General features: G+C 37.0%; 5 protein-coding genes across 6 annotated transcripts in view; 2 read left to right on the top strand and 3 right to left on the bottom strand.

Moving 5' to 3' along the window:
- The window catches only part of prim2 (DNA primase subunit 2), a 66,129-nt gene extending 22,485 nt beyond the window's left edge, over nt 1–43,644 (bottom strand). The window contains exons 1-10 of one of the 2 annotated variants that reach the window (XM_081350694.1): nt 43,528–43,644; nt 42,963–43,111; nt 42,769–42,881; nt 42,246–42,340; nt 41,405–41,525; nt 40,180–40,275; nt 39,733–39,870; nt 12,701–12,768; nt 10,808–10,880; nt 9,836–10,021 (exon numbers count right to left, since the gene is read on the bottom strand). In XM_081350694.1, coding sequence (XP_081206820.1) covers nt 9,836–10,021; nt 10,808–10,880; nt 12,701–12,768; nt 39,733–39,870; nt 40,180–40,275; nt 41,405–41,525; nt 42,246–42,340; nt 42,769–42,881; nt 42,963–43,104 — 1,032 coding nt within the window. In that variant the 5' untranslated portion in view covers nt 43,105–43,111; nt 43,528–43,644. Of the gene's footprint in view, nt 1–9,835; nt 10,022–10,807; nt 10,881–12,700; nt 12,769–39,732; nt 39,871–40,179; nt 40,276–41,404; nt 41,526–42,245; nt 42,341–42,768; nt 42,882–42,962; nt 43,112–43,394; nt 43,503–43,527 lie in introns of those variants that run through there. The other variant, XM_081350693.1, reaches the window with a different exon arrangement.
- Nucleotides 43,645–50,855: 7,211 nt separating this feature from the next.
- il22ra2 (interleukin 22 receptor, alpha 2) lies at nt 50,856–52,530 on the top strand (the record flags this gene model as incomplete). The annotated part of the gene is made up of 5 exons (XM_081350936.1): nt 50,856–50,941; nt 51,103–51,231; nt 51,359–51,537; nt 51,710–51,876; nt 52,381–52,530. The coding sequence occupies 5 exons, from the start codon at nt 50,856–50,858 to the stop codon at nt 52,528–52,530; spliced, it is 711 nt and encodes a 236-aa protein (XP_081207062.1).
- A 1,389-nt stretch (nt 52,531–53,919) lies between these two features.
- map3k21 (mitogen-activated protein kinase kinase kinase 21) lies at nt 53,920–76,318 on the bottom strand. Its single transcript, XM_081351938.1, has 10 exons — nt 74,672–76,318; nt 67,088–67,268; nt 65,339–65,487; nt 64,519–64,694; nt 63,064–63,304; nt 62,742–62,864; nt 61,408–61,558; nt 61,132–61,226; nt 57,812–58,504; nt 53,920–56,525 (listed from the first exon to the last, which is right to left on the bottom strand). Exons 1-10 carry the CDS (start codon nt 75,432–75,434, stop codon nt 56,152–56,154), a joined length of 2,946 nt encoding a protein of 981 aa, XP_081208064.1. The 5' UTR covers nt 75,435–76,318; the 3' UTR covers nt 53,920–56,151.
- Nucleotides 76,319–78,014: 1,696 nt separating this feature from the next.
- pcnx2 (pecanex 2) lies at nt 78,015–96,646 on the top strand (the record flags this gene model as incomplete). The annotated part of the gene is made up of 34 exons (XM_081351643.1): nt 78,015–78,167; nt 78,640–78,839; nt 79,045–79,159; nt 79,336–79,372; nt 79,969–81,036; nt 81,107–81,251; nt 82,141–82,283; nt 82,389–82,467; nt 82,562–82,697; nt 83,382–83,524; nt 83,607–83,760; nt 83,847–83,879; nt 83,961–84,132; nt 84,223–84,333; nt 84,433–84,524; nt 84,706–84,815; nt 84,918–85,020; nt 85,712–85,804; nt 85,959–86,109; nt 86,191–86,332; nt 87,524–87,701; nt 87,923–88,031; nt 88,610–88,739; nt 89,166–89,224; nt 89,465–89,680; nt 89,750–90,003; nt 92,211–92,444; nt 92,668–92,771; nt 93,476–93,620; nt 93,720–93,950; nt 94,031–94,305; nt 94,384–94,544; nt 94,817–95,238; nt 96,366–96,646. 34 exons carry the CDS (start codon nt 78,015–78,017, stop codon nt 96,501–96,503), a joined length of 6,036 nt encoding a protein of 2,011 aa, XP_081207769.1. The 3' UTR covers nt 96,504–96,646.
- A 6,400-nt stretch (nt 96,647–103,046) lies between these two features.
- rgs17 (regulator of G protein signaling 17) lies at nt 103,047–120,451 on the bottom strand. The gene is made up of 6 exons (XM_081351054.1): nt 120,189–120,451; nt 118,186–118,414; nt 110,513–110,643; nt 107,242–107,316; nt 106,698–106,929; nt 103,047–105,655 (listed from the first exon to the last, which is right to left on the bottom strand). Exons 2-6 carry the CDS (start codon nt 118,186–118,188, stop codon nt 105,470–105,472), a joined length of 627 nt encoding a protein of 208 aa, XP_081207180.1. The 5' UTR covers nt 118,189–118,414; nt 120,189–120,451; the 3' UTR covers nt 103,047–105,469.
- Nucleotides 120,452–121,129: the final 678 nt, after the last annotated feature.

Below are 121,129 nucleotides of genomic sequence, written 5' to 3'. Positions count from 1 at the left end.
TAAATTTACAAATGATTGCACCCACTCTTACGTGAAAAATAAGGTGGATAGAAAAAAAACTGTCGCATTGACATGCAGATGTTTTTGTCGGTCAGTATCGTTGCATTAACAGCTGTTTATTCGAATTAAAATATTTATCGCACTGAACATTTGTCTTGGTGTGAATTTTTTTGAGAATGGTTACCAGGGCTGTACTTTGTGATCTATGGGGTATTCTGGGTGTTTTTAGTGTATTTCTGTGTGGTTTCTAAGGTATTCTGGGTGGTTGCTAGGTGGCTGCTCAGTGGCCCAAGTTCCTAAGATTATTCTGGTCTCTAGATACATATGTTAGGGTCCAGTTTTTAATGTGATTTCATAGTGGGTGGGGTTGACAAAATGTCCTGCCATGGCTGGTTAGGACAGAAACTCAGATTTACATGCAAAAATCTTTAATCTCGTAGCTTTACTGCATTGAACCTGGTTATGATACATTTAAGGGTGTTGTTTTTATTTTAATGCTCCCCTGTTAAGGATGATTAAAGAACTGTCCCTCATTATATTTATTTATTTATTTAAGTACCCTAATTGAAATATTCATTCCCTCACTAATTAGCTAGTTTCAAGTAGGTTTGTTTGTATTTTATTCAACAAACTTCAAAAAGAAAGGACAAAAGTGAGAAACTTAAGATTTAAAACTGGCTTTTGTTTTTCTCCAGAGATCTTCCGTCTTCTGATTATAGACTTTAATCAATAACAAAAAGCTTTTGCTTTCTGAAGAATCCAGCCATGAGTTGCTTTAAGGATGCGTAACATTTAAAATAATTACATAGCAGGTCATTTCGATTCTCTCTAAAGTACGTCTAGTCATTTTTAGTCTTTACACAGCGCTGAATCATTTAACATTCACATGGGGTGAATAATCTGCTTTAAAAGAGCATTAGCATGCAAAATATTCCACAAAAAGACAAAGGTAATTACAATACGTTTGAGCATTTTGCCAGTAACCTTTAATGCGCATGAATCACTGTTTGGCTTATTCACCCATGCTGAGGGGGCTTAAAGGATGGATGCTGGGAGCGGGGCATCTCGCACCTCCCTATTTCTATTTAATTGAACCATGATGCCTTTTTATTATTATTATCCACCAGTGGCCTCAGCACCAGAAAGTCCAGCTTGTGGATTTGCACCACATGGGAACAATATCAAACCCGCAGATTGGCTCTTGTGGGTCATTTCTATCCTGCAAACATTTGATTGTATTGTTTTTGAGTTAAACCGGTTTATTGTAATCGTAAAACACAAAAAAACACTGTGGCTGGAAGTATCATTTAGTCTCAGTCTCAGATTGTGGTTTGCATCGAGGTGTTTTGTCAAGGAGCAACCCTCAACATTGCGAGTAAATCACTAAATTGGCAAACGGCAATCTCATTGGCTGGCGATCATCCCCGTTTTGATTTCAGCGAATCAGTTCCAGCGAACGCTGACAACGTGATATTCATGAACCCAGCAGCTCATCAATCCTTAGTGCATTGTATGTATATTGTTATTATTAGTAGTAAAATCAGTAGTAGTACTATTATCTTTATTTCCCTATAGCGGCTAATGAACCGGAAGTCTTGCACATTCACAGAAAATAGCTTGCTTCCGCATTTAAAAATTAAGGTGGATAGGGAGGAGTGTATGACTATGACTATTTTTCCAGCTGACAGTGAATAGCAGAGAAAGAATCCAGAATCCAGCTCTCTTTTCTATGTACTCTTGAATTTGGTGTTGATTAATAAACACCACAGCAAATACAAAAATCTGCACAGCTGTTTGAAAACATGTAAATACAGTTTAACTTAACCATGACAAGTAGCTGTCAGAAACAAAGCTGTGCAGTGCTTTGTGTTTCAGGGTATTTCTGCTCTTCTATAAGCGATGCCTAATGTTAGAGAGTGAATTGCATTCAGATTTTCAACCAAATTTTCATACTGAACATCTGTGTTGGTGTGAATAGACCTTAAATATGACAAATATAGTTTATATAATTATAAGCCAGTAAAGCCACATGTATGTGTCCAGACTCTTGGCTGAACAGTAGAATATCTTGTGCTCAAGATGTGTCCCTCGGCATTGGAGAATGGATGTGTGTGAGCAAGTCTAATGAGCGTCACCCTGGTGCACCTCACATTGTGCTCACTCAATCAAAATGAATGTTAACAGCAACCATTTAGTGAGAGAGGAGCATGGAAGGCCATATCTGCCTGCCCTTAGCTGGCCTTGGCCCTCTGCATGAATGAGACACCAAACAAAGTCCATGCCACTGATATGTAGCAGGTGCTATAAGGCTTCCTCGCTCCAAGCAGCAATCAGATAGATCAGCCACGGTGTAAACAGTAATTTATTCATCCAAAAATCAATGACTCGTGAAAATATTTTGTGTGTAAACCATTTTGGTGCTGCATGCAGAATGCTGTCAGGTGAATACGCAGTTGCTTGTACTATAATTATAATCATAATTATTTATCATGATTACTATTGCTTTACTGTCAACTGAAGTGCAACATACTGCACATTATTAACCCTGGACCAAAGGAGATAAAAAAAAAAAAATCATCAGGCAAAAAAAAAAAAAAAAAAGGATTTTATCAAACCACCAGAGTTCTTTTTTACTCATCAGGGGGTGCATAAAAGCTGAACTGGACATACAGCTACCGTTAACAAGAAGTGTATCTAAATGGCAGCATCCCTTCACGCATGCTAAAGCAGAAAGGACCAGAAAGCTGTGAAAGGCAAAACAACATTGAACAAACTGCTTCATAAAGAAAAGCATAGATTAGTCTATCTGCGACCACCCACTACCAAAACAAAACAAGTGGTCCAGACTGAGATGTTGCCACGGTTGTTTATTTGCTAGTGAAAGTGGAATGCTAATGGGAGCTTTGTGCAGTCTGATATCCTTGACACCTCGCATACATCACTCATAGAGCTGTGACCTGCATCCCACAGACTCCGGCATCCGCTGGTTTGTAAGGAAGGCTGCGTTCCTTGTGAGTGGGTGGACTGAGTTCCACCTGAGAGGGCAGACTGAGGGGGACGCAGCCGCCCTGGAAATGGGGCACACTTTTGCGAGTGGCGGTGCGTGACCACCAGAGAATGTGTTTGTCTAGATCTTTTTTTTCTTTCTTTTTTTTTTTAATTCACCTCCTGATTTCTTCCAGAGGAATGGTTGGCGGCTAAGAGAAAGAATATTTGTAAATGGACACCCTCTGACTGCTTTTGAGTCTGTGAAAGTGGCTTAGCAGTATTAAAAGTAAAAGCACCTCTTTGAACTCGAGCATGTTTGGTGCTGGGAGTGTAGCATGGCAAAATGTCCTGTGCTTCATCTTTAGGCAGAGGCAGCACACTGTGAAAGGTTCTTTCTTACACAAGGACTGTTTCCAAAAAGATTAACAATTTGCACCATTACAGTAATAAAAAAATGTGTCTAAATAAATAAAAATAAAGCACTACAAATCAATTTAAAATTATCAATTTATTCCTGTGATGGCAAAGCTGAATTTTCAGCATCATTACTCCAGTCTTCAGTGTCACATGATCCTTCAGAAATCATTCTAATATGCGGATTTGGTGCTCAAGACACATTTTTATTATCAATGTTGAAAATGGTTGTGCTTCTTAATATTTTAGTGGAAAATGTGTTTTTTTTTTTTCAGGATTCTTGGAAGGTTCAAAATAACATTTATTAGTAACATTTAACAATTCATTTGAAAATATAAAATGAAAGAAATGCAAATGTCTAATGCATCCTTGCTGAAATAAAAGTTCTAAAAAAAATAAATAAAAATAAAAATCTACTGATCCCAAACTTTTGAACTAATGTAAATGGATGCTGGATCCTATCACAGCAACTCGGGCCACAGGCAGGGAAACATCCTGGACGGATAGCCAGTCCATCGCAGGGTTAAACTACTTTGGCATTCCCATCCAAATTTACTCATCCATTTCTATGCTCACTATATCTGTACTTGAATTTTGCTTAAGGGAACATGTTAAGAGCAAGGACAAAAACAAAGAACAAGGAACAGAGGATATGAATATTAGATTTCCCTGCTTGACTGAGCACAGAAATTTCAGATGGTCTTGTGCCACAGCACTTTTAATATAACAAAATTGGCCTGGATTTTGATTTTCTGAAGGCCAGCCATTGCTAACCATTCTTGTCCTGTGAGTCCTATTTTAAGCTACTGCTGTGGAGACAAGTGTGGAAGCGAAGCAGCAAGAACTGGGATAGCGCTTGAATACACAGCTACAGGGCATTATATCAAAAGAAAATGTAATTGCTTTGCATGGGGGCACTGGTCTTTACATGAAGGGTGGCATGTGTCCACTAACTTCATCTACATACTGGAATGGGATCAAAAAAAGGGTGTGTAAAGGTCAGTAAAAATGAATAAAAAAAAATCTAATGAATTTAGACGGAGCATATGAAATACAGTGGGTATATACAGTGGGTATATACAGCAGTCGGGTTCTAGAAGCAAAAATCCCATTCATATTCTCCATAGGGGAATTTATTTTTAACAATACCAAAGATAAACCTGCCATTAGCTCTGATGTTGTTATTCAATATCATTTGCTTTTGTTGAAGCCATCAGTCAACATTATTTCTACTTTTTATTAAAATAATTGTTTAACAGCGGAATTCCTTGTGTATACGCTATAATTAAGGGCCAAGCACTGAAAGTGCTCTGGAAGTCTATTGGCAGCCCATAGAATCGTTTGTTATGAAAGTTCGAAAGTTATGAAGTTTGGCACACTGATAGTGGACAGTCTGAAATGTCACCATAGCAAATTTAGAGTCTCTAACTCAATCCCTCAAGTGCCACCAACTGTCCAAAGTAACACTCATGTTTATGCTAATAACTTTTGAACTGTAAGGGCTAGAAACAAAATTCCTTAGCTCACGATGATTCGTGCATTTTCTGTCATGAAAATCTTTCCGCCATTTTCCCCTAGGCCGTTGCTCCGATTTTTACGAAAATTGAATCAGATCTTCCTCAGATCATTCGTCAGATTCGTCAAACCGTGCTCAAATACCGCGCAAACTAATTTTACATCGTGCTTTCAAAAACAGACGTAAGGCTGTATCTCCGCAACACTTTATCGTATTCAGACCAAACTTCGTACATGTCATCACAATGCTCACCTAGTGGTACATTACATTTTTAAAATGCTTATAACTCTGGTTGTGGTTGACTTATTTTCACAAGTCTCATCTCCTTAGGTTTCTGAATCCTTGCCAAGTCCAACGATACCAAACATGCTAGGTTTCGCTATATGGTTTGTGTAGTGTTGTGATTTAGCGCTTACAAAACATTTGCCAATAGCAAAGTTGAGGCATGATGCCAAAATGACTATTCAGGCTTTATCTCTGCAATGCTTTATCTCAGGCTTTATCTCTGCAATGACACATACACCAAACTTGTCAAAAAGTTTGATTTCTAACATTATTCTCTCAACGTACATTTGCATCGATAGTCTAGTGTTATAATTGATTTGCGTTTGGTGCACTGTGGAGTGGGTAAAACGGTTTTTAATGGCTGGCTAACATCTACCCTTGACTCGCGCTAGCCTAGCATCGGCTAACTATCCAAATATAAGGACTGGATAATTTTTTTTTTAAAATGTCTCCACTGATGAATAACAACCAGGCTGACTTAAAAATGAGGCCCGATGTCAAAAATCCCGAACCACCCCTTTAAAATTTCTTTAATTGCTCCTTGCTGCAGTTGGTCTGACACTCCCAGCCATGTTGGCATGTCTTACTGTCGTCTTGCGCTTGGCCCCGATAATTGCTGCTTTCAACTATAATTTGTGTATTGTTTCTACATCTAAAAATTTACATTTTAAACGAATAATTACATATTTCTCCATCATTTTTTATTTGATCAAGTCATTTGCAGTTCATTTTGCATCATGGGATTGTAGTTATTCATTTCATTAAAGATGTTAAGTACACAGTCCAGAAGCAAAGAATATTTGAAAATCAGACATGTTGTGATCCGCCTTGTAGCTGGCTGGTTTGGTTCATGGCTTATAAAGCTTTAACCAGTGCCGTTTCCTCCAAGGAGGCAAGGGAGGCAGTGCCTTCTCAAAACATTTTATAAGAATATAATCCATAGTACAAAATATAACAAATATTATGAAATATGCCCCTGAAAAATGTATAAATCCTTCGTTTTTAACAGTGCCACAAAAATAAATCCTTCGTTTGTCCAACAGTGCCACAAAGCAGTTAAAGTTACAGCGGGAGGCAGGGTGTCTATTGCCTTCCCTGAGTTTTAACAGACCCCATCCATAGGTTTGATAGAATGGGGCTGAATTCACAATCAAATTCTCATAGCTGAGAAATAATGGGGAAAAGTCAAGTGAGAGGAGGCAATGCCTCCACTGGACTAGGATTAGGCTATTGCCATTTTCACACAAGAAATACCACCCCTTGATTTCATGCGCGTTCCTCATCTACAAATCAACCTAATTGAACAAATAATGGTATTAATGGAAAGACTAACTAAAATTTACTTAAATATCTTACCAACTTAAATATCACCAGTTGTCGTCACATCACATTCACATTTGAAATGACTTGAAAACATGTCAACCAAGTGAGGATTTTGGCACCTCTCATTTCAGAACATTTCATTTCCCCTGTACACCACTGGCTTTAACAAAGAATTGTTTAAAATCTCTATGGGAAAATTATTTCCAGAACCAAGGCTGCTGAAAAAGTGGATGGGAACTGTTGCACTCAATTACATCTTGCCAATAGAGTTAACATTTGAAGAAACTTATTTCAGTTATTTTCTTAAGTTTTCCTTTGGTATGAACACTCGAAAAGATTCAACATTTTCAATAAACGTCAAAATTCAACATGACTGGTTGAAAAAAAAAAATTACTATTTAAGAATTTCGCTCTAAAATACGAAAGTCCAGCTATATGTGGTTTTATTGTTTGTGGTTATTTGTGGACTTTTCGTTGCAGAGGTGTTTGGTAATACATTTCCCATTTTGTCTGTCCTTCTTGATCTTCTTTCACTGCTTTTCAAAGTAAACTTCAACATCTCTTATTTCCTCCATTCTACCTTTCTATTGAAAATTACCTAAATTTTCTCTCGTTTTGCTACACGATGTCACAGAATATTGCCCACCATTCATCTGTGACCAATTGAATGCAGAAATGGACAGATCCATTGTGTGGCTTTATCGTTTTAGATTACTTCAGAAGCTGATATTCACCTCAATTGCAAAAGAATCAAAAACGATCATGTTGTTCCAAGTACTGTATTGTTCAACAGACAAGCTGGGCTAAACTTCACCCACTGTGTATCTACCAATGAATAATGCATTTATCAGAACACGGCAAAAACCGTTTCAGGGTATTTGTTAGCACTCATTGTAGTGGTAAAATTTAATCATGTTGCCTTAGTCCAAACATTTACTGAATATTAAGTGCTAATATTAAAGTATAGATGATGTATAGCATAATCTGTAAAACTGAACTACATTCAGAACAAAAATCAAAGGAAGGAAAAATGAAGGAAAACCTTTAGGCACAAATTCTCAATGGTAAGCATTTCATCAGCTCGATAACAGGAACAGTAAGATATTCCTTGTTCTCAGATGAGAATAAATAAGAAACCAGATGAACCATAATATTAAAATGTTCACAAACAATCAAAGCAAATTTACAGACCTTTTAAGACCTGCACAAATAAACTGAACACCTTTTGTCCATACAGAACAAGGACCAATGAAGACCAAGTTGGTCCAAAGCAGTTTTTTGTAATTTTCCCTAAATATCGCCCTTAGGTTTCCCATAAACTTAAGAGTGTTGCAGAAAATAACCCTTAAGTGTTACTTGGTTTCTTTAGGTTAGGAAAAACTACATAAACCCTTCTATTTTTATAGGTTTAAAAATAAACCTATGTCTATTTTTCACTCAAGTAATCTCTTATGAAGCCCCTTAACTGTCATTTTCCTAAGAATACCATAAGGCTTAAAAAACTTCACCTTAAGTGTTACGTGGAGTGAACAGGTTTAATCCAAGTCTTCTAACAAGACACATTTGGCCGCTTTATATGACAGATATGCCAGGGACCGGAATCGGATGTTTTTCTGCATGAACGCCCCAGACTGGTGACCGGACGGAGTCTCCCTGTTTTGTTGCCAGAGGCAGAGGTGTAAAGTCCAGGTTCAGAAAGCAAAAGTCCTCCTCAGTATTTTGTTCCAATCACCTGGATTTGCTAATTAGCACAGTTTTTCAGCCAGGAGATAGAACTAATTAGTGAAATCAGCTGGCTGAGTTCATGGGTGGAATAAACATGTGGCAGGACTTTTACTTTCTGACCCCTGGACTTTACACCTCTGGCCAGAGGTGCAGGGCTGCAGGCAATAACGTCAGCAGCGCATTCTCGCTCTTTTCTCTCTGACTGCGAAATAACACACACTTTTCTCATTTGCTCTGGTTAAATAGTTCTTGTATTGCGCACAATTTTACTAATTCTCACAGGTTTCGCGCTCACACAAAAAGCATGCGCACCACTGATCTATATAAGCGGTGCATACCCACATTAGACTGCCTCTTAAACAAATCGCAAGTGCCAAAATGAGTGGATTACTACGCTTAAACGGTCAAATACACACAAAATTATGTCAAAATGACCGTCTTGGTGAGTATTCAGTTAAACACAGTCAGTTCTGGAACGTAGATAGTTCAGAAAGGTAACGCATGTTGTGTAAGAGTATTTTGAATCCGTGCATATTATAAACTCTTAAAGTGAAGATAAAGTAAAGATAAATACAATAGAACAAAGACACAAATAACATAAACAGTGCTTTATTTTTTTTCAGGTACGTTTAACAGTATTCAGGTACAGAAATTGAATAATGTATATTAACACAGCAGTCTTCACTGTATACATTAAATATAATTAATCTTTGTTAAAGTTACAAAAAGAATTTTCTCTTTGTATTTTGTTGTATGATTAACATTAATGACAGACAGCAGCAGGAATATTAGGCTACTGTCACTTTAAGACAAAATGCACAGATCCAATATAATGACACACATCTGTTTTCTTTCTCAATTGTTTACATTCACGTAAGCCATAAGCGAATGTTTATGAGGATACTCACCAAGACAGGCATTTTGACATACTTGTGCATGTATGTGTCCGTTCAAGCACAATAGATATGGAAGAGAACGGAATTCTGTGTTCTGACTGTGCTGCTCTATGCATGCCCACAGAAAACAGCACTCAAGTTCCAAATTGAGTTTTGGAACTTGAGTTCCGGTACTGAGTGAGCTCTCATGAGACTAATGCTTGCATCAAAACCTTGCCCGAAAGGGCAGCCATTCTCAGGTAAGGACATGAAATTCATTTGTTTCTCCTTGATTGAGCATCAGTTGGGAATAAGCATTCATTTTCAGAGCACAGGGAGGAGGGAAACATCGGTTTAAGATTGGGAGTGTAATTTTCTTGTTTAATGTACCATGCGCAAAAAATACGATCTGGCATGTTCCTCTAGAATTGTAATTAAAGACACGACGGAAGGGTGGCAAATTATCTCCAGCATCAGAATAGGGGAGCTGAATAACTTGGCCTTCTAATATCTTCTCTCGTTCATTTGAGTGACCCTCTTAAGAGTTATTGAGGGATGAAGAAGAGAATGATATCAGCAGAATCAAAAGTGCAATACCGAAGAATTGCAACAAACAAAAAAATATTCAACTAAAGTAACTGTCAGGGGACGAAAGCCTGTGGAAAACCAGGACAATGTGAAGAAGTACGAGCTGAAGTTGAAGAGTTACCTTGTCTGCATCGACTTTCCCTTTGACAAACTCTGACCTCCAGAACTGCAAGGCCTGTTCTAGAGTAAGACCAATGCCCTTGAGGAAGAGGCCGTACTGCATGCGCCCACCATGCCGCAGGTGGTGGTTTTCTCTCAGTGCCTTGTGGAGATGCCTCATACACAGAGGAAAGGACTTGCCCGAGAGCTGGTGGAAGTGAAGAAAAGAAGAGTGGTAATTGCAAATGGCTCGTTTTATAAATTAGCCAATTTTAATGTGCAGACAGCAATCAATCACCTAAAATACAACAAACACAGAGATCACAGGTCCACTGTGAACACAAAACGACCATGACACAATCACAGTCAATCAAAAGAAATCGTAAATGTACTATTATGTGTCACAAATGATTAGGACAAAAACTCACATTTACATGGAATAGCTTTATCGAACCTGGTTAGGATGTGGTAAAATACTGATATGAGTATTCAAAACAGAGGCACTGATTAAAAACGCCTTTGATTTAATGCAAAGGCTTTGATTACAAAAGATTTCAATGCATCCGATAATGTTCACGTAAAAGCAAAAAATGAAGGACAAAATTTGCATGTGCTGATGAGCCACTTAATTGGAACAGCAACTGGCCCTGAGATGACATCAACAATACAGAAACACACACACACACAGAGCAGATCTTTCCACAGACAGCTCTCTTCCTTAGAAACATCTGTGCACATGCACTCCAACCACTAAAGTAGGACATGCTCAATGTCCTAGTAACTTGAGAATTCCGAAAAAGGAAAACTTTAACTTGAGCACAAGTCTCAAGTGCCAAATATAAAGCAAACAGTGGTACAGGCTACTGAGACCAAATACATTTTATGCATCACAATTTTGCTAAATATTGCTTTGCTTACATATACATGCATATATACAGATAGATAAATACATTTAGAGAAATAATGCAACTTTGTCAATAACTTAAGTACTTACTGAATCAATCTGCTCCAGAGAAATTTTCCCAATGTTCTTCTGAATGCTATAGTCCTGACCCACATAGGCATGGCTACAACAAAGAACAAGGAAACAAATGATGAGAGCCAATCACAGTGGAAATCACAAGGTCAGATTAGAAAACTACACGCACATTATTCAAATGGATTCCTGTTTTCTGGTGAAGGAGCATAAAACACTGCACTGCACTGCAAAAGACATACTGTACCTTGAAACAATACAGATTCTGCAAGATGCAGACCTGACGCCTGCTGAACAATGATATAAAATTGATGAATCTAATGCCGGGGACACATGTAACGACTTGCTGAAACATTCTAAGACTGAACAGAACACACTTACAGACTTTTTTCAATGACTTGAACAGATTTTAAACCGATTGAACGCAACTGTATCTGACTCGATGTGTTTGGGCATGATCAGTCGTAAGTATCAAATTACATTCATAATCGGCCTTACAGTGGTTAAGAGAGTCCCTGGCTTAAGTTGGAGGCAACTTTGTTAAAGGAACATATGAATCAAATTTCATATAATTTGATGCATTTTTTTTAGACGCCCTCATCTCACTTTCATAATACAGGAGAAAAATTACTAGACATTTGTATTCCCAACACATTTAAGATCCTCTATTTAAAACCAAATGTAGTGTTGACAAAATTGCAACAATATTTCACAGTATTACTGTTTTACTGTATTTGGACGACATAAAGGCAGCTTTGGTAAGCGAGAGACTTAAAAAAAAAAATCTTACCACCAATCTTAACACCACTTATGAACAGTAGTATTTATCTTAATACTGGGGACAAAAATAGTTATAAGTTAGTTAAAAGTTTGTTTCTGATGTACAGCAGATCTAAAAGAAAATAGCATCATAGACCAGCTTAAATAAGTTCAGTGATGGTTCATTTTTGTTGTAAAAAGTTATTTAGTTCATATATATATATATATACACAGTGATGAATATACACTGGAGAAAACAGTGATGTCATCCAGCTCAGTTCAGTTCTCATATAATGGTGTCAATGCAGGCAGATCAATAATATTGTTGAATATTAAGTGTCCCCATCTAAGCAAGCCAAAAGCGAAAGGGGACAGTGGCAAGGAACCAAAAACTGGTCCTACCAAACAATGCCTCATCCACTGAGGCTGTGTGTGATGGTACGAATAATTAAGCATTTCCAGGTCCTGCTCTTTGCACATTCCTTCACTGTTCAGCTCCATGCCAGCCCTTCACACCCTCTTATCTGGCCTGCCCAGTGCTGACAAAAAGTAAAAGAGTCAACTAGCCAATCCTCCGCAGCCACAACTGTCGCCTCTAAAGACACATCCAATTAAATGCTCTCATTCAGAGTCCATCAAAAAGCAAATGAATTGACTGCTGGGAATGCTGCCATTGTTTCCTTTCATGCGAGCAAGTGGAGGGACACGTTTGCCCGTGCAGGCGACGTGGCCAATGACGGAGAGGCCCAGTATTTATCTACATTGGTATCCCCGCTTGGCTGCAGCCAAAATGCAAGCCCAGGTTCACTTGAGGAAAACACTTGGTGCATCATAATGGGGCTGTACCAAGACCATTAATGAAATAGACTGAATAGAAACGAGCAAGAGATAAAGAAAATCAGTTGGAGTCACTTTGGGTGCCGGCTGGCCTTGAGTGGGCCGTTTGATCTGTCCTCAGTAGGCCAAGGAAATTGAAAAACAACTGTGTGAATGTTTTCAATGAAATTATTTTTCAAAGAAACAAAAAAGGAAAGCCCCATGTGGATGTGTGCAAAGTTACTGCCTTAAATTGTAGCAGCTGTATTAATCACAATGCCATAAAGAATATAGTTTTATGTAAGAAGTGATTCATTTTCTAATGACGTCAATTACCTGAGGTGGCTCAAAAGAGGCTGGAGTCGTTCATCAGATTGTACCGCTGGCAAGGACCGTGCAGTCATCTACAAGAAAAAATATATAATTAAAAATAAATTAAGGGTCAGAGTTTAAAGTAATTTTACAGCAATGCAGTAAAGTAAATAAAAAAAAGTCAATAACTGGAGCATGAACTATGAATTTATCCAAACAGCATAACACATAATATTCCTAGGGTAATTAAAAGTACCCAATGGCCAGAAAGACTTTTAGATGCCCAAAAGATACAAAATAATAATAATTACTTCCAAACCAAATGAACACAAAAGAAAAAAGTGAAAAAGTCTTAAGTTGTTGAAATTGTGTCAAAACAAATCTCAGGTTTTTTTTTTTTTTTCAGTAAATAATGTTTTTAAAACTGTCTACCACAAGATCATAAATCAACTTCGCCGCTAAAGTGGCAGGATATCGGTTAACTGAAGCAAAACGGAGACAATGATGAAGAGACGTGGAGGTCTGAGGATGATCAAGCTATCGAGACTGCAGTGAAACTGCAGCGTAGGCAGCAAATGTTCCAGTCCAATGACCACAGACACACAACCTTTAAAACTAAATCATCCACCATCCAACTCCACAACACTGTTTCATTAAAACAAATGTATCAAATGACGACATTCATGGATTTAGGCTAGAGGAATAAAAAGGATGAAAGTTCAGCAGTGTAGAAAAAAAAGAAGACGGAAAAAAAAGCTCAAAAAAAGAGTGCCAAGACTTGTGCCAGGGTTTTCAGAACGGTCATGTGGGTAATCCTTCTCAAGTAGGCCAATAAAAGTAGCTTGACCATTTTTAATTATGGTTTTTTTTTTTTTTTTTTTTTTTTTTTGAGTGTTACTGGTAATGCAAAACCACAATTTTTCCATTTACTTGGTTTAACACGACTGAGTTGCCCTTGAGCAAGGCGCCTAACTCCCAATTGCTCCGAGTGTGTGTCCACGGTTTGCAGTGTGTGTGTTCACTACTCGATACTAACTTACTTGCTCTAACTTGGATGGGTTAAATGCAGAGGACAAACTCCGAGTATGGGCTGTCATCCTTGGCCTTCACGTCACTTCACTTTTCATTCTCTCAGTGTAATGCCTAATTGCCTAATAGAGTAGTGTTTATAAGCCATGCTTTGTTCCCAGAGGTTACCAGGGAAACAGCTCTACTTCTGCAGTTCCATAAGTGCCACCTACTGTCAGAGAGTGGATTTACATTTTCATTCAACTTGTCTGCCATTTTTGTTCAGACCAATGTGAAAATCAGACCAAATATTTTTAGTAAATTCTAAACAGTATATGAAATTCTACAAATCTCAACATTTCGGATAAAATGGTAGCCTATGTACAATTGTTTATGGAGCAGATAAAATGCCTATCATTTTAAGTGATTCTATTTATTTAAAAAAATTAAAAATTAAATGTGAGGTTTATCATTTTAAAAACTTTTTTTTGTCAAAGCTTTAAGAGCATGTAGTACCCTAACATGTTGCTGCAAGTCTACCATCCAATAAATTTGTTTGTTTAAAATTCGTCCATTGTTGTTAATGTTATTTTAATGTTTATGCAAACAAAAAATCCATAGTGCTGCTAATTGTATTTATTGTTGTTTGTTGATTTGCGACATAAAACTTGGTGAAATGATTTCAGTGAGTGTATCAGTACTTTTTGAACATTTCCAGCACATTTTAACAATACCATGATATTGATATCCGTGATCATTTTAGTCAATATAATGGTGATATGAAATGTTCATAACGTTTTATCTCTAGTGGGGACACTGCAAATGTTGGCAGGACCAGTAAAAAAAAAATCCTTATCAGTAATGGGTGACTTAATATTATTCCAAAAGCCAGAATTTGACAAATATCAGCCAGGAAAGTACTCCGTTATTTATTTATTTATTTTTTGCCTTTTCTGGGCAATTCTGACACTTCTGAAAATCAAATCGACTGAACATACAAACTCTATAAAACAATCATTTTGTGCTTTTGTATTATCAAGTAAAATCCAAACCACATATCATTGGAGATAAAAGCTCAGTGCAAACTCTTTGTCAGATGGGAAGCAGCTTTCAATTTCATGCTCATTTAATGAGACACTCCCAGTAATGTCTCATCTCTGTCCTCCATGGCCATGAGAAGCCATTACAGAAACACACATCGGCCACGACAGCTCACTAACGGCAGAGAGAACGAGGCACAGTCATTACGCCACAACAGCCATGTTGGTGATCCAGATAATTGGCAGGAAATAGAAGTCAGAAGCAGGAAAGTGGCGTAGAGGGCCGCCGTGCTGAGGGTCAGTGTACAGCGCTGCAGAGAGCCAATAGAGAGATGAGAAACATGGTGGCGGTGGCCCTGAGCCAGATCCCTTCTGTCCATTCCTGAGCATGACAATCACTTTCAGTTGAGCTTGTCAGGTATATAAGACGCTGATAGAACGCTAGATTGGAGCCTGATGTGATTTTCACAAGGTCATACCCATCACTTTACTACTGCAATGAAAAGCAATGCCATGCGCAAAGAGAGCCAAGCATATTAAAACTTTTACTTACTGCTAATATACATGCAGTGTGCAACCAATACTGTATCCTAAAGTTCATATAAACTATACATCTTCTCTTTAAATCGTATTCCTGAACATATGGCACTGTGGAATACACTGCAGTAGTTTATCGTAATTACTATCAAGATCGTGAAACAAAAATTGTAATACCAACCACAGCAAAATCAAATATGGTACTGAACTCATTCCTGTATATAAAGTCAAATATTTATTTAAATATTAACAAATGCAAGTAACACTGGCGTGTATCCTTTAAGAAGTTCCCCATTAAATGCTATAGCATTCATTTGTTACAGTAATTATTAAGGTAGACAATCAGCAATAAAGAACAAAAACATAAGAAAAATTAATTAACAGGTCTGTTAGCAAGTCTTAAAAGCAGGCTGTTCAGTTGTATTCACAATGTAAGGTTTGAACAGATATGATATTTTGAACTGTTTTTGTCCACCCAGTTTACTTTCACATAAGACTGTTTACATTAATATTTCACCAAAGGTACATTTGACCATTCACACACACAGCTGCATTAGAGAAAGAAAGACCACATACACATGAGTGTTTGAAAGATTGAAAGCCACCTGTAAGTCAATGATATGCATGACCAATAGTAGGGCTGCTTGATTACGGCACGATTACTTTGATTAAATCTGAGATCATGACTATTTAACACAATTACCCATCCACTTTATTAAACTCGGTCACTTAACTTTTTTTTTTTTTTACATTCTTTTTGACAGTGGACTGGAAGAAATTCTGATAATTTACTAAATACTTTTCCACACAGAATATGTACACAAAATGTGTAAATGAATAAATATGAAATTTAGCTTTATTTTATTATGGGAAAAAACTATAATAGATATGCAAGACAATTCCATATACACAATTACATGAATAATGAGGACATAATGAACGGAGATGACTAACATGTGGTTTATGAATATTCTCGGGACTAAAAGGAAACAGACTAAACATCTTTCTGTCTGGATTAAACACGCCATTTGTTATGGTGTTGCTATACTGGATAAAGATATTATTCTATGACAAAAGAAAAAAAAAGTGCAGACATTCCTCCACAGAGAGATAATTGTAGCATCTCCATCTTCTTCGAATGGAATTCTTAATAACCATTACAAGGAAATCAGGACATCATCTCAAAGAAAAAAATTCATGTCAGTCCTAAAATGAGAACCTAAATTGTTAATTTTCTGTTACTTGAGTCTAGCAATTCAGAAACACAATGTGTACAAATTAAACACTGTGGAAAGTATGGTGAGACTTCCTTTTTAACAGATTACCATGTTGGTTGCTTGAGACACATTACTAGGGAACAGATGTCGCAAAATATGCTTGCTGAGACAAATAAGGGACAACTGGAAAGACAACTCCCCCATCAGGTCAAACCAAGCAATACAAGGACATCCTTACAACAAACTCCAGCTGAGAAAATACAGTACAGTGTGTCATTTCATACAGGAACAGCATATCTGTAACTTTCCATTTATGTTTGGATACAACATCACCATCTGACAGGCTGCTGAAAAAACGTATCAAACATGCCAACTTGAAGCTTTAAGCTTGATATGCAATTTTAATTTTAATTTACTTGAGATGGTGTCACTTCAGTATAGAAGCTGGTTTCCACTATGGAATAAAAAAAAATTAAAAAGGTAATTGCGACTTTTTCACAGAATTGTGTGATATAAACTAGCAATCACGAGTTATAAAGTTGCATTATATAAAGTCACAATTGAATTCTGACTTTTTTTTCTCAGAATTGCACTTTTCTGAGTCTGGCACACAATTGCAGATTATAAAGTCAGAATGGTGAGATATAAACTTGCAATTCTGAGAAAAGAAGTACGGAAGCCCTAAGAGGCCATGGATTATATTTTCTTGTTTTCTCGTGATCTCGAGATAACAAAAGTGGTTTTCTTGTTATCACGACTTAAAATAAAAACAAAACCTAACTAACCGCAACTTTATCAAATGAACATCAATATTAGTTTAACAACGAACTAGCATTAGAATGAACTAATATGATTAAATATCAGCAAAAACTAATTATATCGAAATCGGTAAAGCATCTCAAATAAGTATTGTTAAATCAAAATTGGTATCACAACCGCAAAATGAATTGACTTTCACGAATAAAAATATAGAGTTATTTAAACAAGCCTCCTCTCTGAACATGTTGTACTGACACATGAGCTGGCAAAGGAAAATGTGAAATTGTCCAGACAGGAAAAGCTAATGAACGGACTGGTCCAGATGGTGATTCAACTGTGATGAAACATACAAGACATAATTGAGAGGCATGCTATGCAGGGACTTTATCTCCTGGATCGCACTTGTGCACACTGTTAGAGGCTACGCAAAGTGGCGAGAAGACGATACGGTTAATTGGCATCATTGAGTTCCTACGAAGGCTTGTTGGGCTCTCTGAGGAGTGGCTAGTAACTGGATTTTGCTTGTTAGCAAAAGCGCCAACAGCTTCTCTATGTGTAAGGAGTCTGGAGATCTATAGTGGAGGGAAGGTACAGTCACTGCACAGCATCATGAGCTCATGAGGCCAATTTAACAAGATTAGCAGCGTGTACATCGCATACTGATATACTGAGCAAGTTTTGTCGATGTAAAGATTACTGATGGGATTGTCCCAGGCTTAAACATACTGAATAAGTGGACAAATGAAAGAGGGGAGAGATGTGTATTGCAACAAAACCTACAGCAACAGGTTTTATTTTACCATGCAAAAAAATGCTTAGAAAAAAAAAGCTCACAAGAAAAAGCATACTCTGATCAACAAAATCAGTTATTAATATATTGTTGGCGCAAACCAGGTAACATTGGCAGAATAATAGTATCCTCAGTATCAGTAGCGATTATTTTTTTCTTAAATATATGGATCAATATGGACAAATGTGGTGTTAGAGGAGAAAAACGAAATGAGGAACATACCAAAGAAGGAACATATGCAAACAAGAAGAGTCGTAGCACTAGAAGCGAAGGTAGGAGAGTAAGAATCGGTGTCTGTCAATGAGCGAGATGGGCAGTCTGTGTGCTCTGTAGTAAAGTACTTGGCCTATGCAAAACATACAATGTCAAAAAAGCATGTCAATTCGATGCGTTTGTTTAATACACTTCCATTTTAAATCGATAAAAATAACAGCATCGGCGCACGTGCGGCTGGAATGCGGCCAACTCGTCCGCGCTAGCGGATTCTGTGCGAGGGATTGCGACGTGACAGAATGCTTGATATCATCAGAGATAGTAATTACAATGCGCTCAATGTTGTTTTTAAAAAGAGTTGAGTAACATTTGCTTAAGGCATCGTTTTTGTCCTATAACATTCTGTTATTGTTTGGTGAGTATTATGATGATAAAGAGTCATACAGCGTTAAATAGCTAATTAAAGTACGGTTTGTGTATGTTCATTGCGAATTAACTGATTACTGAATTCTTTAGTTTATATTTGGTGGAATACATTGTTCTCATTTTCTGTGACCTAATGTATATCAGGTGAGTTTATTGAACAAGACAGTTTCATATTCACTTTGATATGAAGTCACACTTCCACCGTCATTTAAACACACTGTGAAACAAAAACGAATTTCTTGTTGTGTTTGTTGATTTTGCAGAGTGTGACAAAAATAAAATACTGTATGTGCCACTAGAAAACACTGCCTCTTCTGTCTAATAATAAAATTATTATTATCTGCTAATATCATAACATTAAATCTGATTAGTTTGCATTGGTGACGTCATATGTAAATGATATGGGGAGACTTGCACTTGGACCAGTGGGAAAAAAAGGTTGAGAACCACTGCATTAGAGGAACTCTGTCTGTCTTACGTGTTGTTTTTGTTTTTCAACAAACCATATTACTGTAGATGCACCTTCAGATTTGAGTTTTTTTTTTTTACAGAGAATCTTTACATCCCTAATATATATACACAACTTGCATTTGATTTTGTTCTCATATTAAACTCTGGGTTTAAAGGGGAGAAATTGGACGACTGCCATTTCATACAATTTTATAAGCAGCTTACAAAAATACATTACTGAGAGTAGAAACTCAGAGCAAACCTTATGAAAGAATCACATGGTTCATCACATGAGAGAATGGCTTAATTTTCATGTCCTAAACGTCTTTATGTGGCACAGCTGAAAGAGTCAAAGACCTTGGAGAAGACAAACCTCTTAAAACCCATAAACCTGCAACAATAACATTTATGTGAACGGGCAGGCTACTCTGTGCAAGCTGCTTAAATCCTGAACAACCACGCTATGAGCTTTAAATGTTTGGAATCGATGATAAAATATTGAGCAGACCTTTCCGCATGTTCCTGAAGATGGATCAGTGTAAAGCCATAAATCAAAAAGCCCACTGTTGCTTTCATAAATCTCCAGATAGGCCAAATTGAGTGTTGGATTAGCATAGTCTGGAGCGAGGCTGCAAAAGTCCTCTCCCCTTTGTTGGTGGAGACATCCGCATCTTGATAAGCAATCAGCAATACCCAAGCTGACAAGATTAACTAGAACCACTGAGGGGAACCTGATCAGCAAAGATACAGAGATGAAGGATGCATGTCTAACACGAGGCAGCTTATATAATATAATATAATATAATATAATATAATATAATATAATATAATATAATATAATATAATATAATATAATATAATATAATATAATATAATATAATATAATATAATATAATATATCTTAAAAAAATTAAGCATTGTTACTTAAATGTAACTTATATTGAAATATAATGCTGTAGCTGTCTAGTACTTTAAAATGCATTTGAGAAAATGCAGAATTTGTTTTAGTCCCTGCACTCTTTAGGTACAGTCTCATTTACCATTATCTAGCAAAATTTTCATGGGTGAATTCCAGTAATTGAAAAAAATGTAATGTCCGCAACACTGCTTTAAACTCCCATGTTTAATATAAAGGCAACGTTTCGAGCCTGCTGGGTCTTCTTGATGCAAAAAAAAGAAAAAGAAAAAGGAATTCCAGTAATTTCAATAGGAATCTACTACAACCAATCAGGAATTTTCACGTGAAGTTGAAAAAATTCCCACCGCAGATTATTCAATGGGTTCAATTGCCGCATGGATTGAAAGCGCCTTCTGTGTGAGCTGAGCTTCATATATATTGACAACAGACAATGAACCTTTCAACTAGTGTGATCGCACCTTAATTCTGTGACTTTTCAATTCAATTATAATAATGATAAATAATGGTTGAATCTTTCTATCTTTCCGTTCTGAAACAGTGATCAATTTTATTACATTTTTAAAATAAAATATAATGCAACCGGTACAACAATACTAAATGTAATATGATTTGTTTATGATTTGATTTTGTTGACATTTTTGCTTTCTAACATTCAATCCCAAAACATTTGCGGTTGAAAAACCTTGTAACTCCATTTGAGCTTGATTTTGGAATAATGTTATTAATATAACGATAGACGCAAGTGTCTGACCATACATAAAGCCACAATACTAACTTTGACAACAAGGTGTTTCATCTTTTTAATCAAGGTGTTGTTTTTCCCCCTGAACAGTAGCGGATCTACACTAACCTGCAGTTTTTGCTGGTTTCAAAATGAGCTGAATAGGACCTGTCATGGGATCATATCCTCGGATAAACTCCTGCGATCCACAGCTAATGCGAACACATTGCCTTGCGACTTGCATAGCATGACTTGCCAGCTGAACGTGGGCATTTCACTCATTTTGGATGAGTCAACGACACATTTGCATAGGCCGTAATATCTGAATTCATGACTGGTTGACTGCCAAATTAAAATCTTAAACAGAGCGATAAAATAATATTATTAACCGGTTAAGGGTGATTTCATATAAGCGTTTCTGTTCAGAACGTTAAAACTTGATTTCGTTTCCATTTTCATGTTCCTGTTAAAATTTCGCTCCTTTCCAGTTTTTGTTCCTTGAACCGATTCAGAGCCCTGATTGAAATCCAGCTTAATACCTGTCGAGTTCTAACAGCATTTAGATGAGAATTTAGCTTTAAGGACTGACAGGTGAGCTGAGGATTTTGTCCTCTGCTTCCCCATTCTGCTAAAAAAAAAAAGGCCTAAAAAGAAATAAAACCCCACGAACACTGGAAACCCACAATGCCTCCAAAGATCGACCATTAAAGGCTTTTTTTTTATAATTACTTTACATGAGATCATTAAATGAGTTGGTTTAAATGAGCAAGGAAACTTTTAACCCAAAAGGCAAGCTCCAAAATTACAAGCTGTATATCTTATTAAACTCGCAGGGTTCTTGAGACAGATGCATATATAATTCAGCGGTAACCTTGGTGACCAGCATCACACTTGCTGTGTAAGCACAATAATCTCAGGCACTTTCAATAGAATACATGTGCTGACTTCTAGAGCCTTTCACAAGCTGATTGATTGAAAACACCGGCTTCTCTTGTTAGCGTTACAGCAAAATGTCATTCGATGCAAATTCACCGGAGCTCAGGGACAGTGGCAGAGTTGCAGAGTTGGCGTTAAAACTTGGCAGACCGCACAGCCGGCTGACTGCTGTGAATTGATGCATGGTGCTGGATCATTTACTTTCCTTTGGTCCACATAGATCACTGACTGACTTCCCAAAAAGGATCCAGAATATTTCAACACAAAAGATACTTTGTTGACACTTCAAGGTTTTTAAAACTTTCACATTTTGTTGGAGACCAGCACTGCTATCTGAGCACTCAGATCAAGGGGTCATTTCTCTTATATAAAAATTTGAACCGGCCCGACTGGTCCAGTAGAAAAAGACCTTAGCATTGAGCCCTGATATATAAAAAGCACAGCTAAATTTGACATTTATTACATGGTTTATATGAAGATTGTTTTAAAGTCACTCAAATTTAAAAGTTATATTTTTTAAAGCCTATTAAATTCTAAAAATGAAAGCTTTCAATGTTGAATATCTATAATTAATGGATAGAATTTAGAAAAAAAAATCAATTTAATAGAGACATCAGTATCAGTACTGATATCAGTGATACTGGGCTTCATTCAGTGCTTAGTAAAAATATGCCATTAAACAAGTATTTCAAATATACTGTCTGTTGTTTCTACATTGTTTTGTGGATAGAATGTGAAAGCATTACAATATAAAAATATCAAAACCTTTAAATGTTAGGTGCAATTAATCACAGAAAAGTGTGTGATTGATTAGTTAATTTTTTAACTAATAACTTTTTGCACTAATAAAGACATTTATACGTAACAAGAAGAGTAATGTCGACAGTTAAATAGAGATCGATGACAAAAGCCTGAAATCTGAGGCAAATCGGTGCTTGCTCACTTGAGTTATGATTGCTATGTGTGAATTTTCAAAAACATGAGTTCACAGATCATAGTTGACGATTACAGCATTTCACCAGATTTGTAATGAGACGTGTTTGTAAACTTGTATTCCGCCACAATTAAAGCTTGTGTTTCCATCAAAATTTTATGGGCTGTGTCTGCATTTTGTACACACTGGCATGTACTCTAGAGTTTGTACTGAGGTGAGTTAGTGCGTTTATCTAACATCATCATCATCTTCTGTCCTTAAGCATATTCAGTGTGATATGAAAAGCAAACAGTGATCCAATTCCAGCCTCCTTACACTTTGCAGTTCAGTGGCCTTGACTCAATGTGTGACCAGAGGTATTTGAGGTACTTGAGGAATGAACAGACTGAGCAAACTCAAAGGTTATGTCTCACTGGAGGTCAATTTTACATTTCCCATGATGCCATGATCTGACATGTTCACTTATGGAAAAACAGACAGGCTGAAGTGAAGGAAGTTAGAGCAGTGGTTCTTAATCTTTTTGACTCCAATAAAACAAAACTAAATAAGAACAAAACAAACTATAAAACCACATTAGATATAGCTGCAATAAAACATTATTCAACCCCCTTGATCTGTAAGACATTTTGCTGTCAAGAACAACATTTTATGAGAACAACAAAGGCATCAGTAAACTATTATAGAAAGAATATTAATACACATTTGAATAATTCTGATAATGTTAAGTTGATGAAAAATTAAAATAAATGTCCAAAATTATTTCCCCCCCCCCCCCAAATTCCACCAAATATGAGATGTAAATCTGAAGACTGTACAGGCCACTCAAGAACATTCTACGACTGGTCCCTGAACAAAGCTTCAGTAGATTTGGATTTATACTTTGGGATGGCTGTCCTGCAGGAAAGTCCATTGATCACCAAGCGTCAGTCTCTACACAAATGGCATCACCATCTTTGCCAAAATGGCTTAATACTTCAAAGAATTCATTATGTCTTTCATACAGACAAGATTCCCACTTTCTGCAATAGCAAAGCACCCCCATTACAGACTGGACCGCCTCCATGTTTGACCATAGAGATGGTGTTCTTCTGCACATAAGCTTTGCCTTTTTGCACCAGACATACTGCTGATCCATAATGGGGCTGAAAAATTGCAGTTTGGTCCCATCAATCCATAAAACATTCTTCCAGAACCCCACAGGTCTATCCAAACAGATTTTAGCATATTCAAGTCGGCCTTTTGTGTTCTTCTTGGTCAAGAGTGGCAGTTGGCAAGATGTCCCAACATGAAGACCATGCTTAAAGGGATAGTTCAGGATTTTAGACATGAATCTCTATAGCTTCCCCATAAGCAGTGTGGTGCATTGACCATGACTTACCCCCGACAGCGTCCTGTGAGCCGAGCTCCGGTCCAGTTTTGGTCAAGATGAAATTAGTCCGGCAAGATTGCTGGGGTCACGGCAATAAAGCTTTTTTCTTCTCAAATCAATATGTGTTCAAAAGAGTGATATATTTGCGTCACTAAAACGTTGTCTATGGAGAGGTCAGACCTCGTAATGGCTTGGCACTATTTTCTCCCCTGTCATATCACTGCGCGCTGCCGCTACCTACAGCCAGCTGCGAGCTGCGCAGGCGCACACCACTTTTTCAGTTGTTCGGCAGTGTTTACAGCAGTGTTTACGTGCTCAGAACAGCTACACGAACGAGCTAACATAGCTACAGCTTCAACTTGTTCAACTTCTCTGTCCATCCCCTCTCTTTCTGTCCTTTCTAACTCCATCTGGCGTAACTCGTCATCTCTGTATTCAGGTTCGTAAAGATATCCTTTTGGCTGTGTGTCGAAGTCAATGTTGTCATCGTCGCTGCTGTAGTCAGACATGTTATCGTTCTCTTTACGAGCTGTAAACAAAGTGACACGTGCGCGGCTCCCAGCTGGCTGTAGGTAACGACAGCGCGCAGTGATATGACGGGGAAGAAAATAGTGCCAAGCCATTACGAGGTCTGACCTCTCCATAGACAGCGGTTTTGTGCTGCAAATATATCACTCTTTTGAACACATATTGATTTGAGAAGAAAAAAGCTTTATTGCCGTGACCCCAGCAAACTTGCCGGACTAATTTCATCTTGACCAAAACTGGACCGGAGCTCGGCTCACAGGACGCTGTCGGGGGTAAGTCATGGTCAATGCACCACACTGCTTATGGGGAAGCTATAGAGATTCATGTCTAAAATCCTGAACTATCCCTTTAACTAGTGTTCTTCTTATACTCTGCATTGAAATGTTTTTTCCTCCTTTCATCAGGTCATCTTGCGAGCCTTTGGCAGTGTGTGTGTGTGTGTGTGTGTGTGTGTGTGTGTGTGTGTGTGTGTGTGTGTGTGTGTGTGCGTGTGTGCGTGTGTGCGTGTGAGTGTGTGTATATATATATACACACACATACATACATAATATATATATATAATTTGTGTATTATTATAAGTACTCTCATAAGTTAGTAATAGTATTGTCTCATACACACACACACACACACACACACACACACACACACACACACACACACACACACACACACACACACACACACACACACACACACACACACACACACACACACACACACACACACACACACACACACACACACACACACACACACACACACACACACACACACAAAAAAGTAAAAAAGCATCCTTGCTATGTACCCTTTACTGCTGAAACATTTACATCATATTTAGCACTGTTTTTGCTCTTTGGAAATTAAAACCAGTCGTTTGCAAATTCAGAGTTCGTAAAACGATATTGCAATATCACACAAGCAGCACTTTTTGGTAAACAGGAATTTCATCTACAATGAAATTCCTATGACTTATTCTGAAGTGGCAGAAAGATAATACAAAAGATATATACAATTCTAAACGCAATCTTCTTGGCTGAATCCATCAATATGAGTGGAAAAAAAACTACATTACATGACTATACTTTCATCAACTAAAGGCAAAATCCTTCCATTGAAGTGTAAATAATGTCAAGCATGTAGATCCAGCATCAAACCAGAAATAAAGATGCTAATAAAACAGCAAAAAATACAATTACCCATTCATACTTGAGCAATAATCTGATGCTGTAACAGACGAATGAGACTTTGTGCAATAAGATAGTTTGAGAGCCCATCTAAATACTGTCACAGCATACTGAGAGATGAAGCCTTTAATATTTAAACATCAATGCTTCCCCCTCAAATAATTACAACCCTAAAATATTTATATTCCAGTGCCTTTCAGAAGCCCTGGCTTTTTGTGAGAGGAAAATTGGAAAATTGAAGCAGCAACCGCATTTCACAAGTGGGTGGTGTTGAGAGGCGCACAGAGTGTGTGAAACGTTCTTCTTGGAAACATTTCACTTCCACAAAAAGAGAAAGACCTAACTCTTTTGCTGCCACTTCATCATTCTTTAACCATCCATCATGCGTCACATTAACATCATCTCAAGGATTAAATTAAATAAAGAAACTATCTGTAAAATGCATGCAATAAAAAACTTAAATGTTAGTCCAGTCCATAAAAAAAATGAATAATTCACACATGACCATTATCATCTAATGATGGGTCCCTTTCATAATTCAATGCACATTATACTGTATAATGGCACAAACATAAAATAGGTGGATCATTTTAAAACATTCCTTCATTTCCAATGGATTGGAACATTAAGTACATCACACAAATAAAAGCCTGTTAATTGTCTAAGTGTGCTTCTCATAACATCTGTGATATGAGACTGACGCCTGTGCACCAGAGATATTTATAAAATAATTATTGATTTTGCACTGTGGATCTGTTTGTACAAAACCTGCCTGAAGGCTCCATTCTTCCCTAAAGATGGGAAACTACTTAAAGTGCTCCCTGTTCTGCATTTAAGCGAGATGGGAGACACGGAAGACTACAAGTGGAGCTTTGATAAATGCATGGAGCGCTCACATCATTACATACAAGACAAGACTTGCTGACAAGAAACCCAAATCAATCTTGTTATCTGGATCCCACGAGGAGGTCATCTCTCTCCTCCAGCATTCATCAGGACATTTGGCACAGCACAGAGTGGGAGAGATCTCCAGCCTGGCATTACACAATCATAAATCAACTGCAGAGCCCCACTGGACTGCGAACTTGTGGGTAGAACGTGAAAGAATTAAAAATATAGAACTTGATGTGTTTTCAATTACACATTTCCTCCTCAACGCCTCATGATGTTTGGTGGAAAAAGCCAGTCTAAATGTATTCAAGTGCTGCCTTTCCAGTTTGATGCCATTATACAATGCAAAACCTTCTTCTTAGTTTCTCATCAATGTTATTTGGCTGGTGTTCCAGATGGGCAGTGCACAATTTGTACACTTTTTACCTGCAATACGAATAATTGCTGTACGAACTAGCAGAAAACGGCAAAAGACTTTGAGGTTTTTGGAAGATGTCTGTTGGCAAAAGCTGAATTTTCAGCATCATTACTTCAGTCTTCAGAGTCACATGATCCTTCAGAAATCATTCTAATATGCTGATTTGCTGCTCAAGAAATATATTTTTAGAAAATATACTGAAGTACAATTATTTTAAAGTGTGTTAAAAGCTGTATTGTGAAAATAGGTAAAAGCATGATGCTAATATATTTTTAATATATTTAAAGATAGTAAAAAAATTTTTTAGTATATTTGCAATGTACTATTGAAAAAGGGAATATATTTAAAGGGGTCATATAATGCCATTTTTGTACAAGCAAATATGATTCTTTAGGGTCTAAATTAAAAGTTTGTAATATACTTTAATTAAAAATTCTCATTAGTATTGAAAGAAAACACCAATTTTACCTGGTCAAAAACAGCTCTGTTTTCAGCACGCCGTTTAAGTGCATGGGTCTTTAAATGATAATGAGCTTTGCTCACCCCGCCCCTCTGTTCTGTGCGTACACTGTTTGTAACACTAACACAATAACCATAACGCGTTGTTCATTATAAACGTGGGATTATGAATTATATTGAGAACGTCGTATATAGAAAACATGAAAACATGTAATGTACCCTGAGTGTAAAAATAGCCACATTCATCGTGAAGCGTGCAGCAAGCGATTTGCAAAGATTAATATAAAGATTAATAAAACGTATCACTCACTTCATTGGGAGGTGCAGCAGGAACATGAATAGTTGGTACTGATCCTTTTTTCAGGAGCAGCTTAGCAAAACCAGCTTTATATTGACCTCGTTTGTAAAGCAGTCTGGTGTGTGAAATGATTCGCGCAAACATGAAAGCATTGCTGTTGATCGTGGGGAATATTCCCTTCGAAAACAAACTCAGCCACTGCGTCTTCAGCGGTTCAGATTTAGGAACATCAGTATGACTGCTGTGTTCCTTATTACACCCAAGAACAGAACACCACAATCGCTTAGACGTCATTCTGCTCATAGACAGTGCTCCAGCGTATCAACAATGACCGCGCCGGTCCGCGCGGACTATGATTGACAGCTCGCTCACGAGCGAGGGCGGGTCTGTGTTGAAACGCTGCTGTCAATCAACAATCGTGGGAGGGGCGTCGATTTTGTGACGTCACAAAATCAAACGGCTTGATTTGAGATGAAAGGGAAAACATATAAGAAGATTAAAAAAAAAAACACTGGATGGATTTTTATCATTTTATGATGGTTGTGTACAGGCACTGCCAACACACATTTCAGTACAATCAACTTGTAAAAGTGCATGTACCATTATATGACCCCTTTAAAGTACAGGGTGGGCCATTTATATGGATACACCGTAATAACATGGGAATGGTTGGTGATATTAAAGTCCTGTTTGTGGCACATTAGTATATGTGAGGGGGCAAACTCCTCAAGATGGGTGGTGACCATGACATATACTAATGTGCCACAAACAGGACTTTACAGTTTTTCTCGATTGTTTACACACATTTTCTGAAAGCATGCCTCATATTCTCAGAACTCTACACACAAATCCAAAAACACACACACAATGGGCAAAACCCCTCAATTCTCCTGCAAAATGAAACTTTACATTCAAAACAATGTTATTTCTTCTCAAAATGGTATTTTGTTTTCAAATGACACACACAAACCATCATATGAATAGACATTTATAAGAACCAGTTGAACACTGATGTGCTCAGTGTAAAACACTATGATGAATGGAAAACACTTCTCCATTCATCATAATGATTTAGGCCTTTTTTTGTTCAGTGTTACACTTTCTACAGACAGTACATACATACATGTGTTGTAAAATATCTGAGAATATTGTTTTTATACTCAGAACACACAAATACACGGTAACAAATATATTTTATTTTTCCCACAAAAACAATATACACAGTGTACATCCCAACCAACACAAAGCAGGACATACAGTGGTCTACATACAAAACAACAGAAGAATTTACTGTATACAGTTACAGTAATAAAAAAAAAAATCCAATGTTGGCATCCATTGCTCCATTGTAGAGCTGACCTGTTGCCCTTTTATGCTAAAGCTCTGATTGCTAATTGTAAAACTGTGTGACGGGTGTTTGCCCATGTGATGAGTCAGTGTGCATATTTGAATGGCAGTGTGTTCCTTGTGAAAACAAGAGATTTTCTGCATGAAAATTGTGCCAAAAGCAGAGAATTGTGTGTAGTTTAGCAGAATTGGTTCAGGGGGTTGGTGAATGAGTTACATGTTGTGGTCATTGTGTCTCAAGTACCAGAAAATGTGTGTAAACAATCGAGAAAAACTGTAATATCACCAACCATTCCCATGTTATTACGGTGTATCCATATAAATGGCCCACCCTGTACAATAAAGTATACTTTTTTCATTCAGGATTGTTTATTCTTAGCTGTATAAAAACTTAGCTCTCACAAAAATGTTATTTACTTTTAAAAACAGATCCTTCAAAATGTTTTTCGTTAATCAAAAAAAAAAAAAAAGAACAATGTATAAAACTAGCACCTAAACTTTTATTTTACAACTATTATCTGTTCTGTACATGGTAGATAGCCCTACGCAGATTCACTTTTTCTCTCGAGGTAATTTAGAATTTAGAAAAACTTTATTGTCTATCACTGGTGATAGAAATTTTTCTTAGGTTAAAAAGCTCTTATTCAATACAAATCAACAACACATACAATTCAACAGCAAAAGTAAACATACAATTCATTAAAACAGACATCTAAACATTTTGTATGGAAACAACAATTGTGCACAATTCTGCAACCCACACACACACATTCACTTGACCTTGTTTAAAATAGTAACTGCTTTGGGCACAAACGAATTCCTATAAGCCTGATGGAAGTAGATGAAAATAATCATAAAGAGGGTGTGTGGAGTCTGTAATAATAGAAGCTGCTTTCCTCTTTAAAGGTTTGAGAGGTGAAGCTGCGAGACCCCAGTAATCTTAGATGCCTGCTTAATAATTCTTGATAATTTTTTCCTATTTTCAGCTGAAAGCAAGCTATACCAAGAAACAATGTTAAATGTTATGACTGATTCCACAAGTGACTGATACACTGTTGTCAAAATGTCCTGTCTAACATTAAATCCTTTCAACTGTCTCAGAAGAAATAAATGCTGATGAGCCTTCTTGCAGACACAGTTCACATGTTGTGCAAAGGACAGTCGGCTGTCAATAACAGTACCTAAATATGTAAAGGATTCAACCTGTTCCACTTCCTGTTCCCCAACCTAAGTGGTTCAGAAAGAGAAAAAGAGCACAACACAACTCTTTGGTTTTTCTTGTATTCAACTTTAGGGAACTGTCATGGAACCAGCCAACCATGGTTTCAACAAATTGTTTGTACATAATCAGGGACTGTTTATCTGTCATACAAGCCACGTCATGTAAGAAAGAGTATGCGCACTCTCTGTGACATGAGATAAAGACAATGTTTAAAGCATAGCATAAACTGATGCGCTGCTTTAAATACAAATTCAATCTTTGTGATTAGTTCATTTAATTATCAGTCATGCAATGTACCATGCATTTTCCATGTGTACTGTATGTGAAGTATAGAGACAAAGTGGAAGAGAAGTCATGTGGTTCATCTAACGGTGTGCTTAATATATATGCGCAATAATAATAATAATAATAATAATAATAATAATATGTATAACCGCTAGGAAGAGCTGTGCACTCCGTGCCTGATAAGATTATTACTATATTATTAGTTACACACCTGACCTTCTGTAGAACTTGGTGGCATCATTGTGTTCACTCTCGTATCTGAAGCCCTGACAGGGCTTTGACCACAGTACTTAACGTTATAAGTAACATACAAACACGCTCTGCACTCCATGTATAGTCCAGCAATGTCTTTTGTGTGTACATGGATACACATAGATTTACACAATTGATGCTGATTTACACTTAAGTTGGATCCTTTCAAAATCATTAAAATGCATTTATCCATCCATTAACAGTCTTGTTATAATTTACTGCTTAATGCACTAGCAGGCAGCATTATCACATGGCTGCATATATAATTTAAGTTAATTTACAAGCCAGCTGATTAATTTCCATGAGGGAATTATTTCATTGCATTTCATTTCAAATACTTGCCTTAATACAGTGAAATATTGGTCTATTCAGAGCGAAACAGATACTCACTGGTGTGAACCGTAAAAAAAAAAACACACACACAAACACACACACACAAAAAAGGTAAATCAGAGCCAATCCCCAAAGCTTTATTGACTCTAGTTGTTATCAGAGTCTCTTCCGCATTGATCAGATAATGAAGCGAGGAATGCATCAGCCCTTCGTCTGGACACACAACAGCCATGCTTGCTCATTAATCACCCGAGAGGACAAGGGGAAAAACAAACCTTCAAACTGTTCGAGATGGCCTTTCTGTTACGGAAGGACTCAGCATGATTGAAAGTTCGACACTGCCATGTTTTCAGCATGTGTCCATCCATCCATCCGCACCTCCACAGCCCTAGCCAGACACGCCAGCTACAGCCAAATGACTAAAATTAGCCTCTAGATTGACAGCTTCAATTGAATTGTTGGTAGGCAGAGTAAAAGTGCCTGTGTTTTTCTACTCTACCTTGGTGACACTCAATTAGGTCAAGCTTTGGTTTTAGGTCAAGCCTCTACATAAAGGCTTTAGTTTTGTGATGCCTAGCGACAAGGTATTATATTGCAACTTGGTGATAAAAGAAACACTTCACAAACTTAAACAGAAGAACCTAGAGTCACTCGGTGTGGAAAAACTGCTAAAAAGTGAGTATCTTAGGAGGCCATTTACATTCGTATCACTTGTGTCAAAGGTATTGAAGGAATAACATTATTGTGTTACAGTAAATACAATTAATAATAGTAATATAAGTAATTCAATTAGTAAATACAATAGTTGCACTGCAATTTTAACCAACAGAAATTAACAATGACATTTTTGGTTGATAGTCGAAAGAGAAAGCAGGCTGAAAATCTGTCTGACAAACTGTGTGATAAATGATCTGTTTTAATTTAATCTAATGTAAATGCAAATCATGTTAGGTGATATATTAACAGAAAAGGTCACATTTATGGCTAATACAACAAACACACCTCTGTATGCGGCGTGTTAAGGCTCTCAGAAGAAAAGTCTATGAAAGAATATTGTAGTCACAATGCGAGAGTATTGTACTAAGTCAGGGTTTTTCCTGGGTCAAAAATGGTCTTTGGTGGTGGTGGACAAACACTGTCATCCACACACACAGTATAAGTACTCTACCCATGTGAACTGCGAGCCCATTACTGTCATTTCACCATTGTTTTGAGGCTCTCTCTCTCTTTTTTTTTTTTTTTAAGTATCGGTTCAGGCACCGGTACCGTTTTAAAAGTATCGATTTGGCACAGGTATCAAAAGAAAAAGAAAAACGATACCCAATAGCATACAGTATCCATTTCTATGGTTATCACTGCCAATCGGGTTCAACTGCGCATTTAAATACGTTTGCCAATCCAGAAACTTTGCAATGTGAAGTCAGAACTCGGAAGCATGAAAAATATATATTTTATACAGAATCGCTGCCATTATGATCATTGAAGCTGTCAAATTCAACGCGAGGTTGAATCTCTTACATAGTTTAAACTTTGTTGGTTATAATGAAAGGGATCGCGAGCATGCAGAACTCGCGCTGAACAAAAACAAAAAGCAGTGTTGAGCAGATTCTGACTAATTAAACATCTGATTGGCTACTGCATTCACACGTTCAACAAAATGTCTGTGATTGGCTACAAAGCTCAACACCGCAAAGACACGTTGCAAATAGAAACCATTGACACTTTTCACAGATTGCTCACACAAATATTCAAGGGAGCATTTTAAAGCAGCTGGTTATTAGCGGGTCCCTGTACTTCAGAGTGGCAGGTCTCGTCACATTAAGTGATTAAATAAATCTTTGGCTGAACAAAGATTAATTTTGGTGGCCGCCAAAATATTTTGAAGGCAGGAAAAATATTAATATATTGCAAAACTAGTATTACAGTTTAACATAACAATTACAATATAACAACGTTTTATATTGTAATATACTTGTGGCAAAAGAATAGCATTTATTTGAAACAGACTTTCTGTAAAAATGTTTTTACAGTCACTTTCAATCAATGTAATGCATTCTTGCTGAATCAAAGTATTATTATTTTTTTTTTTTTCTTACTGACCCCAAACTTTTGAACAGTAGTGTATATCAGCAAACAGCAACCCGCATGAGAGCCTGAGAGACTGAATGAGGGGAAAAAAGTTAATCCTTTTCTGTCATCCCTAGATGACAGAACTGAATTCATCCAGCAGTCTTCGGTTTGTGTATAGTTTCTCTTTGTTTTATGAAGACAAAAAAAGATGTTTTATAACTTATTTGATTTCTTTCCAAATTATTTAAACAGAGTTAATTAAAAATGCATTAACCGTGCCAAATTAATTAAAGTAATAACTCTCGGATGAATCCACAATATTAACTTTGAAATAACTAAAACACTTGTGTCAGTTTCCCTCTCGCAAACACTTCTAACTATGAAAGATTTTTGCATGCCCCAAATTGCCAGTATCTATTTTTAAGATGTGAAAATTCTCACTGTTTCAGTGAAAGACAGCCTGTTGTTTCAGTCTAAAACTAATGAATTGTAAAAAGTTTAGTTTCAAAAACCTGCAAAACAAGGTAAACACACAAGATCAGACCGCAGAGAAAACTTATGATATTTTTAGATTCATAATTAAAACTAGCTCTGTTTAATGAGAAAAGGAACACTGACATGCCCATTTCAGCTAACTTGGCTAGTGATTAAATCTAGAAAACATCCATAGAACTTAACTAACTAATTACCAAATATTTTAACATTTTCTGGAGTACAAGCACCAAATTTTAAACTTTTTAAAGAAGCAAAACTCAACAATATGGACGGCCAATGGCTATTGTAAGAGATCTTCAGGCACGTTGATGGAACTTTGACTAATGTGACTACATCGTAGTCTATATATAATATAGGAATATAGGATAGAATATAGGCTATGCGTGTTTTATGTCATACAAGTTTAAACATTTGGTTTCCTGTGATAAAGTAAGCATTGTTGTTGAAAACCATGGCGATTTAAATATCACCAAGATAATGTTAACTGGCTAATGTAAGTGAGGTTTTGTTGAAAGAAGAGGGTCAGCTAGAGGGTTAAAAGTTACAAGTTAAAAGTGCTGCACAGTATGAAATCATTTGCCAGAAAAAGTGTGGTTCGTTACTTTCATTCATTTACATTTGTTTAATTGCACCTATTCACTAATTGTTGGTAAAATGTTGGTAAAAATCTGAACTACTGGCCTGACCAGCAAAAAAAAAAAAAAAAAAAAAAAAAAGCCTTGAAAAACACACAAAAAAGAAATCATATGAAAAGCGAGAAAGTCAAAAAGCTTTAAACCAAACCTCATTACCAATATGACAGAAAAAGAATTAGTGAGATGGGGAAGTCTTTAACATGCTTTATAAGGCTCAGGCTAATAATAATTTATGTCAATGGACAGTCTCATTATATTAGAGGTCTTATTTTCAAAGTGTTGAAAATTTGCCAAGCGAGCCGCTTCATCCATGATGGCTTTTGAACAACGAGAGGGAATTACATTGACTTTGATGGAAATAGCGCTTTAAATGTCGGACCATAAGCCGAAGCTCAGCTTTGATTAAAAACGGATTCCCATGCCAGACGTTCTGTTTGTTCGTCATGGACACAATTAACTCTACATGACTACCTTTGTATTTCACCACGTTTTGCAGGCTGGTGATCGCTTTTTTGAAAATCGAACATGACCCATGGCTTTTGCCGTAATTGGCAAGTTGCCGCTTAACCGCCAGGGGAACCTTTGAAACTTTCAGACAAAACCAAGTTTCAGCAGTTTTTTTAATAAGTCAATGAAACATGAGGAACAAACACTAAAATTGCAATGTCTACCATCGAGACACAGAACAAATTCATTTACAGAGCTATTTATAGGCCTTTTAGATGTATTAGATACAGAATAGAGAGAAAGGATAATGATCAGGAGAAAGAGAAACTGCACCCACTGCAAAAAAAAAAAAAAAAAAAACTACTACAAGCTGGACATTTAAGATATAGAGGGTATGCATTGACGTCACTTTCCCACCGGAACGCGCCCCTTCAGCCGAACTGAGTGGCAAAAGGGCCTGCTGCATGACTGGATTTAATAAGGAAAACTGTGAAAATTTGAGTAAAACAAACTCGAGTAAAATTATCAGTTTAAACTAAAGGTTTGACTCAATATAGTGTTCCTTACAACTTACCAAAGATCCAGTGATCCATGGATATTGACATGCAGCCAGAAATCGTGTTTCCTGACATTTGTGTGTGCCTGATTTCAACGCCAGGGAAATCCATATTGCAAATTTGCCCCGTGAATGCTTCATATAAATACAATATAGGTAGGTCTAAATCCAGGTGATTACCTATATCAGTGTTATATACTGTATATATCATCCAGCCCTAAAACTTATCCTTATTAAAAACATCCAATTATGCAGAATATAAGATGGTAAATATTTAATTGATGAGTTGTCAATGCAATATATAACAATACAATATATAGGGTATGATTTTACCCCAAAACTGCTGCCAGTTATTTGCAGTGATACATTTGCTTCTCTTTTCTGTAGCTTTCGGCAGTCTGTAAAAATATACCTCCGATTTTTAGTCAAATCTATATGTACAGTCAATCTCAAAGCTTTTTCCCCTTTTAGATGCATTTTGTGTTTTTCGCAGCATTTACGTTGAAAATTAATGCTGCCACTCAGTCTCTTTTGCCACTCAGTGGGCATAACCGCAGTCACTCCAGCCGACGGTGACATTACATGCATAGTACCCTCTTAAAATGTAACTACATACATTTATGGCTTGTACTAGTTTTCAACAATTTTACTGATGTTTTCCAAGATTATCATAAGTTGTTTTGTTTTTCTATTTTGACAGAACCTCATCTACTGTATGTTAGCCTGCTAAATAACATTATCTTGCCAATATGTGCAAAACAACATAAAACACATCATAAAAAGTATAAAAATGGTTTAGAGTCAAAGTTAGAAAAACCTGATCAAGTCCAGTCATCTTTTACCTCACATAAAGTAAAGAAGAAAAAAAAGAGGAAATTAATGCATTTTCTCACTTTTGCAAATATTCACCTGTAACAATTGCTGGTCAATGGCAGCTCTACTTAAATGGTCCTTCAGAGCTACACTAGGTGATGCCCGGTAAAGGACTTTCAACCAGGCAATTGATTTCAGAGAGTCTCTCTGGAAATGATTTCGAGTGTCATAAAAGACTCGTTCCAGGCCCGATTTATGGAGTCAGCAAGAATATGAAGATTGACACATTTCATTTTCTTCCAGCGTGGCCATCCCAAACGCCATCAAAAAGGAAATGTGCAGGCAGCATATGTTTTCATTAGCCAGGATGGATTAATGCGCAAGCTTATAGAGCTTCAGTGTACTGGCAAGAGAGAGATTGTTTACTTGCTGTGTCTGTTCACTGCTTCGGTCGGACAAGAGCTTACCGAATAATAATTCAAATGATTTTTCTCGGAGAACATTCTGCCGAAATAAAACCCATCCCACCAGCTGTCCAGACTCACTCTGATGGCCAGCATTGACGAGATGGCATGTAGATGACAAAAAAAATACAAATCTGCCAAGCTGAAAGATAATTTACCATGCTGAGAAAAGCCTCTTAATTTTGCATCATCCATCTATGACAATCATAATATCCAACATTCAGGTGTGACACAAAACTCAGAAACAGTACAGCACAGTTGCTATAAAACAATTTTCAACTAACACAGTGTGTTCAATCCCAGAAGTGCAAGAACAATTTATGCAAACTACATGCCAGAACTAAATGCACAAAGCCTGTCTCTTCTCCACTTACCAGTGATCAACCGAACACAACCGCTCCCCGGTTTCAATTAAAATGCCCAATTAAACCCAAGCTGGGCAGACTAATGTTGTTAAGTAATTCAAGTTCACAAAGCTGCCCGATTTATTATTGTTCCCAATATCCTGTGCACATTTTAATTTCTCCAGTTATAGCAGCAATTAAATATGCTGCTGCATTGTTTACCATCACAGAGACTCTCATTCGAATCTCAGATATTAATGGAGTGAAGATGACAAACAGGCGGATATTACCTTAACAGCCATCACACTGTTCTGCACAACGGATGAAATATTTAAGCTGCGCTTCATATTTAGAGTGTTATTTTATACATAACCTCAATGAGATAATGGGTGAACTCATGCTCATCAAAACCTTTATGGAAAAACAGAGTGCAGTAGAGCTTTAAACTGCTTTACCTTCCCAAAGTAAACAAACTGAAATATTTTTCTCTCTCTTATGCTCAACAAGGCTTAGATTTATTTGATCAAAAATACAGTAAAGTAGTAATATTGTGAAATATTATTACAACTTAAAATAACTGTTTTCTATTTTAAAATCCTGTGACAGCAAAGCTGAATTTTCAGCAGCCGTAACTCCAGATTTAGGTGTCACGTTCCTTCAGAAACCACTCAAATTCATAGTTTTCAGTCACGTGATTGGCCCGCGCAGAGACCTAGAGGGCAAAGCATCCAGAGAACTGCAGCACATCTCAAAAGAACAACAAAAGTGTGTGAACGATATGCACATTTTTGTACTTGTGATCCATATACAACACCTGGTGCAGTATTAAAATCACAAACACAGCAGGACATTCTAAAACATTCGACGTGAAAAACACTTAAAGTGCCTTATACTGAATTTGGTCTTTTGATATCGCTGTCACATTTGGTTAATTTAATGCATTCTTGCTGAATAAAATATCTTACTGACTCCATACATACAAATGTAGCATATTCAGTGCAGTGCCTAACTCTTTTCCTTTTCAAAAGATTAAGCCTGTATGATCTTGTGTATTTTTTAATGTTTGTGCTTGTGCTGCTGAACAAAAGACAACAAGTAAGCAGCAACCCTCACGTTCCACATCAAGCACGAAAAGACCTCAATGTGCGGTCTACTGGGAATCTCCTGACACACATTACATTTACATGTGTTATAAATATGATGCAAGGGGAGAAACTCAATGGCAGGAATATAAACACAAGCCTTGTTTTTCAAAGGATAATAGCATATCGCAGGGAAGCACATTTTGCTGCCATTTGGCAGGGTTAAGGAAAAAAATGAAATCGAGTCGCCTCCACGGTGGGTACAGCAATCTTGGCAGGAGCTAACAGAAAAGCTGCTTTTGATTTCCTGACCAATAACCCTCCCCGTGACCTCCTCCGTCTCCTAGCTGCCTTTTAATCTCCGTCTGAGGGTGGAAATGACCCATGACTTCTCAGTGTGTGCCATCAAGCACTTTACGCTAAGCCTCTCCAAAATATCATCTCTGACACCCACTCTTCTACACCTTAAAAAAAAAAAAAAAAAGCAATCTCATGACTGCTATAACCTCTCCATCGCGTTACCTTTCTTGTCATCCAAGAACACCTTAATGCAGCTCCCCCATCAACTCTAACTGTGAGCTACAAGCTTTATTTCTGTAGCTTACAATAACTCCCCATGAACCCTTCAAAAATAGGAAACCTTTGAATTTTAGTAAAGGAACACTAAATGTGGGGTTGTATACATCAGTGAATTCTGAGTGAATCTCAAACTGTTCCCAATCTGGTATAAAGTAGCATCCCTCACGATAATGCCTTCCTTTGGGTCATTTTGACCCAAAACTCATTTTATTTTATCTTTTAAAAAATCAGAGTGGTCCAAGACCTTAGGACATTTGTCGCACTTGAACCATGAATACAAAATAAATGAATAATAATAATTTAAAAAAATGCTCAATTAAAACTAAAACTGCTAAAACTTTCCCAAAAAAGATTTTATAATATCTACATGTGTATTTGAATGCATACTGAAGAGAAAACCTCAAGAACTGACTTTAGGACCCAGCAGAACAGCTCATTTGCTCTTCATATAGAGCTAGAGGGCCATTAGTGGCAAGAGTTATGAAAAATGTTCTATTATTTTTTTCCACAAGAGGTCGGCAGAGACACCCAAATTGACCCAATGTGAGATATTTTGAGTTGATTTGAGCTGGTTACTGCATGTATTGCAAGTTATTTTGAATTTAAGTTGAAGGTGAAGAATGTTCTTAAATTATATTATTTATTGATAAATCTCAAAATTAAAAAAGGTACATAAATTAACAAGTAGAAAAAATATTATAAAAATGGAATGATGTAAGCTTTCTGGACTAAAAAAAGAAAAGAAAAAAGTATCATTTTAGGCCTTCGGGCTATTTTGACCCGCAAGAGAAATATTTGTTACAGGATGCGTGGAGTGGATGAAGGGTTAAAGTAACATGTAAAGGCCCTGTTTACAACACCCATCTCGGTCAGCTTAGACAAACTGTCACGTACAAATGAATCTCTAGTGATCACTGATTGTTGTGGAAAAGGTCTCAATTTTGTGACTATATACATTATTTATTTCCTCAGTGTGTCATTGCACCATTTGAGAAGCATCGATAACATTGGACTCAAAATAACCAAGTTACTTACCGCAAGGGCTTTGGACAGTCTTGTGCGGAAGTCATTCAGAACAATCGTGACAATTTCGTTGTGGGGAATATAGGCATTGCCAGCCAGCAAGTAGACTTTCCTTGAGCGCACTAAATCCAGGGCATCCTGAAATGGGACCTTTGACACAGAAAAATAATAAGTTAAATACTTTGTTAATAACAGATATTTTAAATCTATTGCACATGCATAATATTGAAGTGTTACAGCTTATGCTTACTTCAAAAGATTCACAGGCAGGTCAATGAATAAGGTTAATAGAATTTTAGTTTAAACACTTATAACCCATAGAACATGCATTATAAACTTTAATGATTTGAAGTGGGTCTTTCAGCATGTCGTCTTTCACAAAGTTTCAGAGACTTGGCATGAAATGGCTTTTCATAACTCTGTACCACTTTTATAATTAGAAAGTTATAATTATCTTACTTTGTAGAAATCATGTTCTTCCACTGTGATTCCACTTAATCCATAACTGGAGTTGATGAGTTTGTCTTTTAAGATTTTCTTTTCCTCTAAACTAACCTGTTAAGTGAAAGGGAAAAAAATAATAAAAATAGCACAGCTGACAGACATTTAGTTTCAAGAAACTAAGAGAGATAAAGCAAGGACAACATTCAACAAAGAAAAAAGCATTTATCACCACAATTCAGAAAGCAACTTGAAAGAAAAACAGATAATTGAATTATGTAAAAAGTTTATGACAAAACATATAATTTAGCATTTATTCAGTGACATAATAGCATTAGCATTTATTTACAGCTAGAAAATAAGCATTTAGGCACCGCTCTGAAATCATATTAGGATTGTTAAGAGAGTGGAACAGAAAGATGAGCAATGTTTTAAGTGTAGAACAACTGCCCCCTACAGGACTGTGTGTGAAAACACGTTTAACTTCCACTGGGCCCTGTACATGTCTAAAACATTAATGATCATGATGGGATCTTTCAAATTAGAAAGTTAAATCAAGGTTTTAGCAGGGGCATGTACTAAACAATTCCCATGTTTCAGTTACAAGACAGATGGAAGTGATCTGTCAGTAGAGTATGTTGAGAATCACAAGAGTTCTGAATCTGATTAGGACAGAAAACACCACAGAGAAATAACTATATATTGTGTCTGTAAAAATACACAATTTGAACAATGGTTTAAAAAAAAAAAAAAAGATTAAAAATAGATAAAGTTACTTATTGCAATTACTTTTCAGGTTTATAGTTTTGTAATCTAAATTAAAAGGTTAGTTCACCCAAATATGAATCACTTACTCATCAATTACTCACCCTCATGTCATTCCAAACCCATTTCGTTCATTTTCAAAACACAAATGAAGATATTTTAATGAAATCTGAAAAATTTCTGTCCCTCCATTGACAGTCCACACAACTACCACTTTGTCATTTCAAAAAGTTCATAGAGAGATCATAAAAACTAATCCATATGAATTGAGCGGTTTAGTTCAAATTGTCTGAAGAGACACGATCACTTTATATGATAAACAGATTTAGGCTTTTAATTGCAATTGACTTTGTTTTTGTTTTTTGGGTGAACTAACCCTTTAAATGAACAGATTTTTTTATTTTCTAATAACATCCAAGTCAAGGAAAAGGCATTGGTGAGGTTTCAACAGTGAGATTAATATGTAAAATCGCCTCACCGTCTCATACTTCAAATTATTTTTATGCAAAAAGTCAGTCTTGTGCTTTGAAGAAAGGTCATTGAACCGGTAACGGAAAAGATCCATTTCCTGTTGGATGAACCATCGCCTGAGGTCCTCCCTAGAATGAAATAAAAGTCTAAGGCTTAATTTATACCTTAATTAACACTGCTAATGTTAATGAAAAAATTTGCCTATACATGATCTTCAATATATACATTTTAAATGAATAGGGCTTGGGAGCAAACCCCAGGATAGTTGAAGCTATTATGTTTGGCTTTAACTAAAGGCAAACTCACACTACACAACTTTTGGACTGATTTTGCTGCCGCACACAGATTTCTATGGCCTGCGACAAAACCCTTGGATCGCGTGTGGGAAATGTGTGGGTGTTTCTATATCATGCAATGAAAATGATGCCCTTTACCTGACCCCATCCCTAAACAACTGTAACCGTGACGTGAGGAAATCAGGTAACGAGGTTGAAAATGGCCCTCTGTTTTGGCTTTGCGCACCGATCTGGTAACTCCCATTAATGTCCTGCAGAGACCTATACTTGGCCAAATCGGTGCCTCTTGCGGTCGGCTTCGCTTGTTAAATATGAGATCTGCTATGACACGAAGATGACAGATGACTAGAAACCTTGTTGTGTAGTGTGAGCACCACATCGTAGTCTTACAGCCCTGTAGTGTGAGCTTGCCTTAAGATGATTAATGTTTCATATACACATATTCATAGCATTAATTTTAGCACACTAACAAAGACAGATTAGAGTCAAACAAATCGGCCATTTTAATTTTTGTTTGTCTGTATCAGTACCTCCTAAATTAAGAATACTTACGTCTGGCAATAAGCCAAGCGTAGAATGAAATGGGAGATATGGTCTTTTCTTCGTTTCTCATATTCAGATGTTCCTCCTTGAAACTTTTGGTCACCCTGGGTTATTAGGAGATTGTTGAGGGGGAACAAAAGATATAAAATACATGGAGTGCACTCATTTAAATTAATGAGTCATTAAAGTCATCATAAAATTAATAATTTTTCTATGACCAATGACCAAAGCATAATGAAATGAAAATATATTCCCTCTTTTTAATTTGAGGAGATGTAACATTGTATTGGGTGTGGGATAGTTTCATTATAGACTCTAACATCAAAGAAGTAATGCCTGTAAAGAAGAAAACTATTTTTAACAAAATGATTAACGATTAATTCGGCTGGCACACACAAGCGCTGAATGTCCGGTGTAGTGTTGCAAAATAAAATGTATGCAAAAAACATTAAAAATAGCATCACAAAATCTCAGCATCACTGTACCCCCGTAGGTAAATAAATACAAGTGTATATGAAGAATGTGTCCTCACCAATTCCGTCCTGAGTGGGAAGTTCAGACTTGATAATTCAGTTTCCAGTTTCTTCATGTATAGTTCTGTATTTTTCACATGGCTCACACCAAGATTTTCCACAGTCTTGAGCACTTAATTAATCATATAAATATATTAGTAAAATATTCAAATCATTCTCATTTAGAAACACCTGTCACATGCAGATGACTCACGTTTCAACCTCTCCACTGCTAAGGTTTCAAACTCAGCGAGAGAGATGTTGTCCAGCGGAGGCTGTCCATAGAACTGAAGACAGTGATCATACAGATCATTCTGAGAGCTGCCGATCTTCTTTCTTCTGCCTGAAAACTGCATTGCAAATCTAGACACAGAGTGTTAACAATAAGTTCACAAATTCATGTGACATCTTTTAAAAACATTATGATCTGATCAATATGAAAATATTAATAGACCTAACGTTATAGCAATTTAATGAGAAAAGAGGTTGATGATTAATATACACACACAGAAACAGACCCACATTACAGTTCAGCTCGCATGCCATAAACTGCAACAATAATTTACTTAAATAATGAATTATAACTTGATTCATGCTAAGTTACGTTAACTAGATAACATAGTTCATAGTTAGCAGCAGGCAATACAATCTGTTGTCTGTCAGCAGTCTAAGTCCTCGAGCGTATTTAACGTTAAAATACGTGCATGCCAATATTTTCATGTGTCTTTACGAAAAACACATATTTACTACACGTAACTGACAACGAATAACAAACTCACACTTTAAAACAATCGCTGCTTGTCTCTTCCTGAGCGTGAATCCCGCCAAAGAGCTGACGTTCCAAACAAAGCGCGCCTATATGACGTCACTCTCAAAATTCACCAATCATGTTCTGCGAAGGGCTGTTTCCGGGGGCTGTTTTGTCCTGTGCTTTCTGTTGGTGATGGGAAGTCTGAATCAATTCCGCGAATCGGTTCTTTCGAACAGCTCGATTCAAAGAATATTTTACATTATTAAAAGATACATTTGTTTCCGCCTCAAGCTACTACTGGATCAACCATCCTTTTACATCGTGACGTATTACTTTTCCACGTGGTCACTGACGTTCCAATAAAGCCATATTTATGGCTAATAAATATAATAAAGTCGTAAACACATTAGGGACGTTTTATTTGCAACATTCCTGTCAGTAACTTTCGCACCACCAGTTACATTTTCGGTTCAACCCAAATTCTCAGTTTTTTGTTTTGTTTTTTGTAACAAACTCAATTGATTCATTAAAAAGATTCTACTCAACTACTTTCGTGAACCCGTTAAGTGAGACGTGCATGATTGACATCTAGTCTAAATTCGCAGTTTATATGTGACTGTAATTTAAATGTTATCGTCTTGTTGTGAGCAAAAACTACACTTTGACCAACAATTAAGTGTTGCCTGTTTTATGCACAAACTTATTTATCTTTTACTTAAAATGGTACGTTTTAAAATACCTTTTTAATTCTCTTGGCTACTATTGTCACTAGAAATACCTTGCCACTAGACTATGAAAAGGGTTTATTTGAAATGCATTTTTTTTCTGAATAGAAAACCATTTGAATTATTTTAATTAGTTATTATAGAGCACACAATTGTCCATTTTACTTTTTTTCCTCACTTTTTTTGTGGTCACAAAGTTCTTTCTAGCTCTTTTCATCTTCATGTCTCTCTAACATGTTTTTGCTCAACTTTTCATGATGCATAGTGTATCTGCTATCATTATAATCAAATAAGAAAGTTTGGGCATATTCCATATGCACTCCATAATTGCACCGAACAAGACTCCATAATTGCACTGAGCAAAAATATAAGCATACCCCATACAGAAAAAAAAGATATATTGAAATATATTTTAAAGTGTCAAAAATATATGAGGCATATATTCCAAATACATTGAAATATATTTGCATTGTTGTTTACTTATATTTATAATTTTGAAATATATTCTGAAATATAACAAAAATATATGATGTTAGGTGTGACATATATTTACATTTATAGCATGTAATGTAAAATATATGACAAAATATATGGTCATAAAATGTTTAGCTTGCTAAAGAAGGGTCGAAAATGTATTTTGATCATAATTCATCTTTTCCCCTATCCACAACAGTAGGCTACCATATTTCACAACTGTATTATGACACACAGCTATAATAAATACTGTACTTACATTTAAATGACTGCAATGTAAAATGACAGATAGTTGCTTTAGGACTATTAGGCCATATTAGGTGGCACGTACCTAACACTAAGTGCAATTATTAGATTTATTGTTGTCTTTTATTGACATCTTTCCTGAAGTATATTTCATTTGAAATATATTTAGAAATTTAAAAAGTTAACATTTTCACAAACAAACAACACATTTTCAATTTATTTTTTACATTTTTATTTATTTCATCCTTTAGCTTCAAATGAAACAATTTGCAAAAGGTAAAACATATATGAACATATATGTTGTTAGTAAATATATTGACATATAAATATATTCACATATTTAACAAAAATATATTTATTGGGCCAATTTCAAATATTTGCATATATTCCAAAAATATATTCTGAAAATATATTTCAAATATATTTCTTTTGTGTATTTCTTTTGTTTATTTTTTTGTTGCTTCAGGTTCCACACACACACACAAATACACTAGTAACAGATTGTTCATTCTGATCAAAGAGATACTTACTGTACTTCCTTATCCCTCCCACACATGCCATTCTGTAAACATGTGACGACCAAACCAGCTGACTGTATCATTCTTATCAATGGTTCTTGTGAGAGAACTCATTGTGCTTTCACCTCTCAGGCAGAACGGCTCAATGCTTTCTTCCAGCAGGCCCTGCTCTAAATCGCATTGTTTGATCCCTCAGCAGTTTTATGTCCAGAAATTATTTGTTTAGACGTCCTTTTAATATTACTGAAGATCCAAAAACAAATGGATCTGTATGTTCATAATTTGTACTTAAAATACCAGCATCTGCCCAAGTTGCTTGATAGCATGCAGAAACACTTACTCAGTGGGATGTTGCTTTTGGCCTAGACTGCCCTCCATTGGCTATAGAGTAGTAGTGTTCATTTTCTTTAAGTTTTTCAGTCTCCTCTTGGAAAATAAATATTATTACAAATGTAGCATTATGTTAATGCATAGGAACTAAAAGAGATACTGGCATTGTGTGGAATATTGACAACAATGACTACATGGATATTCAGCAGGGTGTTCAGAGCTTTCACGGAGAAACTTAAGTATTTGACACATACACTAACGTTCAAAAGTTGGAGTTTGTAAGATAAAAAAAAAAAAGTCTGCTATGCTCACCAAGGCTGCATTTATTTGAGCAATAATACAATAAAAACATAAATATTGTGAAATTTAAAATAACTGCTTTCTATTTAAACATATTATAAACTGTAATTTATTCCTGTGACGGCAAAGCTGAATTTTCAGCATCATTACTCTTCATTACAGTCTAGTCTAATCATTACAGTCTTCAGTGTCACATGATCATTCAGAAATCATTCTGATATGCTGATTTGCTGCTCAATAAACATTTCTGATTATGATCAGTGTTTAAAGGATTTATTTTCAGGATCCTTTGATAGATTGAAGGTGTAAAAGAACAGTATTTAATTAGATTTTTTTATTATTATAAATTTGATGCATTCTTGTTGAATAAAAGTCTTAATTTCTTTAAAAAAACTTTTTAATGATAGTGTAAGTTTAATGTAAAAGTAAAGCAGATCCAAATGAGACTAAACAGCAGGGGTGTAAATACTTGAGTGATACTTCATTAATATGCTTAAGCATTATTTTAAAGAATTAAGTTATTTACTCAAGTTCTATTGAAACCGAAGACTGTTCTAATACTCAATTACATTTCCATTTCACGATGATTTGTTGAAGGTCATCATGACTAAAATCTTTCCTCTTTTACTAAGCTAACAATCTGATCAAATTACACTGCGAGCTGAACGTCTACAACCAATGACACCAGTTTAATTCTAAACTGCATCTGGACACACCTGGTCATTCATCATTCCTCCTTGTACATTTAATTAATCACAGCACAATCTGACTGAAACCTGTATGTTTTAATTGCAGACTTTGTTGAAGATAGACAGACTTAACTCACTATAAACATGGTCGACAATCAGTACTCAGCTCAAATCTTAACTAAAACCATTTGCTCAGTTTAATATCTGGTGTGTCCTCGAGCCCTAAAGTCATGCAGGATTTTTTGAGAGACACTTTTGACACTATATATTCATTCTTTTAGCTATATGATTTGTCAATATGTTTTTACACCTCTGTGTGTCAGTCAGTAGAACAAGGAAGTTCAAGCACACAAAAAAATCTAAATGTCAAGCACAGCGAAGGCCTTTTATTATCTGCACATTCATTATTCATGAGAAAAAAACACATGCATTTTATTAAAGAAGGGAGGATATGCAAAGATGCAAAGGATGTTAATGCAAATATAGCGCAGTATTACAATAAATGACAAATTTATTTGAAAATCACTTGGTTGATAAATGCATGCAGATAAAGAGATGTGCTTACGTTGTGTATGTTCACTCTATTGTTTGTTTATTTGCTCATATGGTAAATGTAAATCATAAAAGTAAAAGTGTGAATGAATAAAATGGTAACCAGATTGCTTCAGTATGATCCATGCACGATATTTCCATCAATCACATAATTATCCGTTGGCTCACTGAACTTTGTGAACTTGCATTTTTGGATTATGGTTTAGGGAAGTAACAGAACACATGACACGAGTGAGGCACATTTCTGCAGCAATTTCACACAATGCAGTGACTCATTTTTTGCCAGTTCTTTTGAGATTTCTTTAACTAAAGGTGAGGGGACATAGCCTTTGTTGTGATGTCAAGGGAAGCCTATAAGTGCTCACCGTGAGTACACTAGAGAGGGGGGTAAATCAGATGGGGAGAACAACAGCGTGGGGCAGGGTTATCTTAACAGAATGATAATGAAACCATGGCAACTGGGTCAAATGTAGTTTGATAGACCAACAAAAAGAGTCTTGACCCTTCCCATCTGGAAGCCTTTAGATTCCCAGTGAATGAGCACATGGTGGGCATATATACATATATACATCTGAAGGCAAATGTTCCCTCAGTCTCGATTAAAGTATAGCATAGCAAGGTGTATTTATTTGAGCATATTTGTGTTCTGATGGTCAGTTAGTGCTTTAATCTAAATTATATAAACTTTCAACATTTCTTCACCTTTGAAACAAAAGAAATGTTTAGTTGTATTGAAATACTCTTGTATTTCAAATGCAGATAATATTAATAAAATGAAATGCCACTCAAGTGTAATCAAACTTTCATGACAATGTTCCCTAATACACTTCAATACATGTTTTTAAAAAAGGTGTGCTTTGTTATCAATTCTTGTTAACTGTCAATTAACTTGGCACGCTTTTCTTGCGATTTTAGGTTCCAAATTATTTTTTAAAATATATATTTTCTAAAAAATAAAAATGTTTAGTTCAGTGTATTTGAACTAAACTTCTATAACCTTTTTACACTTTCATTTTTTGAAGTGAGTTCACTTCTGCAATAATCTGCTGAGTGTCTTCTTTAAAAAGAGACCAACCTGAGGTCTGTATTTCATGAATTACAATTTAAGTTCAGATCTGCTCAAAAAGGATGGTGACATGTAACAGGTTAAATCAATATGTTTTAATAATCTTTATTTGTGCCTTAAAGAAGTATTTGATTTGTGACTAACATATTAAAGCTTACTAGGAACTTGTTTATATATATATATATATATATATATATATATATATATATATATATATATATATATATATATATATACAGGTGAAACGCGAGTTAGTTATACAGTTTTTCTCGATTGTTTACACACATTTTCTGGTACTTGAGACACAATGACCACAACATGTAACTCATTCACCAACCCCCTGAACCAATTCTGCTAAACTACAAGCACAATTCCTGCTTTACACTCAAATTGCAGTTCTAAAACACACTTTTTTCAAAACACTACACAATTCTCTGCTTTTGGCACAATTTTCATGCAGAAAATCTCTTGTTTTCACAAGGAACACACTGCCATTCAAATATGCACACTGACTCATCACATGGGCAAACACCCGTCACACAGTTTTACAATTAGCAATCAGAGCTTTAGCATAAAAGGGCAACAGGTCAGCTCTACAATGGAGCAATGGATGCCAACATTGGATTTTCAATTCTTCTGTTGTTTTGTATGTAGACCACTGTATGTGCAGCTTTGTGTTGGTTGGGATGTACACTGTGTACACTGTTTTTGTGGAAAAAATACAGTTTTTCTCGATTGTTTACACACATTTTCTGAAAGCATGCCTCATATTCTCAGAACTCTACACACAAATCCAAAAACACACACACAATGGGCAAAACCCCTCAATTCTCCTGCAAAATGAAACTTTACATTCAAAACAATGTTATTTCTTCTCAAAATGGTATTTTGTTTTCAAATGACACACACAAACCATCATATGAATAGACATTTATAAGAACCAGTTGAACACTGATGTGCTCAGTGTAAAACACTATGATGAATGGAAAACACTTCTTCTCCATTCATCATAATGACTTAGGCCTTAGGCCACAAAAACAATATACACAGTGTACATCCCAACCAACACAAAGTAGGACATACAGTGGTCTACATACAAAACAACAGAAGAATTTACTGTATACAGTTACAGTAATAAAAAAAAAAATCCAATGTTAGCATCCATTGCTCCATTGTAGAGCTGACCTGTTGCCCTTTTATGCTAAAGCTCTGATTGCTAATTGTAAAACTGTGTGACGGGTGTTTGCCCATGTGAAGAGTCAGTGTGCATATTTGAATGGCAGTGTGTTCCTTGTGAAAACAAGAGATTTTCTGCATGAAAATTGTGCCAAAAGTGTGTTGTAGAACTGCAGTTTGAGTGTAAAGCAGGAATTGTGCTTGTAGTTTAGCAGAATTGGCTCAGGGGGTTGGTGAATGAGTTACATGTTGTGGTCATTGTGTCTCAAGTACCAGAAAATGTGTGTAAACAATCGAGAAAAACTGTAACTATAACATATATGTTTAATTGAAATGAACATATATGGAATTACATACAGTACCAATTTGTATTATTTTCCACTGTCAAACTGAAATACCCTCCATTGCAAAATGGCAACAGGTAAAATGTGGTATTTAGCTGGTAATACGTGACACTGCTCGTCATATCAGACATGCAAATGTCCTTTTAACAATAAAAGTGAAGTGAAAAAAACAAAGGCTAGGGAACAAAGTGAAAGGTCAGGGTCTTAGATAGGTCTTACAAGCAGGTAGATACATTTCAAACTATACACGAAAGAGGAAATGTGGTTACACCGTTTCCAAAATTCATGTAGGTATCAACTGATCTTGCCTTGGTATCTGATCTTATTAAATTTATAGTACATGTATTTCCCTTTCCTGTTAAGAGCTGCACTGTCAGCGTGAGCAGGTGTGAAAGCAGCAGTGCTGTGATGAAGAACAGACGAGCGTCTCAAGCACAAGATAAAACCACTCTTTTTGTTTCCAGTCAACTCATGTTTTCCTTACAGAGGAACTATTTAAAATGAAATGACACTTTTTTTTTTTCAATACAACAGTTTTATGAATGTATTTTGGATCGTCATAAAGCATATTTGATCAATGAACAACTCTCATCATGATATCTAATACTGAACATAAGCTCGTATATTTAAGTTCAGTAATTTCACTTAAATGGCAATTAATAGGTCATTTTTATTGCCATTTAAGTGAAATTACTGAACTTAAATATATGAGCTTGATAAAAATGATCATTCTAGAAGAAAATTTCAGATGGCACTTAGAGGCTTTTGCATCTGAACTCTTCATTTAGACATCATTGATTCAAGAAAAACATATAATAACAGGATGACACACATTGACATATATGGTAAAGGGTTGCCCATGGAAATTTTAGTGACGTGTGTTGGCCGAAAAGAGGAAACGGGGAGGTTTAAAGGTCTCAGAGATGAACAGCCAAAATGCCTTTCACCATGTTTGCCCTGACTGGACCTCAATGGCTGGACCTTGTTTTAGCGATGTCCCTTCTCTGTTGGGCAGACTGTAAGTTCAATAGCTTGTCTCTTGCACTGAAATTGAGCGTTTTGAATATTATCTGCAAACTTTTTATACAAACGATTCTTTAGCTTCAAATTAAAGTCATTGGCAGCCTGCATGAAAACAATGAACCATCCATGTGACGTTTCACTTGTACTGTCTTTAAGGTAGCCCTTCTCAGCAGGATGATTTGGCTCCCCTCGAAGTACAATTCCATTCTTTGGACTTCAGAAATGTCTTGCACTGGAAACATCCAAACAAATCTGCCAAAAGCCTGAAATATTTTGTTCAGTATAAAATGTAAGCGTGCACAACTTTCTTGTCAAAAATTTGAACTTATGTTTGTAACTTTAATAAATGGTATGGTGAATCCTCACATTTTGGTAGCAATGGAATTTTTCATATTGGTGACCTCTCTTGATTTTAGATACGGAGACAAGGAGTGGACTAATTCTGATCATTGTCAAGGAATCCACAAGCTGGAGTGTGATCTGAGCCAGGCGACATCAGATCCCAGAGAATGGTACTACGCCAGGGTCCGTTCCCTCTCCCCTGAGGGCTTCTCATCATGGGTCCTTAGCCACAGGTTTTACCCTCAGTGGGAAAGTGAGTATACTACATTGTTTTAATTCTAATTCTAGTTTATACATTGTCTATATCTGAAATGATCCTGATTTTGATGATGGTTGAAATTGGTATATTGGTATTTTGTTATGGCAATGGTATAAAAAAAATTTTCTGTGGAAGTCCTCTCCTAATAACTTTCTCTAAATTACAGCCAATTTCAGCCCACCCCAGATAAAGCTGACTGTGACAGGACAGACCATTACAGTTCAGATCCGACCTCCGAGGACACCACTTCGAGGACAGAAGGGCAGAATACGAGTGACAAAACTACAGAAACTGACTTTCAGAATATACTTAATGCACAATGGCATAGAAGAGGTAAGAAATTATAGATTTAAACATAGTCAAGAGTGGTGTTGTTCAGATTATATACACAACTTCAGTTCAACAACAAAAAAATTATAATATTGAATAACATTTTAAACAGTATTGGCAGTTACTTTGTCTGGTTTGCTGTATGACTTGCTTTCTTCTGTGGATTTTTTTTGTGATCACCAAATGTTTTGGTTCTTCAAAATATATTTTGTGTTCAACAGAAGAAACAACTATTTAATATTCTGAGAGAGCAAATGATAGGAATGAGTTAATTTAGCTTTTTTTTTTTCTACGATTTTGTTACATTGTAGCAAAAAAAAAAAAAAAAAAAATCTGCATATAAGATTAACATGTGCAGAGCAAATTGTGCTTCATTTAGCCTATTTCCAACCTGGAAATTTTCTAGCCGACAGCCCAGTTATTATAGTATTATAATTATTATGAATGACTTCAAACTCCTCAAATTCAGCATGCTAAACCTTCACAAAAATCTTCTTTCCCAAATAGGAAGTTCATGAAACAGACAGTTGCTCCAAGGAGCTTGTGATTGAGTCGCTACGTCCGAAAACCACCTACTGCCTTCAGGCTCTGTCCGTTACTCCTCGCTCAGGCCGCAAAAGCTCACGGAGTTCCAGTACCTGCGTCAACACTCATTGAGGGTTTAGTGTCTCCCACAGGTAAGCCTTACGTAACATATGATATGGTTTCTTTAGTAAGGGGAACACCTGGGATAAATTATGGTGCCCATGACAAGTTTCCGCCTCTGTGCTTTCTCCAAGTTGCCTTCTGGGCATTGATGGTTGTTAGACAAAAAGACGACAAAGTGAGCACAGACACGCTATTTGTTATTCGAGACAGAGAGTGCACCCTTGAGACCCTCAGATCAAGTTCCAACCACCTTAGGATAAATTAAAGTGATTGTCTACTTTCCTAAGAGTTTCAATCCTGACAATTTTGAGTGTTCTCTTCTGGCATAAGACGCACTAGTATTTTTGATACTATTTTTATTCATATTATTTCCAGGTTCGATTATAATAACATTTCTGTTTTATCTGCCTGCAGGGTGAGGCTGCTTCTGGACCTTTGTTCAACAAGAAAATTACACACATGCACACTACATAGTGGAATGTCTGCAAAATGTTCACCAAGGTCATGTTTACTATAAGACAGACTATAAGCCTGGCTTAGCCTTTTGGTTACATTAAAGCTGAAGTGTGTAATTTCTGTTCCACTTGCACAAACAAAGGCAATGTCAAAAATAATGATTGTTTGCATAGGGGTTTCCTGAACACTCATCTTTTATTGGCCGGACAAACGGATAGTCCCGCCCCCATCTCAGTGTGGAAGGTGTTTGCTCTTTTTTCCCCTATCGCTCTCTCAGGGAAATCAACAAATGGCTTACTTGAAGTATTTTATTTTTAAGTTAGGGTAGAAGGCAGTATTTTAAAGGGTTAGTTCACCCCAAAATAAAAATTCTGTCATTAATTGCTTGCCCTCATGTTGTTTCAAACCCGTTAGACTTTCGTTCATCCTTGGAACACAAGTGAAGATCTTTTTATTGAAATCTGAGAGTCCCTCCATTGACGGCCTACGCAACTACCACTTTCAAGCCCCAGAAAGGTAGTAAAGACATCATTAAAGTGGCAAATTATGTTTTTTTTTTATGCAAAGCACTCAAGTTGCTTCATAAAATTGAGGTCAAACCACTGGAGTCACATGAATTACTTTAATGATGTCTTTAATATCTTTCTGGGGCTTGAAAGTGGTAGTTGCGTAGGCTGTCAACGGAAAGCTCTCAGATTCCATTAAAAATATCTTCATTTGTGTTACGGGTTTGTTCGTTTGTTCATATGGGTTTGGAAGGACATGAGGGGTGAGTAACTAATGAAAGAAATTTCATTTTTGGGTGAACTAACCCTTTAACATAAAAACATACACACTTCAGCTTTAAGGCTAATGACTGTTGAACAATATACAACAAATGAATGTTTACAGCACATGACAGAAAATAAAAAGTAAAGCAATGATGAAAGAGAAACAATGCCTAATGTTGTATAAAGGTTTTATTGGTCACTTGTGTAAAGTAAAATAGTAGAATTTGATATAAATGAGATGATTCTGGGCTCAGCCCTTTTATTGAGCCCTCCTGGAGCAAATAACCAGTCCGCATTTAGAACTGAACAGCTTTTAACATTAAATTGGTCACATGGGTAAAACATTAGGTAAAAACAGAGCTCAATACAACATACACTGTGCAGACACTAAAAGGCAAAGCCAGTACAACTATTTGCAGTGCATGTGAACCATGTAACAATCTCTCAAAACATTTTACAATCCAAGACTTCAACTTTGGTGAAAAATGAATATTCTGTTGCTTAATTCCAAACTTCCACTCTTCCAAAAGGTTATCGGTCTTTTACACATCTGTGTCCTTCGTGTTGGGAATCAGTCCAAATGAAACTGCTTTAAAAGTTTGATCTCTGCAGTTCTCCGATAACAGGAGAAATTATTGCGCTTAGACAATAACACCAAATGAATTCCTCAAAAACGGCATCATATTATTGTTACTTCATCATAAAAGTAATGTTCATTGCAAGACATAAAAAAGAGGCACCACAATGTCTCTTGAGTCCTTTGTTCTGATAAATCTTAATGTGCAGTTGTATATCTAAACTAGTAGTAATCATTACGTCTTTATATATATAATACCAGCATAAATGTAATGAACAATCATCATTACATGACTCGGAAATTCCAGTGCTACACAACAATATTTTGTTCTTCCTTTAAAACATCTCCACATAATGGGTATTTTTAAACAGGAGTCATTGTGAAACCCTGTGATCGTTTATGGACAAACAGCACATTTACTCTGAATATAATTACCGTAAATACAGTAAATAATTCTAGTTCACACTACAAGGAAAAGCTTTTCAATACTGTATGCAACACATCTTTACCAACAATCTAAGGGTTTTAGTACTCTTCCATGTGACAGGCTATAACCACAAAATGATGTTTCAATTTGTTCAATAGTGCATGTTCCAAGTCACAGTCTCCACAACTTGAAGATACAAAACAGTATTTTTAAATGTCACACAGAGAGAGCAGAAAAGCAAGATACTGAACTACTTAAGTCCACAATAGACAATGAACAAGTTAATAATTCAGTCTTCTAAACAGGGTAATGATTGAGAAAACAGTTTGAAAGACTAGCAGCTAGAAGAGCATTGGGGTTTTGCGGCAGCAGTTTAAATCACTAAGATACAGTATAATGCTTAAGTATATTTTAATAATAACTCTAAACATTCTGTGAACCTACTGCAGCTTAAACTCAAAATCAGGCTACTCAGATGGTAACAGTTTCAAGTAGCATCCTGGTGCTTCAATTAATTTATTAGTGGATTTATTAGTGGATTTAACAAATTAAATTAAGGTTTTTAAGGAAAGGAATGATCTGTAAATAAAAAGCAATAATGATTGACACCATCAATATAGTTCATTCATCACTATTTGGCAGTATAATGCGATGTTTATATATAAATATATATTTATACTGTATATTTTTGCTCCCCATTGGGTTTAATCAACAATACCTCCATAATTAGTTATGCAATCTAAAAGATATAGACATGTATTCACTTCTAAAAGACATAATTAGTTCAAATGAATTTGAATTAAAGCTAAAAAAGGAGAGAGAGTCCATTAGGTGGGTATCCAATGTAGCTTTAAGGGGGAAAAAAATAAAAGAAGAATGTTGGAAAAAACTAGCAGAAATAAATTGATTATTGCAATGCTGACCACAGCACGGTTCAGGAATCAATTTGTTAGCTTGGTCAATCGCATCCGCGATGGAACTTCATCTGTACAACTATTAATATCATACTATATAAACACTGTGGGCCCTGTTTATGCCTTTCATATGACATCACATGATACAGAATCAAACAATACAAAAACGTCTGAACATAATAAAAAAAAAAAGAAATCAGTAGTTTCTAACAGAATCTGAGATTTTGTTCATGTGTACTGATCAAATCACTGCAATTCTACTGCAAGTTCAGTGGAATGTTGATCATTCACTTCATATACGTCACTTCATATTAAATTACATATCAAAGTAAACAGCATATAAATAAAGGTACTACAGAATATCTCCAGCAGCAATGGCTCAAATATTGGTCAAAGGCCATGATTGTTAATCTTGGAAAAACAAAACTAAATGTCATGTGGAACAGATTCAAGACGAAAGTAAATGTGTTCCAGATGCAGCTTATTTCAGGATAAAAACTCTTTCTCCAGTTCAAAGACAGATAGCCGACCTGGTGTGCTCTGTATTCGACAGAGGGGAACCGTGCAGTCTCGTTTTTGACCCTCTGTGTCCATGTCCAGTAAAGAGCAGCCCGTTTTGACCTCTGAGGGGAGGACCACGTCCAAGTTTTGGGCACTCTTCTCCCCAGAGTAGTGCCCGAGTGAATAGCTCTTGTTGCGACTCTTTAGAAGACCCCAAGAGTGAGATTTGCTTCTTAGAGAAAGCGGTCTGGGTCTAGATACTGGTTCCTTCTCTTGAGCAGGCTCTCTGTCAGACTTCTTTTTTGCGGTAGTGGTAGCGGAATCAGTTGGACTGGCCTGGCAGTTACTGCTGCCGTTAACTAAAGCAAAGAGAGTAACATGGTTAATAAACAATATTTGAAAACAAAATTTCACCGATATGGGTTGATGCAGTAATGAGCAAATCTGTATCGGCCGGTATTCAGTTTAATTTTAAATACTCATTTTCATCTGTTTTTATATTTAGATAAAATACAACAAGTAGTACAAGTGGTTTAAATGGTACAAGTGAAATACCTCAAATTTTTATGATGTACAGCATGGAAAATTTATATTGTAGATAACAGTGTTATTAAATTAGCAGTGTTTTATAAGATGACAGCAATGGTAAAAATAGATGCTTGTCTGCTAATATTAGATATTTTAAAGTGTATCGGTATCTGCCAACATCCAGTAATTTTACATACTTGTTTCCATCTATTTTTATTTAGACAAAACACTTCTTAAATATATAATCGTTATAAAACCATTTTAAAAGCTACAAGTGAATTTAGACCTAAAAAAAATAAAATAAAATAAAATAAAATTATATATATATATATATATATATATATATATATATATATATATATATATATATATATATATATATATATATATATATATATATATATATATATATATATATATATTTTTTTTTTATGTTATCTGAAATGTACATTTTTCATGCTGTACATATTGTACAGATATATATATAAAATGTACAGCATGAAAAATGTATATTTCAGATAACATTTAAAAATTAAGGGGTTATTAAAAGGTATGTGTTTATTATATTTTCAGCTTTCTTTAGTGTGTAATGTTGCAGTTTGAACATAAAAAAAGGTCTGGAAAGTTCCAAAACACAAAGTCCACTCCAAAGGGAGTTATTATCTATATCAGTAAGCAAGCATCTCCCTGAAACGCCTCGATTGTAGTCTTCAGTTTTCTGTCAGGATTATTTCTAATTTAAATAATTCTTGCCCAAGGCATACACACACAAAAAAGGCGAGGCCTGGTTGAGTTGAGTTAGTAGTGTGTTGAAACTTGCAGTTATGGTAGGTGACGTGAAATTTCCAAATTTTTCGTGAGAAGTTCTCCTGAGCGTACAAATACTAAATTAATAATCTAAAATATCCATTTTACATTCTGTAAATATGGTTATGCGGTCTAAATTAACTTGTAGCATTTAAAACAATCAATTTTATATTGATAATATATTTTATAAGTTTCATTTTTTAATTATTTAGACAAAATAGAAAAGATATTTAAAATTGGCCATTTATCGGTTATCAGAGATAATTCCAATATCGTGATCAACCCTTAAGAATATCAGCACATGACTCACTGGTCTGACACACAGCAGGACTGGACTTCTTTCTCCTAAGCCGAGAGCTGGATCCAGAAGCGAGATCTTGCACAGGGGTTGAGGGGAGAACTTCACTAGTGCCTGTATTCTGATGTGTCCGGGAATTGCTTGTTGGAGTCTCGTTCATTAGGTTGTGCACAGACCCTTCACAATCAGACTGCAGGAGGCACTTAGTGGAGTTGCACTCAGAAATCGATGACATGGCGAGCAGGTTTACGGGCCCAGCGGTAACCTCGTCCTTGCGTGAACGGCCACCAGGGGGGCTGGTGCTGCGGCGGAAGCGAGTAGCACGCTGAAACAGGCCCTCTCGTTTCTTCTTCTCCTCACGTGGCTCCGGTTCCTCATTGGTAGCACCCTTACAGACCTCTCGCAGGTCAAAGCCGAATGCGACAGATGCCAGGATGGAGGCACAGCCATAGAGAACAGAGTCTGTGCGCCGGCATGTGGTGCTGCGCTTTAGGCTGTTGGTGGGTGTGTGCTGAGGTGTGGTGCTGGTGGAACTTGTGGATGTTGTTGGATCGTCCTGGCTTTCACCTCCACCAGCCGGCCCCTGGCTCTCCCCCTGTTCATCTTTCCACAGAGGTAGATCGATATACACCTGGTTGGGGAACTTGAGTTGCTTTGGTTTGTTGTCAGATCCATCAGCAGAGCATACTTCATCTTTACTGGTTCCTGGGGGGGGAAAAAAGACAAGTACTATATAACTACAAATGTTAGGTTAGAGACTATGTTATGTGATTCATGATCTGTTAAGTAGCTTCAAAATTCCTAAATACAATCTATTCCATGATTTTCAATTATTTGACTTTGCCAAAGCACACTTTGTTCCCTTTCCTCACCAGAAAACTTTGATTGAAGATATTACGTAACCTCCGAAATCACATATAGACCTTATGCACCAGAGAAACAAGCGCACAGCCATCTTAAAAAATGTTGTCTTTGAACTTATGTTTTTGCGGTAGCTCTGTATATTTCTATGGCATCACTGTCAAAGTAATTAGCTGGTGAAGTGGATTTAGGTAACGAAAGGTATCATAAGGATTGTAATGTTTGAAGTGGATGTCATAACAAATGTCAGTAGACCAGGCAGATTTTAAAATGAGCTGTTCATTCATAAATCCATAAGATCTTACCATCATGCTGTGGAAATACAAACCGGAAGACGGAACACAACGAGTACAGCGCTGAAAGGGGGCGGGGCTACATAAGATCTATAGTGTCAATATGTGACTTGATATGCTCTTCACAATTCTCCCCTCTTTCTGGTCTCAATTTAAAGCTGTTCACAGAATTAATTTCACCAATGCAAAATTAAAGAAAACTTTCTTTAACAGAAGATGACAGTTGCAATACATGCTCACTATCCCCAGCAGATCAAATTCATACATTTTTACACATGCCCTAAATTGTATTCATTTTAGTCATCTTTTTTGATACATTGTCCTTTCTATATTAGGAAAATATTAAACAGACAATTAGGGATTCATATATATATATATATATATATATATATATATATATATATATATATATATATATATATATATATATATATATATATATATATATATTTTATTTTTTATTTTTTTTTTTTTCCCTCTCTCTCTCCCCCTTTGTTTTTGTAGGATACTTTGGGATGGGTAGGGATAATGGGGCTGTTCTGGTTATTTGCATAGTTTGATTAATCTAACTTTATGGATGTTACAAATAAATTAGGTTGTGATGATGTTTGCTTCAATGCATTTAGGGGTGTGGTCCTGGTCAAGACAATCTCCTGAACTCCAAACTGAATGTCAGAATGGGAAAGAAAGGTGATTTAAGCAATTTTGAGCGTAGCATGGTTGTTGGTGCCAGACGGGCCAGTCTGAGTATTTCACAATCTGCTCAGTTACTGGGATTTTCACGCACAACCATTTCTAGGGTTTACAAAGAATGGTATGAAAAGGGAAAAACATCCAGTATGCGGCAGTCCTGTGGGCAAAAATGCCTTGTTGATGCTAGAGGTCAGAGGAGAATGGGCCGACTGATTCAAGCTGATAGAAGAGCAACTTTGACTGAAATAACCACTCGTTACAACCGAGGTATGCAGCAAAGCATTTGTGAAGCCACAACACGCACAACCTTGAGGCGGATGGGCTACAACAGCAGAAGACCCCACCGGGTACCACTCATCTCCACTACAAATAGGAAAAAGAGGCTACAATTTGCACAAGCTCACCAAAATTGGACAGTTGAAGACTGGAAAAATGTTGCCTGGTCTGATGAGTCTCAATTTCTGTTGAGACATTCAGATGGTAGAGTCAGAATTTGGCGTAAACAGAATGAGAAACCTTGTTACCACTGTGCAGGCTGGTGGTGGTGGTGTAATGGTGTGGGGGATGTTTTCTTGGCACACTTTAGGCCCCTTAGTGCCAACTGGGCATCGTTTAAATGCCACGGCCTACCTGAGCATTGTTTCTGACCATGTCCATCCCTTTATGACCACCATGTACCCATCCTCTGATGGCTACTTCCAGCAGGATAATGCACAATGTCACAAAGCTCGAATCATTTCAAATTGGTTTCTTGAACATGATAATGAGTTCACTGTACTAAAATGGCCCCCACAGTCACTAGATCTCAACCCAATAGAGCATCTTTGGGATGTGGTGGAACGGGAGCTTCGTGCCCTGGATGTGCATCCCACAAATCTCCATCAACTGCAAGATGCTATCCTATCAATATGGGCCAACATTTCTAAAGAATGCTTTCAGCACCTTGTTGAATCAATGCCACGTAGAATTAAGGCAGTTCTGAAGGCGAAAGGGGGTCAAACACAGTATTACTATGGTGTTCCTAATAATCCTTTAGGTGAGTGTATAATGTCAATTAAGAATCTGCCTAAAAAAATGTCGGTTATAACTTTCTACAAAGTAGCATGACTGTTTTCAACATTGATAATTATAAGAAATGTTTCTTGAGCACCAAATAAGTATATTAGAATGATTTCTGAAGGATGGCTAGTAATGGAAGTAATGGCTGCTGAAGATTCACATAATTTATTCACAAGAATAATTTACATTTCAAAACACTTAATACATAATGTATTTTTTGATAACCTCAATAAAAGATGCTAAAAGAATGCAGTGAACAAGCAATAAAACTTTCGATTCTGAACTGTACAGACAGTGATTAATGTCATGTCAAGAAGGTGGTTTCAGGGAACTTGTTCTTTGTTACCTGATTTAAAGATCCAACAAAGAGCGATGAAAACTGAGTACATGGAAAAAGTAAATGGAAGATGAGCTTTCTTTACATACCCTGCTCTGCAAATAATGCAGCCAATGGAACAGATTTCTGGGATTTCATAAGACTAGTGGACCAGGGACTGCTTCCATCTGAGAGAGGTCGAACTCTGAAGACAAAATGACAGTGGCACTCACAATTAATAACTCATGAGAACACACTAAAGTATGCGTACTAAAGCAACTACATGCATTTGTTGAATAATTAAAATGTAACAAATGGTGCTTAAAGATAATATTTTTATCTAGGCTTTAAGAAAAGGAACACACAAAAATAAACACTGTTCCAACCTTTCAGCACAATTTCCTCTTTCCTTCGTCTGCACAGAGCTCGGCCCCCATGTGCGGCCCTTCTTCTTGAACCCTTTCTTAACATCTTCAAACTCCTCAGGTTTGTAATTGGTGCTTCGACCCCATGTTCTGTTGCTCTCGTCCAGGGTCACTAGAGATGAAGATACATAGAATTTGAAACAGAATTGCTAATACCAATGGAAATGTTCTTCAACTGACAGTCCCAATATCTGCCACACCACAGACTGAGATTCAATCTATTAGTCCTTCACAGCAGAACAGAAACAGCGTTTTTAGACAATTAAGGCAACCTCCACCACTCAGTAAAACAAGTGTTAGATCATTACAATCATTCTCGAAAACAGTTAATGGAGCTTCAGGAAGAACCTCAGCTTTAAATCTTTTTGGATTTTATACACTGAAAAGTGTTACTGTTGATGCAATCATCAGATCAGGTTTGGCAGCACCAGCTCAAGGTCTACAATAATGTCCTTGATTCCCAAAGCAAAATCATTACAATACAAACAATTAAAACTTCATCAAGCAATGCGTTAAGACAACCTTTTGTAACCTAAAGGCATCAAAACAAAAAGAGATGTTGTGAAGTAAGAGCCATAGTGATCAGCAATCACACCAACACACAGTTAGATGGGGCGGCTTTGTCTCACAGGACCACAGTGTCCTTGCCTTTCTTCCTAAACCCGCTAGGTGGTTTACACTCGCTTGAGATATCCACATCCTGGTGATACACAAACATACTGCTCCTTTGGCTAGTCTCACCTGGGTGGCTCACTGATGGGAAAAAAATAAGTTATAAATGTGTGACAAAAACAGGATTCAGCAACCACTGGCAATGACCTGGATGCCACTTTTTTGTCACCATTTTTTTGTCACACTGAGCTACTCACAAATGTATTGATTAGTGTGACTGCCCTTGTTACATAATGTTTTTACTGTATTGAAACGGGCAAAACAATCAAACAGGAAAGATATGCACTAGTCCTGATATTAGCTAATAACAATGGAATGGAAAAACAATGGGTCTGTTATTTCAGATCCTTGTTTAAGTACTTTAAAGATAATTTCTTATAATTGAAAGATAAATGGTGGAAATTCCCTTTAAAATAAATATGATAATATTTAACCTTCTAAACCTACTTGGAAACAAAAATATGTCTCATATATATATATATATATATATATATATATATATATATATATATTTTTTTTTTTTTTTTTTTTTACCAAAAATCTCAAAAATATTGGAAAGGTGTGGTAAATTGTAAAATAATGTGGCAGATGTAGTACGGATGTGTAAGAGAGCGGGCACTTACACTGAATGGCTCGAAGGCGAGGGATCAGTGTAGGGCTGCTGGGAGGGCTGGAGTTAGTGCTATTGAGGCTTCTCCTCTTGTCCATAGTTGGAGAGGCCTGAACTGTGATTTTATGCTGAAAATCTGATGAACAAATAAGGTTACCCATAAGTAATATTTAGTAAAAACACTTAAAACATTACTACATTTAACAATAACATTTTGCACATCAACCTTCTTTACAACTCTAAAATTCTGCTAACAGTAATAAGACACAATTTACTGAGATTAAATGTGACACAACAAATTCATATGTAAACTAATAAGATAGTACGGCTCTAACCTGAGGGTAAACTGATGCGGTTGCCATCTTTGAGCTTGAGACGGCTGCGTTTGAACTTTCCCTTCCGTTTCTTAACATTGGGCTTGTCCTTGTTGAGTTGGAATATGAGGATGTTGAGTTCACGCTCAAGCACATTAATTTCCCGCTCGGCCAGCTGCTGTTCTCTCCTCTTCAACAGCTCTTCATGAGACTTCTGTTGAAGGGCTGCTCGCGTCAGTTCCTCCTCACGAGAACGAAGCTCCTGTTGGTGTCAAGAACATTTGTGATCAAGCACAATTTGTAAGGAATCTATCATTGGAAGAGTTTATCTAAAAACTACATGATGGTGAGTGAATGATGACAGAATAACATTTTTGGATGAACTATTCCTTCAAACTATGACCAAATATAAATATTTTTATATACTGAATTACTGCCTAAGGAAGCTAAATCGGATAGTTCTCATGCTTATGAAACAACTCTTTGTCTATGAGCAAAAAATACATCACTGGTATGAATGGCAGTTTCACTTCCTTTGGCCTTAGAGAACAGAGCTCGGATTCCTCTCTACCTTGAACTGCTCAATTCAGATCAGCCCTTATTTTCTTGTTTTTACCCTTGAGCACCATAAACACAACAATAATACTAGACCTGTGAGTGAGTTATCCACAAAACAGCAGCACCATTTATAAGCTAGTAAATAAAAAAATACACTTACACTTCAATCTTAATACTGTGAATATGGTAATGGAAATCCTGCCTTTTGGTTAAAAGAATAAATCATCTTTGTGATAGAGTTAGTTTACTCATTCTCTTTATCTCTTGAACAGAATAATCCACATGTATAAAACTTGCAGACAGAATTGTTAAGCATTAATCAAAACCGTTTTCCGCCCACATGGAGTAAAGCCGTTTGGCCTAATCTCTTATGAATAAGTTCTGTAAGAAGCTTTGGGGCACTCTGCCAAGAAACACACTTGGGGCAGATGATTTAGACAAATAATTAATGAATTAACAATTTGTTTATTTACAATCGAGTAAAAGTTCACTTGGTGCATCTCTTAACAAGGAAGATATTTGTGTGACAGGACTGTTCCTAAAGGAGTGGAAAAATTCACTGATCAAGAATGACTTGCATGTGAAACAAAATGTCAGGATTTCTACATGAAGTTTTAGCTGACTTGCAGGAAAAGGCAGTCTTGATCAACCAATGGCAAACCCTTTCTAACATAACAAGCTGCTAAGATCGGAAGCAGCTTATCATATTAACTTCATTGAACAGTTAAGGCCATTTCATTGCTAACAGCTAGCTTTGTTAAGAGGATCAGTACAACCAAATACAGCTAACCTAATAAAATCTGAACCATATTTGATACGAAAACAATATAGGCCCACTGTCTCATAACAAAACAAATCAAAACTATAGGTAAAACAAGCTCAGAAATGAAAAAGAGTCTAAATCTTTTATCAACAGACCTTTTCTTTAGTGCGTAGCTCATCAAACATTTCCTGGATCTCCACTCTCCAGTCCTCCTGCATTGAATGGAAGGAGTCCTGCGGCATGGTGGCCATCACAGCCTCTTCTATGGCAGTCAGCTGCTCCAAAATGGAAGCAAAGGACGGACGGATATGGGGATCCTGCTCCCAGCATTCTATGAACAAAAAATATGTTGGAACTCTTGTAGGTTATCATTACAATGGCCATGTGTTTTAATTCATTGCCGATTGCAGTGGGACTGGTTTATACTTAAACCCCATTCATATAGCCTACCATTCATTTCAATGAGTTTGCATAAAGTTAAACATTTCTCACAATGGTCACTGGAAATTGCAAAGTTAATTCGGGAGTGAGATCTGTGTCAACAGAGCTCACATTCCTCGAGTGCAGTCAAGACAGGACAGATAATTCACTCTTCTATATGATTGGTCTGTAAACACATGTATTATAATAAAATACTGCGTGGAAATACATTCATACATTGATCGTTTTTATTGATTATCCAACTTATTTTAACATAGCGGACGTGGCCATTTGTAACTTGAATGTGTTACCATAGTTTTACCATCAATACACATAATCTGTGATTGCCTTTTTTAAAGATATATCCAGATGTGACAGCACTAGGAATGCCCATGAGCAACTTGAGGTATGGAGACAAGCCACATGCAGTGACAAAGTTGCTGATGGTGTGAATGGGGCATCAGTGCCAAAATGTCAAAAATCTCATGGAGTGTTGATAACATATAATGATGGGATAAACAATGAGTAATATCAGTAAACCACTAGCAGACCTACCCTCCATGAGCTTAGCAAAAGGCTCGGGGCAGGTAGAAGGAATGGGAAGGGTTAATTTGTTGACAGCAACTCCATAGGCAACTGCCAAGCCGTCAATGCCACGGTAAGGAACCTCTCCAGTCAGTAATTCCCAAAGGAGGACTCCATAACTAGACAGAGAACAGAACACAGGGAAGTGTCAGTGTGGTATGGGTTGGTACTAATCACACCAATTGGCTGAAAGAATAGTGCTTATGTATAATATTAACCAGGCAGACAACTTTGGGGCCCTCTGTACTTTTTCCCTAATCAAAGGATGTAAACTGATTGCACTTTTAAATTATTAAATTACGTGTTTATACATAAAGCATCTCAGATGCAAATTCTTAATGGATCCCAAAGCAAACATTGTATGATCGCTAAATAACATTACTTCTCCTCTTAACCTCAAAGAAAGGCAAAGAAAGGAAAAGACAATGTTCTAGCAATGTTAGGAAAGAAAGAAGGTAGAAGTGAAACCAATCATGTGTCTGAGCAAAGTGGCACGATAAATAAAATATAAAAAAAAGATGGGACTTCACATTTAGCTTTCACAAACAAGGTAAAAGGGCAGATGGAACACCACCAAATCTGCTGTACTGATTAAAACTGACCCAAAGATTTTGTGAACCTAAAAACTAAATCAAACACTAGGCATTACATTTAAGCTCTGTTCTAAAACTTAGGCCCTGTTTACATCTGGTATTAAGGTGCGTTTTGGTCAACCAGATCACAAGTGGATGATGCTAAATACAGGTATAAACGGGGTCTAAAACGTTTTGAGCTTGTCTACTTTCGACCACATCCAGTGATAGTTGAAAATGTGTTCGACTGGATTGCTTTCGTAGTGTAAACGCTCATGTGTTTGAATGTGTTCGAACAGTCACAAAAGACCACCTACTCTCTGCCTACTGACTTAATGCGTAAATATTATGGGAAGAGCGCTAGCCAGAGGGGATTTAACTTTGCCGCTGAAGACCCAGGTTTGGTTTGAAGACGAAAAATGTACCAAGCTCAATGTTCTCTCACCATTCACGATTTCTAACACGCACTCACAGCTTTCAGTGTTGCGGCTATCAGAGCAGAATCGAAAGCTGATGCTCACTGTATGTTTTTCTGTCATCTCCGTCTGTGTTCATATGTAAATTGCACAAGCTTATTTTGTCCATTAGATCAAAAGATTAATAAAAAAACAAAAAAAAAAAAAACATAAATCACCCCCCCCCCCCCTCTAAGAAATCAGTAGTTGAAAGTGGACAAAAGAAACAAATTAAAACATCAGTTGTAAACGGGTATGTGTCTCCCTCATCTACTTGTGATCTGATCGACCAAAATGGATCTTAATACCAGGTGTAAACGGCCCTAGTGAGCTACCTTGCAGTGCAGTCTATCACCTACATATATAGCAGCATCCAAACTGAAACTGATTCTCTTAAGTGACTGATTTGGAACACTTCCAATAGCATTTGGAGTTTGCAAGCTACAGACAGAATATTCTAATGCATTACACATATATTCAGTCTGCAATTATATTAAACTATGTTGTATCCATGAACAACACGTTACACTGACTTAGAATTTGGCCAAAATGATGCGTCATAGAAGTATAATTATGCCTTTTGGAAAAGCTTAAAATGATGCCCAAGCAATTGTGTCTAACCTCAAGTAACCAATTCAGTTTAATAACAGGCTTTGACCCAAACATTCAATTAACTTAAAATAACAGCTTACCTCCAGACATCACTCCCTTTAGAAAACAGAGAGGACTTGATGACCTCAGGAGCCATCCAGGAATAAGTGCCAGCAGCACTCATTTTGGTCGTTTTGTGCCACTCACGAGCAAGGCCAAAGTCAGTGATCTTCAGGATTTTTCGACCAATGTCATCATTCTCAATTTTTTCAAGTAATAAAACTAAAAAAAGAACAGAGACAGGAGAAATGTTTTAGATATTTGTACTTAATTACTTTTGAGTAACTTGTGGTTAAAAGTCTGCAGTATTTTCAAGATTAATTAGACAAATTGAGCTATTTTAAAGTATGATGGGAATGTTTTCAACACGTGAGCCTTAGCATTTGAGCATTTATGTCAATGAATAACAATACAGGAATGCTAAGAGGGTAATCATATTTCCACGCTTTTATCATGAAGTGGAATCTTCAAGGACACAGGTCTACATGAAGAACTCAGAGCGACATACAAGTCGCTCTAGTTTACAATACAGCCTCGTACCGAATGACAAATAACATGAGAATGTAGGCCAGCTGTCTTTGAAGTCCGGAACATCCTGAGGTCAGGAGTAGTATTTCTCACCGGTTCTGTCCTAGACAATATTCCAACTTGAGACCTTTATCAACATCAGTATGTAATAAATAGGGAGGCCCTCAGTTGATAACTACATGTCTGATTAATCTGACCTTGACTCCCTTGCCATTATCATGATCTGAGGGGGTAACTAAGTAGTGTTATTTGTGGACACATTTCATTAAACACTTAACTTTCCCAGGCTTCATCCAGCATACATTGGAGAGTACTGGCCTTGAATACACTCCCAGTTTATGCAGTTGTTACAATTTAAGACATTTAGTATAACTGTAACATTTTCATTCGTTCAGTACAAGAATAGTGCACTAAAAATCATCATTTTTATTTATTAAAGCAACAAGCCAGAGAAAGGAAAAACTATCAGGATTTAGATCCTTTACTCTTGTCTTAAAGGTTTAGTTCACCCAAAAATGAAAATTACCCCATGATTTACTAACCCTCAATCTATCCTAGGTGTATGACATTCAGACGAATACAATCGGAGTTATATTAAAAAAATGTCCTGGCTCTTCCAAGCTTTATAATGGCAGTGAATGGCCGTTTCTGTTTTGAAGTCCATCAAAGTGCTGATTTGCGTAGTAGCCTATGCGTACGATTGTCTGCCAGAGTTTTAAATATGATATTATATTTTATGATATAAAATCTTACACGAACATCACTTCAGAAGGACTTTATTAAAGCAGAACTTGGTAACTTTTTTAACTTAATAAAACTGTCTAGAAATCATTTGGATGGTTAAACAACTGTCACAGTGTCTGGTTTGTGTATTCCTGGTCTCCACTAGAGGTCCTCTAGTGGAGACCAGGAATACACAAACCAGACACTGTGACATAATGCAGTTCAATATGTGGATGACACCGTGGGGAAGAGGACCTCTAGTGGAGACCAGGAATACACAAACCAGACACTGTGACAACAACCTGTTCTGGTGATATTGGTGACTTTCCCCGCTCCCCCCAGCGTTCCCAGGCGGAAAACCAACCTTGCAACTTGGGGACTACCGTCCCGGCAAGATAGAAATTGGAAGTCTCGTGAGAAGCGAGAACGAGAATGAGAACGAGCGCGAAACACGAATTGCTTTACGGCAATTCGACATAAACAAACACGCATGTATGATGTATTACCAGATTACCCACCTCGGTAGACATAGCTCCACGCGATACAGTTGGCTTGCTCCGATCAAAACAAACGCACATGAGCAGCGGTAGAGAAGGGGAGTAGGCCGCCGCAAGTGAGTTTTTTACGACTGTGTTGTGAAATATACGCCCCCCCACAGCTGTAGGGGGAGCTCGTGGGGAAAACATGCGACAACAAAAGGGAAAATCAGCGAAGAAGTGACTAGAGTTCGCTAGAGTTGCAGAGTTCTCCTTTAACCCCCCAGAGCCGTGTGGATTACTTTTATCATGGATGGATGCACTTTGATGGACTTCAAAACAGAAACAGCCATTCACTGCCATTATAAAGCTTGGAAGAGCCAGGACATTTTTTAATAAAACTCCAATTGTGTTAGTCTGAAAGAAGAATATTATTATTATCCCTATGTCCCTACATGCAAACCGAAGCATCGAGAACTTTGTAAGTGTACACAGACAGTTTAATAAGAAGATACTTTATAAAGACAGTACATTACGCGTTTACAGGCAGCAGGCATCTTGAAAACAGTCTCGACTAGTCGAGTCACGAACGCCGTGCAACGTTAGATTTCACAAACGCATTTCCTATCGACCAGCTCACTTAGCACGGCGTTCGTGGCTACGCTTACAAAGTTCTCAATGCTTCGGTTTGCATGTAGGGACCCTCATTATGCTACCGTGTTAGTGTGAGGCTATTTTAAGCCTTGTTAGTGGTATTAACTAGCGATTTACTTTTACATATTCGTGGCCCCATATACTAGTGTTATGAGCTAATCTGTTTTTAGAGATAAAACTCTTTACATTCGATTTTCATGAAAACGCATCCCAGGGAACGATCGACTCGGTAACCATGTGTTAATTACCCCTAGGTTCATTTTTCACAGGAATTGTCCTTTAAGATAAAAGGCTTGCATGTTAGCAACGTCTCAAGTAAAATTGTCGACAAAACTATCATTTTGGGACAAACATGAAGATTGGAATTCCATTTCGAACAGGTTGCACCTGTTTGATGCTTTCAGATTAATCTCAGCTGTTGGTTACTAGCCAATAAGTAACAACACAACAGTTTAAGTATAATGAAATAATAGACAATTTTACATACCCACAACCTATTATACAATCAGTTTTAATATTGGATACATTTTAGCAAACCAAAAAGCCAAGTTGGATATGAATGTGGTCTTATTACTAAAGAAAAATCCACTTTTCTGACAAAGATGTTCTGGTCACATGTGAACCTGAAATATAAAATAAATTAACTTCTAAACTAATAGTACTTTGCTACAGTCTAGCTCTCATTCATTCCCACTTTTGTAACATGTCTTTTCTTGGCTCAGATTTCTATGGTGTCCATTTTATTTTATGGAGCAGAAAATCACCTTTAGATCATGAGACAATAACCTGTTTGCCACGGTCCTCTATCTCTCCAAAAAGGCCATTGGGTCTCATTCACTGAGCATGCGTACACACAATATTGTGTGTGAAATCCACATACGAACGTTTTCACAAACAAATCATGATTCACCAAAAACTAGTGTACTAAAATGTATTCAACATTTACGAAAAAATACAGGAACTTACAGGAACACAGGTCTGTGTAAAAGTTGTTTGAACTGGTTTTGAGAATGACACACTTGGCATTGCTCGATGAGTGCAATATGTTTGACGAGAGTGACGAAAGGCTGTAAAGGAAAGGTTGTGCAGAAAGCCCTTATATGGAGATGGTTTGGATGTGGTTTGGACACGGCCACTCATTTATAATATTTCAAATTCAATAACTTTAGAACGAGATTAAGAACAAATTCATGTGCGAATGAACATGTTGTGAATTAGGTGGAGATCTGTTGTGAGAAATTCCACTGTGCGTATACAAAATCCATGTAATTATTAGTGATCAAGATCCATTATTCTCTACACTGTCAGTCAGAGTGTGTGTGTGTGTGTGTGTGTGTGTGTGTGTGTGTGTGTGTGTGTGTGAGAGAGAGTGAGAGAGAGAGAGAGAGAGAGAGAGAGAGAGTGAGAGAGAGAGAGAGAGAGAGAGAGAGAGTATTTTGGAGAGCACACATGCTTGAGATTCCTTAACATTACACTTCATGTGCCTGAAGTTGCAAAACTGAGTTTTGAAGTGTGGCACAGTGCCGAGTTTCACAGGGACTGCTGGCAACAGTTCTGCAATATTCTTTACCCCCAATCAGGGGAAGCTCCCCATCTTGGAGAGAAAACAGCAACCATTGAGGAGATTAAAAATAATGAAAATAAGCCTTTCAGGCCCAGGAGTCGGGGCATTCTCGGGTTGGCAGTCACCTAGCAACCAGTGCTTGACCATTCCATTGTGCAAACTTATGTTAAGCTTTTGCCCCCTCGTTAGCGACATTCCTTTGAGTGAGGTATTAAAAGATTAAGGCACAAAAACATCATTTCACTCACTATTTGCTATATCTTAAAGATAATCATTGATCAGATAAGCAAGACCGGGCCAAAGCAAATCTTATTTCATTTCTTATTTTTGAGAGAGAGTATTTGACTTTGCTGTTTGTGCCTCCCTAAAAATGTACCCTCCACCTTTAACCTGCTAAACAATGTACCGCCGCAACCTGAATGGGTAAGGAGTCCCCCTCAAAAACACAGCAGAAAGGGTCTGGCTCATGATGGGTTGCTGTCCTGCACTGAGCAAACACGTTATTTTTTCAATTAAGGTCAGCAAGCTTCCAATGTTGTTTGTCACAATCCTGTGGAGAGATGAACAAACTGAGTTGCGTTAACAGTAGCACTGCCATGCTGAACGGGGGCAGGGTGCCACATTGCGTCTATTGTTGATAGTGGAATGCCGTCTATTTTATTGCTCTAGAAATACTCTGCTAATTTAACAAAAGGTAGAATGCTATAGAGAATGACAATAATGGCAAAGCGTTTGCAGACAGAAATCATCTACACTGCCGTTCAGTATGATTTTTTCTAAAGCAATTAATTTATTCAGCATTAATTTGATACAAAGGGACAGTAAAAACAACAATGCTCCAAAGAAGCATTTGAAATTTTTGTTTCAAATAAATGCTGTAGGTTTGAACTTTCCATTCATCAAAGAATACTGAAAAAAAGTATAATTTTTGGGGGGATTAAAAAAAAAATTAAACAGCTCAACTGTTTTCAACATTGATTGAAGAAATGTTTCTTGAGCAGCAAATCAGCATAATATAATGATTTCTGAAGGATCATGTGATGCTTAAAACTGGAGTAATGATGGAAATACAGCTTTGGCATCACAGGAATAAATTACAAATGAATCGTTATTTTATATAATATCTAACAATAATACTGTTTTTACTGTATTTTAGATCAAATAAATGCAGCCTAAGTGAGCAAAAGTTACTTTTTTTAAACATTAAAACCCCCAAACTTTTGAATGGTAGCTTAGCTAGAAACAGCTTGTTAATAAATGAATGGAATTAAGCCGCTGAATAGATTTACATTATCACGGTACCAAGCTGATCAAATCTCTGCAGTACTAAGAATGTATTTGAGTTACATATTTTTTGTGAGGATTAATCAGAAAGCTAAACTATTCTGTTAACAAGTTACTTAACTTCTGAAAGCAATATCTGAAATGTCTCTTTTAGGTATTAAGCATACCTGAGGCAGATAAGTGTAAGGGTCTTTCCCAACTTCATATATGACTGAGAAACATGATAGCACAATCTCTAGTCATGCAGTGTCCCCTGCAGCTATAGTAATGTTTTAAAAAAATCCATTTGCATGAAAGAACCTCTTTTCATAAACTTCTGTAATACGTGGTGAAGGGCAAAAAAAATTTCAAATGGTCTAATAATTGTTCCTTGGCAGCACTGAAACAATACAACAAAATAACACTCACCACCAGTGTATGTGAAATAGACTTTATAACACCATCATCAAAAAACATTTATATACAGACTTGGTGCTTCTTTATGCAGATGTATTTTCAGACCAGAGTTTTCTGAACCTTGTTAGCAGATAGCCGGTTTCTCAAGGACACCAGCTGTTCAAACTCTAACCTCTTAACTTCACAACCTGCCTATGGTCACACTCATTCAGAAACCATCATTCCCACAGCTCTTTTGAAAGGTTTGAAGATAGCCAGTGGTTTTTTTTTTTACTTGCTGGCTGTGTAACTCTAGACTCAAGACTCTGCTGAAGCACAAGACTCAAATCCACTGTTGAAATGCAGGTGCAGTTTTCAAATAGCCTGCTCTTTAGTCAGGGACAATTGGGGTGTGGAGAAAAAAATGCAACCTTAAATATCTCTTGATGACTGAAGGGCCGCCAACATTTACAAATGTAATTTTAACTTAGTTTAGTAGGCTAGTTAAGCATTTTCACCCATATGTACACATTGTGGTTTAACCACAGATTATTTTATACTTGGTGCATTTTCAAGAAAAAAAAAAACAATTAACATTTGCATTTATTAATTTAGCAGATGCTTTTATCCAGTAACTTCTTATAAATGAGAAATACAACAAAGGATTCATCTTAACCCTATGATGCCTACTGTATTATATTTGATACACAAAGGCCTCTATTTTTAAATCGTCAACATGATCAAAACTTTGCTGTTGTAAAAGGCTTCTGTCATCTGATTGATACTTTATACACTTTTAGCAAGTAAAAGGCCTTTTAGTATAATTGTAAAAATGTCCACCTTCAGGTCCTGGTACACATACCTTTTTGCTGTGAACTCTTTAATGATTTTTATGGTAAACATAAACATAAGAATAACTTATTTTGTTAGTAATATATCAAGATGAACACTTACTGGACTGAACCAGCTTAGCTTTACTTGATTATGCATACATATTTTTTTGTGTGGAAAATCATATTAAAATGTAAGTATCAAATATGATACACCAGGCTTTTAAGGAATGTTTATTTATACATATCTCAGTCATCATTCTATTGCATAACATTCTAGGTTACAGGTAATAATAAATACTGAGCTTCTTTGATCATAAAACTAAGCATTTAAAATATCATCTCACGAAGACATTTTATTGAGATATAGATTGACAAGGGATATTTATAAGCATTTTAAATATTCTGCTATACTATTAGAATGATTTCAATGATTTACATTACAAACCATCATCGTTCATCTTGTTAGACATTAATAACCCTTTTTCAAACAGTTCAATAAACTGTTTCATTACAAAAAAATCATATGTCAGGCTTTACAGGATTAATGATATGAGAAATGCTGGCAATGTTCAAACACTATCTAGAATAGTACAAGCAAGAACAGGAAGGAAATGTATGCTTTCCATAATTTTTTTTTTTTTGTGTGTAAATGAAACATTTAAAGTTTTGCAGCCAATGTTGTACTCAGACATAAACTAATGCTGAAGTTGCTAGAAGGACTTCCAGTGTCTTAAACATTAACTACTCTAAAGGCTCTATTCAAATCTTAGGGCATCCATCAATTTTATAGCTTTTCTTCTAGGGTTAGATTTCATTATAGCCTGTGGCTTCCTTTGAGAAGCATATTGCTTTTAGAGAGAAGATACAGCTCCTATGGCTTCATATATAGGCAACATTAAATACTGTTAGACTGGCAGGATTATTCCATGATGACCTAGGTTACAAGGTCTTTCAAGAGCACGTGGTGTTCTGTTCCCCTCCTTTCAGGTACAAACACAGGCATATGGGAAAGGTTGATGTGCTAATGATAAAGCTTTGTAAAGGAGGGTGGGGATTAATAATTAACGTGCTAATTGCGAAAGGAAATACCAATGTGACAACCAAGTGTGTGTTTCTACAGTAGAGCACATACCAGCAATTCTTGGTCAAGATAAGGAGGCATTAATGAGTGTGTGGTGATTATCTTACTGTTGCTGGACTTCAGGTCTCGATGAATAATGGGAACCACGGCCTCCTCGTGGAGATAGTGCATGCCTCTGGCGATCTGGACGGCCCAGTTCACGAGGATATGAGGGGGGATCCTCCTGCTCGTCAAGGCGCGGTTCAGAGTCCCTCCTCGGGCATATTCCATGACAAGACACAGGTTGGGCTCGTCCAAACACACCCCCTCCAATTTGATAATGTTGGGATGTTGAAGCATCGAGAAAAGTTTGGCTTCTTGCTTAACACTGTCTGCAGTAGCTGTAATGTCCTCGTCGGGGTCCTGTCGAGCTGCCTTCACCGCGACCTCCTGGTCCTTCCAGGCCCCCCGGTAGACTTTGCCAAACCCTCCGACGCCGATGATTTCTTGTAGAACGAGTTCAGAAAAAGGTATCCGAACAGGGGCGGGCGGGTCACTCTCGCGAGCCCCTACCGCTCTGTAAATAGCTGGTTGGTAGGTAACATAATTAGATGGGAAGATGCCCACGCGATGGTTAATTTTTCCAGTCCACCAGCCTTCGTCTCCCGAGATGGCAGCGTCCTTAGACAGGACCTCCACCACGTCTCCTCGCCGCAGGCTGAGCTCGTCCTCCCCGCTAGCCTCGTAGTCAAACACCGCCGTCCAGAGCGAGCGGGGACACACGGGGGCAGAGTGAGCCCAAGCCCTCGAGTTGGAGGACTCCGTCCAGACATGGTCTTGGAGGCTCAGGCGCCCCTCACCGTTTGGGAAAACGGCCTGGGGAACATCCATGTCTCGGTGCCTGCAGGAGCACCATAAGGTGCCGTGATGTCAAATCAAAGTAAACTAGTCCAGTAGTCGTATTTCCCCAATGACACACGCACGCACAAAAAGTTCCTAACAAACCCAGCCAGGTCACGTTATACCATTAATGGAGAGTGGGTCAGGTCAAGTCCGGCTTAATAGAGGTTAAGAGACGCATTGCTTTGTTTCCACGTAAGTTAAGCCAGCTAAGTTAACCAATCTGGGAATGAGGAATGTCTCTGAAGCACGGACATCAGCTTTAGCCTAAACACTTGCTTCACGAACTTTTTTGTTTACATTATAGAGTAAAACTAGGCTAGCTGCTACATGGTCAGCCTGTCGATTTATGCGTCACCAAAAGCACAAATACAAGTAAAACAACATACCTAACCAGGAAAGTCGATAGAGTTTTCAAGCCGTGAGGCTACAGGTGCAAAGTACCTGCTCACCCCAGACGAATGAATCAAGCTAAATATACACACGATTATTTCACTACCCAAAATAAGTTACTTATTAACTTACGTGTCTACTTGTACAAAACCCCCTCGTAGCCATTCTCTGGCTGGTTAAAACACATTGCACGAGCAGGCTAAATAGCTGTGCTAACACGTTAGCTTTATCGCTCTCTCTCTTCGAAGTTCACAAACTATTAACCGCGGCTCCCAAAAATTCTTCCGTCGCCAAGTACAAGTCGCGCGCGCACAGCAGTAAGCGTTTCCTCAGGCTCCCGAGCACTTCAGTCGTCCGCCAGCTTTCCAAAAATTGATGGCTTTTTCCCTCTCCTGTGGATCTAAATAGTTTTTCTGAGCTAGGAAAACTTTGTTCGGTCAGTTTATGTGTGCACCGCCATCACTTCTCCGCTTCTCCGACACAACTGACCCTAGAGGAGGAGAGAAGGAAAAGGTGGAAATCGATTGGTTAGAGGAGTTCACGTGACACTATGCGTGAGCGCAAAACAAGTGGGAGCTGCGAACCTTTCTCTTTTTTGCAATCTGCGATGTAATGGTACTTCTCAAGATTTGCTTTACCCTACAGTTTAAATATATAAGATATAAAGATTGAATTGGCCGTGTTAAACAATTCAGGATTGTTTATAGACCTACTCCTGTAAGCACAATAGGAAATCCTTAAATATCATAGGCTAATGAGATATAAAGAGTAGGCCTATAACTTTTATGTTATATTAATTCACTGACTAGAAAGGGAAAACGTAGGCTAGCCTATCTCTATAAAATTTTTACATTAAACTCATAAACACGCTTTTGGGTCAGTGAAGAACCTTTAAAACCCATGCAACCTTTCCATTGCACAAAAGCTTCTTTAAAGTAGAAAAAACGTTCTTTAGATTATTAAAATGTTCTTCACACTAACAAAAAAGACTATTGTGAGCCATGATGTTTTTCTAATATATAGCCTATATATATATATATATATATATATATATATATATATATATATATATATATATATATATATAGTGCTGTCAAATCGATATAAACATAAACGTTTTTCTTTACATATGTGTAAATATGATCATTCTAGAAAAAAATTTCAGATGGCACTTAGAGGCTTTTGCATCTGAACTCTTTATATATATATATATATATATATATATATATATATATATATATATATATATATATATATATATATATATATATTAGTGCTGTCAAATCGATTAATCGTAATTAACTGCATCTAACACAAACGTTTTTGTTTACATATGCGTGAATATCATTCTAGAAGAAAATTTCAGATGGCACTTAGAGGCTTTTGCATCTGAACTCTTCATATATATATATATTTGTGCTGTCAAATCGATTAATCGTAATTAACTGCATCTAACATAAACGTTTTTGTTTACATATGTGTGAATATATTATTATTTTTATATAGATGATATATATGTCAGACTGTGTGACACACACACACACACACACACACACAACACAACACACATTGTATATAGCTCCATATATATATATATAAACAATACTGCAGGCCCTAAAATGTGTAGCCTACATGTTGAAAAAGTGCTGTTGTTGATGCTGGTTGTGTGTTAAAACATTTTTTAATTTTTTACTTATTGTACATAATCAATACTTTAAACATTTTAGCTAAGCCCACTTGAACTTTTCTGCTATTTATGTAGCCTAAGTTAAAGATGCTGTCCCGCTTCCCTGTCTCCATCTCAGAACAGTTGATTTTCCCTGGCTCTCGTCTTTTGACTGTATCCTCACACACACAGGGTGGGGGCGCATGACTCAGTGAGCAGAAGAGCATCGCTATGAATCAGTCCAGTCCTCCCTCCTATCCGCTCATGTGAAGCAGGCGCAGAAGGATGCTGCTGCTGGGAGCCTTTCACCGCACAAAACCAATGCTTTTATGTTGGGAAATTGGGAGACAAGGCGTGGACGATGAAAAAGAAAAGTAAACGGCTTCAAGGAAGGATGTAGAGGCAGCTTCTGTAAATATGTAATCGCGCGTTGGGGCAGCGAGTCCAGGACGGCAGTGGTGTGAATTCGCAGCTTGCAGCATGATATATTTGTAGCGACCATTATTGAAAATATGGGCTCTCAAGTCGTGCAAACGCTACGCCAAGGAGTCTGGGCTTCACTGACCGGTGGATGGTATCATGATCCAGACCAGAATAAATTCAACAATTCATGTCACCTGTATTTATGGATGTTTTTGCTTATGCTTCCATTATCTCTTCATTTGGTGAGTGATACAATGTCGCAGGCCGCCGATAATATTGTGCTTTGCTGATATGAAGCATTGAATGCGTTACACTGTAGCTGAAGAAACCTCACGCGAAATATTTATCTAAATGAATGAAATGTATTTACGCGTTGAATGTTATTGAATATTATATGAATTTAGGTGTTTATGCTCCTCGTAGCTCCTGGAACTGTCGCATTTTTCTTCTGCATAGCTTCCTGTACAGGTGATTCTCGCATGGCAGCCTGTATAGCATTGTTGTGCTTTTACAGTAGACAAAAATAACATTAGGCCTATATGAAGTGTTTTTTCTAGTGGTCATGAAATGATTCTTTTTTATTGTTATTATTATATATTCAAAATAATGCAAATCCAATGATCTAAAATTATATTTTACAGTTGATTTATCTATCTGTCAATTTATCTATTGCTCCAGAGATGTAATGTAATGCTCTAATGTATTTTCCCCCAGGCTCTTCCACCCACCACTACTACCCTCAGTATCTACTGCACCTCAGTGACAGTTTTCTTCATTGTCATTAAGATGGTAAATTATCGCCTCCATCTGATGTTCGATCAGGGCGACATTGTAGCCCAGAATAGTGTGCCTGACATCAGCAAAGGTGTAGACAAGAGAAGCAACGCATCTGATTCCGGTCTTCCATCCCTAAGGTAAGATCCAAAATCAGTTGTGCCATATATTGATTTCAATATCGTTTTGCAATATTATTTCCCCAAATTATGTCAGAGGCTATGTTTTGCCTAATTAAACAAAACATATACTTCTTGTTCTCAAAGCTCATAAACTCTACTGCCAAAAGTGTTTTTAATATGTGTCTTGTAACCAGGCTAAAGTCTGAATTGTTTTAATCCAAAGGAAGAGCAGCACAGTTCCTGACAGTGTTGCCACATCAGTATTGACCAAAAACAGACCAAGTCCAGTAATACAGGTCACAGTGAAACAGACTGAAACAGACCCTGGACTGATTGGAGTGAGTAATACTTTTAAAAAAGATTTTATGTACTATAATTATTTATAGTACATAAAATGTTAACGGTAATTAGTGTAACATCTTGAATGCAGATCTTGCACAAATCTAGCTGTGAATATTTGTGTTTTAAATAATAATATAATTTTTTGGTTAACCTGCTTTTCAAAACTGTGAAGGAGTGTCCAAAATCCGAGGAGCTGAAAAACATAGAGGGTATGTACCAGCTTTAATTATAGCACTGGCCTGGTTTCACTGCAGTGGAAGAGATCCTCACAAATCTGGGAACATGCTGTGCAGATACACTACTGTAAGTTTCAGTCACAGAGCCTAGCATATGAACTGAGGAATAACTTGACTACTCTCTATCTTGCCTCAGTCACACGTCACACCGAGTGTGACGTCCTGCCAGGACCTCTCAAAAAAAGCTGTCAGACAGCTTTGCATAAACACAGCTTTACACTTACATTGTGAGGGTCTCTGACTGCATCTAAAAATTTCAGAATATTTGATTGAATTTCAATTTTTTATTTCATATAATTTAATAAAATTATTATTATTTTTTTAAAAATGCTGTAGCCTAATGTTGGTCAGCCCTGGGAAAAAAATTTTGCGGAATGAATACGTGTATCATTACACCCTTAATTACTATCTAATCAAATGTCAAGGAAGAGAAAATTGGTGTATCATGGTTTTTGACATAAGCCAACATGATTCAGCATCTAGTAGCTAATTCATTTCAAATCTATCATAAAACATATGTCCATCTGACATTTTAAATATGCTGTTTGTATACTGACTGACATTTGCAGGTCAGAGTGATGCTGTCTGTAATGAACGGCCTTGGCCAGACGTGGAGGAGAGACTCACCCCTGAGGATGTGTTCAGTCCCAACACTGACCAGTCTGCCCCACTCCTGCAGGGAGAGCAGATTCCTTCATCCCACAGAGACAAAGCTGACAATGATCTTCCGCCTTCCCCTGTGAATGAAGCGGACGGTTTAGAGGAGAAAGTCAAACCCCCCACTGACCCCAACAACAATAATACCTCTCTAGAAATCACACGAGATGCCGACGATGGAGAAAGACCTGAGGAGAACTATTGCTCGGATGAAATTGCTGTGGTGCTGGTTGACAACTCGAGTCCCTTGTCCCACTTGGACGAGAGTGATACGGTGAAGATCATTATCACAATGAGCTGTGACCCACAGACAGCAGCTGAGCTGGAGGAGTCTGTTAAACTGAGCATCTTAGAGTCAGCTCAGTCCCACCAGGGAGAATCCGACTGTCCTGTCAAAATTCCTGTCATCACCTTTGATTCGCCTCACGAACTGGAGGAACCCTCTGCGGATGATGAGAAAGAAGATACGCCGGTTCCAGAAGACAACTCGGTTCAGGAGAAGTCCGAGCATCAAGACAGTCTTCTTGCCAAAGAGCCAATCAGTTCTGACTCTGCTCAGGAATGCAAAGAAATAGAGAGCAATGAGCATGAGATACCCAACCTGAGCCCCCAACTGACCAATAACAGCTCTTCAGGCATTGATGTCAACTCCCATCCTGATGAAAACGACCCTCCTGAGCTTAAACTGGATGCTGATGGATTCTTGCAAATTCCATCAGCATATAAGAGATGTATTCAGAGTGGAAGAACGCATGCTAGGGGACTCAGTATCGACAGTGGACGAGATGCTGTCCTCATTAGCCATAGGGCTAAAGATAAGCTCAGTACAATGACCTCCTCTAAATCTGACCTAGAAGCCAAGGAGGGACAGATACCCAATGAGTCCAACTTTGTTGAGTTTGTGTCTTTGCTGGAGTCTATCAACAACACCAGATTTGGGGGTGGAAATGAGGCTGAGGAGGAGAAGGAAGAGAGAAATGGTGAGTGTTGATTAATGCATGAGACTGCATTGAATATCTTTGCTCAAGTTAATGGTCTAACTCCTTTCAGAGCAAAGCATAACAGCGGAGAATAACTCTGACGTGTCAGAATCCACAGGACAACAACAGGAGCGTCCAAATCCCCCAAACAGTCTGGCTACAGATACAATGAAAACCATTCCAGGGACTCTCATTCCTATTGTCTCTCCAGAAAGGTGGGTAAACTTCTGAACATAAGCATGATATTTACATATATAGACAACAGATTAAAATAATAATAATAATGATTTTATATATATATATATATATATACATACAAACACACAATATCGTTCAAAAGTTGTGATCAATAATTTCTTTTAAAGAAATTTATGTTTTTATTTAGCAAGGATGCATTAAAGTATGGATGGAGACCCTAAAGGGATATGGTGATGGGAAAAAAATTGAGATGGGAGGAAAAATTATATGCTTTTGTGTTGTCTCGTACAACTTTTGTGCGTCCACGAGAAACTATGGATTCACTCACAAAACTTTTTGTTATAATAATATGATTTAGGAGGAAAAACTGCTTTTGCAAATGATCGTTTCTTGGGAGAACATAATACTTTTGCAGCATTTCTCAGGGAACGTAACACTTCCGCTAGAGAATGCAAATGCATTTAGATATAATAAGCATAAAATACTGTATAAAAAGCAATAAAATATAACTAAAATATTCAGCAGCACAACTGGTTTTCGCATTGATGATAATGAGAAATGTTTATGAGAAATGAAATCTGAAGGATCATGTAACACTGAAGAATGGAGTTTTGGCTTATGACAATTCAGCTTTGCCATCACAGGAATAAATCACATTTTAAAATATATTGAAATCAATGATCAAATAAATGCAGCCTTGAAGAGCATACAAGACTTACTTCAAAAACATAAAATCTTACAGACACCAAACCTTTGAATGGTAGTTTGTGTGTACCCTCATGAAAATTAAGAGTTATTAATACAGACTCACTAAACTACAAACATACCAAACTGAATTCCAGGGATGTTCCACTCCATCTGGAAAAAGTACACATTTTAGGGTACATTTTCTCCTTGTCTTCACAGTCCACAGACAGATAAGGAGAGGGACCCTGATTATGATTCTCTGCCCTCACAAACGTCCCAGTCAGAGAGCTCAATGCTTCAGGTCATCTGCAGACCAGAGACTACATCCAAAGAGGAGGTTTACACTTTTCACACTGTTCACAGTGAGTACAGTGGACAGAAATGACCGTGCAATGTCATATACAGTATATATAGGAGGACTAGTAGAGGAGCATTTGTGATGCTTTTAACATGTACAATATATACAGGAGAGAGACCTCGGAAACTGTACAATGAAAGAGCTCTAAACTTACCCCTTGGTGCCGAGCTCATCACCGGCAACATATGGTACTGTATCCTATTCCTCTCTTACAATCACAAAATTAAGTGAAAAAATAAAAACAGTTGTTATAGATTTATAATGTTACCATCTCTTCATTAGTGATCTCCTCTCCACGTCCTCTAACTCTGAGTGCCAGGATGGGTTAGTGGGAGGACCCTCTGAATGCCCATTCCAGCGACGCATCCTTCCAACTCGCCGACTCCGGCCCAGGAGAACCCATCCGGAAATCTTCCAGGTGTGGAATCCCTCTTTCCACATATTAAAGGTGGTATCAGTGATTTCAGGCCCAAAAATATTTTTATCACATTCATCTAATCTTTCCTAACGATCCACTAGCTGCCCGCCCCATAAGCATGCCGTCAGAGCCTAGGCTCTGAGATCTGCACACAAAAACAAATGGTTTAGCGAAACACTCAAAACCAAAACAAATAGTGTTCCAACCAATCACCGACAGGGGGAGGGTGTTGTGAGGTTTTGTGCTCGTGCACGGCTGCACGCGAAGTCAGAGCTGAAGAAAAAGCTGGCTCAAAACCTCACAACACCCTCCCCCTGTCTGTGATTGGTTGGAACACTATTTGTTTTGGTTTTGAGTGTTTGGCTAAACCATTTGTTTTTGTGTGCAGAACTCAGAGCCTAGGCTGCCTACAGAGACGCGTTTTTTTGACGGCATGCTTATGGGGCGGGCAGCTAGCGGATCGTTAGGAAAGATTAGATGAATGTGATACAAATATTTTTGGGCCTGAAATCACTGATACCACCTTTAAGCTTGCTCTCACACAACAGAACAAACAAAACACATAGAAAACATGGTTGGTTGGTTTTGGTTAAAATACTGTATGTTAGAGGATAGTTCGCCCATAAATGAAATTCAGTCATCATTTACTCACCATTTGAGGGCTTGAATATTTCTCACGCACAGGAGGAAGACTCCTTAGATGAATCATCCGAGACATCAACACAAGAGAAACCCTCAAGAAAGCTGTACTACAAATTAAAGGTTTTTCCTGGGAAATGGGTGAACATATTGTATGATCGGCTAACCTTGCTGGCATTATTTGACAGGTGAGTGTGACAATGAAAGTTTTAGACATTGCAGTGCTATTCAAATACCATAAGCACAGAAATATGCTAATTGTTTTTGCAGGAACAAGGATATGACTGAGAACATGGTGGCTGTATTCCTAGCCGTCTTAGTGGCTTTTCTGGGGTTTGTGCTTCTGAACGAGGGCTGCTTCAAAGACATCTGGGTCTTTCAGTTCTGCCTGGTCATTGCTAGCTGTCAGTATTCCTTACTGAAGGTACCGCATTCCTCATTTTATAGCCTGTCTTTGCTGAAAATGAATCTAATGCTAGGCTGCCTGCTAAAGCATCTTGTGTTTTATAGAGTGTTCAGCCAGATGCAGCTTCACCTACTCATGTGAGTTTACTAGAGAAGCATTCAAGAAAATTTCATGTCATTAATGTTTAACAGGATGAAAAAAGCTGTCTTTTTTTACAGGGCCATAATCAAATTGTCATCTACAGCCGTGCTGCATATTTCTGTATGTTCTGTGGCCTTATTTGGATTTTGGAGATAGTGTTGAGAAGACCAGACCTCCCTGTGTCCACCATCTATGGCATCACAATAGTAACGTCAGACGCCCTTCAGTACGTGCAAGACATTTTAGTCGGTATGTTGTAAGTTGAAAAGTATGTTTAAAAATGGAAATTGTTTCAGAGTAATTTTAAATTTGATGGATATGTCGATCTGATCTTTTCAGGGTTTACGTACTGCTTTCCGGTAACGTTTCTTCTGGGCCTTTTCCCGCAAATCAACACCTTTTTTATATACTTTTTAGAACAAATCGACATGCACTTTTTTGGAGGTACAGGTCCGTATTCATGATAAATCATTTTTTAACTGTTTTTTTTATTATAAATGATTAAAGGTCAATTGGAGGAAACTCATGTTTCTCTTTTTTTCTGCTTAGCTGCAACTGGACTCCCATCTGCAGTGTACTGTATAGTAAGGAGTCTTATAGCGCTGGCTTTACTCTACGGATTCTGTCTTGGCGCTTTGAAGGTATGATCTGTTGGGAATGGGAAAAGTATTTTTAATGACAACATGCATTTAATCTACTTGAATAAAAGGGTGCAGTATACTCCAAAAATTAGTAGATCATCAGTAAAAGATATACTTTATTTTTTGAACGCATTACGAGATAGATTATAAGTTTGTGATGGCATTGGCATCTTCTGTGTAGGAGCCTTGGGATGAACAGCATATTCCAGCACTTTTCTCTGGTTTCTGTGCCCTGCTAGTGGTCCTGTCCTATCATCTTAGTCGACAAAGCAGTGATCCATCTGTGTTATTGTAAGAACATTGTGCACTTAACACAGATCATTTGGTTAAGAACATTTTGAACTTCTGCCATAGTTTGGACTAAAAAACGTATTTGTTTGTCTTTGATCTTAGCTCATTGATAAAGTCCAAGCTGATGCCATCACTTGGACATGGTGAAGAGGAGGAGGATGAGGAGAGCATAGACCCTCTTCCTGAGAAACTCAAAGGCTCAGTGGTGGGTGCCTTTGATTTATTTAGTGAATATTCAAAAACGCTTTCATTTCACTTGGGCATAGAGAAGATTAATAAGATGTACACTACCATTCAAAAGTTTGCAACCCGGTGAGATTTTTAAATGCTTCCTAAAGAAGATCCTTGTGTCTCTCATTTATCTAATTAAAAATAAATACATTATATACAGTAGAATTGTGCAATATTATTACAATTTAAGTAACGTATTCTGTTTTAATAAATTTGAAAATTTCATGTATTCCTGTGATGGCAAAGCTGAATTTTCAGCATCATTACTCCAGTCTTCAGTGTCACATGATCCTTCAGAAATCATTCTAAAATGCTGATTTACTGCTCAAGAAATATTTTTTATTATTATCCTTTATTATGTTCTGCTTAATATTTTTGTATAAACCGTGATGGAAAAAATTTGTTCAGGATTTTTTGATGAATAAAAAGTTCAAAAGAACAGCATTTATTGTGAAATAGAAATCTTTTGAAACATTATACATGTCTTTACTGTCATTTTTGATCAGTTTAATGCATCCTTGCTGAAAAGTATTAATTTCTTCAAAAAATAATAAAAATTTTACTGACTCACAAACTTTTCAACAGTAGTGTAGTATTTGCATCTGTGGATCCATGTATTAATCTTAATTTATTACTTAAAATACATGTATAATTTTATGTTGCAGAAAGAGATTTTACTGTCAGATCTGGTTATCTGTATTCTCGCCTCAGTTTTGACCTTTGCTATTACTGCCAGCACGGTTTTCCTGTCTCTAAGGGTGAGTTTCTCTTACTTTTAAACTTCTTATACACATCATCTTAAAAATCATAACCAAATCTAAACTATCATAGAGAGACAGGAGTCAATGATTACATGTTCAGTTCAGTTTTCAGCTTACATGTCAATTAACATTTTGTTTTTGTCACATACAGCCATTTGTGTCCATAGTGCTGTATGCATTAGCAGCCACTGTGGGCTTTGTCACCCACTATATCATCCCTCAGTTACGGAAACACCATCCCTGGCTGTGGATCTCTCATCCTGTGCTGAAGAGTAAGGAATACTCACAGTTCGAACCCAGAGGTCAGTTAACTGCACATCTGTGACGTGTCTACTGTCATTGACATTCATATGAATATTAATTTTAGTATACTATCTTTTTAGAGGATGCTCACTTGATGTGGTTCGAGCGTCTCTATGTGGGGCTGTTGACTTTTGAGAAGTATATTGTCTACCCAGCCATTGTCCTCAGTGCACTTACCAACGATGGCTTCGCCCTCAGCCATCGTAAGAAACTAGGAATACAGTAAGTATCCTTCCCCTAATTCTTATTGGCAATTCAATACAGATATGAAAAAATATTGTACATTTTTTACTCTTCAGTCAATCCCATCATTTTTTTTTAAACTAAACGTTTTGCGTTTCTGCTCACCAAGACTATATTTATTCCAAAATACAATAAAAACAGTAAAAGTGTGAATTGTTATTACAATTTAAACAGAATTCTTGTGATGGCCAAAGGCCAAAACTGAATTTACTCCAGTCTTCAGTGTCACACGATCCTTCAGAAATCATTCTAATACGCTGATTTGGTGCTCATGAAATGTTGAAAACAGTTGTGCTACTAAAAGTGTAACTTTGCTGATTTTCAACCCGCTTTGTATTGCTACAATGTCTGTAGTATATGTAAATGAACAATGTTTACTCATTCTCCGTGTTACCTGGACCGTTTATTTGTCAGCAACTTTGACAGCTCCAGGGCTTTCGTGAAAACTACAGATTATACTTCCGCATTTTTGTATCCCCGCCCATGGACTGTTGGATTGACAGAGGGTTATTTAACAGAACAGTTATTGTAAGGGTAGGTTTATAACTGAAAATTGTATCACACTTTGTTTACACTTTAAACAGCATCATAGTAAACATGGAACACTATGGCTGCAGCTTTCTTACCTGTACCCTGACAGAACGGCAGTTTATTTTATTAATAAAATAACCCCCCTCTGTTTGGCCTAAAACACTGTTCGTGGTCATCCAGTTTTTGAAATGTTGACTACAGTACAAACATGGAGGTTTTTTTGGATTTTCCGTCACAATATTCTCTCCATATATATATGATAATATACATATATGATAATACTAAGACATTTTTCTTGAGCACCAAATCAGCAAATTTCTGAAGGATCATGTGACACTGAAGACTGGAGTAATGGCTGCTGAAAATTCATATAAATAAATTCACTTTAGTAATAGTAATAGTTTGATTGTTTGTGTATTAAACACAATAATTGTGTTTTATACACACACACACACACATACATACACATAGGTATATAGAAGCAGTATTGGTAGAGTACTTTCCTACAACACATTTTTCTGCAGTTTTAGCAGAAGTTAGCATCAGACCTGTGTCAGAGCCACCTGATTAGTGTTTGCTGTGCTTGGCTGTGTGCTGCCTCTGCACCTGAGTGGCTCAGGTGTCTGTGTCTCGCTCCAGCTGTGATGTCTTGTTGATGACAGTTGCTGGGATGAAGCTTCTTCGTGCCTCCTTCTGCAATCCCAGCTACCAGTTCCTCACGCTCATCTTCACCCTCATCTTCTTTGAGTTTGACTGCAGCAGTGCCTCTGAAACATTCCTGCTCAACTTCTTCCTCATGTCCATCATCTTCAACAAGGTCAGTGCTATATGGGTTGGATGGACATTAGTGCATTGAAACGCTCATCATTCCCTGCCCTTAGTGTTCATTTAGTATTCATTTTCCAAAATGACATGTCAATATTGTGCCAGACTATCGTCTGAAATAGCTCTCAGCAGACAGTACATTTAGTAACTAGTCCCAAAATAACTGCCTTTGTTGTCTTGCTGTCTTACAACAGCTCTTTGTTTTGTCTACAGCTTTGGGATCTTCTCCACAAGCTGCACTTCATTCTGGTGTATATCGCCCCCTGGCAGATAGCATGGGGTAGTGCATTTCATGCATTTGCACAACCTTTTGCTGTACCTCATATCCTTACAATCAGTCCAGCTTGAGTGTGTATATTGGTAGTACAGACCTTGTACTATGTTTACTCCCAATTTTAATCTGATCAAGTAAAGGTGCCGTAAGCCATTTTTTAAACTTTTTTAAGCCACGGACCCCCAAAATATAATGATCCCCTTGCGAGGGACCCACTTTCTAAAATACTATAGCACCTGTATATTATTTATATATTCGTATGTTTAAAAAAAAAAAGTATGCAATGAATAAAAAAAAAATTTAATAGTTATTATTATTTCTATTATGTTTACACTTTTTTATGTTTACACATCTTTTTGTCAACAGAATTAAATATTTTATGAGTAATCTAAGGATTTCGAGCCAGCTCCTAGAAAGCAGACTGAAATGGTAATAATGTCAAATTCGGTTGGATGTAATTTCTTTATTTTTTCAGGTGTGATTTCTCAGGACACTTATTAGAGTGTCAGGTAGCATGAAAATAAATGGCTTATAGCACCTTTAAAGAACTATTGCAATACGGTTAAAGCATCATAGCTTCAAATGCAGTGCAGATATTTCGGTTTTTCCTTGACGGAGCAGCTCAGACTCTGCCATGCTCCTGCTGCAGACGTTAATCACGACGCTCTTCTACACACCACTCAGCCCTTTCCTCGGGAGCGCTATTTTTATCACCTCTTATCCACGGCCTGTGAAGTTCTGGGAGAGGAACTACAAGTAAGTTGTCTGTTTTTTCCACAAGCACATGAAGCATGCATGTAGCTTCAGAGTGACGTAATGCGCTGTTAGCCAACTGCATACTTGAGGGCAGGTTTCTGTCTTTAAGAGCACTTGAAAGAACAAATGCATATTTATTGATATGAAAACAGCTGTTGATGCAAGACGTGTTTGACATTGTTTCCATTGGGACAAATTTCCTTTATGCTTGATGGGCTTTATCTGAAGTCCAACAGCCTGAAGTAGCAGAGAGAAAGCCACACAATGTTGAATTATTGATGTAGATTCCAACCACAAATGTGATGACACAGAATGTTTCTGTTGTTGATATTAAACATGAATGTTGGCACAGGCATCAGATTAAAGGTTTTTTTTTACATGACTGTGAATATTTCACTTCATGAACATTTGATTTGACATTTTCAGCACCAAACGAATTGACAATTCCAACAGCCGACTGGTGTCTCAGGTTGACAAAGAGACTGGTAAATACTGTCTTTATCTATTCATGTCTTACCACACACTTAATAAACAGTCAATTTCAGTGCATAACTGTTTCAAAAATGCATGAAGGTTCAGTTTCAGTGTTTTAAACAGTTTAAACTTTTTTTAAGTATGTTAGACATTGTTTTAGGATGCCATGTGTCTACTGTTGCTAGAGACACAATGGTGTCCTCTTACATTTTTAAATAAAAATGTTGAGAGATTATATGCTCACCATGTAGGCTGTGATGACAACAACCTCAACTCAATTTTCTATGAGTACCTGACGCGCTCCTTGCAGCATTCTTTATGTGGAGACCTGATGTTGGGCCGCTGGGGGAATTATTGCGCTGGAGATTGCTTCATCCTGGCTTCTGACTACCTTAATGCACTTGTTCACCTCATTGAGGTCGGCAACGGTCTGGTCACCTTCCAGCTACGAGGCCTGGAGTTCAGGGGTAAGTGGTTTTAATATTACATTGTTGTAAATGTTCCTTCTCCTCACTCTGGGCATCTCATTTCCTCAGGTACTTACTGTCAGCAGCGGGAGGTGGAGGCCATCACAGAAGGCGTAGAGGAGGATGATTCTTGCTGCTGCTGTGAGCCGGGTCATTTGCCCCATTTGCTGTCCTGCAATGCAGCTTTCAATCTACGTTGGCTGGCCTGGGAGGTGACCACTACTAAGTATCTGCTGGAGGGCTACAGCATTAGCGAAAACAACGCTGCCACCATGCTGCAAGTTTATGACTTACGCAAGCTGCTCATCACTTACTACCTTAAGGTACCAGGAACACTATTACGTGACCTTTATATTTTGGAAGAAAGAAACAGTTGTATTAGTTCTATACAGTTCCAATTCGCATTCCTCTTAATAACTCTGTTTCCTTAATGGTTTAATTAACAGTACTATTAGTAAAATATAGATATATGAAAGAAAAGAAAAAAGAAATGCAATTGCATTGCCAAATGATGATATAGCATTTAAAACAATTCTTGCAAAAGGTGTTTACTTTTTAAATGAGTTTTAGAGGTATGAATGCTATCTAATCATTTATCTTTTTTATACTACTGACACAACTTTAACTACATGTTGACATATAAACAAAAAGTTCATAAAGAGATTGTAAAACTAATCCATATGAATTGATCGTTTTAGTCCAAAGTTACTGAAGAGACGCGATCGCTTTATATTTTGAACGGATTGAATTTAGGCTTTTATTAAAGGAGAACTCCGGTCAATTTTAACATTGAGCTCATTTTTTTGTAAATTTGGAGTGCTGTCAGTACAGAGAACAACGACAAAAATCGGTGTTGCCTACACCGTGTTATCCTCTTTTTAAAATTTGCACCCTGTTGACTTCAATTGGGCAAGTTTTAAACCTGCTTTTAGCCTCTTAACATCCTGTTGTGTCATTACAAGTGCCCAGCCATGTGAGTGATTCCTTCTGAGTGAACACGAGTGAATCTGACTGCAGTAGATGTGAAAGATATGAATAAAAGTGATGTTAATTCAGCCAGCGCACATACCTGTATTTACTTCCTGTTTTCGGTCGAAGTCCACAGTAGTCGATTGTCGAGTTCACACGCATAGGTTTAGTTACCTATGATCACGCGCGTGAACTCGACAATCGATATATTGTCATGTCAACTCTGAAGGAATCACTCACATGGCTGGGCACTTGTAATGACACATCAAGGATGTTAAGAGGCTAAAAGCAGGTTTAAAACTTGCCCCATTCAAGTCAACACAGGGTGCAAATTTTAAAAAGAGGATAACACGGTATAGGCAACACCGATTTTTGTCGTTGTTCTCTGTACTGACAGCACTCCAAATTTACCAAAAAATTAGCTCAATGTTAAAATTGACCAGAGTTCTCCTTTAACATACAAACATTAATTTACTCACACATCAGCTGTGGTAAACCAGCGAAATCTCAAGCATGTTCGCTTGACGTGCGAGAACCAATGAGGTTCATTCTCGTGTCACGCAGCACATTTGAGCTTCCACAGGAACCATTGAGATTTGTTCTCTCACGTTAAGCAGGTTAGATTGTGCTTCTGTTTATGTTTGCTGATCAATGTTAATATGATTATTACACGGGTCTGTGGAATACTTGATTCTGATTGGTCAATCGCGCCATCCAGCGGTATGTTATTCCACTATAACAACCGCTGAAAACAGATAACGCAGGCTCATCCGGGTTACTTAAGTCAGCAATGCTATACACTTGCTAGGAACGTTTTTCTTTGTGGAAGTTTTGCATTTGGTGAGCTAATAAAATATTAAAACTCAGTCAAATCAATATTTTGTGTACAGTTATTTAAAGCTACACTGTAGGATTTTCTCCCATCTAGCGGTGAAATTGTATATGACCTTTCTAGCCCCTCCCATTCCGAGGTCGTTTTAACTCCTACGGTGGCCGTAATATTATTGTTTTGGCCATATTACACACGGTGCCACTGAGTGTAAAAACGCGAAAGGTGAAGCTTGAATTGAGGTGAGGCGCAACATGGCTTCCGCCATTCGAGCGACTCGCTCGTATGTATTCTAAATGGCAGATTCTACGCTTACGTGAATACTTGATTAGTTGGTAAAGTAATTACACATTAATGAGCACATATCATTTTTGAAAGAACAAAGTGTTTTTTGCTAAGAATCAACTTAAAAAATTACACAGTGTTGCTTTAATTATGTCATCCAGTATCGTGGACTCGCTCTCTCTTGTTTCATACAAACGCAAACACTGTGTTTATTCTGAGATAACAACCGGCTGGATGTTCATTATCCCTTACATAAAGGACTAAATTCAATCTGTTCATCATATGAAGCGATCGAGTCTCTTCTGTCTACTTAAATTTCATATTCTACATTTCCTCAAAGAATGAAATAGCTACAATGTTCTTGATTTACTGTGGTAGGTTTATTTTTTGATAAAGTGACATTAACGACACTCACATCTCTGTATTTTCAATTATTTCTATTTTTAGAGTATCATCTACTACCTGGTGATCAACCCCAAGCTGCAGATATGGATTAAAGACCAGTCCACGCAGGAAGTCCTTCAGTCTTACACTAAATGGCATCACATTGAGAAGGATCCGGCTGTGTTCAGCATGAAGATTGATGAAGACTATGTCCACTGTCTGCAGGGGGTCACCAGAGCCAGCTATTGTAACGTCTACCTGGAGTGGATTCAATACTGTGCCAACAAGCTGGAGGAGGTGAGGAGACACAAATGGCATTCATTACAGTGAGTGAAAGCTGATGCACTAAAGGACGTCTTTGAGAGTGCAATAAAAAACAGTTTCTGGCTGATTTTAAAATGGTGCATAAACTTGGGACGTACCTTTGGTAGGACAGTTGAACTCTTCTTTGCATTTCCACAATGTTAAGGTGATCTAAACTTGCATCTTATACCTAAAGTTTCGTTTTTTTCGTTCTCAGCCAGTGGACAGCGATGAAGATTCTCCCTTGGTTACTCTGTGTTTCGCTCTATCTGTGGTTGGACGGAGATCCCTCAGCACAGCAGCACATAACAGATCCAACAGGTACACTTCCAACATTAGCGATGTGCACTTAAATACTCGAAAGTTAATAGCTTGTTTGATGGATGCCAATCAAAATCAAGAATACCAAATTAAATGTGTACCGACATAATAAAGGCTGGTTCACACAGAATGCTGTTTCGCTTTAAAAAACGCAAGACGCGGGCAAGTGGAATGGGGGAAAAATGTAAGGTTTTGAGACACGTCTTTTAAAAGTTGAGCTTATTTTAACTTGAGCGCCACGTTTATGTCCGTCTAGCGCGTTTACTTAGAAAAACAATGGTAATGTAGTGCAGAGGAATGGAAAAACACGTTCTCTGTGAGAGATTTTACATTTTAAAGTCGGCATGAAATGGATGTTGCGATAGTCTTTTCATCCCTATTGTGATGTATATCCGACTGAAACGTCTTTTCAAACAATAAAAATGTAGGACGGGCATTTTTTTCTATCCGGGAATTGAGAGAATTGTTGTGGTTTGCTATTGCTGTGATCTCATGTGAGTGACAGGTTGTCCAGAGAAGTGAAGAGATGTCTCTGCATGAGGGAGGGGAAGTTATATAAATGAAAGATTATGAAGGCACATGGATTTTAAATAATAATGATTTGCACGGATAAATCATTTATAATAAATACTGCAATATTCATAAAAAAAATAAAAAAAATTGTCAATTTTGATTCATGGTGACTTTAATGGTTTCCTCCACAGTCTGGAGTCATTCCTCTATGGCTTCAACACGCTGTTCAAAGGTGACTTCCGCATTGCCGCTAAGGATGAATGGGTCTTTGCTGACATGGACCTGCTGCAGACGGTTGTGGCCCCAGCCGTGAGAATGAGTCTGAAACTCCACCAGGTGAAATGATTGGACAATGTTTGGATATTGCACAACCTGACGAACTATTCACAGCCTATTTGCCTTTTGGTATAATTTCAACAATTTCACGTTATACAGGACCACTTCACAAGCCTGGAGGAGACTGAGGAGCCTGCCGTGCTTTACGAGGCCATAACCAACTACAGAACCAGTCTAGTGATCTGTCATGAGAGCGACCCCGCCTGGCGAAGAGCAGTACTGTCCAGCCAAGACACACTTCTCACGCTTCGACACATGGTGGATGAAGGCGCAGATGAGTATAAGATCATCATGCTCTACAAACGACATCTCAGCTTCAAAGTTATAAAGGCAAGAGAAGTTTTAGTTTGTACGTTTATTATGTTTTAAGACTGATTGTTATTCATTTATCTCGTCATCTTTCCATTCAGATGAATAAAGAATGTGTGCGAGGGCTGTGGGCAGGTCAGCAGCAAGAGCTCGTCTTCCTCCGGAACCGCAATCCTGAACGCGGAAGCATCCAGAACTCAAAGCAGGCTCTGCGAAACATGATCAACTCCTCCTGTGACCAGCCCCTGGGTTACCCCATGTTTGTGTCCCCACTCACCACCTCCTACATGGGAACTCACAAGCAGATCAGGAACATATGGGGCGGCCCTCTCAGTCTGGACAGCATTCGCACCTGGCTGCTCTCCAGGTTGTTTCGGTATGTATAAGGCATTAACAGGCTCTTTTTCTGTTTCTATTCTATCATTTTTTTAAAAACCTTTCTTGCATTTTCTAGGGTGAGGAAAGATAACCTTACCAGCTGTAACAGTGGCATGAACATGGAGGATGTGGATTGTGCTGGTTCCTCCTTAAGTCAAAATCATAACTCCGCCACATCCCAGAGCCTAAGCCTATATCACGGCCGTCCTCGCAGCTCCCAGTCTAGAAACCACGGAGGTCAGAACAAACCATGGACACTATACATTTCTGTACAATTTGTTGCCTTAAAGCCTAGAAGAAAATTCAAGAGAAGTCATTAAAAATATGAATGAAATAAAAACTAAACTTGAATTAAGTTTTCGGTTTACTTTTACCTAAATTGAAAACCATACAAAATTAAAAATGGATAATTACCTTCCAGTTCAGCACACAATGAATTTTATCATCTTGAAATGAATGTTTCTCATAAGAGAATCAGAAAAATGTTTGACAGTCTCCTTTCCCTGCAGCTCACCGGGAGTATCGCAGTCGCTCAGTGCAACCTCATGGCCAGCGGCCCCCCGTCACCAGCCGATCGGGCCCCATCCTAGACAGCCAGCACGGCTCGGGCTCTGGAGGCCCCGGACTGGTGCAGCGCCTGTCCAACAGCCAGCTGTCCTTCAACACTTCCTCCATTGCCTCCGTCTTTTCCCAGGTGCCTCGTTTGTCCACAACAGGGCCTCTGGCTTCAGCTACGGGTCACCATCGCTCCAGTCAGGTGTCTTCCTCCAGCTCCACGCTGAGCCTGCTGTTTGGCAAGCGCAGCTTCTCCAGCGGCTTGGTCATCTCGGGCCTCTCTGCAGCGGAGGGGGGAAACACCAGCGATACGCAGTCCTCAAGCTCCGTCAACATCGCCCTGGGACCGTCCTGTCGCTCCAGTCGCGCAACACAGGTGAGGGGACGTCTTTTCAGATGTTTTTACAATGATATATTAAACATTTGGTTTTTAAAGCATTTTCAAGAAATGATCTAGCCTTCAGATGATATAAAGCAGATTTTGTCCATTTTCACCACATGCTAATTCCCTATTTTTGTCATTAATCTACACTTACAAAGCAGAGGCTCATAACCTTTAAACATTTCAAATTTATTTATAACTTAGAATAAAGAATATTAATGCTTCACACCATTATATTTTAGCTTCAGAAAAAAACATAAATTCTATGTTCTGTTTGATAATATTAATTTGCGGTGTTGTTTGATTTCTTCGCCTTATTTAACTCTAAAAATGGTTGGTGAATTCAGAAAATGTATTGAACCTTAAATAATTAATATGCATTTATATATCCATTCATTCATTTTGGTGGCTTAATTTGTTATTATATGCTACCATTCAAATGTTTGGGGTCAGTACGATTTTTTTTTTTAAAGAAATGAATACGTTTATTCAGCAAGGAAGCATTAAATTGTCAAAAGTGACAGTACAAACATTTAATGTTACAAAAGATTTTGTTGCTGCTCTTTTGAACTTTTTTTCAACTTAATACTCATAAGAAATTATTCTTGAGCACCAAATCAGCATATTAAAATGATTTCTGAAGGATCATGTGATACTGAAGACTGGAGTAATAATGCTGAAGTTTGAGCTTTGTCTTCACATAAATAAATTACATTTAAACTATAATAAAATAGAAAGCAGTTTTTGTAAATTGTAACAATATTTAAAAATCTTACCAACTTTTGAACGAAAAAGTTCTAGATAAACCTTTCATGGTAAAGTTTCCACACTGGTAAAGGTTAGACGTGCTGTTGAGAAAAGTGTTTTCTTTAGTAGGTTTTCACAGCTTTTATTTAAATAACGCATTTTATGTGTTAATTCTGGACCCAGAATGCACCTAATCATCCTAAAAAAATTTCCTCACTCACCTTTTATTCTGTATTTTTGTTCCATTCTGTATCTTTGTATTATAAATAAGCTTCCCAATGACTTTGAGTATTACAGATTTGGAATCTATCATCAAGTTACTGCTGAAATTTTTACAAACCAAACTGCATTTTTAGCTTGTCCTTTCTTTTCAGCAGTGGACATCAGAGGCGTACGAGAGCATAGATGCCACCTCCACCATTGCCACAGAACCCAAGGTCCACAGCACAGACAAGAGCCAAGACGACTCGACTTCAGCCTTCCACGACGCTCCGGAGCAGAAGACCATATGAGACCACAATCACCTAATGCCTCAGCCCAGCATGATCTCCTGAGCTCAAGTAATGTACATTACAGACGTCTTTTTGTAAAACAAAACATCTGCCATGTGTAGAAAATGCAAGTATCCTATTTAAGGGAAAAGAACTGCTCTTCCAAAAAAAATAAAAAAAATAATAAAGAATACAGGCGAAAAAAAAAAAGTGTTTGAGAGTGAACAGAAGCTTGTTACTCTCCATCTATGAGATTAAACAATGGAATTTGATGACTAGAAGAATTTATGTTTGCGCCTTGAGCGCACGCACTTCATGAACACCATCACTCACAAGCGGAGATTATTTTTATAGACTTGCAAAATAAGAACTGTTGTTCAAGTATAAGTGATGTAAGATCACGTGACTAAAGAAGGTGTCGGGAATGATTGCATAGTAGATTTCTTGCACACTGCTGTTTTGAAATGTGTTGTGTTCCAGATGTGTCATTGTTTTATATTAACATAAAAGCACTACAAGGATTCTGGTTACTGATGCATTAAAAGCAGTGACAAGAAAATGTAATTTCTGTAAATCTACTAAAAACAACTAAAAGTTGCCATATTCACTCTTTGGCACATATTGTGTATACACCTTTTTCCTACCCAAAAATGAAAATTCTGTCATCATTTACTCTCCCTCAAGTTGTTCCAAACCTGTATGATTTCCTTTCTTCTGCTGAACACAAAAGAAGATATTTTAAAGAAGGTTGGTAATTAAACAGTTGCTGGTCCCCATTGACATCCATAGTATTTTTTTTCCTACTATGGAAGTCAATGGGGTCCATCAGTCGTTTGGTTACCGACTTTCTTCAAAATATCTTCTTTTGTGTTCAGCAGAAGAAAGAAAGTCATACAGGTTTGGAACAACTTGAGGGAGAGTAAATGATGACAGAATTTTCATTTTTGGGTGAACTATTCCTATAATTGGCCCTTGGAAAATTGTTGTAAACTGATCTTTACATCCCCGAGTATGGCAAGCACAATCTAAGAGATAAAGAGTGTGTACTTTATAAAGAAATTCCTCCAAGAACTAAAATTAGTTTCATGGATCTGGAACTATACAGTAGTTGCCAAAAGCAAAATGTTGTGCGTTTCTTTTTTACTATGGGAAATGTGGGGCTTTCAGTTAATTTATTATGTGACATGGGGGTCTGTATGATGTGTTGTAATATCAAATATTTCATGGTAAGTCTAGAACTATATTTGCATATTATAATGCTCCCAGAAAAAGGGAGACATCAAAAACCTAAAAACCCACTCCATAACACAACTTGAATAATTAAAACAAGTTAAAAAAGAATCTGAATTTTGTCCTTATTCATTTTTGTATATGTGTACAGTACCAGTCAAAAGTTGCACCATTACATCTGACAAATGTTTCTCATCCTTTTTGATAAAAAAAATCTTAGGCACAATTAATATTTGTTTACAAAATTTAAGCTATGTATGAATTTCACGAATGTGTTTCTCATAATCCTTTTCTGTCTAAAATTGTATGCTTAAATGATTGAAAATTATTTTGTACAGAAATATAAATAGTCTCTATTGTACAGTATGTATGAATTTCTTTACAAAAGTACAGTTTTGTTTTAATTGATGAGGATTAATTATCAATCTTCCATTTGTGTTACTTCATAGTTTATGACGACTTTACAATTATTCAGAATGTGGAAAATAATAAACGAGTAGGCGTCTCCAAGCTTTTGACTGGCACTGTCTGGCCCATCCACACTACTGCGTTTTCGTTTGGAAACGGAGACCTTTTGCTACGTTTGCACCTCTCGTCCAGACTAAAACGGCAAAAACGAAGACCTAAAACGGAGAAGTTTAGAAACGCTGCCGACCCCGTTTTGAGTTTTGAATCTCCGGAGGGCGTTGAGTGAAGACGGGTCAAAACGGAGGACTTTAGAAACGATGACGCAGAGGCTCACGCTCGGCTCTATGATTGGGTGTCATCAGTCATGGAGTATACACAGGTAATATTCAGTACCAGTAAACTTCACCCGCTGGAACAGTTTCTTACAGTAAGAAAATACCGCGTCTCAGGCACGGCTCGCGCGGAAACCGCGTGCATGCTAGAAATAGAACCGACGCCTATTTTTCATGCGACACGCAAGCGTGTTGGAAGCGTTTCCAGGCAAAATAGAATAGGAAAAGATGTGTATATGTCATTTTGACACAAATACATATTAATAAATGACATTTTGATGTGTAAAAGTCTGTAGGTTTACACCGGCATGCGCATGTCCAGTGTTGGTGAATGGTCACGTGATCCGCGTTTTCAGTCGTTTTAATGTGGACGGAGATCAATTCTAATACGCAGCTAAAACGCTGGTGTGGACGGAGATCGTATTCGTTTTAATCCTCCGTTTCTGAACTAAAACGCAGTAGTGTGGATAGGGCACTCTATTTTAGCAGAATTTGAAAACATTGTACTGTACCAGACTGATTCTCCAAGCAACATTACTGGAAACAGACCTGCAGTTAGAGTCTAAAACATGTACAGCTTTTGAAACAACCATTCAGTGTCACTTTGTGTTCAAAATGCTAACTATAAAATATATTGTGTAGAATATAGCTAGCATTTTGAGCACCTATTTATGAGACAACACGCGTCAATTCCTTTGAACTCTTCATTGAATATCTTTTTACAGAAACATGCTGAAACACTATTCAAAAACCACTTCATTTGTGCCAGGCTGCTGTTACTTTATGGAACATGCTATTATATCATGGAGTTCACAGAAAAATACCCATGACTTTTTGAGGAATTTGTGTCTGGACAGTTTGTATTCATAAATCTAAGTATTTTAATAATTTTGGCACGTTAAGCAATCATTACAGAAAACACGAGAATGCCAGTACTTTCATTGACTCCAGAGCTTATGATATTGTTGTCTGGGGAGTAAAGACAAAAATAGTTTAACACTGCACACATTGCAACCAGAAAAAATAAATAAAAATGAATTTAAGCGAAGAGCCTGATGTGGAGATCTTCCAAAAGAAACCATCAGAGCTCATGAGAATCCTCCGAGGAGAATGTGATAAGACTTGAGAACAGTTCTCATGCGTGCGAGGCTGAAAAAGTCGATTACTTTGTGTCATTACTGTGATCTACGAGTTAAACTGCAAAACCACTATTGCAACAATATGCTACAGTGTCAGGAGATATTTTCTTTTAAACTTTGCACAAGACATTACAGAAAAACTGCTATGTGAGTATAAAATCACTTTTGCTTGTTCGTGTCAAACATTTTTTCCACAAATTACACAGTTATTTTGCTCTCCAGCTATTTGGTACAGGATGTTATTATGTGGTAGACAGACAGAAGAAGCACCATATTGTAAGTCACTTTATTTGATGTCTACAAATACATTTGTTCTCTCTTTTAATAGTGTTCATGCAGGAGTACATGTGATCTGAAAGATGCCCATCCGCTTGGGCTCAATTCTTAATAAACCAGTACTGCTGTTCTTGAACTGAACTGCATCACTTTACAATAAACTAATTTCATTACTAGAAGTCAAATTTCAGTCATTCCACCAAGTTTTGAGAGTTCAGCACATAATACTGTATTTAAATACAATTGTAAAGAAACTGCTAATATTTCCAATATATGTCCATTTCCAAAACTCTTCCAGGAGATTCAGTGTTACTGTCTGCAGATTGCAGTACTTCTATATATACTTGTACAGTATTGTGTTAACTAAACTATTTTGAATAGCAAAAGCATGCCAAATATAAAATATTCTTTTTTTTTTCTTCTATCAGTTATAATTTACAAAGGCATTATAGTTTGTCCTCTGGTATTAAAAACAACAGAATTATAATTAAACATTAGATCATTTTAAAACAGTTTATATTAAATAGGTGATAGTATTTATGAGGTCTCGTATCAGGGCACAGCTCTAAAGAAAGCCTTCAGTGAAGGTCTGATCTGTGTCTGATCTGAGAAGAAGAAGAAAAAACAGGGCAAGCCTATATTCTGTAAGGAAAACAATACTGTGACGATGGGACGAGAGGTTTGAGATTTCATTATGTGACATATAATAAGCACCAAACACTTGATGATGATGATGATGGTGGTGGTAAAATAAAATTAGTTTTTTGTTTGTTTGTGTGTGTGCAGAGAACAATGACAGAAGCTGAAAGGCTACAATTTCTCAAATACTATCAGTTCACACTTATTTCCAAATCTTGGCATTAATATTTTTCTGCATGTGCAAATGTCTTTTCTCACAGCGTGCATCATGCATTCGATCATAGAGAAGAGCACACGATTTTCCCTTGGGATATTAACTAAATCATAGATCATGGCCTAAACATTCAAGGCACTTCAGGGTGACTGTGATAAACTGTTTTACAGGAGTCAGTTTGCCTCCAAAGCCTGTGAAAGATGCCTTAAAATGATCAGTTAATAATTCGTACTTTTCCTCATAACATAAATGCGCAGAGGGCTTCTCTATCCCTTCTTGAAATAGTTTGGAATCTTTACATTTAAATATCTGACAACTGTAACTGGCAGGTTGTTTGTGATATTGGAGCAATAAAAAATAACACCATGTTTTGTTAAAATATGTAAAGTGACAAAATTTGAGGTACACAATAATCCTATAAGAAATAATTCAGTAGCGCTCAGCAGAGTCAATCGTAGTCAGGCTGTTTTATCATGAAAACGGTTGGAATGTAATTGTGAACTTGTATAAAGACAAAACAAGTGAGAATGACGAGGTTATAGAAACACAAATACTATGAATTATGAATTTAAAGTCAGGCATCAAATGTTTATTACCTGACCTCTTTCCAATTCCATGTGATGTCAAAAAAAATGATTTAATGAAAGAAAAAAGCTGATATACATGAAGCCTTCCTCCTTGTTGCATTATTCATACAGTATATTGAGGGTCACCGCAAGGTCATTTAAATTCACATTACCCTGCATGACCCTTCAAATCAATGGCATTAATGTCTTATGAATGTAAAGAGCATATTTCATGTAAGCACAATGAAGAATTGTGAAGGGTGTGCAGCGCAGCACACAGAGTATTACTTTTTTTCTATAATTACAGCAATCTGTTATATGTTATGTTATTTAGATCACATAATGCAAGCACATGCAGGTAACAGACACTAGAATAAATGAGTATTATTTTTTAAACAGAAAATATATATCTTTGCTTGGGCACAAACTGTCAATCTTTTGTTTAAACAAAGAAAACCAACAGAACTAAAGGATGAGAAGTTTAATCGATGGGGTTGAGCTAAAAATTCGCCCGCCAGTTCCCCTGTGGCTCCAATCAGAATCAAAACAAACAAAATGTGTGCAAGCTACGTTGTTTTTCAAGGCTCGATCTTCTATTAAGCATATGGAGAGAACAGAACCAAGAGGTAGATATTCTTGTTCTTGAAAAGCTTGTTTAAAGTGCCCAAAGTAGCCCTTCAACCTTTGCAAAAAAGACTGAAGCACCCTTAAAAAAAACAAGAATAGACACTTGCTTCATCTACAAATAATTCAATTACTTCCCTCCTGCCCTGTGTGGCTCCAGTTTTCCATCACTTGAACAAATAAACTTTAGCATGAACAGTGTCTTACATTCAGTGTGCAGTTTACATCAATAGTGAACTGTCAACCCACAGTAGACACAACACAGATTTATTTCAATCTTAATGAGTAGCTTTTTCATCAAGAAGGATTTTATATATATATATATATATGACATATTAAGTGACCGAAGAGACTAAGGAATATCAGAAAAGGGCAAATGTAAACCAGTGTCCCACCCGATTTCAGGAAAACATTCCTCAGTCACTAATTATTCCAATATGACAATTAAGATATTTGCATAGGCAATATGGGATTAGCCCTTAAATAGTATGTTTCCTGAATTCTTTATGAGTATATATCAGAATTATGTTGAAAAGAATTCAACAAGCAAACAAACAAAAAATGCTACTCTTCTTCATAAACCCTCGGTATACCAGCATACATCTCAGTTACAGTATTAGGCTTCAAGTAGATCAAAATAAACATTTAACATTAACAAATAGATGAGAAAAACTAAGAATAACGAGAGGTAGTGGAAAACCGATGAAAACGAGAGACAGTCCGTGCGGATGGCGCTCCTACAATAACATAGCACAGGCTCCACTTCATTTGCTTAGAAAAGGAGCCTTTTGGCAAGAAAGATTATTATTTTTCCAAGTCATACCATGCTGATAAAATCATTATCAACAGCTGTTAGCCATCACTGTGACAGCCGTCAAGTGAAAAACTCCTAAACTCTCTAAATCTGATAAAACATTAGCAGCAAACATGTAGTTGAGGCAGAGATAACTACTCTCAAAAATGATGGTTAATTCTAAATGGGACCAAATGTGACATGGCATGTTGTTGGAATGATCTAATTAATGAGTGAAAATGTCAAATTTATTCTAATTTACAGGATGATAATACCTTTGTCTGGGAAACTTTCATAAGTAACTTAGATGTTGATGCATTTTAAAAGTTTTTTTTCTTTTTTTAACTTTATTTATTTAATGATTCCGCCTGCAGCAAAATATAGGACACAATACTTTACTAATTTCCTTGCTTCATTTGCTTCAATTTTTGTCAATATTGAGAAAGAACTTGTTACCTTTGAGTGATACACTTCAAAGGTATGATTACAATTTCTCATAATTTAAATCATGATTATGTTCTATTGTGAAAACATAAAAAATATCCATATATATATATATTCACTCTGTTCCCTGTCCAGTAGTTTCAGTGACCTCTATGATGTTGGACTTCCCAGATTACTGGCTTGTACGGATTGAAATAGTCATACAGATGCATTGCTTTTCATTGACACTTCAGTGCCACTCAATATGTCAACATCTGATTTCTCCCCCCTCAAAAATAGTAAATGTCCATGTGTCATGCAGGGTCTTTTTTTGTTTTTTAGAGCAAGACCATTTTGATTTATTGCTCATTTTTTTTAATGACATGATTTTTCTTTTAAAACAAACAAGAAAAATTCAATAGTTTTGATTTATAAATGTGGGAAATCCAAGCTTCCCGTGATGGTTCGCTGCTTCAGTAAGTAAACTACTAGGTAACACCTATTTGGTTCGTAAAACAACATAAATGAAGGACCTACTCACATTGGCTGATGCTCAAACACACAAATACTTCAAAGAAGGATATCTATGCACTCAGTAAATTGATAAAGGTCTTCATTTTAATGTGGTAAACCTGCAGAGTGAATGGCACTTAACTCTCAGAGCACCAATAAGAAAACCCAACAACAACACACTTGATCATGATTTACTTGACAAACGTTCGTTCATTCATTGGCACAAGAGTTCAGGGTAAGTGACACTATGAGGTTGGGTATGGTGACCAAAAAATGTCGGTTTAAATGCAATTCACTCTTGAATTACTCTGCTAAAAAGTGAGAGAGTGGTTTAACACACTGGCATTTTAAATATGGTGTTCTCATGCACTGGCTGCTGCGATTGCAATAGCACATAAATGTCTAGAAAATTTAACAGCAACATTCAAGTTTGAATCCAACAACACAGAGCTGAAAAGCTGTCGTTCTTGAGGGACACGCGTCTAAACCTCTAAAGAAAAAAAAATCATCTTTATAGTATCGTCTTCGACATGATGCTTCCCACAGAGGTTCACATCATATCTGGGTTGAGTATTGCAATGTGTACATGACACAACAGAAGAAACGCATGCTGGAAAAAAGTATTATAAAAAAGACTGACTTGTTTTCGTTTCCGATAACCTGCAGTTTTCCGAGCTGTGAAAATGACCGAGACCGCTCCAAGTTTCAAGTCGCAAACCAAACATTTGGACTCGGAGGCAGAGAACAATTTCCCTGATGGATCCGACTCCGTCGCACCACCTCATCGAGCGGGTCTCGGCGAGCACAGTTATTTTAAATAGACCTAGTGTAACTCTCAAAAACAAGGCATAGTGTTCACTACACTTTTGTTTAATAAAATACATTTCTTTAATGTGTAAGACAATTCGAAGCTCTTTTAAGAACGTCCAGAACGTTGGTGAGTGATTTTCAAGCAATTCTCAGTCAATCCAGCGAAGCTTACAGCCCATGATATACAGTACCTGTGCTTCTCTCTGTTAGTAACGGACTGGGAGGGGCTAGGAGGACTCGCACAAAAAAAACGGTGTCATCACCAGCATCAGCAGCTTTTGTGCCCTTACTCAGTGTCGAGGCATTGTGATTTTTGCAGAGAGAAAGAAATCTTCATGATTCGTTTAGCTGCCCAATCACAACACTAGCTAGCCCTTATGTTTCCCAGTTAAAGAACTGTCGACACGCAAAGAAAGAGTTTGGACGGCAAGATGGCGATTACGCTTCCCAGCTTCTCTTTTACAAAACAATTGGCACAGCTAATTTTCCCTTCGCTTACGAGAGCTTTACAATGTTCTCTCCCCGTGACAGCATAAAAAACTTTTTTTTTTTATTCAAAAAACATTGTAGACCGGGGCTTGAATGTCAAACTGGAGTAAATTCCATAACCTTGTATCATGCAAAGGTTTTCTAGCTCAACATCTACCGCTTATCCGTTTGTTTTTTGATTTTCTTTAAAAAAAATAGCATTATTCAGCTGTCCTCAGACATGTGAGGCATAAAAGATGGAAAGGATCAGGTAGAAAGAACATGAGAGAACAGGTGAGGTAAACAGGAAAATAGGTGAATGAAAAAGACAAGTTGAGAGTAGGAAGTATGGGTCTGTCGGTTGTCCTACACGTTTTTTTTTTGTGTCACAGTTGCCTGAGCAGCTCATATTGGCACTTAAACAGAACTCAACTTCAGGGTCACTAGTGGATGCTCAGAATTGCTTAACTACTCACTCTTGAAATAAGAAACATCACACCTTTTAAAAGTGGCACCGTGGGGCTTTTTTGTCACAAATGTTCTTGCTGAAACCTAGGTGTCTAAGCAGGCCCTCTTGCTGTTAAGGAGATCCCTGTAAACAGATGAGTTGAGAAATCGGGGGTAGGAGTCTCTGTGCATGAGGGTGTAGATCTGTAGCTGGGCCTCCTCATACATCGTACTGCTGGGTTCTGCCAGGCTTTGGTTGATGCCTTCCCTCACCCGTGAATCCAAGCTGACCTGCCGACCGAAAAAAAAAAAAAAAACATTTATGTGAACAGATGTGATGTCATGACATGCTCTTCTTCAGACTCAAGTTGTACTGTACATAGAAAAAAATATACCCTTATTATATACTCATGAATACCATTTTTAATTGACAGATGACAAAGAAAAAAAAAACCCATTCAGAGAATTTACATACACAAAAAATGCTTTCAAGTCTCTTACATTATTTGTATGTGTTTTTGCTATTTTTATATGAATGAACAATCATTATCTTCAAGCTTTGTGTGAAATATTGTACTGCAAAAATATTTTTTATTCAGATTCTAGATCTAGGAGGAAAAAATGCATAAAAAATTGGTAAAAAAACACATGTAATGAGCTCAGCAAACAGATGTGATGTTTCGAGCAACAAGCTCTTAAGTTGAACATAGAAAAAACACACCCATAACGAAATTGCACAAAAAATGCTTGAGAATATCCTTTGTTTTGGACATTTTTAGATTAATTATGAATTTAATATGTATTTCTTATATTTTTATGTTGCCATGTTTTATTTATGAATTTATTCAAAGACTATAGATATAGAAAGACGGTTCACTCCTATTACTTATGAATGGGAGAAACTGCGACGAGCAATATGGCTGAATACGTCCCGCCTTGTAAGTAAAAGAGCCAATCGCATTCATTGCGTCATTGCGTCACTGCAGCTGCCGATAGAAGCTCCGGTTCCCATAGAAACCTGAGACTCGCACTAGGACTACACATGCGCATTGGCACGTCTAGCCTGGAAAGTAATATTTTTTAACGCCATATGAGCATAAGAAACACTTATGGGACAGGTCATGTCAGATCTTGTTGCTGATTTGAAATATGTTATTTAATTGTGAGTTCGGCAAGCAGTTTTTGAGTTTTCAGGATTTGGTCTTGGATGACAGAAATAGCTGCCTGGAGGCGTTGCAAATATGGCGAGTGAACAGACTTTCCTTGAAAGGGATTTTGATGCATTGCAGCCACAGACAGCATTGTTTATTTTTCATGCACCCCATAATCTAACCTCTTTTGGTGAAAGAATGGAGACGTAGTCTTCATAAATGATCCTGGCTTTTTCATCGATAACGGATGGGTTGGTTTCTTTCTTTAGCTCCTCACAGGAGATCCAGAACATCAGGTTTTCTTCGCTGTACTCAGACCGTAAAAAATTCCGGAAAACATCCCTCCCCTCTGGAGAGCGCATCATCATCTCAAAGCTCCGTGACCAGGCAATCACCTCATCCAGTGTGGGACACCTTAAAATTTGAAACAATGAAAAAAAGCAGGAACTACCCATATAAAATAATTATTTCAGGTGTCAGTAAATAAAGTGCATGTAAATGTTATTAAAGGATTGATTAGAAATTCAATTGCCCCAAAAAGTAATTGCTTTGTGGGATTTTTAGATGATTTCCCTAATTTTTTTATTCTGTTAAGAAGACAGCAGTTCCATTTTAAGGGAATGTAGCTCATTTTAACAGGACGTTGGAGAGGTTTCAACAAAAGCACTATAAAAAAGCACCAAACATCTTGTTCCTAAACAATAATAGATGTTTCTAACAACTCACTGTTCCTCTGTTGCTTCTATGCTATCCATCTTTGTACATGTTTGCCTCTCTGAACGTTCCCTTCTGTCTTCATTCCTAGGGTAAGGAGAGAAGTGTTAGACAGGGCAAAGTCTCTGTGGCATTTGAAACATGTTGTGTTGATCGTCATCATGCAAGGTTATACAGTTATGGTACAACTAGATTTTGGAGCCTACAAGCTGATATTACACTACAAAGCCATTCAGGTGTTTAAAGGGTCATATCATACACTTGACGAAAAAAATATATATACTATATATATAGTACTGTGCAAAAGTCTTAGGCATGTTAATAGTATGTTAATACTATCTACAATAGTCAAAATATAAACAATTATTATAGGAGTACCGTAGTGATTTAAGATGAGAAAAAAACACGGTTTGGAAAATGGATTCATGATGTACTCGATTATTATATACATTTTGTAAATTTTGAACAAAAAAAAAGTTACGAACTGCAGCTTTAATTTAACAACATAAAATAGCATAAAACCCTAATGCACATAACTGATATTAAAAAAAACTAAGAAGAAACATAATTATTAAGATTAAAATCCATCAAAACAATGTTAAAATCTAGGGCCATTTATATGTAGAAAAATAAGTATAATATTATAAAGACAATATACTGTTTCCAAAATTAAATTAGAATGAAATGGACATTTGAAAATGAATAATATATAACAGAAATAAATAACTATAATTTAAAATTAAATAATAATAGTCACCAAACTATAATGTTTTTCTTACTGTCATTTTTTTTTTTTTAAGATGACCCCCAAGCACCCCCTTCTGGCCCCCTTCACCCCCTATTTGAAAAGAACAGCACAAGTCTAACCATATTCTGAGTAATAACATTTCTCCTCTAGTCCAACAACAGCATTTACTGAAACTAAGCTACAAATTACAGGTGAACATCCACTGCGTTTCTCAATCCAAGTCTCTGTAGAGCAAGTATAATTGGGTTTGTTAGCCATGGGGTTCGACAAGCTGACAAGACGCTAAATATATAACATGTACTACACAGCTGTTTTGCATGTGATGTGGGACAGAAATAGCCGTTTACTGAGCAGATAATGAGAGTGTGTGGGGGGGGGGGATGGCTGTGGAAACCCGAGGTTACAGAGTAGGGTGCCTCTTCAATGTTTGCTTTATTTCATGCAATATTTGTATTCATTCATGTTATTTTTAGTCCCCCTGCAAGCTGTGCTATGGCCTTTCCAATCTTTCTTTGTTTTTTCACAAGCTAATTTAACTCTTTAAGGAAGACTGACTTGATGTTATGTGTTTCTAAATATATGAGCATGCTTAAAAGTGCACTCAGTAATTATCAAATAAATGCACCATGTAAGTTTGCAAACTGAGACAAAGCTTCTTCCACATAGGCTATGCTAACCAACAACAATGCCAACACAAAACAAATACCGGTAAACGAATTTCACTGGGTCATTCCTGTTACGCAGTACCTTTTGAAATCTGTAATGTTAGAAATGTAATGCTAGCTTCCTGTGTGCATGAGTACTTTGCACTCATTGCACCTAATAACATTAAGCATGTCACACGTATAACAGTCATGTGTCCAGTCTATTCTCTGTCGTCTGCAAAAACCTAAAACTTGGACTTTTTGTAATCTTTTGGAGTATTAAAATCATGCAGTTATCGCAAGCCGTTGCAATATGCATATCGTCATATGTACATTTGCGATATTTCGATATTATCAGCCCTATTGATAATAATAAAAAAATGTTTCTTGAGCAGCAAATCAGGATATTAGAATGATTTCTTAAGGATCATGTGACACTGAAGACTGGAATAATAACTGCTGAAAATTCAGCTTTGTCATTATTGGAATTAATTACATTTTAAAATATATTAAAATAGAAAACAGCTATTTCAAATTGTAATAATATTTCACAATATTACCGTTTTTAATATATTTTTGATCAAATAAATGCAGACTTGATGATGAGCATAAGAGCCTTTTCAAAAACCTCATTGACCCCAAACGTTTGAACCTTTGTACCTGAGGCAGGTGATGGTGATGAAATACTCTAAAACTAGAGCTTCACGATTTTGGATAAATTGAAAATTAAAATTTTTGTTTAAAATAGAGATCATGATTCTCCCGCGATTCTGTACAGACAACTAAACAAAATAACATTTTATAGTATAGGCTAAATGTTTAATAAATCAAATCATTATTTTTAAAAAAATCCATGAATGAATGATTAAATGACTCACTCATAAAGACTTCACTTGTTTCATTACTGGATGAATCAGCGTTTTTGAACGAATTTTTTTGTAAATTTGGAGTGCTGTCAGTACAGAGAACAACGTCAAAAATCGGTGTTGCCTACACCGTGTTATCCTCCGACAATCGACTACTGTGGACTTCGACCGAAAACAGGAAATAAATACAGGTATGTGCGCTGGCTGAATTAACTTCATTTTTATTCATATCTTTCACATCTACTGCAGTCAGATTCACCGTGTTCACTCTAAAGGAATCACTCACATTGGCTGTGCACTTGTAATGACACATCAAGGCTGTTAAGAGGCTAAAAGCAGGTTTAAAACTTGCCCAATTGAAGTCAACAGGGTGCAAATTTTAAAAAGAGGATAACACGGTGTAGGAAACACCGATTTTTTCGGTGTTCTCTGTACTGACAGCACTCCAAATTTACAAAAAAATGAGCTCAATGTTAAAATTGACCAGAGTTCTCCTTTAATGAATGATTCAATGACAAATACATTTTTTTTACAGTCACTTGTCGCCACCTACTGGTGCAACGACGTAATTGATACAATCTTTATTCGAAGCGTCAAGACTCAAGTTCCTTTCAAAAGGTGATTTACTCTATTTTGATTGCTACCGTAGACATCAGTTTTTATAACCAAACTATAAACTTTTATCCAAGTACTTCTGTGATAATCTGAATTATTGTAACAGAGATATAATGAAAAGATTGTTTGTATGAAACTGTTTCATACCTATACATGACAACAGGTCTCTCTGGCTCAGCGGCAGCGCCAAAGCAGATTTGAATGTTCCACTGTGATTGTACTTGTCAAAGGTTTAATAGACTTAGCCAAATCATTGTCATTTAGGAATAAGAAAGCATGGGTGTTTGAATAGAGATTGCGATCTTTTAGCAATTATTGCGCAGCTCTATGTAAAACTCATTTCTAAGCAAATATCTACATACAATTACATATTTTCACTGACAGAAAAACAATGAAAAGATGTGGCGTACCAGAGGCATTTGCAGCATCCACACCAGCAAAGACAGCAGGTGTTGGGCCTCGGGTGACCAGGCGCCTGTGGGGGTCCTTCAATACGTCCCTGCTGCCTTTTCCTCATTTCAACTCCACTCACACTCTGAGGCTGTGGACAGACACATCGGATTAGAAACAAAGCAGTGGGAGCTTGGGAACTGGGGTAGCTGAAGTATCTTGTTAACTACATATGCTTCTAAATCTAAAGTAAGCTTGAAAGGCATGATTAATTATTTGGAGTTTCTAGGAGAGATATTTATGGTAGGGTTATGGTAGGTTTTCCGATGCAAGCAATCATAAGGATGCTCAGAATCTGGGCATGTTGGACTCCGTCCTACTCTACTGTCGGAGGCTTATTCAGCTCAAAGAGAGCGTGTCTGTAGAGATTGAACAAAAGAGAGGCAGACAGACAGACAGAAAGTAAAGAAATACCCTCTTCAGACTACACATTCATTCCTCTGGCAAGATGCTAAATTAGTTTGAGCTGTAAGAGAGTGAGAGAGAGAGAGAGATAGAAAGAGAGAGAGAGAGAGAGAGAGAGAGAGAGAGAGAGAGAGATGCAGTCACTCCCCCACCCCTGAACACAAACAGGCTGTAGTAGTGTGGGATCTCACATGTTCTGACACAAGTGCAAATGCAACGGATTTCCTTTTAGGAAGTAAACGGTTTATAGAAATGCAATGGCTGTCACTTCCTGTTTCTTAAATACACCAAATAAAAGCATATTCCCTCCCTAAAAGATGTATTCTATAAGGGAAAACTAATTAGGTAAATAGATAAGATACATTTTCAAGGAAAAATTTATTCGAAATGAAACTAGTATTTGGTCCGTTTTCCAGGAAAAAGAAAAACTATACATTTTAAATGCGTGATTATTGTCAACATTTAGGAGCTCACATGTACGTTTGGTTTTAAAATTCTCATTTTGATTTTATAATGTCTTTACTTTAAAAGCTTGGCTCCAAATACGAATAAATATATGCAATCTGTGCTAATCAAAATTTTTACAGGTAAGTAGACAACTAGGGAGCAGACGTGAAATAAAATGGTTTTCAATAAATTCCTCCATGTTGGGTTCCCAATATCACTGGCTTGTTAAAAACAACATCAGAGCACAGATCGTGACCACAAACATTTTAACGACATGCGTTTCCATGAAGCCCTCTATCAGGAGAGGAAATAAGCAAGTGTTTTTCTCTGAGCTCTGCTCTACTCTAACTGTGATCCATCAACGTACCATTAACATGTCATTGAAACACATGGCTGACTATTCTGTTTGACAGTTTTATTAATAGTGACCACAGAGTCTTGGTAGGTACTATAGAAGCACCTTACCTGCATAAATATGAACATTGTGCTTCAAAAGATATTTTTTGTCATATGTGATTCTGATCACTGATAAATAAACAAAAAAATTAAATAAAATGTGTTACTATAATTAATTAAAACTATTAAAAATAGTTGTTCATTGAAATCAAGCTAAAATCAAACAAAATATAAATATTAGATGAAAACCTAACAACAATGAGAAATGTTACCTTGGCAACTAACTGAAATACTAAACTGAATTAAAAATAAACTAAAGCTATTAATCTAAATAGACGTATATATATATATAAAAAACGAGTAAAAATAACAAAAGCACATAGCAAAATGACTAAAAATTGAAAAATAAATAAAAAAATGAATAAACACTATAATAGTATATAAATGATACAAAAAACACTGCATGCACGGTATATAACAAGTCTTAACTTAACAAGTATATAACTACTGCCTTAAGCTATACTTCATTTTCCGTGTTCTGCTCCATCTCGCGCAAAGATTCAAAGTATACCAGGGCTTGATAATTTCACTCGCATTAGCGACTAATAGATGTGTGGGAACTGTAAAATGTATTTAAGAGCACAAGAGTGAAGAAAATGTCTTAAATATATTAAATGGTACAACAAACGTCTTATTTAGAGGTCGAACGATAGTGGATTTTATTGATAACGACTAGGTTGGACTGCACTGGTCGATAACCGATTACCCAACCAATACTGAATGAAAACAAACAAAATACTCCAAATAAACTAGTGCTGAAACTTTATAACACAAATAAAATAAAAAACAGTGCTGAACCATGAAAATGTACTGCACTATATAAAATAAATATATAAATATTAATGTATTAATTATACCTTCATCATTCATGTTAATTCATAGTGTATTAACTAATGTTACCAGACTTTAAAATTGAAAAATGTTACGTAAATGTTGAAATTAATGATCTAACAATGAACAATACTTCTACAGCATTTATTAAAGACCTCTTGTGTTAAAAATCTAGTTTTTTATGTTGTTTATATGTCTATTTGGTGTTTTTAGTTTGCTTTAAGACAAACCATGTCAAAACCATTGCTGAGTATTTTCTCCTTAAAACTGCAGAGAAGACAGTCTCAAAAACGTGGTTTGAAATCGCAGTAGTTCTCTACGTCACAATATCCAAATAACCAATCCTGTCAACGTGAGGGCGGGCTTTAGCATAACATTAACTATGCTGCGAAGCAGGGGAGTCTCAAGAGAAGCCAGGTTATCCCGGTATATGTTTCTGTTGATATGAAAAGTCGGGTACATTTAGCAATATAGACGGTTAATTGTGTATGATGAATATAACGATGTTATGATGAACTACAGTATATGCCTTTCTTGGACAGATGAAACAAAATAATTTGCTTTTGGTTCATACAGGGATAAAAAAGTACCCCATGTGTAAAATGAAATACTCTGCTGTACCTTTAATGCTGTGGGCCTAATTTTCTGCCAGAGGTCCTGGACATCTTGTTCAGATACATGGCATCATGGATTCGATCAAATACCAACAGATAAAAAATCTGCTAGAAATCTTATAACGGGCCATGTTTGGATCTTCCAACAGGACAGTGATCCAAATACAAACATCAAAATCAGAACAAAAATGGGTCACTGAGCACAAAACCAAGCATCTGCAATGGCCATCCCAGTCCCTGACCTGAACCCTATAGAAAATGAGTGGGTTGAACTGAAGAGAAGAAGCGCCAACATGGATCTGGGAATCTGAAGGATCTGGAGACATTCTGTATGGAGGAATGGTCTCTGATCTCTTGTCAGGTGTTCTCCAAATTCATCAGACATTATAGGAGAAGACTCAGAGCTGTTGGAAAAAGGAGGTTGCAAAAAGTATTTAATAAAAGGGGGCAATTGTTCCCAACGTGTTTTGGAGAAAAACATTTATTTCATAATGTGATTTCCCCCCCACTTTCAATTATTTTACTTCAATGAAAGGTTAGATTTTTGCAATTTTTTTTAAATAAAATATCAAAAGGATTAACAATGCAGATTTATACAGAGCCATCGTTGATCATATTTACCAAGGGGGCAAATAATTCTGACCAGCACTGTCTCAATTTGCTTTCTCATGTCACTAGCTTTAAATATGCAACTTTGTTTGAAAACTAAAGCATAAAAATGACCAGCTGGATATAAACTAATGCAAACAGATGGTAACAATTGTGACATTAAACATTTGGGTTAGACTTGCATGTATTTTTGTCACACTGTCACACAACTATTTGAGGTACTGCTAGTGTTAGCGTCCTCTCAGCCTTGACGGCAAACATACTGCTGTTCTTTCTCCACTAATGCAGCACCTAGTCAACAAATGAATTACTTTATAATGATATGAAAACATGTAGTGTACTGTATACATACGTTTCATTGTCTATGTTTTAAATCTGCATCTTAAGCGGCACATTCTATGAGGCGCGCAGTCTCGCGTGTCAAAACAAACACCACAAGGCGTCAGTTATTGTTTTTATTTCGCCTTTAGAGGCCGCTCTTGTACTGAATAATGACAGCGGACCCTTCTTAGCCACTCTAACAACTGACGCAACCCAGAAAAACTATCAGTATGGATTTAATAATTTTTTTATTAAGATTCATAAATACTAGTTTTGTAACTTAATTCAATACCGTGATAAAAGCTTCAGCAATTATCATGATATGAAAATTTGATACCGTCACATGCCTAATATATATAAAGTTGGCTATAAAGAATTACATAATTAAATACAGTTTGAAGGAGACATATATAAAAACCTTGTGTACTTTTTGTATTCTAATAAATGAAATAATTTTGCTTATAAATGTCTCCTTGTATCCCTTTATTAAGATAAAACACATTAAAAAATATTGTGCATCTAAAGTTTTTTTAAAGCACAGCTTAAAGAGTTAGTTCACCCAAAAATGAAAATTCTGTCAGTAATTCCTCACCGTCATGTTGTTCCAACCCCGTAAGACTTTCGTTCATCTTCGGAACACAAATTAAGATATTTTTGATTAAATCTGAGTGCTGGATCACTCCTCCTGCAGGCTTATGGACACTATAACTTGCTGGCCCAGAAAATGTATTAAAGACATCGTTAATATAGTCCAAGTGACTCCAGTGGCTCAATCTTAAGTTTATAAAGCGACGAGAATACTTTTTGTGCGCAAAAACAAACAAAAATAACGACTTTATTCCACTATTAATTTCATTTTCTCTCTGTGCCTCGAGTTAGTTTACGTAGTGTTTTTGCGCAGCGCGTCTGTGTTGCACGTCACCACGTAGGCTCACTATTGGGCGATGCTGGTCATGTGTGTGATACGTGGTGACGTGCAACACAGACGCGCTACGCAAAAACACTACATGAAAAAACTCGAGGCCCAGAGAGAAGGAAATGAAAAGTGGAATAAAGTCGTTATTTTCGTTTGTTTTTGCGCACAAAAAGTATTCTCGTCGCTTTAGAAACTTAAGATTGAGCCACTGGAGTCACTTGGACTATATTAATGCTGTCTTTAATACATTTTCTGGGCCAGCAAGTTATAGTGTCCATAAGCCTGTGGAGGAGTGAGCCAGCACTCAGATTTCATCAAAACTATCTTAATTTGTGTTCTGAAGATGAACGAAAGTCTTACGGGGTTGGAACAACATTAGGGTGAGTAATTACTGACAGAATTTTCATTTTTGGGTGAACTAACCCTTTAAGAGCACATGGGCTCCTATTACAAAGTAATCGTCTCCTCCTTGGTATACTCCTTGGCCGTAGAAAGCCGTGTTCGGTGTGTGCACTGCCCACTATCTAAAGCCGGTGTACACGCACCGTCCGCGTATCCTCCTGATGGTGAAAATTACGTCACAGGTACCATCGCGGAACGCGGGCGGCCGAAGTATACTTTGGGCTTTATTATAGGTTTGAAGATCAGAAAGAGTTAAAAGTCAAAACGGTTTCAAAAGACATAAGGCTGAATAAATGATGGCAGACATTTTAGGGTGAACCCTCCCTTTAACCCCAGCACTATACCTCAGTTGTTTTTTGGCCTTTATAACAAATAAATGGGACTTGCTTCATTACTCTATTCAACAAATCATTTTAAGCTCTACAAGTTGATTGCGTGAATCACAAATACTGGAAACACTGGTAAACATGATGAACCACACTATGACCTCATCAAATTTGTTGATTTTAGCACAAACCTTATTAGAAAGGGATCTTTTGCCAGGGTTTGACAGCACAAACACCATATCACATCACCTAGATATCTGATCCAAATATTTAGGGACAAACAGTCTGGCCACTAAACAGAGAAGCAGGAGGTCTGGGATGGTATCAAATTTTCATTTCCCAGTATGGTATTGGTAAATATCCCATAACCACATAACCACGGGGCATTTGGTTGGCTGACTTTTTGTCGCAACGTGTGGTGCATAATTTAAAGATTACTGCTGATTGAAATGCATTGCTGTGATAAAGGACAAAAACCACGTAACAACCTTGCAACCTAACAACCAAAGTTTTGATGTTCGAAAACAGCTTTAAACATATTACACATAATTTGCTCTCTCAAATAAATATATAAAGCACACTGCATATGAAAGTAAATAGTTTGTTCTAATCTGCAATTAGTATTAGTAGTATTTGATTTGTACTAGGGTAATAGTAGTGTACTGTCTCATTACATAGCATCAACATTAACTCAACATTACTGAGATTACATATTCTATATTTTGTTTGTGAATCTCTAAATCTACTCTGATTAGGCTATATATATATGATAATATTATAGTTAAAAAGAGACCTTGAAACAGAAACCTTACCTCTAAATTCATCCTTTCACTTAAAACATGTGTTATGATAAACAGCCCTTCTACCTGGTGATGAAAACTCAGTGTGTCAGGGATGTAATGTAACCCTTTGATAGTTTACCATAAAGGAGCCAAATAAACCAAATATGCAAAACATAACTATCGGTTATTCAGTGCCAGGCAATGGAAAACATGCATCCTGATGCAAAACACACTGAGGAGTCCCTTTGTTCACATCTAGAGCGCTCACCAACAACTCTGCTCAATATGTAAAAGAGTAAGTTGTGTATTGAGGAAAAAGCAATTATACAACCAGACTCAGTTCGAGTTCGTAGGAAATCATTTATTCAATTTTATTACATGATAAGCTAAATAGAAATAAACTAGCTAAAAACTAATATGTGTATCAGCTAATATTTCACTATTTTTAGATTATTGGCTAATAAATCTGCCAATAACTGTCTTGGCTTTTTAACAGATGCATTAGCTCTACCTTGTGTCAGTTAAAATAAATATTTGGTGAATTTCAAAAATGTTAATTTAATACAAGTTTATTTGTATGCATCTCCATGGCTTTAAAGGGATAGTTCATCCACCCCCCAAAAAAAATAATTCTGTCATAATTTACTCAACCTCATGTCGTTTCAAACATGACTTAAAAGAGGATATAAGGGAACAGTATTGCCCTGGACAGCAGCCACCACTGACCAATCAGAATTAAGTGTTCCAGAAAGCCATGTAATAATTTACATATTTAAAAAACAAAACAAAAAAAGCTTTACACTTTAAAAAAGACATGTCTACAACTGAAACAAAACAACAAGATTAATCTGACTGGGATATAATTATTCTTCAGATATATAACTAAAAAAACAAGGAACTCCCGCACACTATCAATACTTCCAAACGAGTATCAAAATTGTATAAGCAACGTTTCGGTCAGTGATCAGATATATAACTAAAATTTCAATTTTTGAAAAACAAACTGCACATCTTCAAAGAACAATTAAAATTTAACAATTAAAATAACAAAAGAAGTTTCTTTAATTGTGCATAATTCTAACAACAAGCATTTGAGTGCTCATTCCCTCACTTAAAATACATCAGTATGCACTCAAGAATTACATTTCAATGTGTGAATATGCCTCTGTGAGTGAGCATGCTCAGATGCCGCAGTCGTCCCGCCTCTAACCCCGTTCTCCCACTGGAAGTCTTGTGTGCCCTTGTGCACTTCCCCATACACATTCCAGGGCAGCAAGTGATGCATAGCACAGGCCATGGCTGGCTGCACAACAGAAGCCTCCTAGAGCCATTACCCACAAAGCCTAGCTCGAGAAACATGTCACACCACACTTCCGATACATGCGATAATCACACCGGGGCCAAATTCGCCCACATTTCTCACCTTGCGCTGCATCACATCACCGCTCGGAAAACACGTCTTGTGATTTTCCACATCATCTTCGCACTTGCAATCAATCTAGGAGAGAACCACCTCTAACTTACCATGCAAATTAGCAGCGATCCATCCGAAGATCAGGTAAGAAAATCATGACGGTAATGTCAAACGTTGAGACGGGCAGAGTGCTGGAAAACAAATTGTGGCCCCTTGTATCTTCTCTTATCATGCCTGATGAAGAACGCAGGAGGTGGGTGGAGGTAGGTTTCAAACACCTGGTATTTGCAGGCACTCCCTTTCCTTGAGTCACGGGCTAAATGATCCAGGATGAGACATCTGAGAAATAGATCAAAACACAAAGAAAGCATCAGAACTGCTTTAATCTTGGGCTATAAATTCACTCTGTCCAGATAAAAGATTAATGGGAATAACTCACACTCTCACAAACTGATTAAAAATTATACTATTGAAATTTGTAAATCTTTTAGATTACACTCTTTTTATCAATTAATTCTCATTTAATTAGCATTTGATTAGTATTTCACTAATAAATAAATAATGAAAAGAACCTTAAAGTCCTACTTTCTAAATGCATGATGTTAAAAATCTTATTGTAACGATTCATACGCGTTTCATTTATTTAATCGACCTTTGACCTTTAATCATGCTGGACCTTCTGGTGAAAACGACAGATTTCTCTCTGGTTAAGTGTGCAGGACTTAAACGGCGCCCCTTAAATGTCGCTTTGTTCATCCACCTCCAACTTTTGAGTGCAACGCACACATCTCCAAATCCAGTCAACAGCAGACTCACATAGAACCAAATCAAACCTTTTTTTTTTTTTGTCGATAATCTGTTTCACTCAGACGTATGTCACAATAAGAAAGAAAAGATCTCCCACTACTTCTATTTCATCGCAACTTCACATGAATTACTGCATGTGTTGATGAAAATCAAATCACTAATTTAAATGTTTTACTAATTAACAAGTAAATACTTCTGCAAGGCAATAAACTGCAGTACCAATTAATCTTACATTATCCATTACAGCAAATTTCAATAAACCTGACTATATCAGCAAAAGAAGAAAATAATCCCAAGAATAATAAAGTATATAGTATACATTTACCGACTCATTTTCTGTGCATTTTAAGCATTTAAAAGTAAAACAACATTGTAGTTACAATCTGTGCATTTCATTGTATAGGACTACATCTTTTGTGACACCCAGAATGTTCCCCATATTAGACAGAATGTTTCACACAACCAGCTGCATATTAAAACCAGAAGCACAAGTGAATGGGAGGAACTTCAGAACTTGTATGATGATGAATGGTCGAGCAATCAGCCCTCCTCCGGAAGGAAACTCTTAATATCACGTAGGCTGTCATCAATAACTGAATGCAAGCAAAATAACTACTGACAAGACCGAGAAATAAAAACAAACTCGGACCTTTCGTCTTATTTTATTTAAGGTCAACGGTGAGGAAATTGTTGGCTACGATAATCGTAAATGTAAAAGATAAATTTGGACGAAAAGTCACAGTTTAACGTCTGATATATAACAAAATAACACAAGGCTTCGTGATAATAGATATAGACGGCTGTCATCCCGCTTTTCGCCTTCATTCCCCGTTGCAGTGGAATCAAAACGGCTGTGTGTCAAAACCTACAGAGGATCCTACCTAGACAGCATTTTTAGGTATCGTTGAAACCCCAACGATCGTTTGAACGCCCATTTAAAGCCCCTAAACGCTGTCGAGCGTTACAAATGCTGTTGGAACGTTCCAACCGCTCGAATAATGTCCACAAATGCTGTCTGGGTAGGCATCTCGCTAGGTTTTGCGACACAGCCAGCATCTTTAGTACTAAAGTCATCGCAGGTAAAGCCCAAACCATTTCTATCACAAAACAGCGCAGTGCAATTGAAAGTAACCGGCAAACTGTTCGCTAAAGCAGGGCTTTTTTAGGCAAATGAAGTGTAGCTTCCACTTTATTACTTTTTCGCTGTGGCTCTTTGATTTTCAAAGCGTAAGGAGGCAACGGCTAGCGCGTTAGCTGGCGAGCTAGCGGTACCGCCGAGACCGTTAAAGAGCATATGTCGCCTTACCCCTTTTGTTCTAGATGTCAGTCTTCTAAAAGGGTGTCGTTACACGTGTTTATGCGGATATCGGGGGTATCACGCGTTGAGATTGCATGCTGCCGTTTTATCTCCATCAGCGGTGTTTTCCGTCCATCCGCCCAACTTCAGCACCGAGCGAGCCAGTGGAGACGCCCTGCGCATGCGCGGCGGAGCTGTCAGCTCACCGAGCTCGAGCTGCGGACAGGGTGCAGAGGCAGAGGTGCAATGACAGGCTGAGATTCTGCTATCTCACAATAAGTGCCTGGCTGCACTAATAAATATACACGCACAACACATAGTATACGTAAAAAAAGCTCTATTACTTACCATAAAACATTGTCAAAAACAACGTCTTTTGTTGTAAAAAGAGATATCCTCCAATTGCGACTATAATTTAAGCTTTTGGTTTGCTAATGGTTACCCTGAAAATAATATTACAACTTAAATGTTGTATCAATAGAAGATTAATACAACATTAATAAAATACAACTAAAGACCAATATATAGCCTATATATATTATTAAATAGTCTTAAGCTGCTAGTAGGGTATACATAAAAATAAAAAAATAAAAATGGTCGAGCATTCCAATAAAAAAATATAGGCCTACAACATAGAAAATAACATGGTACAATACAACACAATAACTTTCAGCAAAACTGTATCTTTTAGACAGTTTAAATGTATACTTTTTGATGTTTAAATTAATGTTATTTGTTTTATGGCATTTTATTTGAATAGGTCTGATTTTCATGCAAGGCTATTAATGAACAAGGAAAATAACCACCTATCCAGTACTGAAATTAAAATACAGGCTGCTTCTGCCTAGTGAAATGTATTTTTTAAATTCCACAAGGTTTAATAAAATAAAGTAAGCAACAAATAAAAATAAACAAATATGTTTATGCATTTGTATCGTATTATGTTTTTT

Source organism: Scardinius erythrophthalmus, assembly GCF_964197995.2.
Source record: "Scardinius erythrophthalmus genome assembly, chromosome: 21".
NCBI classification, from domain to species: domain Eukaryota; kingdom Metazoa; phylum Chordata; class Actinopteri; order Cypriniformes; family Leuciscidae; genus Scardinius; species Scardinius erythrophthalmus.
Note: the sequence above shows the minus strand (reverse complement) of the source record. Positions and strands in the feature narration are given on the sequence as shown.

What these genes read in the sequence shown, in the direction of transcription:
- map3k21 (XM_081351938.1), bottom strand. Translation starts at nt 75,434, where the DNA reads ATGGATGTTCCCCAGGCCGTTTTCCCAAACGGTGAGGGGCGCCTGAGC. An exon ending in TCGCCTTCGAGCCATTCAGT is followed by an intron (nt 61,559 to 62,741) that starts GTAAGTGCCCGC and finishes CTTCATCTCTAG; the next exon opens with TGACCCTGGACGAGAGCAAC. An exon ending in AGAGGAAATTGTGCTGAAAG is followed by an intron (nt 61,227 to 61,407) that starts GTTGGAACAGTG and finishes TTTTGTCTTCAG; the next exon opens with AGTTCGACCTCTCTCAGATG.
- rgs17 (XM_081351054.1), bottom strand. An exon ending in GGATGCTGCAAATGCCTCTG is followed by an intron (nt 107,317 to 110,512) that starts GTACGCCACATC and finishes TCCTTACCCTAG; the next exon opens with GAATGAAGACAGAAGGGAAC. An exon ending in ATAGAAGCAACAGAGGAACA is followed by an intron (nt 106,930 to 107,241) that starts GTGAGTTGTTAG and finishes TCAAATTTTAAG; the next exon opens with GTGTCCCACACTGGATGAGG.